The following is a 142523-nucleotide window of genomic DNA, read 5'->3' on the forward strand; positions in this document are numbered from 1 at the left end:
AGCCTCGAATGGGGCTCTTTGCTATCCTTATGGATCCCTCTTTGGATCCTCTGTCTCCTTCTCTCTCTGCCCCTCTCTCTGTCTCTCTCTCTCAAAATTAAATAAACTTAAAAAAAAAAAAAAAAAGAAACCCCATGCTAACTCCTGTGTGAGGTCAGACAAACCAGTAATCTGCTCCGTGTCTCAACTTCCTTGTAGGTGAAAGTACGGCATTAATAATGTCTCATTTTATGGGGATGTTGTGTAGATAAAATGAGCTGGTATGCAAGAAAGCATTTTCAAGAAGATCAAGAGATATGTAAGGACGATTTGTGTTATTATTTGCTATTTTTATTGAGGGTAGGAGGGGCCATATATGATGTATTTGGAAAAGTATAACTTTAGGAACAAACACAAATGAATTCTTGTTTTGCAACATACATGCTATGTAGTTTTTTTTTAAATGTTTTTATTCATTTTTGAGACAGAGAGACAGAGCATGAGCAGGGGAGGGGCAGAGAGAGAGGGACACACAGAATCTGAAGCAGGCTCCAGGCTCCCAGCTGTCAGCCCAGAGCCCAACGTGGAGCTTGAACCCACGGACTGTGAGATCATGGCCTGAGCTGAAGTCGGACGCCCAACAGACTGAGCCACCCTGACGCCCCTATGTAGTATTTGATGTTACAAAAATGTCTTCTGAGGCTGTTTCCTCCTGTGTGAAATGTTAATTTGGAGGGTTGTTGTCAAAATTAATGGCTACATGAATAAAGTCTTCCCTACTAAGTACCTAGCACACAGTAAGTGCTCAATTAACAGTAGCTGTCATTCCTGCTGTTAAACAGATGACGATAGCAACACAGATCCCAAGTACTAATTCCCAACTTTTTCCTCTCCTTTACTTCCTGCCCTTTAAGTGGTAAAAGCACAAGCTCCTAGTCACATTCCTGGAAAAGGAAGAAAACCATGCCCTCTGACTCATACCACAGGAGTGACCAACTCCTCTCGATTTGACAGGAGGACTCTCCTAGTTTTAGCCCAGAGGTCCCAAGTCCCACGGGCCTTCTGGGCCCCAGCCAAACTGGGACAATTGACTACTCACCACCAACCCGGGTCCAACTCCGAGCCATCTTCCAGTACCTAGGCTTAGAGTATTAGGATTTGTACTGGAAATCTGGAAGGACCCAGGAACACTACCAGCTCAAAGAGCCACTTTAAGTCCTTTTAGAACAAGACAGGGTCTAGATAAATAAATGAAAATAAAAAATTAGCTCTGGTCCTAGAAGTCATTATGGTAGATGTAAGATACAAAAAATTAATTCTGAAGACCACGTATTATATAATACCATTTATATAAAATGTCTGGAAGAGGTAAATCTATGGGTAAAGAACGTAGCTTATTGGTTGCAGGGTAGAGGTGGGGAGTGACTGCTAATGGGTATAGAGTTTCTTTTTGGGATCATGAAAATGTTGATTGTGGTAATGGTTGCACAACTCTGTAAATGCACTAAAACCCATTGAATTATATACTTTAAATACATAATTATACATTTAAACTGTAATTGTATGGTATGTGAACTGTGTCTCAATAAAGCTGTTGAATTAAGAAAACACAAAATTTGAAAACAATATTTTTGGGGGCTTATTTATTTTGAGAGAGAGAAAAAGAGCAAGCGGGGGTGGGGCAGAGAGAGAGAGAGAGAGAGAGAGAGAGAGAATCCCAAGCAGGCTCCATGCTCAGCAATGAACCCAATACACAGGGCTGGTTCTCACTAAGGTAAGGTCAGTCATGACCTGAGCCGAAATCCAGAGTTTGATACTTAATGGACTGAGCCACCCAGGTGCCCCTAAGACAATTTTTGACTTAAAAAAAGGGTTCTTCCACATTAGAATCTCTAAGTCTAAATTATTCTTTTTTTTCTAAGCCTATATTATTTAAAAAAAAATTTTTTTTTTTTAAATTTTGGAGAGAGAGAGTGCACAAGTGGGGCAGCGGGGCAGAGGGGGAGACAGAGACAAAGACAGAGAGAGAGTCTTAAGCACACTTTATGCTCAGCACAGAGCCTGTAAATCTAAATTATTCTTAACCCTCATTTTAAGAATTATCTTTTCAATGGCATAATAATGTTTAACCTAGGCTGTGAAATACCACCCCAATGTTGCAGGTAAGATGAGTAAGACCCACAGCAGAATGTAAAGAGGCTTTTGCTCAGTTCTGTAGGAGGCCTGTGGAGCCTCAAGCAGGAGGGGAAATGTGGGAGAGGAGAGGCTGGGGAGCCAGCATTTACAAAGGAAGAAAAGTGATTCACCCCGCATCCTGTAATAGAAAGCAGAAAGAAATACATGCTAAACTGAGGCTTGTCCAAGATGCCATAGAATGGAAGAAGGAGAGCAAAGGTGGCAAGGGTAAGTGGGAAGGACATTCCAGGCCCAGGGAATAGTGTGAGCACAAGTTCTGAGATGTGAAGTAGGTAGCATGTTTGAGGCACAGAAGGGGTATGTAGGGTGTATGGAAGGATGGAGAAGACTTGGGACAGATTGTGGAGAGCCCTGGACACAGTCCTTGCTTGGGAGTTTGATTTCATTCTGTGGACACTGGGGGCACCCAGGGGACGATTTTTAAGAAGTGAGTTACAGATCTGCAGAGGGTCTAGGAGCCATTTTACAGTGTGAGAGGTGGTGAGTCTTGCATGAAGTCACTGAGCTGGTTAGTGGCCAAAAGCCAGGGGATCTGATGGCTGGCCTAATCCATCTTCCGTTACACCAAGCTGCCTTTGTAGGTAATCTGCCCACCTTTTTTTCCTCTCCATTTGTCTTCTCTAATTCTTCCTCCACCCTTTCCCTTGTCCCCTTCCTGGGCCTTGGGTGTGCCTGGTGTGTACTTGCAGCCCACACAGGGTTGCTGAGCTCTGTTGCAGATCCAGGCCAAGCTAATACTTGCTTTTCAACCCCCCTGGTGGTCTGGGTAGGGCAACCCCAGTAGAGAGGGAAAATGAGGAGGAAGGGAGGGATGTCCAGCAGGAAGGCAAGAGAGAAAGAAGGCAGAGCAAGGACAGACATAATGGAAAAGGTAGCTACAGTCACAGGTTCTGCGGGGCCTAGAAGGGGAGGGTTCCCTTGGGGATGGGTGCCTGTGCATGGGGTGGTGAGGAACACTCTGCTTGTCTGGTTTGAGCTACCTCAAGGACTTGCCCTGTTAATTCACAGCATCTTCTCAGAGCACCTACTAGAACTAGGTTTGCTGAGAGGTCCTGTGGGGGGAGTATCCTGTCCAAAGGGCATCTGGGAGAAAGGGCTTGCCTGACCCAATCTGCAGCTGGAGCCTGAATTCTCAGGTAGGAGAGCTGCAACATTTATTGAGCCAGCGAGCATCTCTGAACAGGCACTGCATGAGGCCCTGGGGCACAAAGACAGTAAGTCACCATCTTGGCCATGAACGGGCCACAAGCCCTGTAAACACCCAAACAGAGGACTTATCTCCCAGGGTTGCAGTGAGATCACCAACAAATGATGTAGTGATACAGTGCACAAACTGTTGGCATAGTATATGCTGGAAAACAGCCCAAAGGGGCAAGCTCAGGATGGGAAACAAAGTTAGGAGTATGACAGGGTCCTAGCCCTGACTGTGCCAATTCTTGCTTTTAACCACTGTTTTCTCAACCTTGAGATCCATTGAGTGCTTTCAGTATGCTGAGAAATCACTTCGGAATGCTTCTTAAAATAGATCCCAGAATCCGATCCTAGCTTTACTTAATCAGAATGGCTGGAGACTATCCCGAATCTGCATTTTTCAAGCCCCCACCCCCACCCCCCGCCCCCAACCCCGGGACAACTTGGAGCTTGTTCATCTACGCTACACAGTATGGGAAGCACTTCTGAATAGGGAGATAATGATCTGCATCAGCCCTAGGTCTGGCAAGCGATTCAAGACCTAACAAGGCAACCAACGTGCGTGGAAAGTGCCCTGTGAACCTGAGAGCAAAGTATTTGCAAATAATAGTAATCCAATAATCCTAGTAACATCCCAAATATCTACAAAATAATGATAGTAAAAGAATTGGAGAGCGCACTGCAAACGCGGCGCAGGCTAGGTCGGTACCACGGCCTCGGCCACTCCAGCGCAGTAGGCGTGACTGTCCCTTTAAGCAGTCCCCCGCGCCCGCCTCCCCCCGTCACGGCTCCAGGCTCGCCTCCCGCGGGGCGTGCGGCCCCTCCGGCGGCGCGTGCGTGCTGGCAGCGGTCGATCTGCAGGGCCTCCCAGCGGGGCGGTCCCGGCGGCGCGACGCCGGCGCTTGTTGCGTGCGCGCCTGACCCCGCCCCTTGCCCGCCCCTTCCCCTCCCCCCGCACTCCGCGGTCCTCCCCCGCCCGCGCGGTACAGCTGGGCCAGTGACGCGGGAGCTACCGCCGCCGCCACTGCCGTCGCCACCGCGTTCCATTCTCCTAAGCCGGCGACAGCGTCGCCCCCAGCCTCCCACCGCCTTCTCCCGCAGCGCGGGCCAGCGCCAGCCAGACCAGGCACGCAGGGCCTCGCCTAGACCCGAGAGGGTTACGGGCGCGCGCAGGCGGCAGAGCGGATCCCGGCGCTGCGGAAGCTTCGAGCGCCCCCCTCGCGGAGGTCGCGGTGCCGTTCCCCGGGTGAGTTGTCACTGCGGCCCGGGGGCGGCGGGGCCAGGCATTGTGTCACTGGCGCGCCCCGCGGGCTGTCAGGGGCGCCGGGCTGGTGCGCACTGCTCTGGAGGGACGTCGGGGAGCCCCGGCCGGCCGCCCGGCGTCTGCTGCTGTGTGCGCTGGCCCCGCTGTCACCCGGACGGCCGCGCGAGGGGCCGGGAGGGCCACCGGGGAGGCTGACCCGGCGGCGGCGTGGGCTGCGCCGAGGCCGGGAGGAGGACCGGACTGCCGGTCTTCGGCTGCGAGCTGGTGGCCGGGACCGGGGCGCGCCGCCTGGCCTCGCCCGCCGTGGGGGTCGTGCTCCCTGCCCGGGAGTCAGGGCGGAGACCACACTTTGCGGGTCGCGGGAGAGAAGGTAGGCGGAGGCCCTCTTTCTTATTGCTGTTATTTTCCCCTCGGGCCGACCAAAGCCGCCGGTCCTGCGCCGGGCAGGGTTGGCTTGGCGACGGTGGATTTCCTGAGGAAATCTTGGAGCCCGTGTGTGGGAGCATCGGAGCTTTCTGGAGCCTCCGCGCCTCGTCTGGTCTTTAATCTCAAAAACTTTACTTATTATCCGGGCTGAGACTCACCGAAACCACTTCCTGTTTATATATGTAGACTTGCTTTCTTAGTCCTGGCTTTTGGGGACTCCAGATATTGGTGGAGGTCTGACTCTCCCGCGTCGTCCGGCTGTGGGGCTGTTGAATTGGAAAGTTACCTGTAACGAGGTTAGCATGGGGTGGGGGTGAGGTGGGACCACAAGACTCGGGAGGAAAGAGGAGTCACAATCAAGTCTTTGGCTGGCTAGGGGGAAGTTCATGTCTTGGCCCAGAGGCCTGATACTGCTGTTCCCACAGAACGTACTCTCTGTGGCAGGCGGCTCGCAGGGCTTTGTTGCTCTTGCTAACTGGGCTTGTGTCAGCTCTGTGCAGAGGTGCAGTGAAACTACCCAGTTCACTTAACTGGAGGAGGCATTTACTCCCTTTCGAGATCTGCAGCGGTAGGAGTACGAAGTGTCTTTCCATCCTCAGCAGTGGTGAATTCATTTCTTGCTCTTTTCATTCCTCTGGTTTAAAACATATGTCTGATGGATGCACACACCTTTTCTCTTTGGGGAATTCCACACCCAAATTGTCACCATCTAGTGGAGGCTAGTAGAGACATGTTCGTGGCATTGAGTTTTGAATTTTCTGGGCTTTGCATTTTTAGCTAGATGCAGATTCAGCCTGAAATGAAAATTTTCAGTTGGTTGAGTGGAGAAGCGGAAGTAGGTTTACCTCCCCCTCCGTAAAAGAGGTGTTTAATAAAACAACCAATAACAGCAACGATAGGAAGAGTTCTTGAGGACTGTATACCAAGCTTTGTATCAAGAACTTTCTTGATCTCATTTAATAACAGACTTTTGTGGTAGATATTGTTTTATATATATATGTATATATATGTATATATATGTGTGTATATATATATATATATATATATATATATATATATATGTTTATTTTTGAGAGACAGAGGCAGAGCACAAGTAGGGGAGGGGCAGACAGAGAGGGAGACACAATCTGAGACAGGCTCCAGGCCCTGAGCTGTCAGCACAGAGCCCGACCCGACGTAGCCCTTGAACTCACGAACTGTGAGATCATGACCTGAGCCCAAGTCAGACGCTTAACTGACTGAGCCACTTAGGCGCCCCTAGGTATTGTTACTGTTCCCCCCTCCTTTTTTTTTTCAGTTGAAACCAAAGCCAAACAAATAACTTGCCCAGAGTCATAAAAGTAGCTCATGGTAGAGCCCACACTTTAACTGCTAGATTCTACTGTTAGCTTCTAATTTGCTTGCCATTTGGTAAAATTAAAAATGGAGTATTTCTAGAACTTTTTCAAAGCACTACTTCTTCAGGCTCTTTCTCATGTCATGAGCATCCATAACTCTCCCAGGTACACATTTATGGTATGTGCACAATAATCATTTGCTTATTTATTCCTTCATTCAGTATTCACAAGTATTTATGTGATACAGAATGTATGCCCGGCACTGTGCTAGGTTTTGGAGATACTGCAGTGAGTAAGAATCCAGCCATGCCCTCATGGAGTTCGTGGTCTTTAAGTCCGTGTATTTTGATTTATGTTGTTAATTTTCATTGGCAACCATTTGCTGCTTAAGGAACTTCTGTCCGGTAAGTTAAATTAGAGGAGACTACTGGTATGAAGCCTGATAGATAGGACTTCCTGTCCACAGAGTGGCTTTTTGGATACTGTAGTAGACAGGGCATATGAAACAAATCCTCACCTATAGCTAGATCGGGGGGGTATCAGGTCCCTGGGTGCTCAGAGTAGGACTGACCCCCTCCCCCCACCCCCAAATGTGTAAACCCTGAGAGCAAACCCGGTGTCACATGGCAGTGTTCATCTTATTTGCTGAGGCCTGCCTTCTCAAAGCCCAGAATTTAGGCAACAGAAAGAAGAAGAAAGGTAGAATGAGGTGTTACAGATGCAGGCTGGCAGATGAAGAGACCTCAGCACTTTGTTTGGTTTCCTGGCAGGTGTCCGTTGTGTGGCGGCTGAACTTGTGCTCTTATGTAATGGTGCATCTCCTGGCAGGGGATTTCCTCCTTTGCTGTTGCCGGGGCAGCGATTTCTACAGCTACCCTCCCATTCCATACACACATAGGTACTCTCTGAAGGTAATAAGGCATCTGGCTTTTAAAAGTAAGAGCTTATTTCAGGTTTATTGCTCCTAAGCATTATTTCACTCCCTCTGTACTTTTCTGTCCTCCTGATAAAAACTTGCCTTATGTTTTAAATTTTTCCCGTTCTCTTTTCCCATATCCTTAGCTGTTTTGACAACCAGATAACTATGCTTGCTACAGTTGACTCTTAAAGAACACGGGATTAGCAGCACTGATCCCTATGCAGTCGAAAATCTATGTATAACTTTGACTCCCCTCAAACTTTGCTCATAGCCTACTGTTGACAGGAAGCCTTACTGATAACATAAGCTGTTGATTAACACTTGTTTTGTATGTTACATGTATTATATACTGCATTAGTACAATAAAGTAAGCTGGAGAAAAAAGTTACAAAGAAAATCACAAGAAAGAGAAAATAACATTTACAATACTGTACCGCAAAAAATCTGTGTGGAAGTGGACCCACACAGTTCAAACCAGTGTTGTTGCAGGGTCACCTGTGCTGGTGCCTGTGTCTGGGCTCAGAGAATGATATCTTTAAAAAAAATCCGAGTCACTTAATCTAACTCATTTCTGTACTAAAACCAGTGAAACTGTGAAGTCTTTAGCAGAACTGCTTGTGGGCTGAGAAGGAAGACCAGAGAGCGGATATGCTGTTTTTTTCCCCTCTAGTTCCCCTGAGAGGCAGCCCGGGACTGTAAAGCCCACCGGGAAGCCTGAATGTCAGCAGACCCCCCCGGGAAGCCTGAATGTCAGCAGACCCCCCCGGTACTGGTTGTGTAATTGCCACGCAGGAAGCATTTTACTGAGTTCCTGACGTGACATGTGGTCTCCTAGTTGAAGCTGATCAGTGGGATTCACTTTCCTCCTCTGTCTTCCTGGACAGTAGGAAAGTCTTGTTGTTTAGAGGCATTCCTTTAAGTAGTAGGAGGAAGAACAAATAGAGGAGAAAGAACACATATTTGAAAGCAGACTTGAGTGTTGAGGATTAGGACAGTTGGGTTAAGGGTAAGCATTAGGACAAATACGTATATGATAATAGAGACTCTTTTTCCTGGTTTCTCCTCAAGAAGGCTTCAGTCTTGGGGTCACCCACATATTCCACGATAGTGAGATTTCATTGAGTGGAATGGTTTTTAAAAAAATAATATATATTTTTAAAGTTTATTTATTTTGAGGGAGAGAGTGCGTGGGGAGCGGAGGGGCAGAGAGAGAGAATCCGGAGCAGGCTCCACGCTGTTGGCACGAAGCCTGACGTGGAATCCAAGCTCATGACCTGAGCCGAAAACAAGAGTCAGACGCTTAACTGACTGAGCCACCCAGGCACCCCTAAAAAATTAACATTCTTAAGTTTTGGTGCCACATTGCAGGAAAGTTGGAAACTAGATCAGTGAGAAAAAAAATGCCTGTAGTGTGGGAGGGCTGTTTTCATACAGGTAGAAGTAAAGGATGCAAATTGAGGTTGGGGCTGAGGGTTTTGTGATGGTATTTATTTGAAGCTGTTAACAGCTGTGAATCTGAGACCAGTGAAGCAATTCCAGGACAGCGTTGGGGTGACTGTCCTTGAGCATCAAGATCTGTTCACTCCCACTCTGGCTCAGATTCAAGGCAACAGCCATTGTTCCCTTATAAGTTGCTTATAAGTTCGTGTCTTTGTGTAAAACCTTTATTTGAAAAAGTAGAGGTGCGGGGGAAAGAGGTACCTCTTATAAGGCTTAGATTTTAGCAGTAAAACCTGTCAGGCACCTGTGGACGTTTCCTTTTTTTGTGTGCTCATGTGTGTCTCTGATGGTGTCCTTTTTCTTTCCCTTTTAGTCCTTTGGCCTAGAAACCAGCAGGGTGTCTCCATTTGCTCTCTCATCCTCTGATTCTTACCTGAGTGTGGAAGTCTCCACTCTGCTGGTAGACCTCCAGTGGTGCTGAGCTGGGTCACTTTGGCTGTGAAAGGCCACCTGTGCTTCTGTCGGGGCTTGGGGACACTTGAGTCTCTGTGAAGGTACTGGTATGGCAACAGTAGAAAATGTAGCAACTGTAGTGAGAACTGGACGGGTTTCACAGGCAGGCTCTGCTGTTGTCTGTGATGTATTCTCTTTCCTGGGCACTTACATCTCAGAAAAGGAAAATAGCACCCTTGAAACATCTGAAGGCTGCATGCCAAGAATTCATGCAATACTCCAGAAACAGGATATTATTGAAGCATTTTTCTCAAGCAGAAACATATGTAGTTCCCAGTTACTGTCGCCAGTGTTAGTAGATCCTGAAAATTACCTGATAGCTGTGTGTGCCCTTAAATGTACTCTCCCGTCTTATACTCCCCCTCCCACACGCACGTGTACAAGTGCTAGACTGGTTTTTTGTTTTTTGTTTTTTGGTAGAGCTCCATTGCTTGGTTTGAGGAAAGTTAGCCTGGGTTCCTGAAGACAGAAATAGGTTCTCAGGGGTTTGCAGACAGCAGAGTTGGTGACTGACAATTCTTTGTTACTCAGAAGAGGAGGATCTTTTGTGGTGAAAAATTCAGTGACTCAGGATTCTTTTCTCCTGTAGTTGGAGATTGGACGTAAAACCTCAGAGAGGAGATATAAATAGGGGCTCTTTCCCAACCTCCCCTTTCTTAGCATCCTTTCCGAAGGAGGGGGAAAGTTTAATCTTTCCAAATCCACCCTCCTGCCACCGTTGACTTGCCTTCACCCACAGAAGTGTAAGATCAGAGCATGGAGTTGGCCTGTGTGTAGACTGTCTTTGCTAGGTTTTTGGCTAGACTAGGCTTGGGCTTTTGACAAAGCCAGTAAAATGAAAGCGGCTTCTGGGAATGGGATAGGACTATTTATCCCATTCTTCCTTCTTTGGGCTGTTCTCAGTAGATCTCAATAAACTAAGTGGGTGGAAGTTTAAAAAGGGAACTTGAAAAAGAGAACAAGGTGATTTTGCTTATTCATTTTAAGTGGTAGCCTAGGCAAACTGTCAGGGAGAAGACTGGGGCTACTTTTTTTTTTTAATTGTTAATACACTGGGATAAGATTACCGAAAGCTTGGAAAATAGAGGGGGAGAAAAAATCACCGTGATTCTACCATCCTACCACAAACATCATTTCCATCTATTCTGCTTTTTCTTTCAGTTGGGAATCCTGGCGTGCATTTAATTTTGTATTCTGTTTTTTCCAGTTAGCATTACACCATAAATATTTTTCTGTAACGACATACAGGCTTTATAATTATTTTTATTTTTAATGGCTTTATAATATTCCATCAAATAGATCAGCTGTGATTTAAATAGCCTCTCATTGGGGGCACCGGGGTGGCTCAACTGGTTAAGGGGCTTACTCTTGATTTCAGCTCAGGTCATGATCTCAGGTTCATGAGATCGAGCTTGAGTCTAGTCTGCTTGGGATTCTCTCATTCCCTCTCTCTCAAAATAAATAAATAGGGGCACCTGGGTGGCTCAGTTGGTTAAGCATCCAACTTCAGCTCAGGTCATGATCTTAGCGATTCGTGAGTTCGAGCCACCCATTGGGCTCACTGCTGTCAGCGTGGAGTCTGCTGCAGATCCTCGGTCCCCCTCTCTCTTGGCCCTTCTCCTGCTTGCACGTGTGAGCTCTCTCTCAAAAATAAATAAACTTAAAAAAAATAAACTTGAAAAAATAAAGAAACATTAAAAAAATAAATAGCCTCTCATATGTCTAGACTATTTTTTTTTCTTTTTTTATAATTTGTTTTGAGAGAGAGCATGCTCATGTGTGCACACACATGTATGGGGGGGTGTTGGGTGGGGCCAGGCGCAGAGAGAGAAGGAGAAAATCCCAAGCAGGCTCCGTGCTGTCAGCTTAGGGCTGACTCAGGCTCGATCTCAAGAACCAGGAGATCATGACCTGAGCCGAAATCCAGAGTCAGATGCTTAACCACCTGAGTCACCCAGATGCCCCTGTCTAGATTATTCCTAAGGTTTGCTCAAGGCGATTTTTTTTCAGAGGGGTCATTTCATTTGTCATAATTTTTAAAAACAGCTTTACGGAGACGTAATTTATATATCATAATATTCACTCATTTAAAGTTTACAATCCAGTAGACTTTAGTATATTTACAGAGTTGTACAACTGTCACCATATTCTAATTTTAGAACACTTTTATCACCCCAAAAAGAAACTCCATTAGTGGTCACTCCCGGTTCCTCACAAAAACTGTAGCCCACAGCCACCACTGATCTTTTCTCTCTACAGTTCACCTGTTTGGACATTTCACATAAACAGAATGTGTAATTGGCTTCTTTCGTTTAGCATAATGTTGTTGAGTTTTATCCATGTTTTAGCATATATCAGAACTTTATTGATAAATGATCTGTTGTATAGGTATATCACATTTTGTTTGTCCATTCATCAGCAATGTAATGGACATCTGAATTGTTTTTCTGGTTATTATAAATGTTGCTGTGAACACCGATTAGTATAAAGTTTTGTGTAGGCATATGTTTTCATTTCTTAGGGAGGTATTTTATTTTATTTTTTAAAAGATTTGATTGATTGATTTTTAAAATCTCTGTGCCCAATGTGGGACTCAAACTTACAACCCTGAGATCAAGAATTGTATTCTCTACCAACTGAGCCAGCCAGGTGCCCCTCTTAGGGAGATATTTTAAAAGCTGCATCCATATTTCTACTTTAGAGTTAACATTTTACTTGGTTATACAGTTTGTTTGGGGAAGAACAGTGTTATTGCAGAACCTTTTGGTCCTGTGTTGTTGAGGATATTGCCCTGAATTCAGAAAAGATGCTACTAAGAAAATGAAAGGAAGAATTATGTGTAAGAATATAGCATTGTTTCTAGGGGTGCCTGGGTGGCTCAGTCCGTTAAGCTTCGACTCTTGGTTTTGGCTCAGGTCATGATCTCATGGTTCGTGGGTTTGAGCCCCACATTGGGCTTTGCACTGGCAGTGTGGAGCCTGCTTGGGATTCTCTCTCTGCCTCTCTCTCTGCCCCTCCCCTGCTCACTTTCTCTGTCTCTGTCAAATAAATAAGTTTAAAAAAAATATAACACTGTTTCCAAATCTTCAGTGCAGAACTTTAAACAGTAGTGGGAGTTCGCAGATGCAGTAGTGCCTAAATTCAGTGCACATGTACTGCTGCTTAAAAAAAAAAAAAAAAGGATTTTCAGCCTGAAGTCTCAGTTCTAAATTGCGTCATTGTGTTTTATGGAGTGAACTTTACCATGAACCCCACAGAGCATTCCTTATCAAATGTAATTTATAGTTCTCAGAAGCTTTTCCTTTTCTTATGAAACATTCCATGCCGGGGCTGTGTGCACCTGCTTAGAGGCTTCTGGTAGGCTGGAATGGAGAGCCAACCATCAAGGTAAAGGGGAGGGAGAGGGGCTGTGAGTGTGGTTTAAATATAGGTCTGAGAAAGACTGCTCTTTAGAGCAGCTCTTACAGGGCTCTTGCTGGTGGACCTCAGTTGCACCTGAGGTTAAAAATATAGCTCATGCCAGACACAAAGAGGAACAGATGGTACTGCTGGGAGTGTCGTTTCCTCTACAGGACCTACCCCTGGGTGGTTTCACACCATACCAGCCATATGACTGAAATAATGCAGTGCCTCCTTTCGCCCTTGTCCTAATTGGAACTACTAGCATTCATGATCAATAGCTGTTCTTGCTTTCCTGACTCCTGGTTCACTACCAAAAGCTCTTGAAAGTATGTGTATACAGGCCACCTAATTTTTTTTTTTCTTATCAGAAGATCAAGATGCTTCCACCCCAGAGAAATGTGGGGCACAGGGCACGTGCCTTTTGTCCAATAAGCCAGACAAAAAGTAGGAACTTGAATTATCTTCTCTTGGACCTGTATTAGTTTCCTGTACCTGGAGCCAAGCTCAAGGATCTATCCTTCCAGAAAGTTCCTGGGTGTATATGTGTGTAAATGTAAATGTATGCAGCCATAACTTCCCTGCCACAGTTTTAGAATTTTTTGAGTGTTCTCTACCTGGTAATGCAAATTCTGTTCCCAAGTCCTGGGGGAGTAAGGTAATACAAAATTCTTACCTGAAGATTAAAATTCTTGAGTATAGTATCCAGATATTACCAAAACTTCTTGAACACCAAACCAAGTATGTGATGAGAGAGACTCTAGGTTCATTAGATGCTAGAGTTGGAAGAATGGGACTTTGGGGATAGTCTCCTCCTACCTCCTCACTTTATGGAAAGGAAGAATGGGAAATGCGGTGCTCAGCGCCGACCTCCCTGAGTGGTGACGGGACCAGGGGAGAACCCAGGCGTCCTGATCCCGAGTCTAGTGCTGTTTCTTCCCCTGTACGATCAACTTCTCTCTCCTCTGGGCTTGTCTCAGGAAAGGGCATTGGAGCCCAGAACAGTGTATGGCTCATACTGTTTGGAACAAATTCATCTCCTTTTTGTGATTGTGGTTTTGAATCTAACAGTGAAATTACAAAGAGGAATGAGTCGTTAAGTTCAGTTGCGAGGAAGAAACTGGGCATTGTTGTGCTTAGGTCGGCCCTGCTTAACTATTTATCTCTGTACTGTGCTTCCTTGTAATTAATAAAACACCACCTGCTTTAGACCAATGGGATGTGTTCTCTGAGTCATTTTCCCCTTTGGGTCCCCCTTGACCAGGTGGGACAGTGGCAGGTGCTGGTGGCATCCTAGATGTGGTAGTTGGGAACATGCTGTCTGGGAGGGCTGATGCTCCCTGCCCCCACCCCATTAGCAATCCAGAACCCTTCATAACTGTGATTCTGATTGCAGTGTGAACACACATCTCTAACTGTATCCCTAATCAGTCTGGAAGGAACCAGGCTTCTTGGGCTGAGGTTATGTATGCTAGCTTTCTCCACCCTAGAAAGCCGGTGAGCAGTTTTATGCTCAGTGGGTACAGCTTTTTCAGTTGGCCTGCTCAAGACATTTTTAGAGAATTGACAAATGGTATGTTAGCTGGTCCACACCTTTATCAGTCCTTGATTCTCATCTACCTGCTAGGTAGAAACTGTGCTGTGGGAAGGCGATCTACCTCCTCATTTCAGTCCTGTGGGGATTTTGCTTATTACACAGTGGGATGGCAAGAAAAACAGGCTCTGGGTTTCATAAGAGTTCATTGGTCCATCTTTTTTTTCCCTTTACATGCACCTTCAAGTCATAATAATTTGTCAACTGATAATCTGGTTGGGCTGTGATGTCAGGCTGGTGGGAGTTAGGTAGGTGGTTGGTGCAGAAACCAAAAGGAAGTAAGTCTGGTTATTTGCTTGACAAGTATTTAGTGAATGCCTGTGGTTAGTGTTAGGTATACAGTTGTAAACAAAGAACAAAATGGACACAGTTCTTGCCATCATGGCCTTAACTGTCCTGGAGAATACCCATTGGTTATTTAACTTGAAGTATAGCATTGGAGGAATCTGTTGTGTAAAGTAGACTTTCAATTTGATACTCTGAAAGAGTCACTCTTTTTCAGTGACCTCTGTGCTCCCATCCAGCAGTCATCCTGGAAGAGAGGTAGGCTTGAAAAATATCCTTGGAGAATCCTCCTGGCATTCCAGGCAAGAAAGCAAATTGCCTTTCCCTGCAGAGTAAGTTAGGTCTAGGAGTTTGGTCTGCTGTGAGGATTCCTGTTTACAGCCTTTATTTAACTAATCATTTTTTATTGTGCAAATGTTTTCTGACCCTGAAATATCTTCTTTTTAAGTACTTTATTTTTTAATGTTTATTTATTTTTGAGGGAGAGCATGAGTGGGGGAGGTGCAGAGAGAGAAGGGGGACAGAGGATCCAAAGTGGGCTCTGCACTGAGAGCAGCGAACCTGATGCAGGGCTCATAGTCAAAAACTGGGAGATCATGACCTTAGCTGAAGTTGGGTGCTCAACTGACTGAACCATCCAGGTACCCCCCCCCCCCCCCCCCCCCCCACTTTTTTTAAATGAAGGGAGAAAAGCGGGTCTGGATTCCACAGTGAGAAATTGGAGGAAGGGAAATAGATCAATAGTGTGAATTCTTTAGGGAATCTTTTTTTCTCCCATCTCCCACAAGCCTCAATTTTAGATGTAAATATTGACTTGTGATACCTCTTTTCTTGATCTTTCTGTGGCTTTATAACCTGCTGGGGCATTAAAGGACCTAACACAATACTGGCATAAATAAAGCTCCCAATAAGCACACATCCTGTATATATTTTTTAGCCATCTCTGTTGGCCCAGGTTTCAGGCTTAGACTGGGAGTCTCCGGAGGTCATTGATGGTCTTGTCCACTTCTTTGTACTCAGCTCCTGGGTTACTTGGTTGATAAGTGATGGACCAGGTAGAAAGGATTAAAGTCAAAAAAGTGTGAGAGGGCAAGGTGACTTTGAGGCCAAGAGCCCTGATGACAAGGAGTCAAAGAATGGTATTATTGATGAAATTCTAAAAAGAGACATTTGGAGGGGGACCTCATTTGAGTGAAAAACAGATATAAACAAGACGATAAAAAGCGGTTAACATTCACCAGCTTTACTCTGGTGGTAGGAAAAGAAGACTGCTCAGAAACCATGGAGGTGGGAGGAGGTGAAGGAAAGAGATGGTACTGGAGGTTTTCCCAAATGTTTTAGCAAGACCAGTGAGAACCAAATTACAGGATCCTTTAAGAATTTGGGCCCAAGGGGCACCCAGGGGGCTCAGTTGGTTGAGCGTCTTGATTTCAGCTCAGGTCATGATCTCATCGTTCTTGAAATCAAGCCCCAAGTTGGGCTCTGCGCTGACAAGGGAGCCTGCTTAAGATTCTTTCTGCCTCTGCCCCTCCCTGCCTCAAAATAAATAAATAAACATTTAAAGCTTTAAAGAAAAAAAAAAAAAAAAAGAACTTGGATCCAAGACCAGAATTACCCTGCTAATTTTTAGGCACAGGTCTTTATTTCTAGAACTCTGTCCATCTTTTAAAAGCCTCAGGAGGCATTAGTCATGCCCTAAATCCAACCTACAAGTGTTTACAGTTTGGCCTTATTTACTTAATGTATTTTTAGCATCCACTGTGAATCCTGTTATAGTCAAGGAAGTAGTTAGTAGTGGGACACCTTGTTTCTGTTTGTTCTCCAGAACCCAGCTCTTTTGGGGGTGGTTCTGTTACTTCTGGAATTATAACATGTAGTTGTATGGGTCATCTCCTTTGAAGGTCTGTGCATGCTTTGGAAAAATCACATCTTTGGGGCACCTGGGTGGCTCAGTCAGTTAAGCATCTGACTTCGGCTCAGGTCATGATCTGTGGTTTGTGAGTTGGAGACCCACATCTGGCTCTCTGCTTAGTGCAGAGCCTGCTTCAGATCCTCTGTCTCCTCTGTCTCTGCTCCTCCCCCAGTCTCTCATGCTCTCTCTGTCTCTCAATAAATAAACATTTTTTAAAAAGTGTAAGAGACTATAAAAAGAAAAATCATGTCTTTGAAAGAAGGGTTGCTCTCTACAAATGCTAACTGCTTTTCTTGGATATATGTGAGCAACAACAGAGTAACAGATTTCAGAGCCTTTGGTGTTCCTAGAACTTTCTGTGAATAGCAACAAGGCAGGTATTTTTCAAGCAGTGCGTCTGACTTTATTACGTGAACAAGTATTTATTGAATGCTCTTTCCCATTTAATGATCTCCCCACAGGGATTCTTTTTTTTTTTTTTTTTTTTTTTTTTAATGCTTAACAATGTTTAGTGTTTTTAATGGTTAATAATTTTGAGAGAAGAGACAGAGCACGAGCTGGGGAGGGGCAGAGAGAGAGAGAGAGAGAGAGAGAGAGAGAGACACAGAATCCAAAGCCGGCTCCAGGCTCTGAGCTGTCAGCACAGAGCCCGGGGCTTGAACCCACATAAGAGCAGTAAACAGTGATCAGTATGATCATGGCCAGAGCCGAAGTCGGATACTTAACCAACTGAGCCACCCAGGTGCCCCGTCCTCATAGGGATTCTTTGCAGCACATAGCCCAACAAATGTTTTGTATTGTTGCTTCAGTATTTTGATTTGTCTTTTACACGCAGATTTTAAGCCCCTTGAGGATGGAAGTGCTGGTTTAAGTCTCCTCTGTGTTCACTCTGCAGGCTGGGCATCTGTATTAATAACAATAAAAATTTCTTCATTTTACAAAATGCTTTCATGTAAGATGTCATATAATACTATGAGGAAGATTATAGTCCCATTTTACAAATGGGAAAGCCAAGGCCTTCGGTAACCAGTAGACATTTAACATCCGCTATACTTGTAATTAGTGACACCAAGTCACCTAGGGGCTCAACGGACTCAAACGTTGGTACCTCCTGCAGGGAGAAGGAAACCTCCTGGAATTGCAGACTTCATAAATTTTAACTTTCTCATGGAAAACATTATAACAACCCCTCTCCCTTTCCCCTACTCAATCTCGGCATAGGTACTCTCAAGGTCAGTATGTCAGTATGTTTTTCTGTACCGATGGGACAAAAATGCGGAAGTGTATAAAATTTGAAAGGCAACTTTCATCTCCTAACTAAGGAAAAGCATTCCCATATTGGCCAAGGGACCTTTATTTTTATTTTCTGGAGGAGGGGAGAGGCCATAGAGTTAAAACCCTGGTATATAGAAATCCATGCAGTTTTGGTGTTAGAAGTTGCGTTTGGGGGTAAGCCAGAGAATGAATGCTGAGTTCTTTGGATTCTAAGGACTCTGTGATGGAGATTTTGAGCAGCTCTATAAACACTGTTTCCAGAGGAGGACTGTCTGTGCCTGAGAACTCATGAGGGCTCCTGAAGGAACATCTTTGCTTTTTCTGCAGACAAGGGAAACGACAGTCTCCTATAGGTGAGGCTTGAACCCCTTTTCCCCACTGTCCTGCCCTTGTTTCCAGAGGCAAAGATGAGTCTGTGTGGGTGGTGAGGAGGTTGGAAGTGAAGGTCCCGCTTCACCCGTGACAGCTTAGATTCGGACAGACATAAAGCAGTGCTGATGTTCCTGAGGCAGGGTGTGCTTGGACAGCCCTGTTTTTTCCATTTAGTTTAGGAAAGTGGAGGAGTAAGACTGGCTGTGGGCCAGGCATGGTTTCTCCCTTTCCTGTGGTGAATGAAAATGGACGATTGTTTGAAGAAGTGGGTACTGAGTGGGAGACAAGTGGAGGATAGCAGGCCTTGGACTCCGAATGACCCTGCTTTCACTGTCAGCTCAGCCATTTTCCAGCTGTATGACCTTGAGCAAGTTTAACCTCTATGGTGCTCATTTTCATTATCTATAAAATGGAGATGATATTATTAACGCTATCTCCAGAAGGGTAGCTACCAAAATATTAATTACTTGCTGTGGGAATTTTGGGGTGGTGAATCTTGGGATAATAGGAAAACTGTAACTTGTTAAAGTTTCTTTTTGTATCACTTGAATTTTTCACTATTGGCACATAGAACTTAATTAAAAGTATCCCCTCATGGGATTATTAAGAAAATCAAATAAATTGGGGTATTTAAAATACCAGGTACAGTGCCTGATAACTAAAAAATACTCAAATGGCAGTTTATTTGGGGAAGAAGTGATCATAATTCGTGGTTGACCCTTGCTTTTATAGTGTTAAATTTTCCTTCTGCCTTGTGTGGCTTTGGATAAGTCTCTTTGTTAAGCCTCAGCTTCTTCAACTGAAAACGGGGGTTTATAGTAGTATCTACCACATATAGGGGGTGGAGGAGACCTATCAAGAGGTTAGCCTCGTGGTAGTAAAGGCGTATAGTTAGTGCTCAGTAAATATTAACTGTTATCAGCTTTATCCTCACAGCTACGCTAGAAGTGAGGTGGGAGTTATGCCCACTTCAAAGTTACAGAAAGTGAGGCAGAGTCATTTGGTGACTTGTCTTAAGGTCATATGTTGAGTTAGCAGCAGCAGTGACCTTCTCTGTTAACTGCCCTCCTGCCGGAGTCCACACTGACGGCCTCACAGCCCTGAGTCTGCTCATCTCCTTCCTTCATCCCGGAAGGCCTGCACAAGGACGGGCTCAGCCTCTCTAGGGGAAGGCCTCTCTCCATACCACTTTGGTACTGCCTGTGACTTCCCACCTGCTCCATAAAGACCTGCCTTGCCTGTTTGTGGTACTGATTGGGCTAAAGTTACTAGACCTGGTGGGAAATAGCTTTTGAGCTTTGTTGCTGTGGGCTCCTGTTCTGTGTGTTCACACTTTGAGGAAACCCCCCTCCCCCCGAAACAAAGAAAACAAAACCCTGAGTGATTTCTGCCCAGAATTGTTTCCAGAAAGTGGGAGATCCTCATCCCCAGACTTAGGGGGTCAGAGCTGATGCCACCAGTTTCTCACCTTGGGTTTGTACAGTACACTTCTCACCCTTCTTTGGTTTTCTCTTCATCGGACTTTACGACATTGGCCTCGCTCCCTTCTTCATAGAGGTCATGAAATACTTACCATTTGGTGAAAAATACAAGCAATGCAATGTCAAAAGTTTTATCAATCTAAATTTGCCTAGTGGACTGGAAGGAGTATACATATTTGTACAGACTCTTGCACTTTATAGTTTTTATGTTGTTTTTGTGTGTTCCAAATAGATCTTTTTCCAAATTTGCATTTAGTGGTGGCTAGCAACTCTTGTCATCTGTATTTCTTTGGAATATATACTTGCTGTGTAGGTATTGCGTTCACATCATATAATTCCACAGCAGGATCTGAAGGGCAGTTACTTTTCAGTACTTATCACCAGTCCGGTCTCTGCACCTCTAGACAAGTCTGCTCTGATTCCCAGACTGGTTTCTTTTCCTTATTTGTGGCTGCCTAAAGGCCTTCAGTGAAGTACATCAAAGTGCTTCCTGTTGGCTTGGCAAAAGGAAGATCCTTGGAGGAGCTTAAAGGCCTCGTGGAAAGGACCCTCTGGCTCTTCGCTAATCGCAAAATGAGACTCTACAGTGGAGAAGCCACGCGCCCACCCGCTTTGTGAAAGCTCCTCTAAAATACAAGTTTTTCAGCTGTTTATCATGTTTCTGTCGTATTTATCTGGTTTTTGGAGATAGACCTGCTTACATGAATTCTGGTTGATGCATGGGGTGCGGGGGACTAATGCCCCTTCAGAGTTACAGGCAGTGAGGCACAGAGAGATCTGGTGACTTGTCCTAGGGCCGTACGTGGACTTAGCCAGGGTGGTGCCTGGAAACTTTGGAGGACATTCTCCAAGACATAAGAGAGCCAAGCTCCGGGTTTATCTCAGGCCTGATCACGAACCTGCAGGAGCAGCTTCCGAGCACTGGGGAGAGAGGAATGGCACACTGCCTTGGAGCTGTCATCGAAGATGCCACCTTTTGGGAACCATATTGTAGGCAGTCTCTGGCCTATGTGAAGTCGTGCCTGGGCCTTATCAGAAATGAACCAGATGGTGTTTCTAGTAAAACTGGCAGCTGTTCTTGCTGTCAGAATTAATTAAACATTTTTATATGTAAATGTGGAATTATGGGAATCTTTCTTTTGGGGTTTTAGTCGCATGTGGAAGTGCTGCCTTTACCTTACAGAGGCCTTTACTCATCCCTTGCTTCTGGTCAGAAGTGACCCTCAGCTTTATGTCTTCCTATCCTCTCTGGTTACTTTCTTCACCAAATGGGCCATTTGTGGTGATGGTGGTGAGGGGCGGATAATAAGGTAACCAGTCCTCTCTAGTGTAATTTGAAGGTTGCTGATGGGACCTTGTGCCCAGAATGTACCTGTTACATAGATAACATTGGTGGCTAAAGTATTCATAATTTGAGTGACTTCTTTGGGTTAAGACATTTGGATGTAGCACACATGATACCTAGGAACAGTGACAGTCACGGAAGCCAGAAAAGTTTTTCTTTCTTTTTTTTTTTTTTCGGAAAAGAAAGAAGAAAAAGGTGGAGAGCGCGTGCTCTGTGCCAGGCACCGTGCTAGGTTCTGTATTTTTGTGGGTTTGTCTTCACTTTCTAGATCAAAAAACCAAGCTCTGAAAAGTTAAGTACTGTAACTTACTCTGTTGGAGCAAGAACCAAAGGCGGGGTGATTCTAGAGCCTGTGTTATTCAGGGCAGATAAAGTAGATGTGGGTTAGGAAGCTGGAGGGGAGGATAAGGTGGTGAGGGAGACAGAACAAAAACCTGGAGAGAGGAGGTCAGTCGGGGCCAGGTGGGAGCTGCAGTGCAGGGACTTAGCGAGAGAGGATGGCCCTGGGTGACGGTCTGGGAGGGAGAGGCTGGTGAGCAAAAATAACCCGAAGTGGAACAAATAAAGGTTGGGGTATCACTTGGAGGGGGGTATACTGTTGGATGATGGTGGCTTTTCCCTCAGGGAAGCTCTGGGGTCTGTTTGGGGTAAGGAAGACCAGATAGTGTCTGTATTTAGGCAGGTGGCACTTGGCCACACAGGAAGCCTTTTAATCCCTGGTATTTATAGACTGGCCTGTACTCTAGTGAAAGACAACTCCCATTTCAGTTATGGAAGGCAGCATTATCTGCCTTTGAGATGCCGCATTTATGGATCCCCATTTGACCCAGCAGGAGGCGCGTGGTGATATGCCCCTTATATTATCCTGGCTCCCTCCTTCTTCAGAGGCTGAGCAGGGACACTTCTGTCATTTACCTCTAAGTGACCTCTGGCTGCTCCCTCTTCTGCAGTGCTTCTATTCCTCTCAAAGATGAGTTGGAGTCAGGACTGGGAAAGGTGGCCCTCTTGTCTCTCTCTTCAGGGTAGCTAGGAATTCCCTAGAATAATGATTCTGATTTGTTGCCCAGCTCCTTGCCCCAAGGCTAGGGTTGCTCTGTTTATACATACCATGGCCAAACCCTACATTCAGTCCAATTCAACACTGATTTATTGATACCTGCTAGTATGTATGGGGTGGAATACAAAGGTGACTGAGATAGGTCTCCAGTCATGAGGGGGATAGTGAGTCCCGTGGTCAGGCTAGTTCCTCTTCCTTATCTCGGGAAATGCCCATACATTTTCGGTCTTGTCTAACTTAAGTTGTTACTGTGAGGACTGATTGTAGCAATAATGAATAATGAATTGAGACTGCCTTGAAAAGTATAAAGCTCCAGATTCGTGTAAAACCTTCTTAATATTATAAGGTAGGCTCATAATAAAAGATAACACGTATCAAGTGCTTTCTACATGTCAGGCACTGTTCTAGGTGCTTTACTTGTATTAGCTTATCTAATCTTCACAGCAGCTGTGAAGTAGGTTGCTTATACCCATTTCACAGTTGTAAGAATTAATGCCAAATTGGATAAATACAACAACAACAACATTTCTAGGATGGCATGGCTGGTAAGTGGCAGAGCCAGTTAATCTGAACTATAAACTGCACTGTGGCCTCTGTTAAGACTCTGTGGAAATCTGGGAAGAGAGGAGTCCCACCCCAAGGGAGGCGGCAGCCAGGACTTACCCTCAGAGACTAGAAAGGAGCAGGGAAAGGTCAGCCTGGTGCCCAAGAAAGCATTAGGATTTCTACACAACTTAATTAAATTACCGAAACTGTTTCTGAACTTGGAGCCATGTTTCTTGTATAGTAATGCAATATTCAAGATAATTTAAGCCAAGGAGGAAGGACAGAATTGGTGAGTGAGTTTACATATGCTCATGGGCACTTACTGACAGACTAAATAAAACACAGAGAGGCAAACCTCTTATTCAATTTACAAATGAGGGCAAAGACTCAGGCAGCGTGTTTGCTGCTTTGTGTTGGGACTTCTAAAGAACACACTTTAAAAAAAAAAAAAAAAAGAATTCTTCCCCTCAGCCTTTCTCTGTTGAAGTTTCCATTAAGGGTATCAGAGTCTGACCACTAATATGCAGTGTATCCATCTTTAGCAGTTATTTTCCAGAGAAATCTAGCTCATTTTTTGAGGCACCCTCTAGCCAGGTTATCTCAGATGTGGAAGATTGGGAGCAAACATATACACATCGTGGGGAGGGCAACCTCTCCGTTAGATGTATGTCTGTAAAGAGAGCTTTGGGAGTTAATGTCTCTAAATTCCTGTTTCAGTCCACTCCACTCTTTGAATAGCTCTTTTAACATGCCGCGCCTGTCTCGTTAGCAGTTCAGGGGAATTAGCCATCAACATCTAATGACCTAGTTCCCAGATTTCCAGCAGGTTCAGAAGTTTCTAGAATGCCCCAAAGGAATGTTTCTCAAAGTGTGCTTATACCTTATACCTTGGGGTCAGTTCCCTTGTGGGTGTGGTCCTGGCATTCACACAGAAAACGCTTCCCTCTGCTCGGGTTCTGAAGCAGAGCTGCAAGCCAAGTCCAAGCCCATCTCCAGAGGGTATGCAGCTGCAAGTAGCAGTATGGACAGTCTTCGAGGCTTCCTGTTTTCTTCTTATAATGAATGAGAATTTTGCCTCCTATTCCACAATATATCCAGGATAATTTTAATATTTAAAATGATTTACACTACGGGTGTGTGGGTGGCTCAATCAGTTAAGCATCTGACTCTTGATTTCGGCTCAGGTCATGATTCTCAGGGTGATGGGATTCTTCACCACTCCCCCATCCCCCGCCTCCACTGCTCTCGCTCTCGCTCTCAAACACACACACACACACACACACACACACACACACACACACACATCTAACATGGAATAAATTTGAACCTTTATCAAGATTGTGTGCTGTGAGGTGAGACTGCTTAGTTTGTAATCTTGGTGTCATGAATTGCTAACACTATGACCTTGGGCAAGTTATTTAACTTCTCTGTGCCTTGTCTAAAAATGGAGATAATACCTACCTTTTAAGGTTGTTATGAGGATTATATCAAATATTAGAAAATGCTTGGATCCATGCACAATGATTAAGCAGTCAAGTGCCAGTTAATGATGGTATTATTACTGTCCTGAAGGTCTGTGTCCCTGGGAGTATGGCATATGACAAACATCCCTCTCTCCATTGACACAGCCAGGCTATAGGCTTATAAAAAGGCCTTTTGCCACCTATAGGAACCCTAAACAGAGCACTGGGGAAATGCTTTGTCATAACAGATATTCTCAGGTCACACTCAGTTTTATTTTAGTTGTTTGAGGTCGCTGTGTGAAGCATGACTATGCTCAAGCAGTCAGAATCTATCACTGGTGGGAGGGAAGTGCTTGTTTAGAAAATGTCAGAGAATCCACCAAGTTCCTTTGGCTGATAAATGTTCTTCAGTCTGTACTCTTTTTTCTTGTTTAATAGTTAGGAAAGAGGGCTAAGTTGTACTTTTCCTTTATAAAGTACACATCTCAAAATTTGAAAAATCTCAAGTCATACTTGTTTCTTGAAGAAAGTTCAGGATGTACAGGTTACTAGCAGTCACGGAAGGAGAAAAGCACCTGTGATTTCCCTTCCAGCCGTCACCACTGTTCACCTCTTACTGTGCTCCTTCCTTCTGTCTAGGATGGTCAGGGATGGCAGAGTGGTTGGCAGGGTCTTAGAAGGACCACATTTCTGGCAGCCAGGGTGGCCCTCCTGTGGCTCAGCCTTACAGTGGACAGTCCCACTTTGGGACAAGCACTTGGCAACACCCTTGTCCCTAAGTGCCCTCTCCTCTTCAGAGAGGTTATGTTGAAGGCCAGCTACTTCTTTCCAGTGATGCTGCATGTTCAAGCATTTTTGGCCTGGCTTATGTTGATCCTGCTCTCCTGATTTTGTGCTCATTTTCCACATAGCCAGGTGGTGAGGGTTCTTGGGCCTCTTCTCTCTTTTCTCATGGTACTGGCTCTCAGGGTTGATGCTTCTCTGTCTCATCCCTCCTTTTCACTAAATGCACCTAGGGGGTTCTGCCACAGAGAAGAACTCATGGGGTGAGGAGAACACTGTCTCAAGGCTTTTTAAATGTAATGCTTCCTCCCCCTTTTTTTCCTCTGCCCAGAATAAAAGCTGCCAGTAAAATTTTAGTGCAGGACTATTGAGATATATTTATCACTGTTGTGATGGTCAAAAGAATTGTCAACTCTTCTCCTTATCGATCCCCTTCACTCCTTGCAAATGGGAATTACAGGAAATCACAACCAGCTTAAACGACCGTGGGCAGATGGGAAGGATGGAATGTGTAACCCCCATTCCCAGAAACAGGAAGAATGGCTGAGCTGATTGACCTCAGCATTTGGCAGTCAGGGGAGCGAAAGCATGGCCTGAAATAATGTCACCATCTGGGAATTGAAACCCAAGTCTTCCTGCGCTCTGACTTCTTTGTCATCATGACTCCCCTCTCTGAGCCCCTCCTTTCTGGTCAGTAGACAGGCCCTGCCAGTTCTTTCTTCAGTAGGTTTCTGTCACCACCACACTGGCCAGACATCACCCTGTCTAGCCTCTTAGGCTGCTTTAGTCTCTCTTGCCAGGTTCATCTCCCATGAACGTTGTTCTCATCTCAAGTGTGATTAGGTAAGAGAAAGAAGCCTGATGTGTGTGGGAGGTAGTATTACCATCCTTTTCCATGGTGGCAGTGCCCTTTGGCACTAAGTATTCTGGTGCCTTTCACATAGTAGGCCTTTAGTGAACGTTTAATTGGCTTAGGTCATGTTTCTTGCTCAAGAACGTTCATTGGCTCCCACTACCTACTCATCCAAAGCAGAAGTCTGTTTTTCATGGCTGTACAGACTGGTTTCACTGTAAGTATTCAACTAAATGCTTAATACTGTGGAATAACCAGAGTCTGCAAGGTGATAGATACTAGAGAAACCATAAGAATTGTCCCATGTCCTGGAGGACCTCAGATGGAATTTTTTTTTTCTGTTTTTCCCTGATTCTTGGCCTCTCTCCCCCTCCTTTCCCCACCTCCTCCACCCCCCCAGTGTATCATGGTTACTTCAGCCTTCCAGCCCCAGCAGTTTCCTTTTTCTTTCTCTATATTTATTCAGCTTTCTAAGTTTTCAGGTCAGATCTCCCTTCCTTCCTTTTAAAGGTCCTCTTTGATGGTCTTGGTTCAGATCCTTTCTGATTTTGTTTGCTTTCATTATTTTGTCCTTAATTTACCAGAAGTGGCTGCTTGTTCTTTCTTATTTTCTAAATATTCATACCTCACGATTTAGTATTATATTGCATCCACATAGAGTAATGCAATAGATACTCCTGCCTTATTGTGTACCTTAATTGTTTGCTGTCTGGGTTTGTAGCCTCCCCAACTCCCTTGAAGGTTCCAAATGGGCTGGGGCCTGTGCCTTCTGTGCATGTTACAAGCAAAATATAGAGGACTGTCAGGAAATGATGCTACATGGGGTAGACAGAGGTGACCCATTAGAAGTGAGAGGTGATCTCATAATGTTTTGAGAGTGTGGTTCCTAGCAGAATTCTGGATGGCCTGGAGCAGAGCAGGGACTGGAGGCCCAAAGACCATCGAGGAGTAGTTCTAGGATTCTAAGACCTGAGAGAAAATGGCAAAGGCAGAAGGGTCAGGCTTGTCCCCCAAGAGTTTGTCTCATTCTGAGATTCTCTTGAAATCCTAGTTCACTTGGAAAATGTGTTCATACTAGAAGGCCACCAGGGTTCTTGGGGAATTCTGAGGCCAGATGCCTGTGTGGTGAATCTTCCCAAAAGGAGGGTAAAAGATGCTGGGCCATAGGGAAGCTTATGGCTTAAGGAAACAGATAATTAGGGGCAACAATGAACAAACCTGTTGGACTCAGCGTTTGATTTATTTGTGGTTAATGGGATTTGTATTGATTTCTCTGGGAAATTTGGGGATATGAATGCATTCTGCAAATATAAATATTTTGTCACTGATGGGGCTTACAGGGTTATGTTGCATTTTTTTCTGCTAATATTCGAATCTTGTGTGAAATTGAAAGCAGTGTCTTCCTTTTCCAATTTGGGCAGAATTGTAAGCATAGTGCTGACCCCCTCCTCAATCCCCAGTTTATTTCTCAGACCCACCCAGGACTGTGAAATAGGTTAGTAAATAACAGCTGTGGACTGGGACCAGTTTTAGCTAGCTGAATTCCCTATAATCCAGTTTAAGTCTACAGGGTACATCTAAACTTACTGGAATTCTAGGTAGGAAGTGCGGTTGCAAAGGCAAAGCCATTTAATTGTAGCTTATATGAAAATAAAACCAGCTTGAATTTTCTTCTCACAAACTTTCTCTGAAACACCTCTTTAGATCTTTTATTTTTGGCAAATGGGCTTCGAGGTGGCAGCCTCATTACTGTTGTGATGGAGGGGTATAATAAGCCAGTGGGCAATTTCCCAGAATTCTGAGCCTTTGAAAACTGCTATTCTTTTTGGAAGGTAATAAGTACAGAAGCCGGGCTGCCTGTCTCCGATTTATTCCTTCTTCCCATTCTGTTCTCAGCTAGTAAATACGTGGTCTCAGTCTGCGTAAAAACATAATGGCTTAAATTTGCTTAAATTTCTGTAGCAGTTTGGTAATGAAATTTAGCCCTTTGATGGTGGTGGTGGTGGTGGTGATAGGCATTCAGTAGCAGGTACACTGATTGTGCTGTGAGCTGGTTCTTTCCAAGTCTCCTGGGAAGAAAATCACTAACTTACTTTATATGCGAAGGTCTTCGTGTTGAGTAGAGGAGGAAACAGCCTTGGAGTATAGAGAAATCATCTGCCCGAAGTTTATATTTTAGAGAAGTACTTCGAATGAAGTTGTATGTTTTCTGTTTGGATTGGGTGTATTGTTTCTTTTGAGAATGCTTTTTACAATAGTATAATGGTTCCTCTGGAACTCATAGCAGGATTCTTTTTCTACCCTCTCCTGTATTTACAGCTGCTTTTTCCCTAGGGGAGTATTCATCTGTTTTAAAAAGCAGAGAGAGAAAACAAGAAGTTCTCTCAGTGATGTTTGGAAACAAACTGCATTTGTCTTTCAGGAAGGCAGGTTCTTAAGAGTTGCTGTTTGAGTGGACAAAAAGGAAGTCTGGCTACAGACCCCCCCAAAACACACATGCCCCCCCCCCTCGCCCCCCTCCACCCAGAGGTTCCTTGTAGCAGATATGAAAGAGTTTAGGACATGAGGTGCCCGTTACGGTCCCTTTGTTGTACTAGACCAAACATTTCTTTTCAGCTCCTGAGAAAGTCAGTTTTTCTGGCAGCCCACATCCTTGCCCTGAATATCTGTGCCTGGGGTCCTGGGCTGGCACTGGCACTGAAGGCCAGGATCGTACTTGGGTGTGGGTTCAGAGGCAGCATCCAAGGACATTTGGGACAGGAAAGAGATCTGATCATTAGAATGTTTTCATTGTACTGATGTTTCAAGGCCTTGGAGGTGAGGTTTGCCAGGGTCTAGATGAGGTTAGTAAATGGGCATAACCCTAGTGCCGCTTAGCCTCTTTCCACACTTTTCACCAGCTAGCTGGTCCTTCGCATGCATCTTTGTTTTGTTAGAAGAGGAGGAATTCTACTTTGCAGTTGAATAACTGTGCCTTCTATTCAAATTCTATGGAGGGTTACACTCGAAAAGCTAATAAGTACTTCCACTCTGCACACACTGATCCACAGTGGGTGGGTGGCAGGCTGGAGGCTGGGGGACCTTCATAGAACAAGTGTTATTGAAGGCAGATACTGAGGTGACACTGAGGGCAGCTGTGCCCTGAAGTTCCAGTGGCTTGGCGCCCTGGCTGATGACCTATCCACCACAGCTAGGCCAACGGGGAGGCCTTCAGCTTCCCTGAAATGACTACTACTCACAGCTCATTTAGTGTGACCAGCCAGAGGGATGGGCTTCCTCTGGGAAAGGGTAGGAGAGTCCTTTTTTTTTTTTTTTTTTTTAAGTTTATTTATTTACTTTGAGAGAGAAAGAGCACATGCACAAGCAGGGAAGGGGCAGAGAGAGAGGGAGAGAAAGAATCCCAAGCAGGCTCTGCACTGCCACTTCAGAGCCCAGTTTTGGGGGCTTGAACCCACAAACTGATATCATGACTTGAGCAGAAATCAAGAGTTGGATGCTTAATCAACTGACCCACCCAGGAGCCCTGGGTAGGAGAGTCTTTGTTAAGCTTGCCTGGTTTGGCAGTCACTCAGACTCACCTCCTGTTTCTGTGTTGGCCAGTAGTCTCCTCCAATTTTCCAAACAACTCTTCTTCATTTCCAAAGGGGGGCCCATTTTTGCTAACAACCACCCCCCTAAAAAAAACCCACCAAAAACTGCAACTTACCTTGATTGTTACTATGTGTGCCTTCTCTGCCTGTTTTCCGGCAGAGGCAGGCAGCCACTCTTGTTTTCTCTTGAGGTGCTCCTGCCACATTGGAGTTCCTGGAGGCTGATGCTGCTGAACTTCCTCATTGGGCAGAGGCCAGGATGTGAGCCGAGCCCCGAGTGCTCTGAATGGACAGAGCACACACAGTGGGGAACATTTCTGGGTTGGTATTGTGGGAGCCCATTGGTTGGATTCTGACTGGGGGATATTTGAGAGAACTCTGTTTAGTGAAGAGGTAGGGGAACTGAGTTCTGGTTCAGCCACCAGCAAGCCATCTCCCCGGGCAAGTCGTGGCCCCTTTCTAGGCCTCAGTTCCCCTCCTAAAATGGGTAGATTAGACTTACAAGAGGACCCCAAGTTCCTTCAGACAATAATGTGTTAGGATCCCCAGGACCCATGAGTCTGCTCCTGGTGAGGGTGACAAGAGGCCAAAAAAGGCTGGGACAGAAAAACTTGCACTTCTCAGTTCTCTCCCCCCCCCCCCCCATGTTTATTTATTTATTTTGAGAGAGAGAGAGAGGGGCGGGGGGAGAGAGAATCCCAGCAGGCTCCACACTGCCAGCACAGAGCCCATTGGCGGGGCTCAGTCCCATGAACCGTGAGATCATGATCTGAGCTGAAAGCAAGAGAGGGACGCTTAACTGATTGAACCACCCAGGTGCCCCCCCCCCCATTCTCTTTTTGCCTCCAGGCTTTTGCACATGTTGCTCCTCTCCCTGGAATGTGCCTTCCTACAGTCGGTGTTAGACCGCTGCTTGCCCCAATACTGGTGGGGTGCCCCTCCTCTGTGCTGCCATATCTCTCTGTGCTCAGCACTTAGCCCCACTGTCTTAATGTCTTTTTCCTTGTGCTTCCTGAGGGCAGAGACTGTCTGCTCTCGCCACTGTGCCTCAGTTGGCTGGTGCAGTGCCTGGAATGTGGTATATACCCAACAAATGTTGAATGATAAAATGACCTCTCCTAGGCCAACACACCCAGTGCACTCAGGTGGGCTTTTCCCCACCTCACCAAGCTCTCTTTCTGATGTTGTATGTGGATACAGGAGAACCTTGTATAATGCTGAGAGTTGAAGTTTCATCTCACTGTAGCAAAGCATTAAGTGATGTTGCCACCCCACCCTGGGGGTGCTCCTTCTAGGTGTTGCTTTGACCTGGGATGTTTCTGGACTTTGTCCTGCTCTTCCCCATCTGCAGCCTTGAAGGAGGGGCAAGCAGGCACGTGCAGATTGCTGTCTCTGCCAGCTGCCTGGGGCTGGGCCATCTGCTGCCGGTGACAGGGGGTGGGGTGAGGGGTGCGCAGCAACCTAATCTCCTTCACTGCACTGACTACATGGCCGAGTCCAGCCCCCCTTCTCTCTACACTCTGTCTTCTGTTCAAGCTCTCTGTTATACTACTCTTCATCGAGGTCTTGCTTTTGTTCCAGCTGCTGCCCCCACCACTCTGCTCGGAGAACCCTTGCTGTGTTTCTGTTTATTCTGTGTGTGTGCCTTGCCCTTTAGCCCGAGCCCCCAAGAATCTTTATGTAATATGAGACAGCAGCAGCAAAAAGAAAAAAGCAAAAAAGGGGGGCCTGGATGGCTCAGTCAGTTGAGCATCCGACTTGGGCTCAGGTCATGATCTCACAGTTCGTGTGTTCGAGCCCTGTGTTGGGCTCTGTGCTGACAGGTCAGAGCCTGGAGCCTACTTCGGATTCTGTGACTCCCTCTCTCTCACTGCCCCTCCCCGACACATGCTCGCTCGCTCTCTCTCGCTCTCTCTCTCTTTCTCAAAAAATAAATAAATAAATGTTAAAAATTTTTTAAAAAAGAAAACAAAAAACAAACTTTAGAAATGAAACCTTGGACTCCTGTTGGCCTGTGTTCAGATGTAAATGAGGAGACTCTTACCTTTGTTTTTGCTTTTTTCCAAATGTTTTTAAAATTACTTTTGAGAGAGGGAGAGAGAGAGAGTGAGCAGGGGAGGGGCAGAGAGAAGAGAGGGAGACAGAAAATCCCAAGCAGGCTCCACCTGAGATCATGACCTGAGCTGAAATCAAGAGTTGGAAACTTAACTGACTGAGCCACCCAAGTGCCCCTGGAGTTTGTACCTTTGGATTCACCACCCTGTTTTCCATCCCTCTTCCCAGGGAATCTTTGAACAGCAGGGGTGGGCTGAGTCACTTGCAAAAGCTCTAATTTTGCTTGTGCTGTAAGCCTTGCCTCTTTCTGGCCTTGTGTGGACATAAGAAAGAGGCAAAGAGAAAGTAACCTATCCTCATCACTCTTGATGACTCTGGGTTTGGACGTTCAGAACTGGTTGTGTGTGTGTGTGTGTGTGTGTGTGTGTGTGTGTGTGTGTGTGTGTATGCACACATGTGCACAAGCTGTGCCAGGAGGAGGCATTAGGAGGGAATGTGGACAGAGTTTTAAAGTCGTCTTTACCAAGTGAAGAGGTGACAGAGCAGAGAACAGAAGGGTAATATACCCTAAACTAGGACTTCTCAAACTTTAACAAGTGAAGGAATCACCTGCGGAACTTTATTACAATGCAGATTATGATTCAGGAGATCAGGGATAGAGGCTGAGATTCCACCAGTGCTGCTGTTCAAAGACCCATAATTTGAATAGTAAGCCTCCTCCTCCTCCTCTTAACACTGATTAAAAAGATTGACGTGGGGAAGGCAGGAGGGAGGCTAGTAAGGACTTTCAATTTTAAACCTGAGGGCCTGAGCTGGCCTTCCAGCCAGTGTTGACAGAGCCCTTTTCCACATCCCTCCCTCCTTCATGCCTGAGTTCTTGGCTTCTCTGGAGCTTCCCTTGGCCCAGTTTGGTTTCCACAGTATAAGAACCTCTGTCCTTCAAGGGTGGGTGTGCATACTCACAATAAGACTGGATCTTTCCCCTTTCTCTTTGGCTCATTATAAATAGGTAAGGCTGAACCTAGCATTTCAAATAGAATTTTAGAACTGAAAGAACTCTTAAATTATCTTTTCCAGTCCCTCTATTTTACTGAGGAGGAAATGCGCCCAGGAAAAGTTTTGTGACATGTTCAGAATTAGCTAGTGGCAGAGCTGGAGTTAAAAGCCAGATGTCTGGACTCCTAAGCTCTTCTTTCTGAGGCACTGTAAACCCAAGTTAGGGACTGTGGGAGGATCAAAATGTTGTTCTGGGGACAGGTGTTAAGACAAGAGGCTTTGTAGTGGTGTGAGGGAATTTTACACTACATGCACAACTAAGGCAGGTCTGCTGGCATCTGCTACAGCTCAGCATTCACTCACTTAGGCCAGGCTTCTCAGCTGCAGCACTGTTGACATTTCGGGCCACGTAATTCTTTGTTTTCTTTAATTCTTTGTTAAACATCATAGGATGTTGAAGTGGCATCCCTGGCCTCTACCCACTAGATGCCAGTAGCATCCCCTCACCCCCAAGTTATAACAGTCAAAAATGCCTCTAGATATTGTCACATACCCTCGGAGGGGGGTAAGATTGCCCCCAGTTTAGAACCTCTAGTTCAGGCACTAAGTATTTTGGGGAGGAGGGTCCCCTTGGGCACCTACAGTGGTTTTTTTTTTAGTGTATGTTGGTCTCTGTGTTACAAAGAAAGCATAAAAGGGGACCCACCCTTCCTGTGCACTTACAGTTTAGTTTACAGTTTAGTGGGAGACCAGACCAGCCAATGCATGGGTCAGATAAATTGCCATCGTAGTGGTCCCTCCAAGATGTAGGGCTGCAGGCTGGACTCTGAGCAATGTGGTGCCAGCCCAGGGTACTTAATGAGGGGATTTTGCTGCTCTGGGAAGGATTACATAGCTAAGAATTTAGTAACTCTCATTCATGTCTTTAGTTATCCTTACCTACTTCTGCTCAAGCAGCATTCTTCCATTCTGAAAAAGCATTTCATCTGATCAGACACATTAACCAGCACATATGTATACTTGAAGGGAGGGAGGCCTGCTCAGGCCTGATGCTGTTAAAGTGACCCATTCCTTAGTGAGATTTACTTTTTCTTTCTAGTTTGATTTTCTTTTGCTTGGGATGAATGCTCTGGTAGACCTTTCTTGCATCTTTACCATTGTGTTAAGCAATATTGACATAAGGCTGCGTAAGAACTGTCATGTTCTGAGTACATAGGTAAAAAACATGGTTAAATGCCCCTTTGTGAACCTGAGAAGGAGTCTTTACCTCTTTTCGTTTTTCATAGGATACTATACTTATGTTTTTAAGGCCACTGAGTACCTTCCCTCCCCATCTTGTGCTTAGCACAGGCCTCCCTGAAAAATGTTCCTCCAGGGCACTAAAAGCATTGGTGATGGGAAGCTCATAGTTCAATGAAGTCAATATAACTTGACCAGTGCGAGACTGCTTTTTTCCCATTACTTTTTTGGATGCTCCATTGCCTCCTGGGTTGCATTGTTTCTAATAATAAACCTGCTGTAATTCTTTGTTCTTCTTTTTTTTTTTAATTTTTTTTTAATGTTTATTTATTTTTGAGGCAGAGAGAGACAAAGCATGAACAGGGGAGGGGCAGAGAGAGAGGGAGACACAGAATCCGAAGCAGGCTCCAGGCTCTGAGCTGTCAGCACAGAGCCCGACGCGGGGCTCGAACTCATGGACCCTGAGATCGTGACCTGAGCCAAAGTCGGATGCTTAACTGACTGAGCCACCCGGGCACCCCAAATTCTTTGTTCTTCTGAACGCAGTATGTCCCTCATTCCCCTACCTGCCATGGCTGCTTTTAACACTTTCTTATCTGTCTATCTCTCTATCAATCAATCAGCCATCAAGCAGGAGAAAGGCAGGGGTTGGGGGGAATCCCAAGCAGGCTCTGCTCTGTCAGTGCAGAGCCCGATGTGGGGCTCGAACCCACAAACTGTGAGATAATGACCTGAGCCAAAATCAAGAGTCGGTTGCCTAACTGACTGAGCCACCCAGGGGCCCCAACACTTTCTCTTTATCACTTGTTTCAGCATTTTGATTATGTTGTGCCTTGTGTTTTCTTTTTGTCCTTCTTCTTGGTGTTTGATGAGCTCTTGGACCTGTGGGTTTATAGTTTTCATTAAATTTGGAAAAATTTCTGGCATTTCTTGAAAATTTTTTTGTGTCTACCTACCCCATCCCCAATAAATACACACACACACATGTTATGTGATTATATAATCTGTATACATACGGATACATATCTATGTTAGGCTGCTTGATAGTGTCCCACTGCTGTGTTCTATATATATTATTTTGGATAGTTTCTATTGCTGTGTTTTTGAGTTCATTAATTTTTCTTCTACAGTATCTAATCTGTTAATCCCATCCTATATCTTTTTCTTTCAGATATTTGTATATTTTCCTTCTAGAAGTTCAGTTTGGGTCTTTTTTATGTCTTCCATTTCTTTCATCATGCTCATGCCTTCCTCTTCTCTCTTGAACACATGGAGAATATTTATAATAGAGATTTTAACATCCTTTTCCACTGTCATTGGGTCAGTTTTATGCCTGTTTCTTTTGTTTCATTATTCTTCTAGTTATGGTCATATTTTTCTGCCTCTTTGCATTCCTGTTAATTTTTTTTATTTGAAGCTAGACATAGTGAGTTTTATTATTGTGGGTGCTGGAACTATTTATATTCCTTTAAATGCTTTTGGGCTTTGTTCTCAGAAACAGTTCAGTTACTTGGAAATTGTTCGATCCTTTCATTTCAAGGCCTGCTTTTTAGCTTTGTTAGATTGGGTCCAGAACAGCCTTTAGTCTGGGGCCAGGATGGCCCCATTACTAAGGCCAAACCCTTCTGAAGATTCCATCTGATGCCCTGTTTGTTAGGACATTTTTCCACTTTGGCCGGTAGGAACATGAATATTTCTGTCTCTGTGTGAACTCTGGGGGTTATGCCACCTACTTCTTTCCGTTCATTCTTTCCCCAGCATTGCTAATTTCCTCATACACATGCACAGATGAGTACTCAGCCAAAGTTTCAAGGGGTTCTCTCTTCAGATCTCTGGGGCTTTTTCTCTTTATGGCTCCTTATTTTTAGTTACTTTGCCCTGCAAATTCTAGCCACATTGGTCTCCCCACACTCCCAACTCTGTCTCTAACTCTGAGATTGTTGAACTCTTTCATGTTTCTTCTTTCTGCTTTGTGTTCTGGAAGCTCCTGAGAGAGTTAGTTAGGGCACTAGTAGGGTTCACTGCGTTTCAAGGATCACTGCCCTGTGCTGCCTATTGTTAAATGTCTGAAAGCCATTATTTCATATATTAAATCTGGCTTTCTAGTTGTTTAAGGAAAGAGAGTAAATCTAGTCTCTGTTATTCCATCATGACTGGAGGTAGAAGTCCCTCAGACTAATTTCCAACCTTGGGTATTTTTTTCCCTCCTGTGTTTGCTTGTTGAAAAATGGATCCATCAAGACAAATTTTACTCAGATTTAGATCTTGTTAGTTTGCCAAACATTTATTGAACACCTGCATCCAGAGAATAGCATGGTTCAGTATTAGGCTATACATGGCACAATCTGTAATTTTACCTGTGCTGCACTTTCTAGCAGAAAGCTGGGGGTGCACTTCTAGGTGTTATCCTGGCACAAACATGCACATCTATACACACTTTGAGCCTCCTTCCTGTGCCTCCTGACCATGCTCCCATTTAACCTGGGCAGCTAGTTGAACTAATATGCACAATCCATGAACAAACAGTAGGTGCCCAGCCGTGTATGCGTGAGTTAGCCAGATAGCCATCTCCAGAGAGCCTTGTGTGGGGAAGGGAGGAGTTTTAACTCTCTGTGTTCAGTGGCTCTTCCATCTTACTTAGGCTTACTCTGTGCCAGATCCTATATGTGTGAATCATGGACTCTTTGAAATTCTGTGAAGCATTCGGTGTTGTTTTCCCCATTTTATATATGACAAAATAGAGACTCACAACAGTAAAGTGGTACCCCTAGGACCTGTAAGAAGCAAGAGGCAGAATCAGGATTTGAACTCACTTTTGTGTAACTCTAAAATCCACATTGATTGATCCTGTAACTAACAGTTTCATTTCCCTCTTCTGGGCTCCAGCTTACTTCTGTGTTTTGTTTTTGACATTTGGGCTGTATATTGCCTATGTGTTCTCACTTTCTACCTCTGTATGTGTCTTACCTCCCCCAGTAGACTGTTATCTCTTTTAGGGCATATGCTTTTCCCCATCTTTGTGCCTTTCATGGAGTCTAGAATATGTAGGTACCCAATATAGGTGTTGAATGAAGTCAGTAAGTTCCTTAAGAAAGATATTTGTTAGGAATGAGTCCAGATGCCTGTCTGGAGGGAAATACCAGATTCCCTCCCTCATTAATTTACGATATTTCTTTCTGTCTGCTGTGTTTATCATAATCCCTCTTAACATCTTCCAGGATGTAACCTGGACTTTATGAAGTTCTTTGTTTGGTACCTCTGCCTGAATTTTGACTAATTTGAGATTACTTTTGGAGTCTGTGTTTGGAGATTTGAGGAAATATCTGTTGTGAATTAGATTCCTTTCTTCTCGGGCTGTGATTTAGAGCTCCGCATGTAGAGAACCAGAAGTATGGCTGGAGCTAGAACTGGAGCTTATAGGCCTTGGTGGAGGGTATAGGTGGGGGCAGGGGTGTGGGACTAATCAAAGGGGAAGGAACAGTAGGCAGGTTCCTGCTTCTTGTTTTTGCTTGGAACCTCACAGTCTAACCTTGACAGCTTACAGGAAGTTTGGGTAATTTGTGAGGGAGAGGACAGGAAGAGTCATGGTTTGGTTATAGATTCAGAGGCTTCTTGGAATTTACGCAAGATGGAGAACATTTGGAGTCTTGTACAGCTTAAGTGTGTACCTGATTGGGGCTGTTAAGCTTTAGTAGATGGAAGTGAAGAACATGTTCCTAGAATCCTGAGCCTGCACCAGAACCTCAGGGGAAAATACTCAGGTGGCATGTGAGTAGAAAAGAGGAAAATGGCAGAAAGTGGGACCATATTTATGCAGAATCTTAAGGCCTGAGAGACACTAGGAAAGGTTGCTTCTGACTCAGCTACTAGGTAGACTGTTTCTCTCACGAATCTTACAGATGTAGCAGTTTTGGGGTAGAAGTGGAGAGGCTCTTTTGTTGCAGTTGAACATTAAGGAAGCAGGCAGCTCTTTAATATTCATCCCCAGTGTCTCCCTAGCTTTGGCCAATCATGGCATGCGGGAGTGTTAGTTCAGAGACACTCTTTGCGGGAGTTCTCCAAGCTGCCTGGGCAGTTCAGGAATTTTAACTAAAATCCTTGGGCTGAGAAGGTACAGCTTAAAAGATATAAATTCCTTCTAGCCGTCCTCCAGTCTTTCTCCTCCCTTCTTTTCCAGCTCTTCACTCAAATATTTTTGCCCTTATTGTGTCCACTTTGTCACTTTGAATTCATGTTAAGATCAGCATGATCTGCCCTCACCACTCTAATGAAACTACTCTTGATGAAGTCACCAAGCATCTTGTGACAAGACCAGTCTTCATCTTAGTGGACCTTCACTGCCAACTCCTCCTACATCCTCCTTGAATCTCTCCCTCCCTTGACATTTTGATGCATAGGCCCTGGTTTTCTCGTACTTTTGGAGTGTCTTTCGTGGGCTGTCCTTCCTTGACATGTTCCTTTAAAAAGTTAGTGTTCTTCCCAGGATTCTGTCCTTGACTCTCTTCTCTTCCCACTCAGCTCTCTTAGGTGAGTCCATCTATTGTGCATGTATTCAGCCATCACTTATAGGCTGCTAACTCCAAGCTCAAAGCGCTCTGCAGAGTTTCATGCTCATTTCCTGCCATTCTAATCTTCTCTGTATCATTCCAATTTTTTTTTTTTATTATTTTTTAAAAATGTTTGTTTTTGAGAGAGAGCACGAGCGAGCAGGGAAGGGACACCAAGAGAGGGAGACACAGAATCCCAAGCAGGCTCCAGGCTCTGAGCTGTCAGCACAGAGTCCGACGTGGGGCTTCAACCCGTGAACTGAGATCATGACCTGAGCTGAAGTCAGACACCTAACCCAACTGAGCCACCTAGCCGCCCCCCAGTTTTAATATATGTGCTGCCAAAGCGAGCACCATGCTTATTTCCAATTTGCCTGCTAGACCTTTCTACATGGATATCCTTGAAGTGTCTAATTCAGCATATCCAAGAATTACCTGAACTCCGTTCATTACATTCGTCCCCCAGATCTGCTCCTCCACCTGTGTTCTTTTTCTCCTTTGCTGGCTTTCACCAGTCACCCCATCACTTAGGCCAAAAACCTTGGCGTCATCCTTTATTGTTGTTTTTACTCACCCCATCCTGTTTTTGGCATCTTCTACAGCATTTGGCACATCATGAAAATTGAATGAATAAATAAGAGAAAAAGTTTATTAATTTCATCTGAATTTAATTATAATTTAGCTAGTACTTTGGCCTTCATGAAGCTGAATACCTCTGATTACACTCTAACTTTTGGGAAGGGCATCTGACTTTTGGCCACATTCAAATTCTATTAAGGAGAAGGCAGTTTTTAATTTAAAACAGGAACACTTTGTGGAAGGGTTAGTCATTATTAGAAATGGGTGGATTGGCCACTGTGCTATCTTTTAGGGCTGCTCTAAGGAGCTGCTATCAGTTAAAGATGAGGTGGGTGAAGTCAGACTGTACTGGCTCATGAGGGCATTGTCCTTGGTGTTCATGGGAGTAGAGGCAGTGTGTTGTGGGTGAACTTGCCACATGCTATGGGTTTAATGCAGGAATAGGTAAGACTTTTCCATTGGGGAGGGTAGTATGCCTCCTTGCAACTCACTGATGGATTTCCTAATAGTATCCTAGTGTTTGTAACATAAATGCTGAGGATATGTTTGTAACTATAATACTTTACCAAGTTTATTTTCTTTTTCATCTAGCCCCTTAAAAAAGAAAAGAAAAGAAAAAAAAAAGAAAAGAAAAGAAAAGGTGGGGCACCTGAGTGGCTCAGTCAGTGAAGTGTCTGACTTTGGCTCAGGTCATGATCTCACAGTTCCTGAGTTTGATCCCTGCATCTGGCTCTCTGCCGTCAGCACAGAGCCCACTTCAGATTCTCTGTCCCCCTTTCTCCACTTCTCCCCGACTTGCACTCTCTGTCTTTTTCAAAATAAATAAGTAAACTTTCTTTAAAAAAAGAAAAAAGAAATGGAGACAATGACTTAATCATATGGGGCTTAGTCGGTTGAGTGTCTGCCTCTTGATTTCGGCTCAGGTCAGGAACCCATAGTCATGGGATCAGGTCCTGTGTTAGCGTGGAGCCTGCTTAATAAGATCTTTCTCTCTCTCCCTCTGCCCCACTTGGGCACCCTCTCTTTCTCTCTCTCTCTGTCTCAAAAAAAAGAAATCATAGGATGTTGGAGCCAGAGAAGCTCTTCAGGTAGTAGTCATCTAGCCCAACCCTGACATGTTTTCAAAAAGTAGCAATAGTAATAATGATAGCTGGTAATAATTAGAATACCTAACATGTTTGACAGTTCACTAAGTTCCAGGTATTATGTTAAGTGCTTTACATGCATTTCCCCATATAATACTTACCCATGAGGTAGCTGTTATTAGTGCTATTTTATAGATAAGGAAACTGAGGTCCAGAGCAAATGAATAGCTGCATTGGAGTTAAGTATGCTGAAGCAGCTATTGTGCAGAAAGATGAAGCATCTTGCTTACTGAAGGTCAAATTTTCCAGTTACAGGCAGAACATGAGTAGAATGCAAATCTCCTGACTCTGAACTCAGCATATATTTTTGTTTTGAGCTGAGAATTCATTCTTTGTGGTCATTTGTGTCTCGTTTCTTATTCAGTCCCTTTTAGTTTTAGTGAAATTGAACGAAGTAGAGGAAAGGATGGTTTAGAGTTAGGGTTTTGGTGAGTTTTTTAAAGTTTATTTTTAAATAGGCAGCCTTCCCAGACTGACTGGGAATGTAGCAGAAGGCCTGAGAACCAGGAAGTGACACAGACCTGTTTATACCATCCCATTTGGAGGCCTTTGGGAAGTGATCCACAGAGATGGTAAAAAGTAAATATAACTGCATCAGGCATTTCTCTTGGGTTTGCTATTTTTGACCTGGAGGAGGTGTTTCCTGCACAGCTATGAGTACTTTGGAAACTGCAATCCTAGAGCCTAAATATCTTGATTGAAGGTATATACATAGGTATTTATTTCTCATTACCAGACAGCAGTCAGTGGGGCCTGGCAGACAAAATTACCACTTATTTTTTTTTCTTTTGGTCTTTCTCTCTCTGCCATCCTTTTGGTGAATTGCTCTTCCATTTCTTTGTCTTTCTTTATAATTAGCACTGCGCATGCAATCTGTCCTGAGAGCTCACTAGGTATGTGCATGAGCTTCACGGTCCAGTTCAACCTTTCCTTTCCCCCTCCCCCTGTTCCCACTCAGAAGTCACTGTTCCTACCTCCTCTGCATTCTCATAGCACTTTTGATTTTTATTTATTTTGTTCATTTTTTTAATGTTTATTTTTGAGAGAGAGAACGAACAAACAAGCTGAGGAGGGGCAGATGGAGAGGAAGACACAGAATCCGAAGCAGACTGTAGGTTCTAAGCTTGTCAGCACAGGGCCCGATGCAGGGTTCGAACCCATGAACTGTGAGATCATGACCTGAGCTGAAGTCAGACGCTTAACTGACTGAGCCACCCAGGCGCCCCCTCATAGCACTTTTTTTTTTTTTAAATAGCCATTTTATTGGGCTCTTATAACACTTCCATGGTGTTATATAGATAAGCTTATAATTCCTCTCACGTAGACTGTGAATTCCTTGAGAGTGGGGAATTCATGTCTGTGCTGCACTTCATTTCTGTGATCACCCAAGCCTTGCACTGAAGACAGCCAGTAAATATTTGCTGAATTGCAGTATAGTCACTGCAAACACCGAGCCGTAAGAAGTCAGATTTAGCAGATCAGCTTCCCAGACTTTATTTGTCCAGTGGGTATTGAAGCCTGCTCCACTTAGCTCTGATAGGAACCAAACAGAGGGGTATGATGACACATAGATATGTCTCTGGGGTCTGTGAACCAATTACAGCCCCTTCTGCCAAGCATTTGTTTTGCTACCTGGCCCAAACTTCAGGATTTATGCCCCTTTCCCCTCCTGTTTTATGTCTGTTGAGACTTTGCCATCTTTTATTTCCTACACAAATTATGTCTTTTGGGTTTATCTTTTTTCCTCCTTCAGTGAACAAGTAAATGTTGAGTGCTTTGAGGCACAGACAGGGGCAGAGTTGGTGGTCTCTGCAGGAATTTATTATCTGCAGTATATGCAACATACAGCAGTTAAGTAACTGAGCAGGCCTTGGGGAGGGATATGATTGGTTGTCCCGTTCATCGCTCAGGCAGTGATGCTTTGGGTTCAGAAGGGCCTTCCATGTTTATGGGCTCAATTGATGCAACTAAACTTTATCTTGTATTTGGACAACAAAAAAACAGGGAGCCCTTTGCAGTAGGAAAGCAGAGAAGGATAGGCTTTTGGCCCCTTGGATTTCATTTATCTGTAGAAGAGGGGTAATGGCACCTATTTAATGAGGTAATGAGTGTGTGTATATATGTAATAAACATGTAAGCTCGGTGCCTCATCCTTCCCTACTACACGCTCAGACTAGAAAACTCCTGTGTCCCCCTGGACACAAATATTGCTTTAGTATAATCACATACATAATTATTTAATTTTGCAGGAAGGAGTGCTAAGTTCCTTAAAAGATACATTTTTTATTTTTTTATTAAAAATTTTATTTTAATGTTTATTTTTGAGAGAAAGAGTGAGACAGAGCGTGAGTGGGGGAGGAGCAGAGAGAGAGGGAGACACAGAATCTGAGGCAGGCTCCAAGCTCTGAGCTGTCAGCACAGAGCCCGACGTGGGGCTCGAGCCAGTGAACTGCAAGATCATGACCTGAGCTGAAGTCAGACACTTAACCGACTGAGCCACCCAGGTACCCCCAAAGATAGATTTTTAGAACTTCATGGAGGAGAACCTTGGAGGTTCACCTGTTGGCAGTTCTTTCATCTAAACTAATTTGTGCTTTGAGCGTAGTCTCAGGACATATGTTTCCAGCCCAGCTGAAACAGTGCCCTTTAGGAATCCAGTGGCTGCTCAATCAGAGCTGGTCAGAGCAGGAAGGGGCCTTAGCCAGCACTGATTTGAGTGCCCACTGTTCCATACACCATCCTGCATCCTTCACATTTATCTCATTTCCATCTCACAACAACCCAATGAAGTGGGTATTGTGTATCCAGTTTATAGATGGGAACTGAATGATTTGCCCTAGATCACCCCACTAATAATATCCAAGCAGAGCAGAGATTCTGGCCCAGTCTGCTAGAATCTTTCCACCATCCCAGTCTGCCTGAGAAATATTTAGTTGAACTGTTTCATTTTACTTATGAGGAGACAGAGGCATAGGGAGGTGGTGTGATTTGTCCTAGTTCAGCCCATCAGTTATTGGTGAAGCTGAGACTAGAGAAGCAGCGGTTTCCTGCCTTCAGGGTCGGAAATTTACTGACTGAGCCAAGTCCCTGCTCACAGCCACTCTGCCTTCACTCTCCTTTTTTTTCTGTCCTGTCTTGAGTCTGTGTGTGTTATTTTGTTCTCTTCAGTCCTTCTCTCTTTTCTCTGGGCCCGTACAGCTCTGCAGTGGTCCCTGTGTGTGACGCAGGCTGTGTCTCATGCGCGCGCACGCTTGTGTGTGTATGTGCGCATGTGTGTGTGTGCACGTGTACACGTGGAGGCTGGGTTTTTTTGTTGTTGTTGTCAGACATTTGTTATTTTTGGAAAGCACTTTAGGAACACTGTGTACAAATGGCCTATACAAATGTGCTGATGGATTGATTAAGCTCTAAATGGGAAAGTGGAGTTTCCTGAGTTTGCTGCAGTGCAGAGGGAGACAGATGCTAGGATGGGTCTTGGAAGATGAAGGGGGAGAGGACTCCTCATGCAGAACATAGAGGAAGGATTTAACATTTGTTCCTTCCAGTTAGTACTTTTGTTTACTTATGTTTTTGGAGAAAATATTCCTGGGCCCCTCCTAGTCCCTAGAAGACATTCCAGATTCCTTAGAACTGAAAGGGCATTCGGGGATCATCCAGGCCCACCCCCTGAAGACCAGGAAGAATGACTGGTTGGTGGAGCTGGGACCTAGAGCTCTCTTATGCATTCAGGTCCATGCTGCAGTCCTTCTGCTGTTAGGTTGGAGACTGTTAAAGAGAAGGCTTAGGATGGGGGTGGGGGCAGCTTGTCTGCTGATGTCCTGCTGTCTGCAGCCTGATGAATACGGTAGGGGGAAAGTGTGACAACAAGAGGATGTAGCTTCTGGAGAAGCCAGACAAGGATACAAAGAATATCAAGGTGATTCAGAAAAACTGCTAACACCTACCCTATTCTGGTTTAGGTGGCTTATGAGGAAAGCTGAGGGTTATTTTGGTATTTCTAGGAGGTGAATTTTAATGAGTTTGACTGTGTCTTTTGGGCTTTGGAGCTGGAGATGAAAAGGAAATGGATAAGGTACTGTTCTGGCTGTCACGGATCTTCAAGTCCAGTAGAAGAGTTTGTGCCTGTTGAGGCCCTCACATGTTAGTGGCACAAAAGGAAGGGGAAGATACAGGGGTTAGCAAGATTGGAAGGAGTCACAGGGGGGAAAAGTAAACTAAAGACATCTAGAAGTAACTTCATTTTTTCATTTTGGAAGCAAGAGTGGGAAGCATTAGGATCTGATAAACGTTTAGATGTCTTTTGCTGCCGTGGCCTAGCTATTTCAGGGTGAGTGGGAGGGAAGTGGGGGAGACATGGAAGAGAAGAAAGGGAGCAGGAAGAGAGGCCTTCTGGCACGTTAGCCACTTCTCTTATCAAACCCTCTGGGAGACTTTGGACTTTGCAGAGTTAGGACTTCCTATCTTTACACTCTGAAAGGTAATTAACTGGTTAAATTCTGGTCACATTTCATGAACTATTCTTTGTCTTCCACCGTCACGTAGCAGCACTGGGGCTGGTGAAGTCGGTTCATGGAAAAAAACCAGACTTTCTTGTTCCAGACTGTCTACTACCACCATCTTCTTTCCCGACTAGATCTGAGGCAAGAAAAGGATTTTGTTGGTTTTACCCATCTAGTTTCCTCTCTTAACTAATGGAGAGATGGGTCATAGTTTAGGAAATAATCAGTCCTGACAATTACATGGAGACTGAGGCTGATCTCCTAGAACTGTAGAGAAACCTACTTAGCACCTGGGAGCCAAGCTTGACAGAGTCAGGACCCTTGTCTCACAAAGGAGAGATCAGTAGAGTGTGACATGACCCTGCCACTCCAGGAGGACTGTGACATTCTCCAGGGTTAGGCCCCAAGGCAACCAGGCACATGGGCTGAGGAGGTCTGGGCCCTCAGCTGTCTTGGGGACAGGGTGCTGTGGTGGTTTCATGGCTGGCCCCACCTGGTGCTGCTGCTTCCCTAGTCTGTGAGCCATTTTTGAAGGTGACTCTGAGGACACCTTTAATCTTTTCAGGCTCTTTGGTTAACCTGGAAGCATCTATGGCAACGATACGCAAACCACGTGAACTTTGGGTTCATGTTACAGGTTGTCCTTTACTCCAGAAGCCTGTCCTGTTTTCATCGTCATTTTTTATGAGCAGTTTCTCAGACCTCTGCTGTGTTGGCTTCTAGGCCAGAACTGTAGATAGAAGGACCTGAGTCTTTTCAGTTTATAGAGCTGTCCTTTGTATTTTGTCCTTTTTGAGCCTCATTAGAGAGTAGGGAGATATTTAAAGCAAGCAACAACCCCGTTTTATAGATGAGGAAACAAGGCAGAAATGAGGTAACAGAGGCAAAAATGAGGTAAGTGGCTTCCCCAAATCAGAGCCATGGATCATCACAGAGGATCATTTTGAACAGGAAATGAGTGTTCATGACGTTCAGCAGAGCACAGTCACCCTGCTTTTAATGTTCTGAGTTCACTGAGGGGGAAAGACCAGACACTGACCTTGAGGGGCTGACATTCTAGCTCATGGGGTCTCTTTCTACCACACACTGTTGGGGTGCAGCCATGGTCCCAGGAAAGATTATCAGAAAAGGATGAATGCAGACTTTCCATGACTCCTCTACACCCCATATTTTAGAGGGGAAACTGGCTGCTGGAGGAAGGGTTGTGTGATACACAGAGAAGCTTGGATGTTTGGAGAATTCTGTGGCTGAGAGAGACCGTAGAGCCTTTCTTAGATGTGCAAATGGAAGCCAGGGAGACCAGTCAGCTGTTTAGTGGCAGAGATGGGACTGACATGCAGCCTCAGGCTTTCTCTTTTCTTTCTTCTCTCTTCTTACCTCTAAGTTTAAATGTGACATGCCTTGTGAGGGTGGATAAGTGCCATCTTTAAAGACGAGGCTTAGTTCCAGGCTCCGCTTTAATCATAACTTTTTCCCAATATTTTTTGTGGTAAAATACACATAAAATGAAATCAATCATCTTAAACCAGTTGTAAGTATGCAGGTCAGTGACATTAAGCACATTCCCACTGTTGTGCAACCATCACCACCGTCCGTCTCCAGAACTCTTGGCATCTGGCAAAAACGGAACTTTGTACTTGTTAAACACTAACTCCGCATTCCTTCCTCCCCCAGCCCAGACAACCAGGATCTACTTCCTCTTCCTCCTCCTCCTTCCTCTTCTTCCTCCTCTTTCCCCTTCCCCTCCTCCTACTCCTCCATGTATTTCTCTAGGGATAATGAATATCTAGTTAATTTTTTCTGAAATGTTTTTCTTTTCACTTGCTCTAAAGCCACAGTTCAAGTCCAGGTTTTATTTTATTTTTTAATTCTGTGTTTAAAGCAGATGCCTTCTTAAAATGATAAGATATGTATAGGGTGACCTTTTCTCCACAGTAGCCAGGTTCTCCCATTCTGAGCAATACCCTGGGGTCACAGGGCTTCGCTTTTCTCTCTATTGTTTCTGAAGCACTAACTCTTGGCCTAGCCTTGCAAGTAAACACTCCCACTGACTACCCTCTATTCTCTATTCATCTTTTCTCTCCTTTGCAAAGCCCCCATCGTCACTACCCCATCTGTCATGCACTTGATCAGGTGTTAGGCTTCGTGGTGGAATTGGTCCTTTGGCCCAGGGAGCTCCTTAAGTCAGGGGGAGGAGTCCGTTGTTTCTCTCAAATAAGACAAAACAGGAGCTCCTATTTGTGTATCTTTTTCCTAATTCTATATTGGCTCCTCCCCACAGTATTCATGAGTTTGGCAGGCATTTGTTCACTGCCTTCAAGGAGCTTTGAGTCTGGTGAGGTGAGACAGATAAACATGTAGACGCATTAACCTGTTAGAGGTACAGTCCTAGCAGGGTGCTCAAGACACTTTGGGAATAAGAGGGGGTTAGTCCTACTGGAGGTGGGTGTGGTGTGAAGTGTCAGAAAAGAATTCCTCCAGGCAACTCTTGTGCTGAGCCCTAAGAGTGACTATATTCCTGGTAGGAGGAGCAATCAGGTTTATTTGAACATCAGTCTGTATGTTGAGGGAGGAGACAGGTGGTCTACTGGAACACGTGGCTACATTAATTTTACTTTACATTTTATCTGTTTGAATAGGTAATGCATGCACAAGGTACAGTATACTCAAGGACATTAAAAAGGAATACATATGGCGAAAAACGAGTTATTTCCCTCTTAATTGCTCACTTCTCCACCCTGAAGGCAATTATTAGCTACCGATTTCTTGTGCATCATTCCAGGCAGAGATTTTCATGGCATGCAAGAGTGTGTGTGTGTGTATCCCCTTTAAAAATACATGCAGCCTCGCAAGTGGCTTTCTTCATGTACTGATTGTGGAAGTCATTTCATATATGAGGACAGACTAGACCTGCCTAGTTCTTTTTAATTTTTTTAGTAGGCTCCACACCCAGCATGGAGCCCATCACGGTGCTTGAACCCAGGACGCTGAGATCAAGACCTGAGCTGAGATCAAGAGTTGGATGCTTAACCGACTGAGCCACTGAGGCACCTCCTGCCTAACTCTTTTTAGACCAGTACGTGGTATTTTGTTAGGTGTGTGTATGACCACTTGTTTAACTTGCCTCACTTCAGTCTTTTGCCAGTACAAAGAATTCAGTGACTGTCTTGCATCTATATCATTGCTCATGCGATTTTTGAGGACGGATTCTAGAAGTAGAACTGATAGGTTAGAGAATATGTGACAGATATTGTCAAATTGCCCTTGAAAGAGCTCCACGTTAATGATACTAAATTTAAGATCCTTTACCACTTGATGCCCCCCACTTCCCTTCCTCTAAAATCCTTGCCACAGTGCTCTTCCTAAATGAATTTGGTCTTATAACTCCTCTGTTTATGATCCTCTAAGCTGTACATGGTTTTCAGGGTAAAGTTTGACCTCCTTGGCCTAGCCCTTAACTCTAGCCTCTGCCAAGCGTGCTGTGCTCCCATTGTTCTGTTCCACTTGTATTTGGTACCTTCTTTTTCACTAAACATATGCACTAGCAGTCAGCATCACCTCCTCTGGGGAGTCTCTCTTGGTTACCTTCACTTGTGCACAGAACACCTAAGCACCACTCTGATCCAGCCCCATCCGTTCACTATAGAAATATTTGTTGTGCACGTGCTGTAATGTGGCCCAACCACGTGTTATTCTCAATGTTGCCTTCTGGGGGTGATGACTGCCTGGTACAAATACCTGCTGTGGATGAATCAAAAATGACAGCACCCATTGCTAACTGGACATATTGTTGAACCTCTTCTGACCTTGGGTTTTGGCATCTCCTGAATGAGGACGTAAAGCCTGATGACCTCTAAGGTCTCTGCAGCTCAGCCTTATTACTAATTACAACAGCAACAGCAGGCAGTATTTACTGAGTACTGGCAAAGTGCCAGGAACTGCCAAGTGCTTTGTCTGATCCTAATCCTTACATCAAACCAACGAAGACATATGGTTACTGCTCCCATTTTACAGATGAGGAAACTGAGGCTAAGAGAGTGATTTGGCCACATGGTCATAATAGAGGACACAGATTGGAATTCTGGCATTCTAACTCTGCTGTTCTTAGCCACATAAATATATACACATTCCACACATTTACACACACACGGTTTTGCGTACTGTTTGTACTGTTTTCGGTCACTTACAGACTCCACCCCTAGACCTCTTCATGAACCATCCCTTTTCTACAGCTTTAAAGGCTCAAGTTGGAGTCTGGGTAAAAGCTGTGGACAGAAGACTGCTATAGTCACAGCTACTTAGGGGTAGTGAGTAAGGACCCAGTGGCTAGCTCATGCTCATTGAAGGCCCTCCTAGCTGCTTTTCCTTCATGCTGAGGTAGCTCATGTTGCTGTTTGCAGTAACTCTCTTTAGAAGGGGATGTAGGCCTGAGTCAAGGCTTCAGACATGGATTAAAGGCAGGTCTGTTTAATATCCCTGGCAGAGTCTCAGAGGCATCCTTTATTAGGGTTGTAGATGGCAGGCTCCCTTATCTATTTACATAAAGCCTTATTAATGGAGAAGGAGGTGTGTATGGAATTTAAAAAGGGAGTATAATCTTATTATTTGGAATACTTGTTATAAACTAGGGTAAATGAAATCAAATGACTTAACTAAAATATAATAGGCCCATATCATAGTGTATCATCATCAACTCAGCTGCTTCTCTGAAGGCTTATAGAAAGTAATCCCTTAAAGTCTTAACCCCTGATACATACATTTTTTAAAGACCCTGGTTCCTACTCTTCTGAAGTCATCGTCTGAACTAGAGTGGGTGGGGGTGCTAATTAACAGTCACAGCCCGTCCTCTCCCAGTCCTTGTCAGGGACACCCAGCAAGTGTGGCCTCTTGGGGTCACAGGTATGTCAGGTGAGCCTGGAGTAATTGGTCCATTTTTGAGATTCATGGCTGTGGAGTCAGCGTCAGATCCTCAGGGGCTCATCCGGCCTCTGGCAGCTGAGCAAGCCTAGCCGTGGGCCCTTGGCTCCCGCAGCTGCATTCCTTCTCTAGGCGGTGTATTTCTCCCTTTAAGACACGTGTTCTCTATTTTTTTTTCCTTTCGGTCGGTTGAACTCGCTCTGAGTCCAAATGGCAAAGGCAAAGCCTGACTCAGGGGTGTAGCATCTGTGTCAACAGCTGCCTCTCTCTCCTCTTCTCTGTTGGAGGCGGTGGGGGCAGAGCCTGGGCAGTTGCTGAAAGTTCTGCCATGCCTGACAGATTTCCAGGTGAGCTTGTGTTGGTCTCCTCGTCCTAGAGCGAGGATCTGGCTCCTAGATGCTGACACTGATGGCAGCTTGCTGCAGGCCTCGGCATTTCCCCACATAGGAGTTGAAAAGCCACTTATGTGCCTGTCCCTTCTGGCAGCAGGAATTCAGTTACTAGCATTTTGTATGTGATTATGGCTTCCTTGCTACAGTGCCTACTTGCAGCTAACTTAGGGCCAAAGTTTTCACTTATGTCCTTGTTTTCTGTTTTTTTTTTATAGGTAAATCTACCCGTGGCTGACTTTAGAATTCTTCTGGCTTTTAAATTTTTTCTTTTTAAAATAACTTGGACGGATAAAAGATGTGCCATGGCAGGATAACACCAAAGAGCACCTCAGCGTTGGCCGTGGCCTCCGCGGGACATGGAGTGTTCCTTCCACTGGTGATCCTTAGCACCCTCCTTGGAGACGGACTTGCCTCAGGTGGGTCCCCGACTGCCCCTGTGTGGGAGGGAAAAGACTCAGTACCATTGTTTCTCCCAAAGGCTGGGATAGGGCACTGTCCATCTAGCGGGAAGTTGCAGGGAGAGAAGAGGGTGGAGGTGGGCTTTTGTGCCGTGGTATAGCTGGGGGGGGCCAGGCCTGGGGGTGTGGCATTAAGGGGCCTCTTGAGTCACCTGGGAGACGCGTGTGTAGGAACCTGCTGGGCTGACATTGTCGCCCCTTTCCCCCACAGCTGGAGTCACCAGGCAGGATGGAGGGATTCAGAACACGATATTCAGCAGGGTGCACGTTTTGGAATCAGACTGCCTGTGTTCTGAGTCTAGTCCCATTGCTGGCTCTGCGACCTGAGCAGACCTCCTTACCTCTCAGCTACAGAATCGGATAAAAGTAGTACCTACCCTGGGGGGGGAGGGGGGGTGAAGATTGTCTGAGATAACACAGCAAGCACTTAATGATTGTTAGCTTATTGTGTGTTTCTTGTCTTTTTATGTTTTTTTCTCAGAATAAGTACAAAGTTGAGGTGTTGTAACTTAATGAAAGGAGGACCTGGTCACTGACACTATAAACTTCGTGATCCTGGACAAGCCACTTAGGCATTCTGTGGCTTAGTTTCTCCATTTATCAAATGAGGGGGGTTGACCCAGATACCTTTAAGGTCCTATCCACTTCTCTCAGTTTATACTTTCATAATTCTACGGACTTTTCTGGTTGAAGCTGATGGGCTGCAAGAGCTGTAGCAGTGGCTAGAGATGTAGCCATGAGCTTGATCCTTGTTGCCTTCTGCTGTGCTCTGAAGACCCTTCTTAGGTTCTCTTCATGTGGTCCTCTCGACCTGGCGTCCTTTTTAGAAAGCACATATTCTGATGTGTACCATAGGCCTCTGGGTGACGCTAGAGAACCTGCCTCTGTATCTGCAAGTACCAGTAGGGGTCTTAACTAATTATGAATGAACTCAACAGTAGTGGGGCCCCTACCAGTCTTCATTAGATACATTTATACGGCAGTTTTCTTTGGACAGCATTCCCTGGAGAGGGATCTCAGGTAGATTCTGGAAGGGGACTTGAAGGATGAGAGCAGTGTGGTATAGTGTGGCACATAGAGTCCCCATACCGTGCTCTTTCTCATTCTTTCTTTTGAACACTTGATTATTTTTTCTAAGTTTATTTATTTATTTTGAAAGAGAGAACGTGAGCAGGGCAGGGGCAGATAGAATCCCAAGCAGGTTCTGTGCTGTCCGTGCAGAGCCCATGCGCCATGAGATCATGACCTGAACAGAAATCAAGAGTCAGGTGCTTAATTGACTGAGCCACCCAGGCGCCCCCTCTCATTCTTTTTCTATCAACCCCTGCCACCCGCTTACGCGACACATGAAGATAATGGTGCAGTCTCATCTAAGCTTTTTCTTCTGAACTGTTGAGAAAAACAGTTACCCATTTGTTGTTGCATTATAGTCTTTTCCACCACGCACGTGCAGATTTCCTCTTCTGCTGCCTCTTCTTTACTCTGTTCTGACACTTAAACCTTTCCCACAAAGCATAACACCTCTTTGGCTGTGAGGAGCCCCTGGCACAACCAAGGAGGCCACTACTAATGATTGAGACCCCACAATGTAGGCCTCATGACTATATATGAGATTTCAAAGGAAAAGAAGGCCAGACTACACCAGTTGTGCAACCAGATGAAGCAGGGCTTACGTTTGCAGGGCATATAAGCCAAAGCCAGAGGAGGCCTCTAGAAGCTGTAGTCACAGAGCCATAGAATATAGAGATCCTGCCTTATTCACCACTGTATCTCCAGAGCAGATGTTGGCAAGTGACAGTCCATGGACCGAATCCTTCCTGCTGCTTTTGTATGGCCTGTGAGCCAAGAATGGTTTTTATATTTTTAAATGATTGGGGAAAAAAATCAAAAGAATAATATTTCATGATACATAAAAATTGTGAGCTCACATTTCAGTGCCTATAAAGTTTTATTGGAAGATAGCAGTGTTTATTCTTTATATTTATGAATATAAATATGGCTGTGTTTGTGCTGCAGTGGCAGGTGTTGGATGGTTGTGACATAGACGGTTTCACCCCAAAGCCTAGACTTTAAGATATTTGACCCTTTCTAGAAGAGATTTGCCACCCTACCCCTAGACGCGAACAAATAGTGCTCGATAAGTATGTGCATGAATGGAATAACTGTCAGAGCTAGGATTTTAGAGGTCATGCACTTGCCTAGGGTCCTAGGGCCCAGGCTCCAGAACCTGACCTAGTGCCTAGTATGCTACCAAGACCACCTTCTTCCAAGGCTCCACTAGGGGAGCTGTCTGGTCGTGTGACCTGGCAATTTTAAGGCAGAAGGTCTGCCTTTGGTGTCTGAGGCCTCTAACTTCCTTAGCTTCATTAAGCCATTCCGCCTACTGCCACCCTCCTTTTTATGGGCTCCACCTCTGCCTCCTCCCATTTCCCACCCCATTTTCCAACTACCCACACCTTCCCAACTTTCCACCCAAGGTCTGAATTCAATTATCAGGAACTGATGGTTTCAGACTGGCTGGATAAAGGGATTATTATTCTCCAATGTGGAAAAATGTATGTCTGTAGTGTGGGCTCAGAGCAGGATGGAAACGTTGGCTCTGTAGCTTTTTTCCCCTCCCCCATCTGCAAAGAATCCTCCCTTCCCTGCAACCCCCAACCCCCCAAGTCTTTTCTCCTTCCCATAAAACATGTGTACTGGCACAGAGCAGGATGCAGGCAGTGGAAGGGGTTTTACCATTACTTAGATCCAGTGCACCAAGTTGCTGCTGGTTTTTTCCCTCTCTGGAGTGGCTTCTCGGTGAAGAAGGCACACACTCCTTGGCCTGAAACCCATAGCACACCTGCATGGCTGTGCCTGCCATAAGCAGCTTGCCAAGAAACCAGAGCTCTCAGATACTCTGAAGTTGAGGAAAGGCATGCCAGTTCAAAAAAAGTCCCCTCTTCCTCTTCGTGCCTACCTTACCTGCTCCTGTGGCTGCACTTGAACACTTATTCCAGAGGCATTGTAAAATGAGGTGCTTATAAAATACACAGCCTTTGTTACCCAGTGGGCTGTAGTCTTTGTGTGTACATACACACTCGTAACTGTGAGACTCCCACCAGACATACGTAAGTGGGTGTCTTCTGGGGGGCAGTTCATCTGTAGAGTCTCTGGTTATAAATTCCACAGTCACCCTTAGTCTTGGTCATAATTGCTTAGGTCTAGAAGAAAAGAATCATGTAGGAACAGGCACTTGAGCGTTCTGGGGCAGAGTTGTGCCATGATCGAGTTCAGTTTTCCATCTTGGTTTCTCTTATCTACAGTTTGGGATTTGGAGTTATAATGGAGAAGGTGTTAGGGAGGCAGTGGGTCCAGCTTCCCCCTTGGTCATTCCTTAAGCAGATATGGGGAAAATCATTGGAAGTTTCCTTTCTTGGAGTAGCAGAAGGAAGAGTATCTTACCTCTTTACACTTGGTCACACCATACAGGCAAAAGACCAGAATTGAAAATAAAATTATATGCATAGTACACAGCTTGCCTCTCTTCTTGAACCAGAGAGGAATCAGGGTCTCAGCTGTGCAGCAGCCTTTCCCAGATCTCACACAACTCCTTCCCTTTACCCAGGATCTTAAGAAACTTGCTTTAGGACCTTAGGCAAATCAGTTGACCTCTTTGTGTCTCCTTTAAAACAGAAATCGAATCCTTAAGGATGTTAGGTTGGTGTTGTGTAGACTAATAAAAATGATTGGAGGGCACCTGGCATATAAAATGTGTGGTGTAATTCCCAAATAATAACAACAACAGGGTTGGTATGTGACCCACTGTTGAGTCATGCTGGGCAGGAGACTTTATGCAGATGACATCCTTTGCTGTCTTTAAGAAAAAAAAAATGAAGATGCAAAGTCATTGTGTTGGGGATAAGGAATTGGGAGGAGGTGTCAAACTTGACCAGTTGAGGAAGTTTTGGTTACTTCTGGAAACCCCTTTGCCTTCCAGAAAGCTCATGTTTCCATAGTCTGATGGTCTCAACCCAGCTGGCTTGCTGACTCATGTAAAAAGCTTTTGATTTTCATTCTCTCCCTTTCCTGAGCATTTGCTGAAAAAACTCAGTATTTTACTTGTTTCTGATTTCCAACCCCAACCCCTCGCCCCAAGAGTGTTTCCATGACACTTTAGGCCATGTTAAACATCACACAAGCACCTAAAGCCATTTTAAAATCTCATCTGTATTTCTATGCAGCAGAGTGAGAAAGCATGGCAGTTAGTGTTCACTGAAGAGGGAAAACCTTGAGAACAAGGCTCTCAGGGGTGTGATACGGCTTTGGCTCTTCGTGTTGATGTGCTGGAGAGATGTTGACAAGTGGCCCTGGCTCATCTTGCATCTCTGAAGGGACCTGGAGTCAGAGATAATGTACACTGAGCTGAGAGGTGAGAATAGGCAGGAAGTTGACATGTACAGAGCATCATTTGTGTGTCAGGCTCTCTGTGTGTCATCCCATTTAAAGCCCTTAGGAAAGCCTGTGAGCTGGGTGGTCATGTAACCATTTTACAGATGAGAAACTAAGGCAGAGAGAGGTTACATAACCTGCTCAGAGACAGGCAGTTGTCTGTGGGGAAGCTGGCTTGGATTTGTGCCGAGTCTGTCTAACTTTGCTGCCCGTGGTCTGCTGAGAACCACACTGCGTGTGCTGAGTGGCAGCAGGCTTCTCTGAGACCCATTTCTTGTGTCACCCTGTTGGAGCACTCGGGGAAACCTTCGGATGATTCTTTTGACAGAGGAAGAAAGACTCCATCTGTGTTTCCTCCCCTGGATAAAGGATGCAGGAGTCATCTCTGGGTTACTGTGTTTGCCTCTGTGGTGGTTTCTGTTCTCGTGTACTGGGACCCTTGATTGTTTGGTTCCCAGTTTAGGCACATGGTTTACCAGGGCGGTTCTATTCTTGGAAAGGAACAATAGGGACCACAGCAAATTGTTTGCTAAATGAGGATGTAGTTCCCAAAACATCCGCAGAGCATCTTCCTGTCGGTTGTAAACACTGCTGACAAAGTGATGTAATCTCTCCGTGGTGTAATTACCTGTGACTATAAAAAGACTTGGGGATTGTGGGAGGAGGCTGGATGGGTCATTATAGGGCTTGCTGAACCCTGGCGTCTCAAAAAGACATTGAGAAATTACCCTCCTCAGGCTAATTGTTGTGCCATGTTTAGAACATTGCAAACACATGGTATCAGCTTTGCACTGTAACTTTTGAAGAACAGAAACCAGGAGTCCACCAAACTGAACACCTAAGTGGGTCTCAGTTGGGCTAAAGCTCTCAGTAAGCACAGACTCCACCTTTTAAGCAAAGGTGCCCTACTACCCTGGCCTAATTTGTGAGCTAGGATGTTATCCTTACCTGCCCAACTCCTGCAAAAGGGGCCACAGGGCACTTAAAAAAAACAACACAACAACCTAGGGTCAGCTTCCAGAGTTCTTAATTATTCTAGTAGGTTTGCAGATGAATCCTTTCATCACCTCTTACCCGCTGGGAGATTCCTTTCCTTTGCATCACTCAGGAATGTGAGCCTGCAGAGGGCATGAGCAGCCCTCACTCCCATTCCAGGTGGCTGGTGCTAGTATGACTGGCTCCCTGGAGTGTGGCCAGATCAGGGGTGACCTTGGCAGGCCTTGTGTTTAGTGTTGAGGCCCCGAGGGACAGCAGCATTTAGAGACAACCTTTCATGCTGCTGGGTGAAAGAGAAGGGTGCTGGCTGCTGATCTCTCCTAGCCCTGTTCGTGCACCTCACCTGAAGCCAATGTAAAGCATGAAATCTGAATGTACCAGAAGATAAGGGTGAGATTATAACTATTTATTTAAAAAGTTTATTTAAGTAATCTCTACTCCCAATGTAGGACTCAAACTCACAACCCCAAGATTGAGAGTCGCATGCATGGTCTTCCAACTGAGCCAACCAGGAGCCCTAGATTATAACTATTAAAAAAGGATTGTCCCCTAGCATTTGTTCACATAGCTGTCTCTTGTCAGGTGGCATAGGATTCAACTCATAAACACCTTAAAATAGTAAATACCACCTGCAGTTCTCGTGGTGGCACTGAGGTCACTCATGCAGCTCAGGGTAACATCTATCTGTTATCTTTCAGGTCTGCCCCTTGCTTGTTTGTTGCTTTTAATTCCAGTGTAATGAACATGCAGGGTTATATTAGTTTCAGGTGTACAATACAGTGATTGACAATTCTGTACATTCATTGTGATCATCACAGTAAGTGCACTTGTAATTCCCTTCACCTCTTTCTTTTTAATTTTTTTAAATGTTTTTATTTTTGAGAGAGAGAGACAGAGCGTGAGCAGGGTAGGGGCAGAGAGAGAGGGAGACACAGAATCTGAAGCATGCTCCAGGCTCTGAGCTGTCAGCACAGAGCCCGATGCAGGGCTTGAATTTGTGAACTGCAAGATCATGACCTGAGGTGAAGTCATGATCAGCTAATGGACTCAGCCACCCAGGCGCCTCCCCCTTCACATATTTCATCTATCCCCCCCACTCGCCTCCCCTCTGTTAACTGTATGTTTGCTCTGTATAGTTAAGAGTCTGGTTTTTGTTTTTGTGTTTTGAGGTTTTTGGGGGTTTTGTTGTTCTCTTTTTTTTCTTTGTTTGCTTGTTTTGTTTCTTAAATTCCACTTACGAGTGAGATTATATGGTATTTGTCTTTCTCAGAAGACTTATTTCACTTAGCATTATATCCTGTAGATCCATCCATGTTGTTGCAGAGGGCAGCATTTCATTCTTTTTTTATTGACTCCTTGTTTTTAGAGAGGCAGTGTAGTCTGATCAAAAGCGTGGACCTTGGAGTCCAGTTGCCTGGGTTTGAATATTTTGAATACGGCCCCTACTCATAGCTCTCTGTGTTACCCTGGATAATTTTTCTGACCTCACTGCCAGTGTTTCCCTAAAATGGGCATGATAATAGTGACTACTTCATAAGACTGTTGCAAGAATTAAATAAGAATGTATATATATAAAGCAGTTAGGACATGGCCTGGCATACAAAGACGTAATTTCCAAGTTGAAAGATCAGATTCTAGCAGCAGTTGCTACAGTCTGCACTTCTGCTGCCACACAGCTAGTTAATTCAGACAGACTCAAGGTTGGAAGGTGTACCTTGTTTCTTCTGTAGTCTTAGATTCTGTTTGATTCAATTCAGTACATACTGAGTAGAGTTGGCTGCATACTGCCTGAGTTATTCATAATTCATAAGTCCGTAATTCTCAAATACTTCCATGTTGGCATCTTGCATATGAAGACAAGGAGAAAAGGGCAGCAGTACCCCTTAGCAATGTTGTTGCTGGGGTAGGGGTGGGGGATCAGCTAGGTAATCTCACAGTAAGCCATTTGCTTCGGAGAGGGTCTCTTGTTGGCATTTCAGAGCCAGAGTTCCTCAAAGCTGCTGTTTGTTAGGAACCTTGGGAGTCATTTTGCAAATTAAAGACATTTTTCCTTTTATCAGCACCATGATGTGATGGGAGGAGGATTGTATTTTAAAAGATTCTTGGGGCGCCTGGGTGGCTCAGTCGGTTGAGCGCCAACTTCGGCTCAGGTCACGATCTCGCGGTCCGTGAGTTCCAGCCCTGCCTCGGGCCCCTGTGCTGACAGCTCAGAGCCTGGAGCCTGTTTCAGATTCTGTGTCTCCCTCTCTCTGACCCTCCCCCATTCATGCTCTGTCTCTCTCTGTCTCAAAAATAAATAAACGTTAAAAAAAAAAAAAATTAAAAAAAAAAAATAAAAGATTCTTAAACACATCTGGGAGAATACAACATCAGAATTAAGTAAGAACTCTCTTGTCTCCTCTCCCATATGGTAATCCTTTTGCCCCCTCCTACTTTTCTTAGCTATTTTGACAGCATTTCTTCTTTTAAGAGCCCTTTTCTAACTAGATTCATTTGCTTCCCCAGAGATGGGGATTTTCCCCATGTTTAGCTTCTTTGACTTGTTAACTCTGCCAGTAGCAGGTCTCCTAAAGTACAATTGTTTAATCGTTCAGAATTCTGGGAAGTAGTGCAGGGCAGATAAACAGGTTCTCTTCAAGATTTCTTCTTTGCAAAGCCTTTTTTTTTTTTTTTTTTAATTCACAAAAGTATTTTAGGCATTTCAACCCAAGAGGGGAAATGTGTTTCAGGAAGTTATGGCCAAGTAGAAACAGGGTTATAAAATAACTGTGCTGTAGCCTTTGTTATTCTGAGTAACAAGCAACACTTTATGAAATATGAAAGGGCCTGACAATCAGTTCTTCACATGTAGGAGACACATGTCTCCTTGGGAGAGGACAGGACCTGTGTGTCTGTTGTCACTGGCTCGAGTTCTGACAGTTGGGCCTTGTTGACTCTGGCAGTGGTGGGAGGTACAAGAGAATGTTGTTGGGATTGTCACCCACCAGATGAGGAATGAGTGGGCCTGAGGAGCAGCCCAATAATGTTTACTGAGCACCGGTCAGGGAACAGTGAGGTGTGGCAGCAGATGGGAGAGAAGCCTTGGTTATTTCTGCTTCCCAGTTGATCTTAATACTTTGGGAAGGCCTTTGCAAAGGATCCTCTGGTGTCTAGAGCCGGTGTAGCCCCACTAAACCTCCTGATGACCATGCGTGGCTGCTCAGAATTGCTGCTTAATGGCCAATGAAGTTAGCTGGTGACTTCAGTAGGCTGTGTGGCTCTCAGCTTCATGACTCCTGGACAGTAGACCCCTTCGGCCTCTGATCTTTGAGGTCTTCTCCTATCATGACTCTCCAACTCAGATCTTGGTATGTAAGTGTTTGCACATAAGCTCCTTGAAGGTAAGGACAAAGTCCTTTATACATTTGCTTCTTTGCTGTAACCAGGCCAGTGATCATCCCAGGTGGACCCAACCTGGGAAAGGTACTCTATGGGGTGAGGGTCCCTCCCAGCAGGGCTGTGCAGAACCATGGCTTGTCCTGCACATGAGTAGAAAGCAGCCAAGTGCACAGCCCTGTGAGCTGCAGTACCCTGTGGGCCTCTGCACTGATTTATGGTTCCCCATAAGATTCCATCCCTAGCTTTCTGGGGAGTTAAGAACGGTGTGAAAGTGCCTCTGTGCCTTAGGGGATGCAGGTGGTGAGGCTCTTCTGAGGAGAAAGGGTGGGACTGGGAAGGCTGCCTAGAAGAGTTCATTGCAGTGTGCGGACTTTCAACTTGGGTGAGGAACTTTGAACCCACTGTGGGTGTGGGTCCCCTTAGGTGATGGGAGGGAGGAAAGGTAGGCTCTCTCCTGGGGAGGAAAGGTCAGGAGGAGGAATGCGTGCTGACTCTGAAACATTCCCTGACACTGGGGAGGGACCGGGAGGAACAGCTTGAATGGGTTTGGCTCCCCTTTCCCACCCATAACTCCGTCTACTCTGTACCTCAAGTCAAGGCTAAGGGGACTCCTTTTCCCTCTTTACCTGCACAATAGCACCTTCAGGCCTATTCTCACTCTTCTTCCAGTGGCTGCATTCCTGTGGCTGGAATCCTGCCTCTTCCCCTCCCTCCCAAACCTCTCATCATCCTTCAAAATCCAATTCAGTCATCTTCTCTATGAGGCACCACTCATCCCCTTACCAGTAAGGTTAATAGGGCCTGGGGGAAGGAGAGTAGGCTTTGTGTATGTTTCTTGAACGAACAGGCACTCCTAGTCCTTTCTCTTGAGGATGTCAGAGAGGTTTTCTGATGATGGACAGGATTCCAATTCCTAGAACCTCGACTATCTTTGATTTGAAGGAATTGGACAGTTTGTTAAGACTTCTGGGAATTGCAGCTTTGGGAAGCCCAAATCCTTTGTTCTGCAGATCATGTTGCACATACCCTATAGACCTGCTGCAAGGCCTCCCGACTCAGGGCTGCCGGGGCACATGCTGGCTTTGGTATTTTCCTAAGCACACTACCTCATTTAGCAGGCATGGGTTGACATAAGGTTGGCAGGGAATTCTAGAATGCCATGGAGGGCTTTCTGGGGCCAGGTACCGGACTGGATCGTGGTGGAAGTTCTCACGTGCAGTTGGGTTCTCAGGGTAAGCCTGTGAGGAGGGCACCTGCAGCCAGGAGCAGTGCTGTAGACCGGGAGGAGCCCGGAGCTGATGGTTTGGCACTCTGCTGTGCTCCCAGGCACTTGTCGATGTTCCTGCCGAGCGCCAGGACTATGCCAGCTGCAGTTCTGCATGGTGCGTGTCCTGGCCAGGGAAGTCACTGTACCACACGGGATGCACATGAGAGGGGTTCCTGGCTCAGATTAGGGGGGCCGTGGTAGCCTTTTCTGAGAGAGAGAGAGAGAAGTCTACACAGAGAGCTGAAGGCAAGTAGAAGCTAGCAGGTAAGGAAGACAAGATGGCAGAGTAGAATTAGGATTGTAGTCTTTGGGGCCAGAAAGCCTGGTTTGAATCCTAGCTCTGCCACTAACATGTAGTATAACTTTGAGCAAGTTTCTCAAAGTGAACATCCCTCAGTTTTCCTCTGTGTGACACTGGGATGAGAGCACACTGACTGTACAGGGCTGTGGTGTAGCATCATCGTTGCTGTTCTGTGGCACCTTGCCAGTGGCAGGGACAGCCAGCATGTTGGGGACATGTGTAGGGAGGACAGGGAGAGAGTCAAGTGTCACGTCTGCTCGCTTCCCTGAGCTTTGCTTTGCAGCTTGCTGTGACACTTCTGTTGAAACTTCGGAAGTCCAGTATACTCTGTCCTCCAGACTGGCATGCCTCTTGCCCTGGTGGATGAAGGAGTGGTCTCTGCCTTGGTGAAGGAAGTTTGGAAGCTAAGGTTTCAGAAGGAAAATAAAGTCTAGCCTTAGTCTGAGGGGCCTTAGTCTTAGTCTTAGTCTTAGTCTTAGTCTAGCCTTCAGATTGGGCTGAACTTCACCAGCAGTGCAGTTTGGGGGAAGCATCTGGGAAGTGAGATGCCGCTGGTGGAGCACGTGCCTTTCCTGCTGAGTTGTTCCAGTTGAGGACGGGAGGAGAGGGAGTAGGAGGAAGGGCAACAACTCTGTGCTGGAGTGTCTTCATGATCAAAGGGTTAAAGAGAATACAAACACCAGTTAATGGATTCAGGGTTGAATGAGTCTAAACAGGGAAATAGGGCTGGAGGAGGGTATTGGTTTGGGTACAAATTGTGGAGAAGATTGGGGATGAGAAGAATGGCCTTTACGTTCCTATTTGCCCATAGGAACCGGAAGTGACCAGCTAAGTAAGGCCTGTTCCAGCCTGCTGGAGGGGTGGGGTCACTCAGGACAGGCCCCTCATGCTCTGCCTCAGCCCAGCCAGCGGGTGGGAGGCGTGTCTGACAAGGACCCCTTATTTCAGCCAGTCTGCCTCACAGCACAGGGTCCCCTGGGGGTCTAGCTCCAGTCTGGGAGGACTGTGGGAGGCTCCTAATTGATTTGGAAGGGAGAGGAGGGGAGGAGCGAGCAGCTGGCATCTGTGGCTAGCGGATGTTTTCCAGGCCTCTTCAGCTTGGATCAGAGCTGGGGTAATTGGAGACGTCGGGGTGAGGCTGTCTGTGATTTGATGTGTTTGGGGGTGCAGAGAACTGTTGTGACTTCCAGCAGAGAAGTGTCTCAGGTTTCTTCAGCGTGGCTGTCAGTAGAGGAGCTCCTTCTCCACATCGTTGTTCTCTGTACCTTCTGGTTAGGCGGTTCAGACGCTTTGAGGTCCCAGCCTTGGCGTTCAGAAATTCTGTTAGCGGTAATGGCAGACCCTGGCCTTGCAGGAAAAATGAAGATTGTGAATAATAGGATTAGATGAGGTAATATGTGTACAAGTGCTGGGTAAACAATAAAAGTCTGTTCTAATGGAAGGGATTATTATAATGTTCCTTTTTTTAGTCAGCATCTCTTCTCTGAATTGCTCAAAGCACTTGGTTGACACTAACTGGTTAATCCGTCATTTATCCCTGGATGGGAGGCTGGTATTTAATAGCCCCCTTTGTATACAGGATCAAACTGAAGTTTCCAACAGAGCCCCAAAGTTTGAAGCCCAAATCTATGGAGTCTGAATCTAAAGCTTGGGCCTCTGAATGTGATAATGCCTCATTTCTGGGAATAAAAGAAGGTGAAAGGAGAAAGGGAGAGATCATTAAAAACATCTAATGTTTCTTTTCACAGACAGCTAGTCAGGTCAGACAAGGTTGCCACAGTCAGGATTTTGAGAGACGTGGAAATCTGACATCCATTTTTCTCTGAGAAGCCACGGAGTCCCCGTTGAGAATTAGGCCTTGGTATATGCTAGAGAAGCAGCAGGCTAGTCAGTGTAGGTTTGGGACAAGGGACACAGAGAGGGAGCTGGCAGCGTTCTTAATTTTGTTCTGTTCAGGTTGTGCTTGCAGTCCTTGAAGTGCCAGGCTCTGCACAGCGGTTCCAGCTTCCTGGCACACACCAGTGCAAACCCACTCACTACTCCATCGTGTCCTGGGAGGCGTCAGGGCACCCATAGCAGGTGCTTGTTGTATTTTGCAGGTCTCAGGGGGAAACCCCGGGGAGGTGGGTTCAGAAACCTCCCTGAGTGTGTGGCCCAGGCCAGTTTTACTGCAGAACAAATGCCTACAGCCTACATTTGGTGGCATGGCATCTGGGCAGATCAGCCTGGGGTCAGTGCTGCAGTCAGGGAATAGCTTAGGCCTGCTGGCCCACCTTTCTCCCTTCTGAAAGGTCTCACTAGTCAGGAGCTAGTGAAGACAGGTCCCATTTTGTTCACATTGCTAAATATGGTCCCACAGGATCACCTTTCTTCCCATGCCCATGCTTTCCCGCCTCTGGTGAAGGCTTAAAGACAGTTTGTATATTTTCTTGCACACGGTCTTGAACCCTGGAAGCAAGAGAAGAATGTGCTGAGTTGGGAAGCTCCTTCTTCTAGTGGCAACTGCATGGTCTCCTAGGCTTGAGATTCTAGAGGTCATTCAGGTATGTCAGTTAAAAGTCACATACTTGTGAGAGAACCAGCAGGCTGAACCTTACGGGTTATATGCACCATTAGGTCTCAGATTTGAGCGTGCATTAGAATCTCCTGGAGAGCTCAGATTGCTGGGCTTGCCTCCAGAGTTTCTGATTCAGCAGGCCCAAGAATATGTATTTCTGCTGAATTCTTAATGCTGCTGCTGGTGATTTGGAGACCACACTTTGGGAACCAGTTTACACTTGGGGCGAACAAGCCCATCTGACCCTTTTCAGAGCAAATTTGGTAAGGTGGGAACAGGGGAATAGAGAGGTCTTGAACCCACTGTGAGGAGAGGTGGTGGTTCAGAAATAGAATGTTGCAGGCAGACCAACATAATTTAGAACCTGGAAAAAGTTAAGTGAGTAAGGGAGGAAGCTTACAGGGCTGTCACTTACCTTCTCTGAGCTGGCCCTGGTCCTTACTGACTGTCCCGCAGAGAGTGGGGGCCAGACGTGGTGAGCCTCTGGTTAGGTCACCTTGGGCATCCTCCCTCCACTTCTTATTCTGCCCTCCTGGGCAGCAGGCAGCTCTCAAAGTGTGCATTTTAGGAAGTCTCCACAGCTTGAGTTCTGTGGTATGAAGAGCAGGGCCCTAAGCTGGGGGTGCCAGGCATCAGCCCAGCAGTGCTTCTAAAGAACAGTAACTAAAGGCCCATATTTTGCTCAGGAGTGACGTGAGGGTTGGACTAGCTTTCCAGGGCCCTTTGAGCTCTGGGATTCTCTAATGTCTCTTCTGACAGCTTCTGCCCTCGCAGTCAGGAACTTCTGCTTGTTACTTTTTTTTTTTTTTTTTCTTATGTTTTATGTGCGTGAGAACTTCTGCTGATAAGCAATATTGATCAGATGCCTATCCAGAGACTGGCTTGCCAAAAGTGAAACTAGAGAAGAGTTTGGGAATTGGATTAACTTCTTTCTAGAGAGTCTCTGGGCCTCTGCCATTACTGTGTTGCTTCCGTAAGACCTGTGTCCAGAGAGGAATGACTTAGCATCCTTGTCCAGTCCTGATCCTTATATTCCACATTGCCACACTCGACTGCAAGGTCTCACAGGCTTTCTGTTCAGTTCCCATTTCCAGGGTGATCAGGATTGCTATTCCATATCCTCCACTGCCCGGCACGGTGCTCGCGGTCAGCCTGGGTAAATATTTGCTGGGTGGACAGAATAGAGGGTTGTATCCCTGTACCTCATTTCTTTCCTTCCATTTCTCCCCTCCTTCCAGCCTGGCAAAATTGTCTTCCTTTGCCCTTCCGCCTTTCCTTCCTCTGTGCTCATTTTACCTCCCCTGCACTCTGGCAGAGCGAGCCTTCCATATTTGTGTGTTGAGTGTGGTAGGGACTGGGGTGTGCCTGAGATCATGGAAGGCCCTACAGAAGCCATCTATATGAGGGGCACTTCCAGAGTGCCCCAGCCTTTGCCTTTTCCCTTTTCTCTTTGCCCACTTTTCTAGGGTAGCTATAAGTTACAGAATGTTTTCACCATCCCAAGGGGAATTTGTTGTTCTTCAGATCGAATTTGACCCCGTTTTCCGCCTTTATTTCCTGCTGTTTGTATTGGCAAACTAAAGGACTCCTGGCTTGGAAAGAATTAGCTCGTCTGCCTCAAAACCATTGTCTGGCCCTGTCTCTCCAGCCTCTGTCTGAAGGGGCGAACGGAAGATTTCTCAGCCTTGGCTAATTGTCACTTAGCCCCTCTGATCCTGCCCGGGTGGCTTTCAGGAAGCTCAAGCACTGAACAGCCCAAGGTTTTCACTGAAACAAGGAAAGATCGAGATTGCTTTCATTCATTTTAAGTGAAATCACCGGCCTTTTGATGATTCCATTAATTTCCTCCCTTCTGAAAACCCTCCTGTTAGTAGTAATTGGAAATCCTGCCCCTGTTTCTCATTTCCCCCCACTACCCTGCTTTAATCTGAGACAGCTGGCTGCTGCACTCTGCTTTTTCATTTGCTAGAAGAGTGGTTTGAAGATGATTTTAATGACAGGCTTCAACAGTACTTGCAGAAGCTGAGACTGTTTCTGCACTTAAGTTCTCACCCACTCGGGAGCCTCAGTCTTGCTCACCTGCTCCTATAAAATTTTACTTAGTTCTTGGTGTACAGATGGGAAGGAGTCCCCAAGGTCTCTTGTCCCAGGCAGTCTATGCAAACTTTTTATCACTCAGCGTTTGTAGACCACCTGTGGTGTGCCAGACACGGTTCTAGTTACTGAGTGTTTCCCTGGCACCTCCTTCCTGCCCTGGTGGGAGTGCAGAGGCCTAAGGAGGTGAGGTTGTAGCAGGTCGCTGGCTGCCCATACACCTTGGGAACTGTAGTCTCTGAGGCTTTATCTTTCTCTCTCTCTCTCTCTCTCTCTCTCTCTCTCTCTCTCTCTCTTTTTAACGGTTGCAGTTAAAATCACCTCTTAAGATTAGAGAAATAGCAGGGAGCAGTGGTAAAACAGCCTACCACTGTTGGCAGTTGACAACACGAAAAGCACTTTATTGTATACCACGTCCTGTTGGTGTTCTCACAGTAAACTTACCACAGCCAGTAAAGGATAAAGCTGGGATCTGAACCCAGGTCCTCCCATTTGTAAAGCAGATACTTTTTGTACTGATTATGTATGTTTTTAACATGACTTCCCTATGCCATTGTCTTTAGCATTATTTCAGCCACTTCAGCTGTTATATATACCCTGGGCCCTCTGCCAGGAACGGAGGGCCTCACATCTAATTGGGGGAAAAGGTAAGACCGAATACATCTTCATCCCCCTTGAGTGGCTCAGGTATTGAGTGCTATTGGAAAGAAAATAATGCTGATATCATCCAGGAAGATTCCTAGAAGAGCCAAGACTTCCACTGGGCCTGGTGGGGAGAGTTGGGAAAGGAAGTTGGGTTGGTATTTGTCTGCCTGAGATTCTGGGATGCGGAGAAAATGGTGAGATTTTGGTCCCGCTTTTCCAACTGTACTGTGCTTTTAAAATCTGATTTGCACACCGCATGCCCACAAAGAATAATTTGGTCAGAATAATTGGTTTTTCCGCAAGACAAACAGTCTTGCAGCCCTTCAGTTCTCCCAGAAGAAAAGAAACCAAGGGTACATTTGTTTCTTTTATTTCCCTTCCAGAGGTAGAAACTGTTAAACCAGCTGCCCCCATAGTTCTGTAGCAGGTGGTGAGGGTGGCCCACACTTTGAGAAACACTGTACCTCAGGGTATGCTTGTGCCATCCATGTTGCCCAGAAGGGACCTGGGTTTTGGCATCATGGAGGTATCCCACTCCTGTGGACTAAATACATGTTTAGGATAAACTGAGAAAGAATGGGAGGGAGTGGATATTAAACGATGTTAAGTTGACTCTGGCAGCAGCTGGGGTAGTCTGGCTGCTCCCTTGACTTGAAGGCAGGTGGTGGGGTTGCTGAGGCTGAGTAACTTGAAAACGAAGACCATGCTCAGAGTTCCTGCATGTTCCTCTATTGAGTAAACATTTTTACAGATGCTGTTTGGTAGCTTAACTTTCAGATGAGTGTATTGGGGTTGGGAGCGGTGGTCAGGAGTCAGTTAGTGGGTGGAAACAGGTCTGGGATTCGGGGCCCTGTATGAGAGCTCAGGTAAAGAAAACCCCAGGTCTTTGTAGGACTTAGCAATCTTGGTGAATCTTAGATTGCTGTCTGTATTTGGGGACCAAATGGGGCATAGGGTAGTTAGGAAGATTACAAAAGTTACCAGGTTACCAAATACCCGGTTACAAAATGATATATATACCTTAGTTTTGGGGTATTTGTAAAAATATGTACCCTATGGCGAAAGTATTAACACTTAAACATGCAGTATGTTCCAGGTACTAGCCATTTTAAATCTATTATCCCATTTTCAGTTTTTCAGTGAAAATTTTCAAACATTAAAAAAGTAGAGACTAATATCATATGTGGGTACTTGCTGCCCAGATTTATTATTTTGCCATATTTCCTTTAGATCTTTTTCTCTAGAGGTAACCAGTGTTCTAAATTGATGTGTATCCTTCCACCATGTTTGTATGTTTTTACATACACGTGTATTTATGTTACATACACAGGTTTTACATACTTACACTTGGATTGCTAAGCAATATGGAACATTGTTTTAGGGGCACCTGGGTGGCTCAGTTGAACATCCGACTTTGACTGAGGTCATGATCTCACGGCTCATGAGTTAGAGCCTGCATCCAGCTCTGTGTTGTCAGTGTGGAGCCCGCCCGCTTCAGATCCTCTGTCCCCACCTCTCTCTACCCTCCGCCCCCCATCCCCCGCTTTCTGTCTCTCTCTCAAAAATAATAAAACATTTAAAAAGAGCGTTGTTTTAAAATGTTTGTAATTTTCTATAGCCCACCTTTTCACTCACGGTTTTTGAGATTTTAGCTATGTCGATACGTTGGTTTTACCTGGAGTATGCCCTTGCGTTGTGTTAATATACCAAAATATGTGTAACCATCCTCTCATTGATGGATATATAGGTGACTTCAGTTTTTCACTGTTAGGAACAGTACTGCAAAGAGTATTCTTGTACATGTGTCCTAAGCATGTATACAAGGCATATAGATCCATCAGTAGAGCTACTGGATTATTAGAGGTGCACAGCTTCAACTTTCTGCATATTGCCACATGACTCTCCAAAGTAGTTGTATGGGTTTACAACACTAGTGATGTGTAGGAAAATTCTTAGTTCTCCATGTGCTTTGCAACAGCTGGTATTGTTAGATACTAGTTTTTGCCAGTTGATGGACATAAAATGAAATCCCCATGTGGCTTTTATTTTATATTTCCTTGATTATCTTTTCCCAATTTGTAGATTTTTTTTTTTAAAGACTTTTAAGTAATCTCTACACCTAGTGTGGAGCTTGAACTTAAGAGTCCATGATCAAGGGTTGCATGCTCTACAGACTGAGCCGGCCAAGTGCCCCATAGATTATTTGAACTTTCTCTATATCAGTGGTTCTGAAGGGTCCTTAAGATCCTTTCAGGAGGCTGACAAGATTGAAACTATTTTCATATTAATACTAACATGCTATTTGCTGTTTTTGCATTTTTTTCACAGGTGTGTAGACTTTCTAGAGGCTACATGACGTGTTTACATGATTGCTGAGATGCTTTTGTTATTTTTTAAATGAATTTATGAATATGCAATAAAATTTTTTAGTTTTATTTTCAACTATGATATATATTGATAGATGTAACACAGACAAATCTTTGGGGGTCCTCAATAACTTGTAATAGTATAAAGGGACCTGGAAACAAAGAATTTGAGAACCACTGCTGCTTTACAATGTCAGCTTTATTAATATTTTTTCCCTTTTTGAATGTGAGGTTTTTTTTTTTTTTAACTTAAATTCTTTCCAAATTTCTTAAGGATGGGCTCTTATATTTTCTTCTAGAGGTTTTGGAATGTATTTTTGTGGGTGGCATGTGCCATTTCCCAGGCCCTTCAGCCACTAGGAATAGTTTTTAAATTTCACACCCTCTTAAGAAACATTTTACACAGCTTGGATAGAACATTTCCACATCAATCCTTACAATGGAATTTTTTTTTTTTTGAGATTTTTTTGTGTGTGTTGGGAGGAGGGAGAAGGAGGGGATGGGAGAATGATAGGCAAGGGTTTAGTCACCGTCTGCAGACCCCTGTTATTCAAGAGAGTCTCCTAGCATTTTGCAGAATATAGCAGTCCTTCACTGAGATGGTATACACTCTCATTTGGATCCTTGTGTTCATTGTTTCATTGCAGCTTGCCTCCCAGAGGACCAGAACTCACCAGTGACAGAGATTCTGGAAGCACACCTTTTTTCCAACCCTCCCAGTTTCCACTGGATGCTTTGGGTTTGGGTTAGCATGAAGCAGCAAGCTTTTCTTCTGGGTTGTATCTGTGCTGGGTGCACGGGCAGGCAGCTGGCACATTAACTGTAGTCTGAGGTATAAATGATGGCCCCTTACAAGAGAGAACACTGCTAACATCCAAGGCCTCACCATCTTTCTGCAGACTCTTACTGGTTTCTCTGTCTCCAGTGTCTTCTTCACCTCCCTCTCCTCAAGTCTGTCTTCTGCCCTGCCGCCAGAGTAACCCAAAATTTCAGACTTAGAATGAGCCTTCTGTCCTTAAAACAAAAGAAAGCAAACTCAGGGCTCACTGGAAAGATGTACAGTAAGGTTCATACTCCTTAGTAACATCACCCTCATCTGTGCTTTCAGCTTTCTCTCTAGCCACTCCCTGTCCGGTGCTCCGTCCTGTGTTTTATCATTCCCATAATACACTGTAGAATATGCCCCAGGTGCCCTGTGCTGCTCCCTCCAGCTCAAATGTGACTCCCCGTTTGTGTGTTGGAGGAAAGCCTGTTTGGCTCTCAGACCACAGAAAACTCAACAAGTATGAATTCTGAGAGGATGCTTTTGCTTTCATCGTAGTCTCCACACTGACTCAGCCTTTCCAATTAAAATGAAGACTGGAAGTTAATTTCTGTTAAGTCTTTGTTTCACTTGTGGCTTTGTTAAGGCACAGCTGCTATGCTTCATCCCTGCCCTAGAAGTTCCTTCCCCATAAATTCTGTTTGCAGGATTGGCCCCAGTCGTTTTGCAGCCCAGTTGTTTAATAGCTATAGGAGAAGGGGATTTCTTCTTGTGGTTAAGGAGCCGATGCAGACACCCTAATAAATTGTTTTCCAGCACATCTTGCCTGCATGAAGAGGACGCAGTGAACAAACGGATGGAAACACCTAGTCCCTCACTTTCCCTCCCACCAATTCAGCTATTGCTTATCTTGAAAAATATAAATTGACATTTATTTTAAATTGACTGGCATATTTAAAAAGTGGTACATGAGTTGCATGTATGTGTTAACGCTGCTGGCAGAAGGGGCCTCCTCAGGGATGGTGCTGGATGATGCTATTTTTCCCATGTAGCCACACCCAGCCTCCCACCTCCCCTTCGACAGCCTAAAAAATAAAATTTCATGAACCCTAGAAATCTGTTAGAGATGCAAATTAGGAAGATTAACTTTTATTTTCTGAAAGAGTTTTATGGCAGGAGTCCACAAGGTACCAAGAAAAGGGGCTCCTTCTGCTTTGAAAGACTGCAAGCCTGAGTGGTCTGCTAGAAGAGGGCTGGAGTGGGGACCTGAGACGGGGAAGGCCCTGCAGGGGGAACTCAAGGCAGAGATTATAAAGTCTCAGGAACCTTCTTTGTATCATCACTGCATCTGAAAAGAAGCGGACTTTCTTTGGCAGCTTGTTTGTAGCCCTTTCATTAGATCAGTCACTAGGTAGGTGAGGAAAGTAAGATAGCAAAAGGGGAAGAGTTATTCTCTGGGTTATGTTGCTGATAAGGACAAAGCTAGGCTTTGTTTGCTCCATTGTACACTGCCTCCTAATTTATGCAGACATTCACAATTTAGGTGGATAGGAATTCTCGGGTTCAGGAGAAGGAGCTTATGCCACAGAAGTGAGGTCTGAACACTCATAAGTCCTGCATTGCTAGCTGTGGAAACATTAGGTCTTCATATGGACGTGGACCTTAGAGATTCCCTTTGTGGGTAATGGATGCTTTTCTTTCTTCTTGAAGAGTACTGCTGATGTTGCTGTCGTGTTTGAGTACTAGTAGTTCTGAAAGTGAAATACAAGGAGTATTGCAGATAAGCCTTGCAGATGAAGCAAAATGATAGAAATTTTTTCCTTCTACCCTAGTTTGCCTGTGCCCCCTTGTCTTGAAACCCAGGCACTCTGGAATATGTAAGAAAACAATCCTTACAATCAATCCAAATTATGAAATACAAAGTCACCTCCCCCAGCAAAAGTGTAGTTCTTGCAAGAAGATTTTGCTGTCCACCAAAGCTGTCATTGTGCAATTGTGTTTAAAAGAAAGGTGTTTGTGGCGTATGTAAAATATGATTGCGTTCACACCCAACTTTTAAGGTCACATTTGGTGTTTCAGGCATCTAAGAGAAAGAGAAGGTAGAGGAGCTCCCAGTGGCACCTTGGGCAGGATCAAATGAAGCATTAGGTTGGGCCTCCAATCCTAAACACTGTGCTGAGTTCTACATTTGGCCATGAGGAATTGCCTTCTTTTTCTCCCTGCAGTTCTTGTCTCTCCTGTTCGCTGCAAGACAGGCTCCCTTGCCAAGCATGAAGAGCCTGGATGTCAGATCCTTTCTCTCTGTCCTGGCAGGAATGCTGTTCTGTTTGTTTTCCAAGAAGGCTTTTTGCACTTGGGGAATTTTTTCTTTTCTCTTATGGGAAGTTGCTTCATCATTTCCCAAAAATATACCGCACCTCTTGTTTAAACAGGGTGCCCTTGAAGAGCTTTGGAGCCTGAAGGGGGAGGGGGGTGTTGTGAAATCCTTTGTTCGAAGCTTTGATGCAAGCCAGAATACTGGCTGGTTGCAGGCAGAAGTCTCAGAGTTTACCAGGACCCGGTCCAGGAGTGGGATGCGGGCAGGAGAGACTCCCAGGGAAGCAAGAGCTGGGGGTCTTTTAAAGCATTTAATCAGTCCATGTTGTAAGAGGTCTCAGCCGTTCCAGCCACAGGCTCCATCAGGCGTTTGTACGGTGCCTTAAATGTGTCTAGGCTGGTGAAGGCAGATACTCTGCCCTTTTGAGATGTTCGTGATAACTTGGAGGGGCAGTACCGACTCACATGTAGCAACTGAACAAAATAGTGTGTTAACTGTGTCCTACATTGGATAGCCATGAGCGCTTTAGCCCAGAGGAAGGCAATTCCTGTAGAAGAGAGCACTAAGATCAGGTCTTGCACATCGGGTTGGTTTGAGTTGATGGAGGGAGAAGTGGAGGAGAGTGAAGAGAGGGGAAGAAGTTGAGAAGAGCCAGAGGGCTGATCTGAGGCTACAGCTGTGGGTGAGTAAGGCCGGTGCCGGTGCCCTAATGGGACTTGGTATTGGAGAAATGGGACAAGTCAGATTGCAGAAAGCCTGGCATGTCCAGCAGAAACATTTATACTTGTAGAAAGAAATTGGCAGGCTTTTGACTTTGGAAGATTCTAAGAAGAGAGCATCATTGGAAAAATGTAGTTTTTTGGAAGATTAGCCTGCTATAGGGTAAATTGGAGTATGCCTCCAGGTGGGCAGTAGGAGGGATTCCCAACCCCATCCATAGTTCTTGGAACAAAGTCATGCTGTTAGGTTTTGGGAGGGAGGAATGGCCTGGTAGAAAGCTTCTATCTTTCATGAACACAGTCCCACAGGTCCTGTGCCCGTGGCCCTCTGCACCTCCCCCAGCAGGGCACAGCAACTCAGGCCATCAGGTTGTTGCTGACTGAGTAAGTAAGACCACCTGTTGGGTGCCACCCTGAGTAAAGCTCAGTGTAGAAGTGATGTCCCCTCGTGGGCCCGGGATTATTGCTCAGGTTCAGTTGACACCAGTCACCTCATGCCTAATCAGCAGTAGAAAAGTGCTGTTTTCAAAACCCTGGCCAGTGCTGAGTACTATTACTATCCTCTGTGCCATGCACCTTCTTAACAATTTTAAATAAGGAATTTGGGTAACTTTGAATTTTAAGTTAAAATCAAAGAGGACCGCGGGGCGCCTGGGTGGCTCTGTCGGTTGAGCGTCCGACTTCGGCTCAGGTCATGATCTCGCGGTCCGTGAGTTCGAGCCCCGCGTCGGGCTCTGTGCTGACCGCTCAGAGCCTGGAGCCTGTTTCAGATTCTGTGTCTCCCTCTCTCTGACCCTCCCCCGTTCATGCTCTGTCTCTCTGTCTCAAAAATAAATTTAAAAAAAAATTAAAAAAAAAAAAATCAAAGAGGACCAAAAAGTGGTCCTTAATCTATCTAGTAGTTGCTCTTAGAGAAAAATGGAAAGCGGGGAAAATAAATTTTTGTTGCGAGATTGTAGCAGTGGTATGCTTATCACAAGATCTGTTAATTTCCAGTAGGAGGGACAAGTAAATGGTTGCCAAGGGAGGTACTGCCCAGTTCTCTTAAATCAGAAAATGAATGACAGTTCCAATACCAGCTGCTGTGCCTGGGCTGTGCCCGACACTCCCAGCAGACCCACCCCAAGCTCCCTGGCACAGACCCACAGCGTGGCCAGCATAGACATTGTGTTTGCAGCCCTAGGAAGCAAGTGGTTCCTCTTTGGGGATCACCCCAGCTTGTTGCTAGAGAGGCTCCACTGCCAGCCTTGGTTCTCTCCACCTGTGGGTTTGGGCCCCTGGTACAGGAGAGGTGCTGGGGGAACACTTAGCTGGAGCCTTGAGTCTTCAGCTGTCGCCTCACATTACTGCCTTAAAGACCAGCGATTTCTTCCTGTTCTCTAAAACTGCGACGCCCCAGATACTCTGCTCAGGATTGCTGGTAGATAAACTGCTAAAACCATTCTGAGTAATCTCTTCATTAGAGTTGAGTAAGAGGGTGCTCCCCTAAAACAGGGCTTGACTTTGAGTGGCCCGGCCCCACATTTGCAAAGGGCCTAGTTGTCTTTGTATTTGTTTTTTTCGGTCCCTCTGAGACATGAGGCTAGATGAGAAGATTGAGGGGGGCGGAGAGGAGGAGAAGGCAGCAGGCCCAGAGTTCAAAATCAGTTGCCCTGCAACTTCTGTGTAGTTTTGGGGTATATGGTTTCATTTGATTTTGCAGAAGGGCTGCAAGTACAAATGGGCCAACCCCAGAGGATGTTACCCACCGGCATGGAGATTGTGAAGCACACTGATTCCATTTCCCGTAGGCCAGGTTGCTCCCTGTTGGGGAAGGAACCATTGTTCTACCAACTTATTCCACTGCAGGGTCTGGCGGGAGGCATCTGCCGGGATTCTGACTAAGCATCCCTGATTGCACGTGCGACAAGCCGTTTCTATCAACAAGGCAGAGAGGCTGGGGAAACCCAGAATGAGCTGTCATCCTGAGTAACAGGCTCGTGGCAGGTGCTGACGAGCTTGACTTCCCTTGGTGCTGCGCAAGCCTCTGAGCCCTGGCTGCAGTCCTGGCTTCTTTGTAAAATGCAGGTGTGTGTTTGTTGCCAGGCGCCAAAGATCCTTGATCCTAGACACATTCCTCATTTGTATCTGGGCCTACCTAAGAATTTACTTTCTCGGAGTTCACCAAAATGATCTGGGGCCAGGGGAGTGAGGAGGCAAGGAGTCCAAATCTGATACCTTGTGAGGTGGTTCTGAAGTTCTGCTGAGGAGCCAGCTTTTAAACATGTGTCTTCAGAACAACCTGTACCCTGGTGTGTCGTAAATGGACGCCTCAGTTGCCTCTCTGTGATGAATTTGGACTTTTGTACTGCAGTTGGGGGAAGAACTCTCGAGCGGCCGTGAGCCGTGGCTGCCTGCCAGCGCTCCGTCTGTGCCGCCGTGTGTGTGGAGCAGCACCTTGGATTTTTGGAACTTTATTTTGTAAGGATGAGTCGGAAATGGAAAAAAGACATTGCTAATGGTAGATCAAAGAAGGGTGGTTCTTCTAAAGTTGATGAAATTGAGGAAACGATTCTGAAATTCAGTGAGCATGCTGGAAGTGGCGAATCATTAGTGTCAGTTGAACACTTGCTGATTGTAAGTCAACAGCCCTGCTCAGTTGTGAAGAGGAAGAACCAGAGTTAAAGAATAATGTATAAAATTGCCAAATTATATTGTCCGAGGTTGTATCTAAAAGAGTATAACTAGGCATTTTATGACGTTGTTTGGCTCTGAGAGCATGACTTTCTTATAATACGTGTACACCTGTTATTTGATTTTGGAGGGCCTTTTCAGGGAAATGAGGGACTACCTGTAACCAGCTTCTGGTATAAGTAAGAGTCGTGCAAAAATAAAACCCTCTTTGTAAGTGCGCACGGCCCTTCCAGAACTGTGAGAGTCTGTCCTTCGGAATCCAAACTGTGTTGACCTACTCTCTGATCTATGAATGCCTTTACCCCCTGCGTTGTACCTCGTTTATATGCTCATTTCTACCATCCCTTTTCCACTTAGATACATTATGATTTTAAGCTGTCAGGTAGGCTTCTATTTTAAAAGGCTGAGCTGCTGAAACACTGCTAGCCTTCTCTAACTGGCAAAGCCCCAAGTTCCAGGAGGTTACAGGAAAACCACCACCAAAAGTAAACCAGCTAGCTCCTAGGCTGTGGACTTTTTCATATTCTCCAGTCTCAGCCTCTGTCTTTGTGCGTGTAGAATTGTATGTGTGTGCTTGAAGCAACTAAGTTTTTAAGAAAAAATAACCAGCATCCCACCCCAGAGTACCATAATAGAAAGAGAAAAATCTCTTTAATTATAGCAGTGTTGCGGGCTTCTCCCGTGGCTGGCTGGCCACGGCATGGAGTTGATAAGCATACAGTGTCTTTCATACTTGCCATTACAACATGTTAATTAAGAGAATTCAGCTGTGGCACCAGCTGGGGATGTCTGGCTTTGTGGAAGATTGCAATTAGATGCTTTATTTTCTATTTTCTTCTTCCCCTTTCAACTTTGGTGGAATGCCTTTGAGTAGGGGCTTTTAGTCTCAGCAGTATAAATACTTTAATGTGCCTAATTATGTAATCGTACACTTATACTCCTCTGTGTACACACACATGGTTTTATGGATTTTTATCCCCTTTTTTCATACGTGAAACATCCTGCCTGCTTTTTGGTTGGTATGGTGGAGCCAGATTCCTCCATGCATTGAGCAGGAAGAAGAGAGGGATCAGAGGCAGTTTGTGATTTTCCTCTGATTATGATCTACCCCTCTGCCCCCTCATTGACCCACTGGCCCTTTTATGGGCAAGTCCTTTATCTGTCAAATAATTAACATCTCAATAGTTTCCTAGCAAAGTCAAGGTAATTTAAATAAAATTGAACTTTATAATAATATATCTTTCAGTTAATTTGCAAGTGCTGTCTTCCAAAATGTGTTGTGTTAGTTTTCCCAGTCCTCTGTTCCAGGCAGGCGTAGGGCATTAGCCTGAACATGAGAGCTCATGCATGCAGGCACAATGGAACCCATTGATTTCTAGCATGCAGCTTGTGCAAAGAGGTCCCGTAACCCCAGCTGTTAGAACCAGGACCTGGGAGCAGCTGCTTTCTGAGATCCAGTCCTCCAGGGATAGGCCATCTGCTGCCATGTGAGTGAACCCTGGGAAAGAAATTGACCACAGGACATCTTTGTGTTCCTTTTTTCTGCTCCAATCCCTTCAGTTCTTTCCCGGCCCCCCTCACCTAGGCAAGTTTAAGAAGCATGATGAATCTGCGCTGGAAAACTCACATGGTTTTCCTTTCTGTCCTTCCCCTGTCCCACACCAGCATACCCTGCTCTGTTGAAAAATAGTTTCCAGAATAGGCAGGCACATTTATATGACTGCCTTCTTCCGCTGGATTAGTTCTAGAGAGCAGACTTTTGTTTTATTATTAGCAACATGACTGCATTTTAGAACTGGAAGAGTTCTTAAAATCTCATTTTATTGAAGAGGAACCCAATATTTTTCATTCCTCAGCTCTGGTTTTTTAAATTTCCATCTATCTCCTGTTAAACACGAAATCCTTTGCTGCTTTCCATGCACACACCACCTCATCTCGCTTCTCTGCCTTTACTGGTGCCCTCATCTCCCCCTTGAATATTCTTCCCATTCTCCTTTATCCCACGGTCACAGTCCTGCTTCCCCAAAATGTCAGAGTTCTAATACCATTTCTTCCATCTTTTCTGATCTCTTCTTCATTGGATTAGTCCTTCTTCAGAACTTCCTGTTGTAGGCCATGTTGATTTCTAATGTGTGTCCTTTATGGTTTCTTACTAGGCAGTAAGCTCCCAGAGAGGAGAGTAGGGCCTGTGTCTTTTTCAACTTCTCCCATTGCCTGCCACAGTGCTTTTAGAACTTAGTAAAAACTTGAAAGAGTAAATGGATATACATAATCCTTAACATGAACTCTAGGAGATAGACAGTAAATATTACCATTATTATAACCTGGTTGGGGCTCCTCTATAACTCCAAAGAGTCTGAAGTCTCTTCAAGGACAGAACCACGTACTATTTATTCTTAAATTTCTAGCACCAATTGGCAAGTTGGTGTTTAATAGTTATTTGTTAAATTAATGAAGTAATTCCTACCAGGAAAGTGAAACCCAGGGAGGTTAAGAATCAACACTTACAGGAGCGCCTGGGTGGCTCAGTCGGTTAAGCAATCGACTTCAGCTCAGGTCATGAATGATCTCACAGTTCGTGGGTTCGTGCCCCACATTGGGCTGTGTGCTGACAGTTCAGAGCCTGGAGTCTGCTTCCGATTCTGTCTCTCCCTGTCTCTGTCTGCCCCTCCCCCACTTGCAGTCTGCCCCTCTCCCTCCCTCCCTCCCTCCCTCCCTCCCTCCCTCTCTCTCTCTCTCTCTCTCAAAAATAAACATTAAAGAATTTTTTAAAAAATAACACAAATTTTTTCACTCTCTTCTGGGTGAAAGTTATTAAACCTGTTTTTTGGAAGACAAAAAGTTAAAGGGTATTTTCTGTTCACCTGTGTGACATCTGGACATAGTTATCTACACATAGAATGGGTGAGGCTGCAACAGGCAGTATCTTCTGACCAGGAATCTTGGGCTGGTCAGTCAGAAAGTGGCTTGGCAGGGTCACAGGTCCAAAGACCAGGAGAAGCAGGAGAAGCGACAGGAGCACAGGCCTCAACATCATTAATAAAAGCACAGTTGAGACTCTACCCCTGACTCTGACCTGGTCTGGGCCCAGACTGCCCTAATCCGTTGTGAGGTTGGTCTGTTTAATGATCAAGGAGTCTCAGCACTGTGCTAAAGCCAGACTGGCAAATATACAGGCTAAATCAGAGGGGAGGCAAGTCCCAGTCTTGTGGAAAATCACCTTGAGGGCCATGTGCCCTGCTTTAGACCTCACAGTTGGGTTTTAGTGGATTCTTGTTTTTAATTTTTTTTTACACTTATTCTTTTTTTTTTTTTTTTTTTTTGAGAAAGAGAGCACAAGCTGGAGTAGGACAGAGAGAGAGAGAAGGAGACACAGAATCTGAAGCAGGCTCCAGGCTCTGAGCTGTCAGCATAGAGCCCGGCACGGGGCTCAAACCCACAAACCGCGAGATCATGACCTGAGCCAAAGTCAGACGCTCAACTGACTGAGCCACCCGAGGGCCCTGAATTCCTGTTGTTTTTAAAGTTTCTTAAAAGAGGTTTAAGTTTGGCCTTCTCAGAAAAAAGCAAGTGGGAGGGATTCACGTCCTCTGCCTGGGAGGAGGAAGGAAGTGCCCTGTCACAGACAACCTCATGATTGACCTCCGTGGCTCCATCTGGTCCAGAACTTGAGAAAGACCCAAATGTTGAAAAGTGGGGAAGAACCAAAAAAACTCTTTGGCGAGTTTGATTCCTCATTATCCTTGATCAGCTGATGGTAGCACAGGGTGATAAATTCCCTTTCTAGGAGGTACAAAGGAAATCAAGAAGGCTTGACAAGCTGCTTTTCCTGTGGTGGCCATGTGAGAGAGTGGTCTAAGATTGTTTCAAGAGAGTCCTATCCCCCACAAGACAGAGGAGGAAGAATATCAGATCAGTGGACTTTGTAACTGTGGACTCCCTTCTACCTATGCCCACTTGTCACCATATTCCTTATAACTGTTGGTTCAGAGGTTGTAAGAGCTTCATTCCCCCTAAAAAAAACCAAACTCCTTTCTTTTTCCTTTTATATCTCCTATCCCTGTGTCATGGTAGGGTCAGGCCTGACTTGAACCCCCACAGAATGTACAGGGCTCACTTCATGGCATGTCTTTGCTAACCTTAAAAATAAAAGTCAGTTATTTTACCAGTAAAAATGGGTTTACTCAGTAATAACAGAATTGCATTTTGGGACATGCAAACTGTGGTAAAACCGCAGACAAACCTAACAAAGGAGAGGAACTTTATTTTATTTTTATGGAGAAGGAGGAAGTTGGGAGGGCTTTTTTTTTTTTTTTTAAATTTTTTTAATGTTTATTTTGTTTATGAGAGAGAGACAGACATAACATGAGTGGGGGAGGGGCAGAAAGAGAGGGAGACACAGGATCCAAAGCAGCCTCCAGGCTCTGTCAGCACAGAGCCTGATGCAGGGCTTGAACTCACAAACCAAACTGAGAGGTCAGGACCTGAGCTGAAGTCCCTGCTTAACTGACTGAGCCACCCAAGCACCTCTGGGAGGGGTTGTTTTGAATGAAAGTTCATTGGAGAAAAGCAAAAGTTCCGGGTGATGATGATTTCTCATTGGCTGAGTTACAGGGGTAATCAGTTTCTTGTAGGAGATGCAGTGTTCATCTTTTGGGGCCTGCCATTGAGGATTCTTTCCACTGAGATGTTCTGTTAGGGGTCTGTGATTGACCGTTCCTCCTATAATGGACGTGGAGTGGTAGGGCTCTCCCTTCCATCTGCCCCTTCTACCCTCCTGAGTGTACTTTAGTGAGGCTTCTCTTAATTAATTTTCACACCTCAGACTCACAGTCTGTTAGTTACACCTTGTGTGTCACAAGGACCCAGTCACATCTTTCTTCAGAAAGACCATTTAGATCTTTACCCCTCAATTACTGGTGAGTGTTTTTCAAGGAACTGTGGTGTTTTGGTGGGTTTAGGCCATCACCTCGGCTGCTCTCTGCCACCATCCATAGCTAGAAGTTGACAACAATTATTTCCTTTCGGTATTGCAGTTGGATAGTGCCTCTGTGAGTAGCAGCGTCCCGTCGAGCACCTGGGAGAAGGACGCTGCCTGACTGCTGTTGGGTGGCACATGGCAGAGGCTGATTATTTGGGGCTTGGGCAAAGACACCCCAGTGACCCTGTGTGTTCTGGGAGCTGGCAGAAAGTCAGCCCACTGCCTAATTCTAGGTCACATCCCCATTCTGCATTTAGTGACAACCTTCCTTTCCCATGTTCCTCCAGGAAGATTTTCAGTCTTAGCTGAAAATGCCTCTGACTACTCTTAGCACTCAGAGATTAGTGAAGGAAACTGTCTGTCTTCCCTTCCCCCTGCTGCTCTGGGAAAACGTGGGCTCACTTGAGATATGAGCTGAGTCCTCTGGGCACCGGTAAACTCACCAGTCCACACTCTTCTCCAGACAGGAATCGCTGCAACTTTTGTCAGATGTATCCCATCCCCATGTTATACTTTTGTAGGGCTTGGGGTAAATATTTTCCTGCAGGCCTCGGTAATCAAGGAGCTTTGTAAGAGGGGAAGGACAAACCAGAGTTTGGAATCCAGACTCCTAATGCTTAGTAGCCATGTAACCCCAGACCCATTACTCAATTTTCAAAGCTTCAGTTTCTTCATCTGAGCAAACCGAGTATTTTACCACCTTCCTGGTAGAGTGAGAAAATTAAATAGGATGGCAGCTTTAAAGTGCCCACGGTGGTGCCTAGTGATACATGTTAATTCTCTTCCTCTCTTCTACCCTGTTGAACAACAGAAATCATTAAATTTGTTTTAAATTTAAATTTGTGTTTCTTGGAGGCCTACTGTGTGTGCTTGGCACTGGCCTTGGCATTAGGAGTTACCAGTAGAGTCTGAAATGAAACCACAACTTGGATCTTTGTGCCCGAGTCCAAGCCAGACTGCTAATTACTGCCTGCTTATCGGTTTCCCTTCTGGAGTTGGACAGTGCCTTAGGCCGCAGGCTGGGGCCTTCCTGCAGAGGACTAGCATGCATCCTTCTTGGAGGTGGGGAATTCTGAGGGGGGGAGGGCAAACATATGTGCAGTTTAGTTAGGTCATAGGATGAAGGAGGTGAGACCAGGAAGTAGTGGTTGCTGAAAAAAAAAGAAAAATAAACATCATCCACTTTCCCTTAACTCTTTCACTGCCACTCTCAAGGAGTGCATAGTCACATTTGTTCCTGCACATGGAGTGGCTTGGCTCCTAGCTCTGCTGTCATCCCACTCTCTTGTGGGCTCTGCTCTGTAGGTCACCGCACTGGGTGGGGCAGTTCAGACACCAAGTGGCCCAGGCCTGGAGGGAGTAGGATGAAGGCCAGTGGTCCTCCAGGCTGCCCTCTTTTTAGCAGCCATGACAGGAATTGGAGGGGGGGGGGGGGGGGCGTGGTGTGCAGCCACAGCTGGCAGCCTGTTCCCCTGTGTCCTTGAGCTGCGAGAACAGGAGGAGGTAAAAGGGTAACAGGCCATATGGAGGCCATTTGTCGGTCAAGAGCAGCCCATGGGGAAAGGGGCTGGTGTTGCTGAGCTGCAGCAAGGGGAAAGCAAAGACCCCCCAAAGTGCTTGTCCTGCTCTGTTCTCTGCCTGTGCTCTCTCTGAATGGCCAGACCGTCCTGAAACAACCTTCTTATCTTTGCTAAAGCTTAGCCCTACCCCATTCTGAAAATTGGAGGTAAGGATCTGGTTAGCTATGTGAGAAGGCGTGTACCTCACATGTGCCAGTTATCGTGCAGGCATCTTGTAGGTGAGCAGTTCTATCATGCCTCTAAAACACTACTTGGAGGTGCATATGCCTCTCAGGGACTAAGGCTCGAAACAGTTTAGGCATTTGACAGGGTTGCAGATGGGGCCCCTGGGTCAAACGTAGATTCATCTGGCTGACCTCCAGGACCATGCTCTGACCTGTCATGGCCCTAGTCCTGTCAGGCTGAGAGTATATTTTCATGGCATACACCAGATTTAGAGAACATGAGAGGCACCATGCAGAGGGCTCCTCTTTGCTGTTGTCTGTTCTTGCCTCATGTCGAATCAGAAACCACATGGCCCTTTGCAATTAAAAACATGACAGTGCCTTGAAATGTGGGCAGAATTTTGCAAGTCAAAGCAGTTTTCTACTAAGCATCTACGAACTGCCAGATTCTATGCCAAGATCTGGGGATACAAAAATGAGCGGAACAAATGCTTGCCCTACAGCTTGGGTGGGTGCGTGGGTAGGTGGGGATAGTGGAGAGGTGGGGGAAGGACTGACCTGTGAGAAAGTAATTGTTGCAGAGACAACGATGTGGTGGTAGTTTATAGAGAAGAATGAAGATGTTATGGGAACACAGAAGAGGAATAATAAAGCTACTGTTTATTGAACACTGAGTGTGTGACAGACCCAGTACCAGGCGCTTCACCTGTGTAATTGTGATTAATCTGCTCAGCCACCCTGTGAGGTAGACACCTGTACTTTAGTATCCCTATTTTACAAGCAAGGAAACTAAGGAATGGGCAGATGTGCCCACGCCCCACACGGTGGGTAGCTGTCGGCAGCGTGACTCAGTGCTCCCGCTCTAGGCCCATGTTGATAGTGCTACCCTGTGCTGCTTTGTCCTCCCTGGCAGTGCCCTTTGGAATGGTTTTCTAGAGTGGGTGACCTTCGAACTGAATCTTGAGTGGTGGGTGGCATTCCAGCTGAGCCATGTGCTTTCAGGTCAGGGTTTAGAGGAGAGAAACAGCACTTCTTTCGAAATGACTGAGGGTTTGCTGGCTGCTTCCAGGTTACAGGAGTAACCTGCAGTGGGCTGCAGTGAAGAAAACATTCCCCCTCGTTGGCTCTGAAGCCGCTGGCTGGCATTTCCCCTTTCCTGTGAGGCGGAGGGAGAGAGTGAGGGACCCCGACCCAAGATAAGACTGACAGGCTCTGAAGCCAGACCCATTTGTGAGTTACTAGTCTTCCGGAGCAGGGCTTCCCCTAGGTCTCTGTGGGGTTGGGGTGGGAGGGTGCAGTGGGGGTGGGGGATACGGTAGGGGAATAAGGGGGGGCCTGGGAGGAGCAGTGGGGGCAGCCTAAGCCATGGGCGGGTTCCCCCTTTCCTCCAATGCCCCAGCCCCAGGGCCACACCCTGGGAAAGGCCTGAGCTGTGGCAGTCTGGCCCTCCCCCAGTGCGTGGGAAGTTCTCATGAGAAAAGGGATCCTGGCTGGACAATGGCTTCCTGTCTGACTGCTGGGAAGGTTTGTCTTAGAGGAGAGGAAGGTTGCAAATGGCATGAGAAATTGTCTCTCCCCTCTCGCTGCTGCCTGTTTTAGACTTCTGACTATTTGAGTGGGGGGTCAGGAAGGCGGAAAGCCAGGGAAGTCCATGGACAGAAGCAGCCCTTGGGTATCTCTTAAGTAAGTGAACTCCTCCTGCCTGTTTCCCTGTTCCCACTACACACCCAAGGCAGGAATCTGCCCAGATGGATGCAGGAGCTTCTGTGCAGACACGATGCTTTCCTCAAGCCTCTCACGCCTTGTGCTCAATTTAAAGCCTCCATGGCTACATGTAGGACTTTGATGAAGGAACCTTGAGTAGGTGGGTGAGGCCAGCAACTCACCCAACTCAAAACAAATTTGCAAATGTCAGAAGAGACCTCAGAGGTCATCTGGTTCAGTACCATCATGTACTGGAACTGAGGCTCGGAGAGGCCACTGCCCACAGGCAGTAAGTGAGTACCCTTTGTCACTGGCCTCCCTTTTCAGGATGTGGATGTGGGAGGAGAACCTGGGCCCGCAGACCTTCTGTTTCTGCCCAGTGCCGTGGAGAGGGAAGTCAGCCTTTCGGGTTCACACGTGACTCTGCCCCTTTCCTGCTAGGTGGCCTTGAGCAAGTTTCTGAACTTCTCTCACTCTCACTCAATTTGCCCATCTGTATAATGCTGTAATAATATGTTTCTTACAAGGTCTTTGTGAAGCTTAAATGAGTTACACATGTAAAGTGCTTGGAATGGCACTTGGCATTTATAGTAGATGGTTAATAAATATGAGCTGTTAGTACTGAGATTTTTAAAGGAGGCTTCAGAAAAAAAAACTTTTCACTATAGTCAGATGTGATTATTACCCTGCACCCCTGCCTCTTTGCATTTGTCTGGAATGCCCAGTCCCAACATTCTTGGGAGGTTTTCATGAGGAGAATCACCTTCTCTTTGAGCCTTTTCACACTATAGTATGACTTTTCCTTTCACATATAGAGTAGCCAGGTGTTCCAGAAGCTCCAGGCCTAGTTTATCAGGGGATGAGCCACAGAATGGAACCTGGTGTCCTGCCCTCCCCTGCAGGCCCAGGTCAGCTTAGTGGTCAAGCCTGCAGCCTAAGAACCAGAGTAGAGTGCCTGTTGAATCCAGCATCATTATTTACAAATGTGTGTTTTGGGGCAAATTACTCAACTCAGCTGAGCTTCATTGTTCTTAGGAGAAAATACAGTCCCTGCTTCATGTAAAGAGAGAACTCACAAGAGTGCCTGGCACATGTAATAATCTATTTGCAGTAATTATTACTTTCCTTGTTTTATGTCCAAAAAACAAAAACCCCAAACTGCACATTTGAATACCCTTTTTTGTCTGTTTTTACCTTGCTTTTTTCTCTGGCTCCGCTTATAATAAACTGTTGAGGGCTACAAGTAGAAATTGGACCTTCACATATCAAGAAGGGATTTTGAGAGCAAGCACATAAACAGTACCTTTTAAAACAACCTTCCGGGGGGACGCCTGGGTGGCTCAGTTGGTTGAGCTTCCAACTTCAGCCCAGGTCATGATCTCACAGTTTATGAGTTCGAGCCGCGTGTTGGGCTCCGTGCTAACAGGCTCAGAGCTTGGAGCCTGCTTCAGATTCTGTGTTTCCCTCTCTGTCTGCCCCTCCCCTGCTCATTCTCAAAAATAAACAAACATTAAAAAAAAAAAGTAGAACAACCAGCTAGGCCCCTGGGCGGGGGGGGGCGAGGGGGGGGCCTCCTGCCCCTGTGGCGTGCTTCTGAACCTTTCCACTGCTTTCAGATCGCCAGACTCCCCCTCTGACTCTCAGACAAGGACTCTTCTCCTGGATCTGTGCTGTCCAGTACAGTGAATCCAAGCCCCATGTGGCTACTGAGAACCTGAAGTGTGGTTAGTTTGAGTTGAGATGTGCTGACTTAACTATGGAAAAAAAAAATTAGATATCTCTTTAAAATAGAAAAATTTATATTTTATATAAATTAGGTTAAATAAAGCAGATTATTAAGATTAATTTCATGTGTTTCCTTTTACTTTTTCACCATGGCTACTAGAAAATTTTAAATTACCCATGTTGGGGTGCCTGGGTGGCTCGGTTAAGTATCTGACTTCAGCTCAGGTCACGATCTCGCGGTTCGTGGGTTCGAGCCCCACATCGGGCTCTGTGCTGACAGCTCAGAGCCTGGAACCTGCTTCAGATTCTGTGTCTCCCTCTCTCTCTGCCCCTCCCCCGCTCACGCTCTCTCTCAAACTCTGACCCTCCCCTGCTCACACTCTGTCTCTCTCAAAAACAAACATTAAAAAAATATATAAAATTACCTATGTGGCTGCATTATATTTCTGTTGGACAGTGCTGCGCTGGATGTGTGATATCCATCCATTCCTTCCTCCCATCCTTATTTTTTCTGATCCTATTTCTCTTCTTTGCCACTGGTTCTTACCTTCCTCTGGTTGCCAGCAGTGCTCCTTACCGGAATTAGATGGTCTCTGACAAGGACGGCCCAGGCTAATAGAAGAGTTCACCTTTTAACACTTCCTTCTTTGCTTTGCATTAGAGTTGGCCGTGTGTGAGTCTGTCCTCTCTAAGCTTTCTGAGGGCACAGTCTTGTCACATTTACATTTATGGCCTCCTAGAGCAGCCTGTGGAGAGATGGAGGCTCTGAGTTACAACCAGAGACATTTACAATTCTGCCTCCGTGGTGTCCCTGATTATTACGACTGCTGTGTTAGTGTGCTGGGTTTGGGGAAGCCTTTTTCTTCTCCCCTTAATTCCCAGGAAAGCTTTTCTCCAGCCATCCTTTCTTTGGATGCTTTGATTAAGCACCTACTTCTCTGTGCTTAATGTTATGTTCTAAATGCTACTGCTCTGATTTTAGTCTAAAACTACATTATTTCAAACTTGTGCATGAACACTGACCAGTTTCTTAAGCCCTCAGTCAGTGTTTTAGAGCATGGTGTTTTCTTGATAACTGACGTCAGCCAGAATCTCTTTTGTTGAGTCTTTTTTTAAATGCACCAGGTATTTAAATGTCTATTTGCCTTCCTCACACTGACCTTCACACTCCCTACTCCTCATACCTCATTTTGAAGGGGCTCAAGTGCTCGTTCAAGTGTGTTACACTGAACAGTTTGATCCGGGGCCCTCTCCTGGAGCTCATTTTGATTTGCTTGTTACGGAATCTTATAAAGTTGGTTTTGTTTATTGCCTCCTCCTTCTAAAAGGCTGGTCCTCAGGACACAAAAGCAAAGCCCATTTAGAAGGGCTAATCAAGGGTTCTTGTTTTCTACTGAGGGTTGTAGGCTGCAGTGACTTGGAGGTGGAAGGATCAGCCAGCTTATTTTGCATCTTCTCTGTCTGCATCCTCCCCAGCTGGCTGAATCGTCTTTCTCTGAGGCCCCTGAAGAACTACTTTGCTGCTTCCTGTGCTTACTGGAGGCCTAAATGGTTATAGGAGATAATGGAAAGCAGAGAAGGAAGCTAAGGAGAAATAATTGATTTTTTTCCTGTAAAATTTCTATCTTCTGGCTTTCTCCCTCTCTTTTTACAATTACGCGGCTTGACCAAATCAGATGAGTTCATTGTCTTCTTGCAGTTTAGAACAGAGCTTAAAACTCCCTCTGAGAACTTTGGGTTGTCAGAGAGAGAGGCTGAGATTAAGATTAAGGTAGCTTCTTGCCCAGGATGGTGGCTTCCAGAAGCCTCTGGATGATTATTTGGTCTTCCTGATGTTCTTCCATTTCTTGTTAACCCAGGCATCACTGAGAGGGTCCTTTTGAACACCTGCTCTTTTATAAGACTTTTTTTTTAATTTTTTTATGTTTATTTATTTTTGAGAGAGAGAGCACGAGCAGGGGAGGGGCAGAGAGAAAGGGAGACACAGAATCCGAAGCAGGCTCCAGGCTCTGAGCTGTCAGCACAGAGCCTGATGCGGGGCTCGAACCCACAAACCACGAGATCACGACCCAAACTGAAGTCGGAAGCTTAACCAACTGAGCCACCCTGGCGCCCCGAACACCTGCTCTTTGCCACAACTCTCCCACTCTGCTGTTTGCCTGGGCAAGAAGGCCATATTTTTTTCTTGTGTTCTTGGTGTCTTAACATGACCTTGCCCCCTCCCCCCCCCCCCTTTTTTTAACCTCCATAGCCTCCTTACTTCCCTGGACCGGGGGCAGCCTCTTTGCAATGCTGAGCCCTATGCATTTGACTGGTTTCCTTTAGCCTTCACAGATAATGTGAAAGAACCTATGTGCATGTATTTGACCGTACTAGGGTTGCTGTACTGTTGACAAACTTTAAGGCTCCCTCCAGCTTTGTCCATCTTTGATCAGATTCAATTCTTCTTATAATTCTCCCCTTCTCAAGACCCCTCAGAAGCTTCCCTTGTCCTTTGAACATGTTACAAACACCTCCTGTTGCAGTCAAGACTGTCTGCAAGATGGTCTCATTGCTTGTCACTTTTTTTTTTGCACTAAACTTTCCTTATGCTAGGTGATCTCATAGGTTTTCTAGATTTGGGCTTTACCGGCAGGAATACCAGCAGCAGGAGTGGCTTTAGAATCTGCAGCTTTTCCTCTGAGACCATCTTTCCCAGCACATTGGACCTGTGAGTGGGTCCTGCCTGCTTTCGGAAGCTGCCCTGGGGTGCTTAGCATTAATTATGCTGAGGAAATGACCCAATTAGACACAGTGCTAGGAGAGCCAGGGGATCTGTGGCAGCCTTGTTGCCCTGAACAAAAGAGGGAAAAATGTAAAGAGTAAAGCAGTTTACAGAGGTTCCTTTGGAAATCCAGCTGGACAGCTTTTTGAACTAGTTGGCCAAAGTTGCAAGAGGCACCAGGAGTGTGGTGGGTCTGTCTTCCTCCTGTTTAAGACTTTGGGTGAGGTGGCTTTGGGTGAGGTGGGTGGCGTGGGAAGAATCTGGAGAAGGCGTGTCTCTAGAGGGCACTGGGGCACTTACTTGGGCTCATCTGCTAGTTTCAGAGAAGCTGCCCAGACCTCTTCTGTGCATCCCTTTGGCACCCACCCTGGCGTTATTGTCTGATAAATCTTTATAGATGAGTCTTTTCTCCCCATCTCAGCAATACACACCTTGAAGGCAAGGAGCCATCATCTCTTTTTCGACATGACTTACCCCCCAGCCTGGCTGGCAGTCTGCCTGCTTACTGGCAGTCTTTAGGTTGAAGGGAAGTGGTATTTGATAAGAGGCTGTAAGGGCATCTCTGTGCAAGGGAGCGGTGGGCAGTCTTGTGAGCGGGAGAGGGTTCAGTCAGGCTCCAGGTCCGTTAGAGGAAGTGGAAAAAAAAAAAAAACCCAACAGTTCTTATTTTCATACCGATGTTCTTGTGATAATCAGGATGGGGGCAGGATATTTGTCAGCAAAATCAAATGTCCTTTGGAATTTTCTATCTTTTATATTAGTAAGGCTTTTGGAAAGTTGAAGTTCATGGTACCTGGCCATCCTGCCAGCATGTCTTCTCCCCCAGCCTAGCCTTCCAAACAGAATTTCCTTTAGTGCCCCTGCTGTGTATCTCCTGTTAGGGCTAAGCACACCCACAGTCCATTGCCTGACTTTTAACTCTGCAGCATCAGTCTAGGATTGGAGGTGCAGGCCATGGAATCAGAGGTCACCCTTCTCATCAGGCCGCTTAGACCTTCCTGTTCCTCTGACTTACTGCTACAACTCATCTACACCAGGGTTTTCACCACACTTGGACTCCGTTTGCCTAACTGACCTGTTTGAAAGGAGGTGACCAGGACATGCATACTTCTTAAAGGCCCACTCAGCTCCTGGGGTAGAAGCAGTGTCTGCTGGTGGAAAGAGCACAGGTTTTAGAGTCAGAAGACTCGACCCTGCTCTCGGGTCTGCCCTTTACAGTGCCTTACGATTGGCTAAAAGTCATTTAACTTCTGTGGGCCAGTGTCCTCATCGACAAAGGGGAGTAATGATAACTAGGTCTTGGAGCTGTCAGAATAAAGGGATAGAAGGTGAAGATGCTTTTAAAGCTAAATAGTCTCGCCTGAGCGAAAGCTGTGGGCTTTACTGTGGGATGGAGACCAGTGCTGGCGGGGACTTCTCCAGTCAGGAGGAGGGCAGTACATGGGGGCTTGGGAAGGCCAGGAAATCCATCAGAAATCCCCTCTCAGGCCACGAAGGCGCATTTTTATCACACCATGGCGTCTTTTCTGGTATTGTTATCAGAAACAGGGCTAACGTTTCCCTTGCACAGGTTGACAGTGTTTTACCACCTTTCACTCTGATTCATTGTGTGTTTCAGTAGGTTTTATCAAAACCATATGATGTGCTAGGTCTCTGAGTTCACGACTGTCAGAGTCTGTCACTCCCTCATGGGTGTGGTTCTCCCAAGGCACATACAGAGCAAGAGGGGAAATGTTGCAAGCAGCCAGACTTTCCCTGCAGCCAGCGTGCTTCCTTTTGTCACTGGCAACCTGAATTTCCAGAGTTTGGCCAACAGCCTTTCTAAGAGAATGGCTTTCAGATCCTTCTGCATTTCCTGTCCTCCTCAGCAGCATGGACAGGATCCCACTGGGAAACCTCACTGCTGTATCCCCACACACTCTCTCTCTGTCTTTGCAGTGTGTTCCCTACCCCCGGAGCCAGAGAATGGTGGCTATATCTGCCACCCCCGGCCCTGCAGAGACCCCCTGAACGCGGGCAGCGTCATTGAGTACCTGTGTGCTGAAGGCTACATGTTGAAGGGTGATTACAAGTACCTGACGTGTAAGAATGGAGAATGGAAACCAGCCATGGAGATCAGCTGCCGTCTCAATGAGGGTTAGTCTGGCAGATGAGAAAGGGGGGCTGCTGGGGTCCTGCTTCCTTTAAGCTGATGGGAAGTGGCGCCCACTTCCTCCAGAGCACCTGTGCTGCGGGCGGTGTAGCTCCTTTGATGCCCCTCAGCCTCCCTTCCTTTGGGATTTCATGTCTTTGTAAAAGACGTTTGGGGTTGCTGGTGCGTGTCCCACTGCATTTCAGCTGAGCCACCGAGGGGCTTGGTAGCTTTATCGAGGCATCTGTTCTGCTTTGTAAAGTCTCTTTGATGCTTAGGATCTCTCGTTTGCCCAGCCAAGTGCTGGTGACCTTTGGCCATGTTCTGCTAACACCTTCTGGAGTGTCTCTTTTATATTATTTTTCTTTGAATGGAAATGGACTGTTTGTTATAGAGCTACAGTCCAGCTGGACAGAAGACCCCTCCTGCCTCCTCCTGTCATCCATGACAGGAAAATCCAACTGTCTGCAGGAAAGTATGTGTCCTACAGCTGTCTTCGTGCCTCACACTCGGGCTCCTAGACCATGACACCCTAGAGATGGATGGGGACCAGCCTGAGATTTGCAACTGAAGTTACAGGGTCTTAGAACAGGGGATCACAGCCCAGTTCTTACCAGTTTTCCTGCCATATGTGGGGAAACATGGGTGGGACCTAGGATGGTGGAAGGCTGTGTCCATGCACATGGTTGATGCCTACCAACCTGCTACTGAGGACAGGATCAGAAGTGGTTAGTAAAAGCCAGATCTCTAGGGGCATGGGAGGTTAGGTGTGAGATGGTCCTCAAAGGTCTGAAGTGAAGAGAATTTTAGATTCGAGAACAGGATGGGGAAATGACCCCTTACCTTATGTGTAAAAGCTGCTCCACACTTAGACTTCCAAAATGGCCATGGCCATGGCACCGTGCAAGGGACCTTTGACGAGATCAGCTATGGGGCTCACATGTTATGGGTCTGGGCACAGCACCCTTCTGATGATGGTTTTATTTCTGTAGACAAAGATGCCCACACATCACTTGGGGTCCCCACGCTGTCCATAGTTGCTTCCACTGCCAGCTCCGTGGCACTCATTCTCCTCCTCGTGGTGCTGTTTGTGCTGCTGCAGCCGAAGCTGAAGTCGTTCCATCACAGCAGGTGAGGCCCGTGGTCGGGGGCAGCGGGCATTGCCATGAGGCCTGGCCTTTGACTGCAGAGGGGTGCTTGTGGGCCTGGCAGCCTCTTCTGATGTGTGTGCCTAGGGGAAGGGGAGGGCCCTGCCATGTGTTCAACTCCTGGATATGCCTGGCACTGTGCTTATCATTTTGCTTATCATTAGCTTAATCCTCATTGGATCACTGCAGATAAGGAAGCTGAGGCTCAGAGAGATTAAGTCAAGGTCGTGACTCCTCTAGATGATGACCACCTGGAGATTTGAACCCAGACTTGTCCAACCCCCAAGCCTTGTCATTTGCCCTATACCAGTGGCTCTCAAAGTGTGGTTCCAGCAGCATCAGCATCACCTGGGGACTTGTTAGGAATGAGAATTTTCAGGCCCCATCCCAGACCAACTGAATGAGAAACTCTAGGGCCGAGACCCATCCACGTAGTTTCATAAGCCCTCCAGGTGATTCTGAGGCAGGCTCTGTTTGCGAGCCACTGCCCTGGCCCCCTAGTTCCCAATCCTGACTGCACATAGAGGCATCTGTAGGGAATTAAACACAAATACCAACACCTAAGCCTCTATCCCCAGACATTCTGATTAATTTGGTTTGGAGTGGGAGCCTAGCATTAGTGTTTTTTGTTTTGTTTTTTATTTATTTTTTTTTTTAATTTGTTTTTTTAATGTTCATTTATTTTTGAGGGAGACAGAGCGTGAGCACGGGAGGGGCAGAGAGAGAGGGAGACACAGAATCCGAAGCAGGCTCCAGGCTCCAGGCTCCGAGCTGTCAGCACAGAGCCAGATGCGGGGCTCAAACTTACAGACCGTGAGATCATGACTCGAGTCGAAATCGGACGCCCACCCAGGCGCCCCTGTTTTGTTTTTGTTTATTTTTGAGAGAGAGAGAGAGAGAGAGAGAGAGAGAGAGAGAGAGAGAACGAGCGGGGGAGGGGCAGAGAGAGGGGGAGACAGAGGCTCCAAAGTGGGCTCTCTGCTGTCAGCATAGATATGGGGCTTGAACCCATGAAACGTGAGATCACGACCTGAGCCAAAGTTGGACGTTTAACCGACTGAACCATCCAGGCACCCTGTGGCATTAGTGTTTTTTAAAAAGCTCCCAGTGGTTTTAATGTGCGGCCAGGATGGCAACCACTGTGCCATACTGTGCTAGAAACAGAGGAAGTGGGGGTTTTTGCCCACCTTTGTCACTTTCCTTTTTTCAGTTGAGTGCGCTGCCCACAAGTCGTCCCAGACTGGGTAGATGGGGGAGGGGGTGGCAGTGGTGGGGGACTGGCCCTGAGGGTATCCCTTAGGGGAAACTCTGCCCCGGGGCTGTCATGGCCCCCTGCAGTTTTTTGGGCTGCCCCGGCAGCTCCTCATTCCCCTGAGAATAGTTGATGTGCACTCACAGCCCTTTATCAGTCACTGTCGTCATCCACAGGCACAGAGGAACAAGCTAAGTTGTGTTAAATCAAACGCTTCCTGGTCTGGAATTTACAGACCAGGCTCAGGCTAAGTTTCATCTTTGTGTAGTTGTGTGATTTTTCTTTCTTCTTTCTATTTTGTTTCTTTCGGGGGCCGGGGTGGGGGGGCAGGTAGTAGCTATTTGTTTTTTCAAGGTTGTTACACAGTTCGTAGAATGAAGAGGAACTACTTGAAAGAATTGGCTATTTCCATGTAAAGTCAAGCTGATCTGTTTGTTGCTTCATCCAAATTAGGGAGTATTTTCCCTTTGTAGTTACCTGGTAAGTGTGTTAAAAGTAATTGGCTGATTTTGCCTGACTTGAGTGGAAGAAAGATTTGTTTGTTTGTTTGTTTGTTTGTTTGTTTGTTTATGGGCCCTGTTCAAATTTTGTACTGTGTTACACATATTACTTTTTTTTAATTAAAAAGTTTTTTTTTTTAATGTTTATTTACTTGAGAGAGAGAGAGACAGAGAGAGACAGAGAGTGAGCAGGGGAGGGGCAGAGAGAGAGAGAGAGACAGAATCTGAAGCAGGCTCCAGACTCCAAGCTGTTAGTTGGAACTCACAAACCATGAGATCATGACCAGAGCCAAAGTCAGATGCTTACCCAACTGAGCCACCAAATTAAGGCACCCCTTAATTTTTTTTTAATGTTTATTTATTTTTGAGAGAAAGAGAGACAGAGCATGAGGAGGGAGGGGTAGAGAGAGAGGGAGACACAGAATCTGAAGCAGGCTCCAGGCTTTGAGCTGTCAGCACAGAGCCCGACATGGGGCTCGAGCTCACAAACTATGAGATCATGACCTGAGCCAGAGTCAGATACTTAATCGACTGAGCCACCCAGGCGCCCCCACGTATTATATTACTTTTTAAACAACAACAACAAAACGCATTTTGAATAACAGAAGCTAAGCACGTACCAGAATGCACAGTGCTTTCTATGTGACCTTGCCATCAGTTTCCCTTCCTTCCAGAAACCTCCAAGCACTTCTGAGTACCACTTCTGTCATCCTCACAGTGTCTATGCCATTTGAATTGGTAGCATAGATTTTATCTGCAAGTACAGATGAGGAAATTAAGAGCTAATAACAGTCTAGCAATAGTAACGTGGTCCAGTCATGGAGCTTCTGTGTGTTCTGGTGTAATACCCTGAGGAGAGCACAGCATCACAAATGATACAGTGTTCCAGGCAAAAATTGACTGGAATCTTAATCCCAAGGAAACAATTAAGTCCGGACTGTGGGCTGTGGGACATCGTAGGAGACAACTGGCCTGGATTCTAACAAAAAGTATCCTTGTCATGAAGGAGGAGCTATCGTGGACTGTTCTAGAGGAAAGGAGATAGAATAGGACTAACCGCAATGCATGAGCCAGCCCTAATTGGGTCCTCGAAAAAAAACGAGACTGCAGCCGAAACAGATCTATTTTGGGGTATTTAGGAAAATTTGAATGACAGTATTATACCATTGTTAAATTTCAAGGAGGTAATAATGTTGCAGGTATGTAGAAGAGGTTCTTCGGAGGAGTGTGCTGCTGAATAATGTTCTATTTAGCCATAAATAACTTACTTTCAGAATGGTTCAGGACAAAAGTGTGTTCATATCAAAAAGTGATAAAAAAAAAAAAAAGGTGTTTGCATAAATAAATTTCACACAAAGTTCAGTAAAAGAAGCCAGATACACATACACATATGTACACACACATTCATTGTATATCCCATTTATATAAAGATCAAAAATACGCAAAACTCAACTGTAGTGTTGAGGGGTTCATTTTAGGCAGTAAAACTATTGAAATAGAAAGCAAAAGCCTGATTGTCATGTAAGTTAGGATAGTGGTTACTTCCTGTGTGAGGAAGTAGGAAGTCATCGGGACAGGAAGCAAGGGTGTGTGGGGTGCTGGCAGCATGCTCTTTCTTGACCTCGGTAGGGGCAGTACCTTTGGGATAAAACAGTAAGCTGTATATTTTTCTATTGTGTGTGTGTGTGTGTGTGTGTGTGTATGTTGTAATTCACATATAATTTTTTAAGTTAAAGGTAAAAAGGCAAGCGGGGCACCTGGGTGGCTCAGTCGGTTAAGCGTCCAGCACTTGGTTTCAGCTCAGGTCATAATCTCACGGTTCGTGGGTTCGAGCCCCACATCGGACTCCACTCTGGTGGTGTGGAGCCGGCTTGAGATTCTCTCTCTCCCTCTCTCTGCCCCTCCCCCCCCCCCACATGTTGTCTCTGTCTCTCTCAAAATAAATACACTTGTAAAAAATTGAATAAAATAAAGGGCAAGTACAGTAGCTGAGTCACAGGAATAGAATTCTTCACATTTTGACTCCGGCGTCCCAAGACCACAATGCTTCTTTTCCCTCTCCTTTTTTTAACCACTGCTGCATGGAAATTTAATTCACACACCACACAGTGTGCCCACTTAAAGCGTTCAGACACTATACTCACAGATATGTGCAAGCATTACTCTCTTACTTTCCTGTCCTCCCTGTGCTGCATAATGGCTTTATTTCTACATCTCTAGGTTCCTAGTTTTTACACCGTATGAGAGGGCTGGGTGCCTGGGTACCCAGAGGGTAAGAGCCCAGGAACTGGATTCACATCCCAGCTTCTTCCCGCACCAGCTGTGTGACTGGGCAGGGTACTTGACTTCTCTAAGCCTCATCTGCATTCTTGGTGAATCTGTACCTGAAAGGGCTCCCCTGCGGGTTCAGTGGGATAAAGCGCTTAGTGCTGTGCCTGGCACGTTGTAAGTGCTCAAAACTGGTTGGCATTGTTGGTGTCGTCGTTGGTATCTATTTCTTTGTGTATTTTCATTCTTCCTTTGTCTTTTTCTCTTCTGGATGCAGGCGCGACCAGGGAGTATCTGGCGACCAGGTTTCCATCATGGTGGATGGAGTCCAGGTTGCGCTACCGTCCTACGAGGAAGCTGTATACGGCAGTTCCGGTCACTGTGTGCCTCCTGCTGACCCCAGAGTGCAGATCGTGCTGTCAGAAGGGTCTGGGCCCGGTGGGAGGAACGGACCAAGGGAGCAGCAGTTGCAGGACCAGGGGGCCTGTTCCTCTGCAGGCGGAGAGGAGGAGGCCCCGGGCCAGTCTGGACTATGTGAAGCCTGGGGCTCTCAGGGCTCAGAGACTGTGATGGTGCATCAGGCAACCACCTCTTCCTGGGTGGCCGGCTCAGGGAACAGCCGAGTGGCATACAAAGAAGCCCCAGATTCAGAGAACAGTGACATACAAAGCCTTTTATCCCTCACATCGGAGGACTACACAGATGGTAGGTGGTCTGCACTGATTGTGAATTATGAGCTGCTCGGGGGCCTTGCTGGGAGTGAGGAGGGACTGTGAGCCTCTCTCATAATTGGGTATTTGGAGGCAAAGGAAGATAATACCTGGGGGATTAGCCTGCAGAATAAGGCCTCACCCTCTGTTCCCGGCAGGGCTTTGGGCTCTGTGTAGGAGACTTTTGACTGTTGTCTGTGAATCTTCGTAGTTTAGAGTTTCCAAAACTATTTGTGGTCACAGGCCTGTGCTAAATCAAAGAGAGGACAGCTGGCTGGAGGCGGGAGTAGGGTCTGTTCTCTTGTGATGATTTTTATGTTCCTGAAAGGACAGGAGTGACAAAGAGGTATGGGGTCATGTTACAGAGAAAACTGGAGCCAGTCTTTCTTGCTCGGGATTCAGCAGTTTCATTTTCAACAGGACCGTGCAAGTCCTGTGCTAGTTGGTTTTCTTGCACTGTGTCAGTTAAACCTCACAGCGATCCTGAGAAGTAGATACTATTACCATCCCTATTTTACGGATCAGGATACTAAGGCCAGAGGAGGTGTCACTTGCCCATTGGTAGTAGCTGAGCTGGGATTAGAGCCCGTGTTTATAACCCCACAGTGCCATGCTACCTCTCAGGTGACTCTGGGTTCTTGGTGGCAAGCCAGCCATAGAAGGAAATTGCCAACTCCTGACCTACCTGCCTCTTCTGGGGCCTGGAGAATTGAATATCGGGATTGACTCTGTCACTTTAAAAAATATCTTTATATGAAACCCCCGTGCTTTTCAGGATGCAGGCTAAACCTAGAGGTTTCCCTTTTGACAGTAGGTTTCTGCACTTACCAAGCCCCTCCGAAAACCAGTGAGGAAGACTTATGTGCCCTGGAGGTCCTGGGTGCCATTAATGTCTGAGTTTGAGAGTATCTGAAAGCAGAGAAGTTGGAAATTCTTGAATGCAGATCATATTTAGGAGTTTCCTGAATCAACAGCATGCCTTCTTTCCTCTTGGTGGGATATAGAGCTGGGAAGGGGCCATTACCTAATTGACCTGCGTTTAAAGATGGAAGCCAGTGACCCAATGGACAGCGAGCTATGCATGTTATGTGTCTGTACATTTTTTTTTTTAATATTTATTTATTTTTGAGACAGAGAAAGAGAGAGAGCATGAACAGGGGAGGGTCAGAGGAAGAGGGAGACATAGAATCTGAAACAGGCTCCAGGCTCTGAGCTGTCAGCACAGAGCCCGACGCGGGGCTCTAACCCACAGACCGCGAGATCATGACCTGAGCCGAAGCCGGACGCTTAACCGACTGAGCCACCCAGGCGCCCCTGTGTCTGTACATTTTAAAAAAAGTTTTTTTTAATGTTTATTTTTGAGATAGTGAGAGACAGAGCGTGAGCAGGGAAGGGGCAGAGAGAGGGGGAGACACAGAATCTGAAGCAGGCTCCAGGCTCTGAGCTGTCAACAGAGCCCGACTTGGGACTTGAACCAATGAACCACAAGATCATGACCTGAGCTGAAGTCGGACGCTTAACCGACTGAGCCACCCAGGCGCCCCTGTGTGTCTGTATGTATTGACACAGGTCCCAAGTGTACTTCTCAGCCCTTATCTTTGCTAAGGAGCCCTGATGGTGCTTGCTCCTCTCCCTTCTTCTCCTCAGTACCTTGCTTTGTTCCATTTATTGAACAAACATTTTTGAGAACCTATCTTGTGTCTGGTGCCAGTTAGATTTCTGAGATGATAGAAAGTAATTTGAAACATGCTGTCTGCCTGCATGGATTGTCTTGGGAAGATCGGGCCTATATTCAAGAAATATGGAACCAGGAGTTGTAGGGTCTGTGTCAGTGTGAGGGGCACAGAAAACAAGATACATCGGTCATTGCAGACTGCCTGTGCTGTCTGAGGCTGACAGCACCGTAGGAAATCAGGACCATGAGGCATCCGTGTAACCCGATGGACATAAAAGGAGACCCGAGACCCAGGGAAGGAAGTGAGTTATTCGGTATCACACAGCTGGTGATTGGCTCTAAGGAGGAGGTAGGACCTAAGCAGGGCTCAGCAGCCTCATAGGGTGAGATTAAGGATAGAAAGAGAAGCAACTAGACCAGCAGAGTCAAGGCAGACAGGAGATTCAAGGTGGTGGGACCAGAGGGGGTTTGAATACTAAACATTCAGAGTTTATCATACAGGTAGGGGGAGAGATGAGCAAGGAAGGCCTAAAGAAGGGGCGAAGGGGTAGACTCCTCTAGAAGGTATGAGTGAAACATTTTGTTTCTTCAGACCAGGGCCTGCATGGGAAGCATGCAGTGGGATCGATCAGACGTGCTGCAGAGAGACCCAGCAGGGTAACCACTGTGCTTTCCTTCCTTCTCTTCCTGCAGATATCCCGCTGTTGAAAGAAGCATGAGTGCTGCCACGGGCCTCTCCTCTCTGCAACGGTCCTCTCTGCCCCTCTTCCCTCTCCCTGTGGGTTTGAGTACGCCATACTCCAGCCACCCTACCCGGATACCTGAGCTGCCACCTGTGTATCTGTGTATCTCTGTATCTCTGAGGGCCTCCAGGCCCACCTTGCTGGAAACTCAAGATGATTCTCGCCATCTGCCCGCTGGACAGCTGGAGGAGCTGGCATTTTGCCTACTCCAGCCTTCCCATCTGTGTCGGAGACATTTGAATGTGCTGGACTGAACTCTTCCTTTCCCTGAGCCCTCCGGGTCCCCTCCAGCCAGCTCTTTGGCGGCAGACCCCACCAGCCTGCGTGGGCCTGAGAGCCGCTGTGTTTACTCGTGCCTTCCCCCACCCAGCCCATTCGGTTTCCCTGTCATGCAGGCTTGTTGCTGTCCTACAAGCCTTGGTGGCTGCACTGCTGCCCTCCGGCACACAGAGGGCCAGGCCTGGGTCTGGGTCTGGCCTGTCACCTTTAAGGGCTGGCACCACTGCCCTTAGCAGGAGCAGATCCAAAAGTGGCTCTAATTAGGGCAAGGATGTGGGTGCCCGGGCCTGCCCTGGGTTGACACCCGTGGCACATTTCTTTGGCTGAGGTTGGAGGATGTGGAAAATCACGCCAAAGCTATCCCAGCACCCAGGTGTCCAGCTCAGAGGTTCTGGCCCCTGGCCCTGTTGAGTTTCTGAGAAGCGTTGAGAAGATCCTGAGGGAGGGAAGGAAGGTGGCTGATGGGCGATTGTCTTCCTAATATGCAAGTTCTCACTTCCTACTTCTACCACCGGCCTTCCTGGCCTTGGTCTTTTCTGTTTCACTGGAGTGTGAGGGGAAGTGGCCTGCTGCCTCCTGGGTTTGGTCCTTGGCAGCCCCAGCTTCCTTGCTGCCCACAGGGGCCCGAGGTGAATCATCGCTGGGATGGGAGAGTTGCTGAGGTGCCACGGAAGGTCTGTGTGGCCAGTGGCATTTGGGGCACTTTGCCCCGTTCTGGGTTCGTGGTGACGGAAGGGATCCCGAGAGGCACAGACCGAGTCCCCAGGCAGCTGCAGGCAGCTCCAGCCCCGGTCCTGAGGGTCCTCGTCACCACAGTCACGTGCCTTAGTAACTGTGCCCAGGAAGCGTGCTGCTGCTTGCTGCACTGCTGCTTTCCCTGCTTGTGTTTCCCCTGCCACCCTTCCACACGCCAGCCCACCAGCGAGTCCCTGCTCTCTCCCCTGGCCCCCCTGCCACCCTTCCACGCGCCAGCCCACCAGCGAGTCCCTGGCACCTGGGGGAGGGGCCGACACTCCTGTGCATCCCCCTTGCTGGTCTGCAGCGGGTGAATGCTTGCGAAGCAGCCTGGCTCCGGGTCCTGGAGTCGGAGCGGGTGGGCTCGGTGCTCCCAGATGCTCCTGCTGGGGGCTCTCGCTCTGCCACGTGTGAATGCTGACCAGGGCTGGGGTGGCAGAGCTCAGCCAGGCTACTGTCATCCTCAAAAGACGTGGCATTAAAGAATGCTTGTTTCTGTTTTGTTTTTGAAGCGCTGGGGCCGGGAGACTTGTAGCTGAGCCCACCTGCACCTCTGCTGCTCCCTAGCCGCTCTGTTTGGGATGGTGAAAACAATAAAGAACCCAGTCTATTTTCAGTACCTGACCTAACAGGGTAGCTCCAGGCGTGGTTGGCCGCGAAGATTAAGAGGAATGGCCTCCTCTCAGCCTCCCTCGCCACTCTCAACACGCACTTTACCACCTGCCCGCTCCCAGCCTCCTGGCGCCACTGTAGTCTTCCTTCGCTCAGGGTAAGGGCAGTGCCTTCTGGGCCTGCGGGCAACCCCACACCTCCCCCCTTCCCCACCCAGGAGCCCTCACGTGCTGTGCGCAGAGCCCTGGCTGGCGTGTTTCCATGCAGAGCAGGTTGGTGAAGGTGCTGGAACACAGAAGCCTCTGAGGGACATGCAGCAGACCAGGGGGCCTGCCCTTGCCTCCAAAGAGGCCATTTCCGGAGATGTGCCTGTCAGCGGTTGCTGGCACGGGGCCCATCTGGAGGGTAGGGTCCCTACAGACCCTAGTTGCCTCCTTTACCCACAGGGGTGCCCTGTCTTCCTCCAGAAAAGACAGCAGGGACAAATGGCGGTGGGGGGCGGGGGTTGGGGGCGGAATCCAAAGTCTCACTGTTGAGCCTGCAGCCTGAATTCTAGTCTAGAATATTTTTAAAAATGGAAGATCTTACCCTTTTTTATATCATTACTCTGGATCTTTCCCTCCCTAAGAGATTATGCTATTTGAGGTTTATTCAGCCGAGTAGGTGACGAACTTAGCCCTTGGGGGAAAAAATGAAAAATGAAAAGCCTTTCTTCTGAAGCCTTCTTCCACCTTGCTCACCATTAACACTGTCCTGCGGATCACAAGCCCAGACTTGCCTACCTGGTAGGAAAGAAAGTCTGGATAAATGGGAACCTAGCATACACACACCCTTGCCACCTCTCTCCCGTCCCCTCTGTCCCTGGCTTTGCTGAGGCCCAGCTCCCACCTCCCACCTCCCACCTCCCCCCTCCCACCTCCCACCTCCCGGGGCCTGTCGGGGGAGGATCCAGGCCTCCCATTGCAGCTGACATCCTTGCTGGCTTCTTCTCTCGCAGTTCTCTTCTCTGAAGCAGTTTCTTAGCCATCAGCCAGGTGCTGCTGTTTCTAGAGCTTCTGGGGTTTGTCCCTTTCAAGGGATTAGGGACTCCACAGCTGCCTTGAAGTGGGGCCTGGCTGAGAGACCAGGGCAGTGGCAGGTGGCAGGCTGTTGGGCAGGAGGCTGCCAAAGGATCCCAGAGCAGGTGGGAAAACCACAGCCCTGGCTTTCCCGGGCTCACCTCTAGGGGAGTCCAGCAGAGGGCTTGTCCAGGAGGGTAGCCAGCACCAAAGGACTAAAAGTGTCTTTTTGCACACATGAGCTGACTCAGTGGTTTTCTATCCTGCTGACTTGCCAGCGACTTTCAAGGGCCAGTATGTGGTGAAAATCACTTAAGGTTTCCGTCCCTTTCAATGCCTTAGTTTAGCAGATAGGCTCTCTCTTTTGCCATTTCTGAATGTTGTGTGCCGTGTTCCCATCTCACTGGTGTGAACTGTGAAATGGACTGAGTCCCAGCCACTTTGTGAGTTCTTTTGGCTTTATAAGGCACTTCAGTGTGCATTCTACTAACACTCCATTTGCAAACAGAACTTAAGCTAATGTTGTCTTCTCCATTCATCCTCCCCCTCCTCTCCCTTCCCCCCCCCCCCCCCCCCCCCGCCAGCTTTAAAGTTCTGTGGAGAAGCCTGATGGCAAGACAGACAAAGGTAGACTTTTCCTGCTTCTTTAGTGCTGGCACAGGGATCCACAGGCATTCGGCCTTTCCCCTCCCTCCCAGTTCTGGCCACATAGCAATGTCTCCTCCGTTCACAGGGATATCCTCACATAGAGAATGGGATATGCTGCAAACACTGCTACATCCTTGCCTTTCTTTCCTCCTGAAAGAGAATAAAGGGCCCGGAAGGGAAGTGCTACACAGGCTTAAGTCCCCGTGTGCTTGTGAGGACAGTGAGGCCAAGGGCTTCTGGGACTCCCGGCTCTCAACGTAGGGCCAGTCTTTACTGGGGCCCGGGGAGGGGCTGAACTAGACTTTGGCCGAAGCACAGACTGAGTGGTAGAGTAGCTGATTCCCTGAACAGGGAATGGCAACAGGCTCAGCTTTGCTGGGAAGCTGCCGCTCTTAATTTCCAGTTGAAAACCTAGAAGAATCTTGAATGGAAACCCCGAGGTTGAGCCCTCTGTCTGGCAGCAGAGCTGGCTGGAGGGAACGGAGGGGCACAGCACTCAGATTGCCAGGCCGGAGGAGAGATGGACGCGGGTTGCATGGTGGCCTACCACACCCCGCCCTGGCTTTTCACACCACTGTGGAATCCTTTGTAGAATGGTACTCCTAGATGATGGTTTCAAACGACACATGCATCATTGACTCTGTGCAGGATGTCCCTCAATCAGTTTGGGTTTGCTTTATTTTATTTTATATATTTTTTGGTATCCTGTACATTGCGGTGGGTGTGAAGATAGTATTTTAATATTTGTACAAAGTTTAATTTAATTTTAATTGTTCTATGTATATAACTGCATTTCTAAATAATAATTAAAAAGGTTCTTATGAAGGCAGTTGTGAGCGATGTGATCCTTCCAGGAAGTTTTCATAGAAACCCTCGAGCAGGAAAAGCCTAGGTGGTAGGAGTTCCTGAAGTGGTGACGCACCAGCTCTGGGGAGGGGCTGCCTAGCAAGAGACAGGACAGGGAGAGGCGGACGGTATCAGGGAGAGGCCCCAAACCGGAGTGGAAACACACTACCGGTCTTAGGCGTTCTCAGTGTGCCAGTCCCTGTGCTGCACTGGGACTCGGCAGCGAGCAGGCCCCTGCGTTTGGGACCCGGGCACAATTACTGCCCTTGGGAGGGCGGGCCGTCCCCACAGCGTGCAGTGCTGATCAGGGAAGCCACGCTGGGTGGGGCACAGGGAGCATCTTTTGGATGGAAGGGCAAAGAAGCTGTGATGGGAAGGGCCGTACCGCCAGGCTAAAGGGTGGGACACCACGCGTGTGTGGACACCAAGGCAGCAGAAGGCACATTCAGTGGAGGAAGGGAAAAAAAAGGAGCGCAGGGCTGGGGGGACAGTGGCTCAGCACAGGGCAGGAGAGGGCAGCGGGGGCTGGGTCCTGGAGGCCCTCCAAGCAAGGAGTGGAGAAGTTTGACTTCATCTTCAGGGTAGCCGGAAGCACTTGGACAGTGTTAAGTAACAGAATGATGTAGTAAGCTCCACTTTTCTGGGAGGACGCTCTCCCCCTCGCTTAAGACTGTTCAGGGGGATAAAACGTACTTTACCTGGAGACCACTAAAGAAGTCAGTCTTTGGAGGAAGGCACCTTGAGCAGCTAGCCATCCCCTTCCCTGAGGTGGAGAAGCAGAAGACACAGTCTGGGGCGGGGAATGATGGAGATCTCAAGACCAGAGGGCAGAGCACACAGAGGTGGAGACGTCATTGCCTGGTAGGAGAGGCCAACAGTGAACAATCACAAACAACAGTGAACAATCACAAAAGGTGGTAAGGGCGTGAGAAGAGGGAAGAGCAGGGCACTGTGGGATAGAAAATCAGGCCACTTTTTTTTTTTTTTTTTTAGATCAGGCCGCTCTCAACGTTGTCCTGGGGTAATGGTCAGGATGTGTTTCTCTAATACTTAAAAGTGTCAGGAAAACGTTTTAGGAGCATCTGTGCCAAGTCTCCACCCCAGTCCTCAGTAGGGTCCGCACAAACATCACTGCCATTAGTTGTAAGGAGGTGAAGGGAAGAGCACTTTGCCAGCTTTTGAAAGTAATGGTGGTAACAGCTAATACTTACTCGCTACGTACCTGGCAGAGTTCTACGCACTCGGTGTGTATACCCCCAGGGCCGCAGAGCGGCTCTACGAGGCAGGTGCCCTTATCGCTCAGAGCTCCAGGCCACATATAATGAAACCGAGGCATAAAGAGGGGGATTAACTTGCCCAAGGTGGGGTCAGGATTGAATTCAAACCCAGGTAGTTCTGCTGAAGTGTTCCCCTCCCTGTCCCATTGTCCCATTCCCAACCCATCTGACACTGCCTGCCTCCCAAGGCCCTTACTGCCCTCCTTCTGCCTTTCAGTCTCTGTTCCAACCAGTGAGCTTCAGGCAGAGGAAAAACTAATTTCGTGGCATGGCAGGGAAATGGCACACCCTTCAGTAGGATAACAGATGACCTAAGGGTCAAAGAACGGCAGGTGCCCAGCAGTGTAGGGAGAGGGGGCATTTCAGCTCCGCAGACCATGATAAATACGTTCACAAAGCGGCAGGAATTGTTCCTCCACGAGAAAAAAAAAACATATATGAAGAGGAAAGACTGCTTATTTCCTTGATAGATAAGCCTTCTTTGTCACTGGAAAACCGGCAGAAACGTGTCCCATCAGGTAAGGAATGCTGGGGAAGGGAGACTGTGGGGTCAACCTGGAGTTGTTACCTTTCTCTTAAAAGACAGATGAGGGAGGACAAAGGCAAAAGCCACAAAACCTGCAGAGCCTGGGGGGGTGTTTGGGGGAAGGGCTGGCTTTGAAGTGGTTGCCCCAGGTGGGGAAAGGTGGTGGGAGGAGAGAAAAGGAATTTCCTGCCCTGCTGCTGAACCCCCCACCTCCCCGTCTGGAAAGCGGAGAGCCCTGGACAACAACAAAAGTAGTAACCTCTCAGGTAGGTCTTTCTCCCATCGATCGCGTAGAAGTATTTTAAAATATGCGAAAGTAACACATACTTCAGAAAATTGAGAAAACCTACCACCTCCTGGTAATGTGGTTCTTTTTTCTATGCCTAAATATAGTTTCCTCTTTTAAAAGGATCACTTTTATGTTTTGTTTAATGTTTATTTATTTTTGAGATCGTGGGGGCAGAGGAGGGGCAGAGAGAGTGGAGGCGGGGGACGGACACGGAGGATCCAAAGCAGGCTCTGCGCTGTCAGCACAGAGCCTGACGCGGGCGGGGCTCCAACTCACAAACTGCCAGATGGTGACCTGACCCGAAGTTGGACGCTCAACCGACTGAGCCCCCCAGGCGCCCCTAAAAAGATCATTAAAAACATTATTTTTTAAGTTTATTTATCCTTGAGAGACTGAGAGAGCACAACTGGGGGAGGGGCAGAGAGGGAGGGGAAGCAGGCTCCAGGTTCTGTACTGTGAGCACAGAGCTCAGTGCAGGGTTTGAACCCACGAACCGTGAGATCATGACCTGAGCTGAAGGCAGACACTTAACTGACTGAGCCCCCCCAGGCCCCCCCTAAGAAGATCATTTTTAAATAGTATTTTGATTTTTTAATCTTCACAATCTACTTTAATCTCATAAAACATCCATCTACATAATTTTTAATGGTTGCAGTTTTCCATCCTATTGGTAATTTAGACATTTGGATTACCAAAACTTTTAAAAAATTCTAATAACCAAGGGTTTGATAGTATTTTAAATTATTTCCTTGAGATAAACTACTGGAAATGGAATGCTAGATCAAAAGAAATCCACATTTTAGTGGCTTTTGCTATATCTCAAATTGCCCACCAAGAAAGTTATCCCAAATTATACTCTCATTGGCAGTGTGTGTTTTCCCACAGCCCTGCTAGCATGGGGGATTATCATTTTAAAAAATATGCCAATTGAAAGAAAATGGCATTGTTTTGATTTACACTTGTGTCATTATTCCTGAAGTTAAAGTATGGTTTGCCTACTCTTTATAACAAGACATAGAAGACATTGAAAATTGTGCAGATTTGGCGTCCAAGAGGTCCGTGTTTGAGATGAAGTCAAAACTGTGATTTCCCCTCTAAATAATGCATGATAGATAGATGATTGATAGATGATAGACAGACACATAGATGATAGATATACATACATAGGTCACTCTCCTAAGCTCCCTAGTGGTAGAGGAACATGGCAGGGCTTAGGGACCGTCCCATCCCATGCCAAGAGGTGAACAGCTATTTGGCATTTCAGATTTCCCATGATGCCCCAGGGGACCCAGAAAATTTCACAACAAAGGAATGTCCTGTGCAGCCCATGTGGGGCAGCTTGACCTATTCCTGAGCCCGGGGTAGTAGATGATTCTCCATTTGGCAGGGCACTGCAGAGGGCTTGGCAAATATGGACTTCCCCACCCACAGCCTCCCTGGAGGAGCAAGTAACCCGGCCTCCAGCAAAGGCAGCCTGTTCGCAGGTTAATCCTGGGGGGCAGGGCTGAACATCTGGGGGTGATCTGGGGTGTGTGATGGAAGGACTATGGCTCAACACAACTACCAAGCATGAGGGCTGCTGTGGCTTCTGGGGTGGTCCCAAAGCCCTTGAGCATCCGGGTTCCAAACACTTGTAGGGACTTTTGGTGTAACCTGTCTGCAGGATGGAAGACTGTCCTCACTCATGTTCCAATCATTTGTTCATTCGTTTAATAAAATTGGGGGGGGGGGGGTGGGCGGGCACCTGGGTGGCTCATTTGGTTGAGCGTCCAACTTTGGCTCAGGTCATGATCTCACTGCTCATGGGTTCGAGCCCCGCGTGGGGCTCTGTGCTGACAGCTCAGAGCCTGGAGCCTGCTTGGAATTCTGGGTCTCGCTCGCTCTCTGCCCCTACCCCGCTCATGCTTTCTCTCTCTCTCTCTCTCTCTCTCTCTCTCTCTCTCTCTCAAAATTAAATAAACATTAAAAACAAAATTAAAAAACTTTTTTTTTTTTTTTTTTTTTTTAGGATCTACTTAATACAAAGCCTGGTACTAGATTCCAGGGGCACAAAAATGAGCAAGACTCAGCCTTTGTCCTCAAATAGCTTGCAGACTAATAGGGAGAAAGAGACTAAACAGGTACCTAAAACTTCATTAAAAAAGTCTAATGGAGCACCAGCACAGTGCCTGAGTAGTGAGAAGGGAGGAAGAGTTCATTTCTTAGGATGAGCGAAGATTCCCAGGGAAGGTGCCATTCACTTTACATCATGAAGGATGGATTATGTTTCGACAACACAGGTAAGGAAGTAAGTGGGAAGGGGACTCGTTAGGCCATAGATCAAAATACCAGCATATAAAATTAGAATCATCCAAAGTTGTTGTTTTTGCAGGTTAATAAAAAAGGTCAGCAATGGGCAATTTCAACCTAATACCAAAGATCTGCCAAAATAAGGGGCACCTGGGTGGTTCAGTCGATTGAGTGTCTGACTTCAGCTCAGGTCATGATCTCATGGTTCGTGGGTTCGAGCCCCATGTTCAAGCTGTGCTGATAGCTCAGAGACTGGAGCCTGCTTCAGATTCTGTGTCTCCCTCTCTTTCTCTGTCCTTCCCCTGCTCATGCTCTGTCTCTCTCTCTCTGTCTCTCTCTCTCTCTCAAAAATAAATAAACGTTAAAAAAAAAAAAAAATCTACCAAAATAAGAAATGCCTTTCTTCTTTGGATTGACTAAACTTTAATTATTTTAATCACAAGAAAGAAATTTCAGCACACCCAGAGACAAGTATCTAGAGACTTTCTGTCCCAGAGTCTATCCTGAACAAAAACAGAGCATAGCAGATTTTCTGTCACAATCCACCAGCTCCTGGCCCCTGCCAGCAAGGGGAGTCTTCAGAAATGACAGGACCAATTCAAGTTTCCAATGCAGGGCCAATTCACTTGCTCTTTGGGATGGGCAACAGAAGGGACACCCACTGCTTGCAACCAAGTTTCTGCCAGCAACGACCAGGCATCAATTCCAAAGCCGAGAGGTGTTTTTTGGTTTTTTGGTTTTTTACCCCTTCTATTGTTTTCTTTAGGGCAGAAGTGGAAGGACAGTAGTTACATCCAACTACAACACTCTTGCCAAGTTTCTTGATTTGTCATTAGAAACATTCAAAAGTGGGGACACCTGGGTGGCTCAGAGGGTTAAGCATCTGACTCTTGATTTTGGCTCAGGTCACGATCTCATGCTTCATGGGATCAAGCCCGGCATCATGCTCTGTACTGACAGCACAGAGCCTGTTTGGGATTCTCTCTCTGTCTCTCTCCTGCCCCTCCTGCCCCCTCCCCAACCTCTCAAATAAATTAATTAAAAAAAAAAGAAACATTCAAAAATGAGCAAGCTATCTTATATAACAGCAATACATGTTAAAACATCAGAAATAGTATTTTCCACCTATGATACCGGCAAAAGAAAAAGCTTAAAAATATCTGGTGGGGGTGTAAATGGGTACATTCTTTTTGCAGGGCAATTTGGCAACAACCATCACATTATAATGCAGTTCCTCGTCCCTCCTATTACTGAACAAGTCCCTTCTGAAACCGGTAAGTGGGAGCAGAGTTACAAAATCAGAAAGGGAAACAAAATAACCAACCCAGCTGTGTCAGATTGGAATTGGAGGTATCGGTGGGGACCCATGATATACCATCTACTCAAATAGATGCAGAAATAAATACACACAGTGCATGTTCACATGTACACATACACACAGATATTCCCTAGCTGTCCCCAGAGGGCTTGGGAGCAGTGACGCCTCGACTACAGAGAGCATACCTAGAGTTCAGATCGTGGCTTTTATTTATTTATTTTTTTAAGTTTATTTATTTTGAGAGTGGGGGAGGGGCAGGGAGAGGGGAGAGAGAATCCTAAGCAGGCTCCACGCTGTCGGCTCACAGCCCAGTATGGGGCTCGAACCCACTAACAATGAGACCATGGCCTGAGCCGAAATCAAGAGTCAGATGCTTAACCAACTGAGCCCCTCAGATTCCCCAAGATCTTGACTTTAAAATATTGTTTGCCACTAAAAGGAACCAGGAGTCCTTGGAGAAATGGCTGATTCAGAGCTGGGGAGGGAAGATCACAAGATGGGCCTGGAACATTTTGTTGTAGCATACGATGATACATCCAAATACAAAGTGGATATGGAAAAGCAAATATAATAGTCCTGAACGAATCTTTTTTTTTTTTTTAAGTTTATGTACTTATTTTTGAGACAGTGCGTGCAAGCAGGGGAGGGGCAGAGAGAGAGGGAGAGAGAGAGAGAGAGAGAGAATTCCAAGAAGGCTCTGCACTGTCAGCGCAGAGCCCAATGTGGGGCTGGAACCTATGAACCATGAGATCGTGACCTGAGCTGAAACCAAGAGTCAGATGCTTAACTGACTGAGTCACCCAGGTGTCCCAGCTCTGGACCAATCTACAGAATCCACTGTCATATGGGAAAAGCCAAGTGCAGAACAAGTGCACGAATGCTATCATCTGTGTACAAAAAAGAGATGATGAGAAATGTGTCAATGTGCACGTTTTTCTATGTGCAGAGGACCACTCCTGATACAGGAAGCATGAAGTGCCTCTGGGAAAGGAGAGTGACATGGGAGGAAGGATCATCTTTTACCCTTTGTGTGACTCTGGGTTTTGAAGCAAGTGACTATAATACCCGTTCAAAAAATTATTTCTTAAAAAGCAAAATGTGTATTACCTAGGATCAGAAGGAATATTCACAAGAAGTTTTGCAAATTTATCTGATATTTTTCTCTTGTTCCAAATTAGTAATCTGCCTCCTGGGAAGGAACACGCAGCTCCCTGCAGTGCCTTGTTTAAGGACAATAAACCATGCTCATTGCCCGTTATTTCCATCTTCTTTCCCTGAGAAAATAATTATTTCCTGGGATCGTTGGTGTTATGAATTGGATTGCCTCCCCGCTAAAATGCATATGTCGAAATCCTATTTGGAGATCAGGTCTTTAAAGAGATAATTAAGTTAGGGGCGCCTGGGAGGCTCAGTCGGTTAAGCGTCCGACTTTGACTCAGGTCATGATCTAGCGGTTTGTGAGTTCGAGCCCCATGTCGGGCTCTGTGCTGACCGCTCAGAGCCTGGAGCCTGCTTCGGATTCTGTGTCTCCCCCTCTCTCTGCCCCTCCCCTGCTCATGTTCTGTCTCTCTCTGTCTCAAAAATAAATAAAAACATTAAAAAATTTTTTTTAAAGAAGTAATTAAGTTAAAATGAGGTCTTTGGGTGGACCCTAATCCAAACTGACTGGCGTCCTTATAGGAAGAGGGAATTTGGACACAGACCCATTGAGAGGGAAGAGGATGTGAAGACACAGGAAAAAGATGGCCATCCGCAAGTGCAGGAGACAGGTCTGGAACACATCCTCCCCTCATGGTCTTCAAATGAAGGGTCCCTGCTGACACATCGATCTAGGACTTCTGGCCTCCAGAACTATGACAAAATAATCTCTGTTGTTTAAGCCACCTGGTCTGTGGTACTTTGTTACAGCAGCCCTAGCGAACTCATACATCCAGTCTCACAATAGGGTGTCTGGCCAAGGCTCTCCCCCGAAAACACTGACCTATCCAGGCAATGGACAGGAGTCTAGGGTGGAGGGAGCCAGTGAGGGAAGCAGCTCAGGGGGTATGCCCACACCCAGCAGGAGTTTGTCACACTAGGGATGCAGACAGGATTCCGCAGGCAAGTGGGAGCTACTGAAGGATTTGAAGACTGAATGATGTGGTCTGAACATAATAGGAAAGAAGCTGGTGGACAAGGGGTCGGAGTGGAGAGCCAACCAGGAGACCCCTGCAGGTGTCCTGGTGGGAGAGGGGGAAGGGCAGCCCTCTGGGGGATTAGAGCACAGGGGGGCTTGAGCGAGTTGGAAGAGCTGAGAGAATTGCTCAGGTGTTTGGGGAGACCGTTCAGGTCAAGAGAGCTGAGCTCTGTGGTTGACCGTGTGAAGAAGAGTAAGAGAAACGGACAAAAGGGTCAAAAAAGACTGTACGTCTCTACGGCAAGAAGGGGGAATAACAGAGAAATGAAAGAAAGCTTTGATTGGAAAGAGCAAGTCAGGGGCCAGTGCAGAAGGTCAAGAGGTCTTGGAGTGAGGGGCCAGGACCCAGGGAAGGGTCCTCGCCCTTGTTTGGGTGTGGGGGACAAAGCCAGGGGATTGCTTTTGGGGTGAAAATAGAAGTCTTTGGCCCCCGCTGGAACTTGTAGAGGAAGTGGGAGGAGCAGAGGACAGCCTGCCAGTGAGGGCAGAACCAGGCAGTCAGTGAGTGCTCCGCCCCCTCCTACTTCTCCCCACAGCAACTGCAACACTGAGGTTGCAGAGGGCAAGTCGGGATTGGCAGGACAATGTGCAGAGAGGGGATCCGGTATCTCGGGGGCACAGCGTCCATGGCTCTACCAGATCTGATGCTGGCCTGGTCCTTATAATCCTGGGATGGAGAGTCACAGTAGCTCCGGAAACACAAGCACTCACGCCCTCATGGGCCTGCTCTGACGCATCAGTAATTAGCAAGTGTGTTGAGCACCTACTACGTGCCAGGCACTAGGAATACAGAGGAGCACAGATCCATGCAGTCTCTGCCTGTGAAAACTGGTCTGGTCAGCTGGACCCCGTTGGTGTGGTCCAGAGCTTCCTTGAGGAAGTGATGGTTGAGATGCAAAAACGCACAGGGGTTAACTAGGTGAGGAAGGTTCCAGTTAGAGGTCCAGCCTGCCGGGAACTCAGAAGGAGGAAGGGCTGGGAGCCAGAAGGAGAGTGGGGTGAAAGCATGCTGCAGGAGTAGGCAAGTCTCATAGGCCATGATAAAGACTTGAACATCATCTAAGAGCACTGAAGCCACGGAAGCCTTTTAGCAGGGGAGTGGAATCATCTGGTATGTCTCCAAAAGGTTCTTCTTACTCTGTTTAACTGGGTGGAGGAGGGTAAGAGCAGGTGCGGAAAGACGAGTCAGCACCGTGCCTCAAGAATTCCCTGGTCACCCGAGAGGAGCTTACCGAAATGTAGATTCGGGTCCAGGAGGTCTGGGGCGGGTCCTGGGACCCGGCGTCTCTAACAAGTTCCCAGGTGGTGCCCATGCTGCTGATCCACAGACCACACTGAGTAGCAAGGGGCTAGTCCAGGTGAGCAATGTGGTGGCCTGGACCAGGGGGTGGCAGGGGCAGTGAGGAGAAACGGACAAACCTCAGATGTGCTTTGGAGGCGGGCTCTTCAGTGCGCAGCAATGGGTAGGACACGGGGAGAAAGAGAAGAAAGTATCAGAAATGGCTCTCAGATTGTGGAGTGGGCTCTCTGTGATGGGAAGGCTGGAGAAGGAGCTGGGTCTAATGGACGTTAGCCGTGGGAGATGTCAAGTTGGGAGGCGAATACAGAGTCCCAAGAGCCAGAGTGGATGCACACCCTGTCTTCCCTCCCACATCCACGCCGTCTGCGGAGGTGGTAGTCCCCACACCTGGGACACCCAGGCCGGCTTGCCCCAAATCACGATTGCGAATCCTGTGCTCAGGGTCTCATGGGCATGGCCTGCACTTCGTCCGCTCAAATTCTGAGGCTGAGAAGGAGGAAGGGCGAGATTGAGTTGGCAGGACAGTTTGCAAGGGAGAGGATCCAATTTCCTCCCTGACAGAACAAAAGCCACTTTCTCTGGAAAGAACTTAAAGTTGGATGTCTGATCCCCATCTTGGATTTGCACGGAGTCCCTTTACCAGCCCCTGGGGGCCCGGAGAGCCGGGAGGGCTCAGTCCGCTGGCGCCATCTAGTGTCTATGGGGAGGTAGTCCTCTGGTGGTCACAGGGCGGAGGCCTCGGCCAGGCTCGGGGTGGGGGGGGGAGATCCAGCCTGCAGCAGAGTTTGGGGCAGCTGCGGCCTTCTAGGGCAGTGGGGTGGGGTGGGTGGGGGGGTTGGGGGGGAGGTGACTCAGGAGTTTATGACTCCGTATTGGTCTCCTAGGGCTGCGGAAACAAGTTACCATAACTGGGTGGCTTAAAGCAACAGAAATGTATTCTCTCACAGTTCTGGAGGCTACAAGTTCAAAGTCAAGGTATCAGCGGGCCATTCCCCCTCTGAAGGCTCCAGAGGGGGAAACTTTCCCTGCCTCCTCCTACTTCTTTGTCTCTGGCTGGTCTGTAGATGGCTCCAGTCTCTGCCTCCACCTTCAAGGCCTTCCCTGTATGCCTGTGTCCAAATTTCCTTCTACTGAGGAGGACACCAGTATTCAGATTAAAATCTACCCAGTCCAGCATGACCTCATCTTAACTTGATTTCATCTCCAAAGACCCTATTTCCAAATAAGGTTATGTTCACAGGTACTGGGGAGTTAGGATTAGAAAGGATCATTTGCGGGGGCGGGCGGGGGGGGGGGGGGACACATTTCAACACAGAACAGACTCCTTTCAACCAACAGCTGTTCCCTGAGCATCTGCAAAGTGCCCACCAGTGCCGGAAGCTGGGCTGGCTGAGCTGACTAGCAGACCTGCTCCAACCTTGAGGTTTTCCCATGTGGTTCTGTAAGTCTTGTCACTGATCTGTGGCCTCCTGATTCACCCTGGACTCCTTAGCACCCAGAGGGTCAGTATTTCATTGATGTAGGACGAAGAAGGGCAAGAGACAGGAAAGAAAGACTGCAGGAATGATGAGGAGGGGGACAACACAGGGGTAAAGGGGTACAGAGCACATGACATTTGAGCCGGGTCTAGAAGCAATAGAAGTTTGCCAGGCAGGAAAGAGATAAGCAAGGGTGAGGGGCCTTCTAGGCAGAGCTGAAAGTGTGAGCCACGGCTCGAGGGGTGACAGTGGCTGTGATGCCGGGGAGCACGGGGGAGTCTGGTATGGTTGCAAACGAGGGTGTGTGGGTGGGGGTGTGCTGCCCAAGGGCCGTAGCCCAGAAGATGGTGACTCAATGGGGAAGAGTTTAGAGGACCATTCTCATGGCTTTAAATATTATCCTTGGAGGGATTTTTTTTTTTCAGTTTATTTATTTACTTAAATAATCTCTACACCTAACGTGGGCTCGAACTCACAACCCTGAGGTCAAGAGTCACATGTTTGACCAACTGAGCCAGTCAGGTGGCCCCCACCTTGGAGGTTTTAAAGCCCGCTCTAGGTGTCATAATTACCAGTAGAGACGGCAGCAGGCAGAGAGTCACGACAGGCGGGGTCCAGAGGGCCTCCTCGATAAAAATGGAAATATAGTGGGGCTCAGTTGCTTGTGTCTGACTCCTGATTTCTGCTCAGGCCGTGATCTCACAGTTCATGAGACTGGACCTCTCATCGGGCTCTGTGCTGACAGTACAGAGCCTGCTTGGGATTCTCTCTGCCTGCCCATCCGCTGCTTTCTTTCTCTCTCTCTCTCTCTCTCTCTCTCTCTCTCTCTCAAAATAAATAAACTTAAAAAAATTGAAATGTAAATCTGCCCCCACTTTCTGGCAGCACTGAGTCCAAAATAAAACCATGTTGTTTTGAAACTTACCCAAAATACTTCACACAAGCCCCTGGCAGTACTTTACTGAGGGTGTGCAAGCCACCCCATGGCAGCAAGTACCAAGAAACTGGATCTGTGTTAGTTTATGCGTGTCCCTCACAGTCTGGCTGTGGGCATCACCGTAGTCAATGCCTCCAATCCGTAGTGTGCCGAGTGTTGTTAAAAATGAATGAATGTTTAATTTTACCAAATGCCTCTTCTGCATCTCTGAAGATGGTAACACATTTTTCTTTAATTTGGTAATATAATGCATTGTGCTGAATATTGACAGAAGTGTTTGCTGTTAAACTATCCTCATATCCTTGCTAAACCCTACTTCATTGTGATAAGAGCCTGTGGGAGTGTGTGTGTGTGTTAACTTTTTTTAACGTTTATTTATTTTTGAGACCGAGACAGAGCACGAGCAGGGGAGGGGCAGAGACAGAGAGAAGCATAGAATCCAAAGCAGACTCAAGCCTCGGAGCTGTCAGCACAGATGTAGGGCTTGAACCCAGGAGCCATGAGATCCTGACCTGAGCCAAAGTTGGACGCTTGACCGACTGAGCCACCCAGGCACCCCTTAAAATACAGCAGTTTTGGGGAAGCCTGGCCGGCTTAGTTGGGAGAACATGCAACTCTTGCTCTCGGGGTCATGAGTTTGAACCTGGGTTGGGTAGAGAGATTACTTAAATAAATAAATAAATACATACATACATACATACATACATACATAAATAACTTTAAAAATGTATACAGAAAAATAAATAAAATACAGCAGTTTTTAAAAAATTTTATGCATCTATATTCCTTAGTGAAAATGATCTGTAATTTTTCTTGTACTTATTTGCTATCAGAAAACTATACTAACCCCATAAAACAAAATAGCTTGCTCACCTTTTTAAAATTTTCTGAAACACTTTGTAGGATATAGAGTTTATTGGTTTCTTTAAAACTTTTTTTTAACGTTTATTTATTTTTGAGACAGAGAGAGACAGAGCATGAATGGGAGAGGGTCAGAGAGAGAGGGAGACACAGAATCCGAAACAGGCTCCAGGCTCTGAGTGGTCAGCACAGAGCCCGATGTGGGGCTCGAACTCACGGACCGCGAGATCATGACCTGAGATGAAGTCGGACGCTTAACCGACTGAGCCACCCAGGTGCCCCAGGAGTTTATTGGTTTCTTAACAGTTGGATAAAGCTGACATACAAAATCATATGTGCCTGGTGTCTTTTTGATGGGAGATACTTTTGATTACCAGTTTAATTTCCTGAATGATTGTTGATTTAGTTAGGTTTTCTGTTTTATTAATTTTGGTGGGGTTTTTTTTTCTATGAAGTTACCATTTTATTTTATTTTTTTAATTAATTTATTTTTTTTATTTTTTTGCAGTTTTATACCTTTATTTGACAATCAGCAATTAGTTCTCATCCACATTAACAGTCTGTAGATTTTTGGGGTGCCTGGGTGGCTCAGTCGGTTGAGTGTCCGACTTCGGCTCAGGTCATGATCTCACAGTTCGTGGGTTCGAGCCCCGCATCAGGCTCTGTGCTGACCGCTTGCTCAGAGCCTGGGACCTGCTTCAGATTCTGTGTCTCCTCCTCTCTCTGCCCCTCCCCCGTTCACGCTTTGTCTCACTCTGTTTCTCAAAAATAAATGTAAAAAAAAAAAAAATTAAAAAAAAAAACCCCAGTCTGTAGATTTTTGAAAGTGGTGACAGGTACATAGGTCACCAACGTACAGAGCTTGTTTGGTGAATCCTCATCCTTGTTACGTTTTCTGGTCAACCGCACATGGATACGGTATGGAACATTCCTTGTTCCTTTGGCCCAGACAGCTTTGTTGAGCCTGGTGTCGATGCGCACATCTGGGGTTCCCGTCTCCTTCATAGCAAATTTCCGGATCTCTTTGAGTGCCCGAGGGGCATGCTTCTTCAAACCCACTCCGTGGATGTGCTTGTGAATGTTGATGGTGTAGTCTCTGGTTACTACCTCGCTGATGGCAGAACGGCCCTTCTTCTTCTCTCCATCCTTCTTTGCGGGAGCCATCCTGCCAGGCCCGGGTTGGAAAGCGAGCTACCATTTTAATATATATTTTCGAATTTGTTGGTGTAAAGTGTTTTGATTTTTAAAATTTTATTATCTGTAATCAGGTCTGTAATTATATTTCTCAATTCCTAAAATTTGTTTAAACTTGTGTGACTTTGTCTTTTATCTTGAGCAGTATCAACAGAAGTTGATCTATTTCCTTAGTTTTGTTTATTTTACTCAGACTTATTAACATATCATTTATATACAGTAAAATGCACTCCTTGTTAGTTTTTAGTTTTGACACTCATATGATCACGTAACTGCCAAAAAAAGAAAATCATGTAGGTACTGCCACGATCAAGAAATGTTCCATCTTCCTCCAAAATTCCTCTGTTTTTCTTTGTAGCCAACCCCTTCCCTGCCCCGGCTCCTAGTAACCACTGATCCGTTTTCTGTCTTTATAGTTTTGCTTTTTACAGAATGTCATATAGGGGTGCCTGGGTGGGCTCAGTTGGTTGGGCATTGGACTCTTGATCTCAGGTTTGTGAGTTCAAGCCCAGTGTTGGGCTCTGTGTTGGGCTCTACAAAAAAAAAAAAAAAGCAAAAACTAAAAAGTGCACTTTCAGAATGTCATATAAATAGAACCATATATGACTTACTTTTTGAGACTGGTTTCTGTTTAGTATAATGCATTTGATTTTATCCACATTGTTACGTGTATCAATAAGTCCTTCCTTTTTGTTGCCAAATAGCATCCCATCAGATGGCTGTACCAGTTTGTTTATTCATTCACTAGCTGAAGGACCTTTGGGTTGTTTCCACTGTTGACTAGTGACATTGAGCATCTTTTCATGTGTTTCTTTGCCATCCAGTTATCTTCTCTGATAAAGTGTTCAAAGTTTTTGCCCCTTTAAAAAATGTGGTTGTTTTCTTTGTTTTCTAATTAAGTTTTCAGAGTTATTTTCTATTGTAGACACAGGTCTTTTGACGATGTGTGTTTTGCACATATTTGCTCCATTTTATTTTTTTATTTTTTTAATTAAAATTTCTTACTTTTTTTAATAAAAAAAATTTTTAATGTTTATTTATTTTTGAGAGAAAAAGAGACAGTGTGAGCGGGGAGGGGCAGAGAGAGGGAGACACAGAATCCGAAGCAGGCTCCAGGCTCCGAGCTGTCAGCACAGAGCCCAACACGGGGCTCAAACTCACTAACCTCAAGATCATGACCTGAGCCGAAGTCAGATGCTTAACCAACAGAGCCACCCAGGCCCCCTGTTGCTTTTTAATTTAATTGCATTGTGTTTAGTAGAGACAGTGGTTAGTAAAACAGGTTATTTGAAATACATTGAGATTTTCTTTGTGATCTTATAACTGGTCGATATTTGTGGTGCTCTTCGATATTTGAAATTATGTATGCTCTCTATTTTTTGGTGCAAGTTTCTATATCCAAGCAAAAATACTTTGAATGGTGCTCAGCACCTAAGTTCTCAGTAACTATGAGCTAACAGTACTACGATCTTCCAACATGCTTACACTTTTTTTCTGCACGATCTATCCATATATGATAGAGGCTGTTAGAATCTGCCACGAGGCTTAGGGATTTGTCTATTTCTCCTTGTCACGATGGCTGTTTTTGCTTTCCACAACTTGAGGCCATTTTATCAGTTGTGTGTTCCTGCATAGCAAGTAACCCCCCCAAACTGAATGGCTTAAAACAACAATATAATCTCACAGCTTCTGAGTCTGAGATTCAGAAATGGCTTAGCTTGGTGGTTCCGGTTTGGGGTCTCTCTGTGGGGCCGCTGTCCTCTGCAGGTGCGGCCCAGGGCTGGAGGGCTGGTTCCAAGCTCACTCCCGTGGTTGGCAGCTTGGTGTGGTCTCTCTCCCTGCCCAGACTCTTCCTGGGCTGCTGGAGTGTCCACATGGCACGGCTGCGGGCTTTCCCCAGAGCGGGCAATTATGTGCAGGGCAGAAGCTGCGAGGTCATTTCTGCTGCGGCTTCGGAGGCCACATTCCGTTACTTCACCACATGCTGGTCATTAGAAGTGAGTTGCTAAGCTCAGCCCATTTTCAGGGCGGAGGAGTGAGGCTCCATCTTTTGAATGGAGGAGGGTTAAAGAATCCGTGTGCATATTTAAGGGACTCAGCTATGTTATTCGATCTGCCAAGGTTTATGATGTCCTCTTTTCTTAATGGCATATTCTTTTATTATGTACTCTTCCCCTTCATCTATTATTCAGGTTTTTTTAAATACCATACGGTTTATTTGTCTCTGTTATGCTACTAAGCCACCCTTTCATCCCTTTATTTCCAATTTCTTTGTTTTTGGTCTTTGTTTTGGTTATTTCCAATTTCTTTGTTTTGTTGTAGGTCTCTTTCGTAAGTAGAATTTTATTGGATTTTTAGGACTTTGATGCGATAAATTCTTTCAATATCTGAGTTTATTATGTTTGTCTTTCTGACAATTATTAATACATTTGGGTTTATTTCTACTGTCTCATTTTGTATTATCTTTTTAATGTTCTTCCTCTTTATTTCATTCTACTTTCATTTGGATTGAAAATGTTGCCAATTTTCTATAATCTCTATTTTTTTTTTTTCTTGTCTAGTTGGGAAACCATGAGATTGTATTTCCGTTCTTTTAGAGGTCACCAAACTTTTTCTTTAAAAAAAATTTTTTTTTGTTAACGTTTATTTATTTTTGAGACAGAGAGAGACAGAGCATGAGTGGGGGAGGGTCAGAGAGAGAGGGAGACACAGAATCTGAAACAGGCTCCAGGCTCTGAGCAGTCAGCACAGAGCCCGACACGGGGCTCAAACTCATGGACCTTGAGATCATGACCTGAGCCCAAGTGGAACGCTTAACTGACTGAGCCACCCAGGTGCCCCAATCACCAAACTTTTTCTTAAAAAATTGAAGTTATTATCTCCACTACCCCCCCCCAAATATTTCCTAGACTTTTGCCTGTCTTTAGATTTTAAAGTCTCTTTTGTCATACATTTCTAATTTTATTGCTTTGTCATCAAAGAATATAGTCCGAATGGTAAGGATCCTTTGGAATCTGTAGATTTATGAGCTTACCATATTGTTTTAAATGTTGCATCTCTCAAAAAGAATGTGCATTTATTTGTTCCAGGTATGAGGGTTATAGACATCTAATAGCTCAGTCTTATTAATTATGCTGCTTGACCATGGAGGAGGGTGATAATATTTCAAACCACAATTGTCGGCCTACCTATTTCTCCCTGAAGTTTTGTCAGTTGCGGCTTGCCCTATGCCAAGATGCCCCCCTGCACTATCACAGACACATGTTATATTGATTTCTCGGTGTGTTTATTTAATGTTAATGCCAAGCTCTGTTCTCACTGGTTCCATGTGGATAGTTTGTTGCTCAGATACATAGTCCTCTTTCAGATTACAATAAAAACGTTGGTAGAGGTTAGAAATGGATCTGGGCTCATACATTTGTTAGAAGCTTAGAAATGGATTCGGTAATGAGGGACAACACCTGCTTCAGAGCATTTGAACAGCTTTCTGACATCTGTGACCTGTCTCAGCTCTAGAGACTGCGTGCCATGCAACTCGACCACTGGGTGGCGCACTAAGCATATACTTCGGTGCTCACTTCCACTCATCCTCCTCCGGCAAGAAAATATCCCGGTGATAAACGTAAGGAAGGGGGTGGGGGGGGGGTCCGTGAAAATGAGAGGTCTGTATCCAACAGTGTGTGTGCGTGTGCGTGTGCGTGTGCGTGTGTGCCTGCACCAGGAACTTACAGTAACAGAATATGAGACTTTTCTTTTTTTCTTTCTTTCTTTCTTTTTTTTTTTTTTTTTTTTTTTAGCAGAGATAATCCAGAGGATACAACAAATGGACTGGTTCATCTGTTCATGTGCTTGCTCATTTATTCATTCAATCGGAAATATTTCTTCATGTTTTTTCCCTTTTTGTAAAACAAAACAAAACAAGCAAAAACGTATCCAAACGTTGAAGAAATTAAAAAGTACTTCATCTATTGTTTCCTTCTGTAATGTCATATTTATGTTTTTTTACGTTTTATTTTATTTTTTTTAAATTTTTTTTTAACGTTTATTTATTTTTGAGACAGAGAGAGACAGAGCATGAATGGGGGAGGGTCAGAGAGAGGGAGACACAGAATCTGAAACAGGCTTCAGGCTCTGAGCTGTCAGCACAGAGCCTGACGCGGGTCTCGAACTCACGGACCGCGAGATCATGACCTGAGCTGAAGTCGGACGCTTAACCGACTGAGCCACCCAGGCGCCCCTTTACGTTTTATTTTAAATTTCACAAAAGTGATTTTATATCTCTACTACTGAGCAATGTGACGCATTGCTTTAGTTGTTGAAACAAAAAAATACTGAGTCGTTATGTTTATGTTATCACCCCCACCACCCTCACACTGTTGTTCATTTGGTACACTTCTAATTTGTTCCATGCAGCCGCTTTGAACCATCATTATAAAGATTTTATTGCCATGTTGAAAATGCTTATAATATGGCAGGCAACAAAAAGAAGGCATAAAAATAGAAGATTTCCTGTCATTAGAGCCATGTAGAGATATGTGCACATATGGTTGGAGGCTGGCAGTGGATGATGGAGAAATAAACATGTGGTTTTCTTAGGGGACTGGATCTGTGTATGGTTTTTCTCTGTTACAAATCATACATTCTTGGCGTGCCTGGGTGGCTCAGTCGGTTAAGCGACCGACTTCAGCTCAGGTCATGATCTCACGGTTTGTGGGTTCGAGCCCCGCGTCGAGCTCTGTGCTGATGGCTCAGAGCCTGGAGCCTGCTTCGGATTCTGTGTCTTCCTCTCTCTCTGCTCCTCCCTCTGCTTGCAGTCTGCCTCTCTCTCTCTCAAAAATAAATAAACATTAAAAAAAATTAAAAACAAATCATACATTGTTGCTATAATAATTTGATAAGGAGTAAAAAAGTGAAATCAAATATATATATATATCAATACGCTTTATGTATCAATATAATTGATATACGAAGTTTAATACAAGAAAAACTTCACTGTCTATGTTTCTCTTCTGGCCATTCTTATTATTTGTTTCCTTCCACGATTCTTGAGGAAAATACTTGTTGTAGCGAGAAGGATGCTGTTAAACACTGATCTGCTCTGATGGTCAGATGTCCTGGGTCTGCTGCTGGGGGCCACCTGGGTTTCTCCTCTAACAACTGGGACTAAGAAGGACAGGACTGTGTGAGGGTTAAGTTAACGATTTGCATTCATTAGTTGAAATAATCACTTTACATTTATTCAAACTTAAACGCATTAAATTAAGAAAGCCTGCCAAAGCAGAGGGGCGCATCTCCCGTTTGAAAGCATGACTCAGAGACCTTTCACCGAATGGCAGCCTGTAGCTGAAGCCACCTGTGGGAGGGTGGAAACAAGGACGGCTTTGTCGCTGGTGCCAGGGGTGGGTGGCGGGGGCGGCACCTCCTTGGGCACCCCCCCCCCCGCCCCGTCGCGCTCCCTGCAGCTGTCCCAGCAAAGGTGCTGGGTTGTCTGCCACCTGGGGCCTGGAAACACCAGGAGAACTAACTCCCTGTGTCCTATAGCTTGGAAGTCGAAGCTGGAAAGGAAGGTCAAAGGTGCAGGTTTCAGAGGAGGGATGGCTCAGGGAAGCGTCTCCCTTCTGGACAGAGACAGGTCTGGGCAGGGTGTTGCCTGCTGGTGTTGGCCAGGTGGGCTGAGCGGGGCCTTCGGGTTTCCCACCCGGTTGTTTCATTGGCCATGGTGTCCTCCCTCTGCCAGATCCAGCCAGGTTCACCGGGCTTCTCCTGAGGGAAAGCCGGTGTGGGGTTCTGCTCCCAGGACTTCTGGTCCCCACCAGTGCCACCTTCACGGAGAGCTTCCCTGTCCTCTGCACACGGCCCATATACGCGCTTCTCCTCACCCTGAGAATGGAGAAAGCCCGTTTTACAGATGAGGAAACCGAGGCAGCTTTATTATCTACCGTGTAGGGAACACCCTCAACCAGAAGAGGTTCCTTTCTGTGGTACAAATAGTTTCTTGTTCTGGAAAACGAAGTGGCACAGTCATTGAATCGTTAGGAGCAGGAGCCTTGGTTTGAAGAGGAAGGATTCAGTATGTCACTGGTTAGACTGTGAGCTCCCTAAGGAGGAGGACCGGCTGACTCATCTCTGCCCCCCAGGGTTCAAAACAGTAACTGGCTTGTCATCCTTGGGAATTAAGAGGGAACAGTCACCACCATTATGTCGGAAATTGTACGCGAGCACTTCTGCACATTCCTGCAAAGCGGTGCTCTCATGATTCCCTTCTACAGGTGGGCAACTGGGGTCTAGAGAGGTCAGATGGTTCACCGAGGCCAGAACTGCATCTTTCACGAGCATCCGGGCTGATTATGGAATAGGTGGTCCCCCACTTTGACAAATACTGTCTTAAGGGAGGGTGCGGTGGGAACCTGGGAGGTTTTCCCCCCCGAGTAAGTCAGGAGGATGGTCTTGAGCCTCGTTTGACCACAGTTGGGTCCAGTGGTCCCAACCCTTAGGCAAGGCTGGTGGCCTGGGGTCAGGAGCTACCGTTCCTCCTCCTAGCTCCCTGACAAGCAGCTGTGTGACTTTGGGTCAGTTACTCACTTTCTCTGGCCCTGAATTTCTTTCTCTGTACAATGAGAGGACTAGGCCAGGTCAGCCATTCTTGAGCCTTCTTGACTGCCCTTCACTGTAGTCATACATCTTACACTGTACCTACGGTGTCCTTTGAGAGCCTAGAATCTTCTCTCATGCTCACTCTTCCATTCTAGTTCATTAAAAATAAAGTGATCTCAAGAGCCACTAGTAGGTGGAGACCCACAGTTTGGAAACCTCTGGACTAAATGGCCTCCTGACATTCTGTGGGTCTATAACCAAGGGTTCTGAGCTCAAATCCCTGGGGCCGGGCAGTGGGGTGAAGGAATGATCAGTGGTTGGAGGGGGTGGTGACTTGGTCAGTACCCACAGCCAACCAGTTGGAAGGCATATCTCCAGATGCTTTTATTTTATTTTATTTTTTTTAAAGACTTTAAAAAAGTTTATTTTCTTATTTTGAGGGGGGAGGTGGCAGAAGGAGAGAGAGAGAGAGAGAGAGAGAGAGAGAGAGAGAGAGAATCCCAAGCAGATTCCACACTATCAACGCAGAGCCCAATTCAGGGCTCAATCTTACAAACTGTAAGATCAACACCTGAGCCGAAATCAAGAGTCAGATGGTCAACTGACTGAGCCACCCAGGCACCCCAATAACTTTGGTTTTAGATAAAATATTAGGAATTTATTATTTTGGTTTTTAAATACTGCACAAGCAAAATAAAACGGAAGGAAGCAAAACCAAAAAACATGCAAAAAAGCCCGTAGGGCCAGAAATTTTAGTTCTGTGTGTAGATGATCAATCCTTGTTTTCTTTGCTGTTGTTGTTTGTTGGTGCGTTTTCACCTTTGCCGGCCTGTCCTACAACAAATTAACAAATTAACCAAAAACGCTCCCTGCAAAAACATTCTCCACCTCATCCCCATTGCGGAGCATGGAACACCCTGGGGACACCAAGGGCCTGCCTCCAGCAGGTGCACTGTAGGCAGCTGCTCCCAGAGGGCCCGGTGCTGATGACAGAGAGGCCAGGGCACCCAGCGCCTGAGCGAGAGAGGCAGGAGGAAGCCAGCCACGCGGTTCTCCAGGAAACGGACCAGGCGTTTGCACAGAGCAGCGGGCTCCCCCTCTGCTTCCCCTCCGCAATGCCCTCTGCCTCCGGGTCTGTCACCTTACAGCAGCTTTTCTAGAGTGAGTCCTGCCCTAGATCTCCTCATCGGTCTCCTTGTCCAAGCTGGCCGCTCACCTCACGTGAACTTGAGTATCTGTCAATCTCCACAGCCCTGGGGTGCAGTCTCTACTGAAGACAGCTGTCCCATGCTTCGAAACCTTTTGCAACCTACTGTTCACCTGCTCAGGGTGGTGTTTCTGGTTTTGAAGAAAACATCCCAAGGAGGAAGAAAAAACTACCAGGTCTTCGAACACTGCAAATCCAATTCGTAAATGATAAGCAGTCACTTAAAATCACGGTGCCAAAACCTATTTGAGGGGCGCCTGGGCGGCTCAGTCGGTTAAGCATCCGTCTTCGGCTCAGGTCGTGATCTCACGGTTCGTGAGTTCAGGCCGTGAACCCGGCTCTGTGCTGACAGCTCAGAGCCTGGAGCCTGCTTCGAATTCTGTCTCCCTCTTTCTCTGCCCCTCCCCACCCTTACACTCTGTCTCTCTCTCTCTCTCTCTCTCTCACAAAAATAAACATTAAAAAAAATGTTTAAGAACCCCAAAATCTATTTGAGTATGATGTTTGTGGTATATTCTTGCTAAGTGAAAAAAAAAAAGTTATAACCCTGCCAACAGAGTGATCCTAATTTTGGGGTGCCTGGGTGGCTTAGTCAGTTAAGTGTCCAACTCTTGATTTCTGCTCAGGTCACAATCTTGAGGTTCATGGGTGAGCCCTGAGTCGGGCTCTGTGCTGACGGAGTGGATCCTGCTTGGGATTCCCTCTCTCTCCCTCTCTCTCTCTCTGCCCCTACCCCACTTGTGCGTGCTCTCTCTCCCAAAATAAATAAACTTTTTAAAAAATGTTAAAAAAAAAAGTGATCCTAGTTTTTTGTTTTTTCTAACGTTTATTTATTTTTGAGACAGAGAGAGACAGAGCATGAATGGGAGAGGGTCAGAGAGAGAGGGAGACACAGAATCTGAAACAGGCTCCAGGCTCCGAGCTGTCGGCACAGAGCCCGACGTGGGGCTCGGACTCACGGACCGTGAGATCGTGACCTGAGCCGAAGTCGGACGCTCAGCCGACTGAGCCACCCGGCCGCCCCCAGTTTTGACTTGACAAAAGAACACACACGTAGGGAGAAAGCCAGAAAGAATGCCAACACGTTGGTGACATATGCAGGGTCTGCTTGTGGAGATATTTGGATTCTTCTTCTTTGTAGAGTTTTTTTTTTTTTTTTTCTGATGAGATGCGTGTAGAAAAATAAGCAGTTTGTTTAAAATGAATTAAGACACTCAAAATAAATAAAATGTTATGTTATTAACCCCAGTATCACTGCACTTGAGAGCAAGAAGGGCAACCAGGTGCTCCCTTCAGAGAAAGAAGGTCATGGAGCTGGAAGAACCCGTCTGACAAAGACACTGAAAACGACTTTGTTTCCTCAGGTGCGAAGGAGAGTGGAGGTGGGGGTCCAGGTGGGGGTGTTGTAGAAGAAACAAAAGAGCCAACAGAACCTGGGGAGCCTTTGATAGTCTGTGTGCATGTGTGCGCACGTGCGCGTGTGCGTGCACACATAAGTGGTCCGGGCAAGTGACTCTGATCTAGTGTGGCAGGGTTGACACATGTGCTTGGCTCCTGATAAAATAAGGTTCTCTTCCCCCAAGGAGCCTTTAGGCAAATTGTACATGAAAAACAAAACACGGTCCAGAAGCGACACCTTGACGGCAAAGACAGAATTCTCGGAAAAGGAAAGCAGTCGGGGCACCCGGGTGGTTCAGTCGGTTAAGCTTCCAACTCTGGATTTCGGTTCCGGTCGTGATCTCACGGTGCAGTGAGAGGACGGAGCCCTGCCTCCAGCTCTGCTGGAGCCTGCTTGGAGTTCTCTCTCTCCCTCTCTCTCTCTGCCCCTCCCCCACTTGCGCTCTCTCTCTCTCTCTCTCTCTCTCTCTCTCTCTCTCAAATAAATGAATTTTAAAAAAAAGAAAGCAGCGATCACTCATAAAAAGACAACCTCTGCTGTGGACAGTGTTAGAACACGCCAAGTCCTGCCCCAGGAGCCTTGGCGATGTTTCTTTAAGGAGCAATCCAGTGTGGGCTAAGATTTCAGTTAAAAACTGTCCCCCTTTAAATAGGCAGCAGCCTGTGTGGCCAAAGGAAAGGAATGGTCTCACAGGAAACGTGGAAGAATAATGCTGATGCAAACACTAACGCTAATACGAACACCAATCCTAATACTAACAGCAGCTACATTTGTTGGGCCCTTATTATGCACCAGGCACTTTGCATGTATGATCTCACTTAACTCTTGTTATGACTATGAACCATAAAAATTGATGGCGATATTATTTAACGTCAAGACACAGGGCTGAGAAATCTTATTCTCTAAAATCATAGACTATTGGGGAGCCTGGGTGGCTCAGTCGGTGGAGCGTCCGACTTCGGCTCAGGTCATGATCTCGCGGTCCGTGAGTTCAAGCCCCGCCTTGGGCTCTGTGCCGACAGCTCAGGGCCTGGAGCCTGCTTCGGATTCTGTGTCTCCCTCTCTCTCTGACCCTCCCCCGTTCATGCTCTGTCTCTCTCTGTCTCAAAAATAAATAAACGTTAAAAAAATTTTAATAAAATCATAGACTATGAGAAACTTTGCTACTTGGGATCTTTTCCAGAAAAGGTCCTGAAGGTTCTGAGCAAGGCAGGTCACCACAACACAGGGCAGCTTTGACCTCCAGCCTAAGCGCAGAGTTTCCAGTGAAGGGTTTCGGGATGCAACGTTCCACAGTTAGCTTCATTTTTTTTTAAATTTTTTTTTTTTTTTACATTTATTTATTTTTGAGAGACAGAGCACAAGTGGGGGAGGAGCAGAGAGAGAGGGAGACACAGAATCTGGAACAGGCTTCAAGCTCTGAGCTGTCAGCACAGAGCCCGGCACGGGGCTCGAACTCAGAAACCGTGAGATCATGACGTGAGCCGAAGTCAGGCACTTTACCGACTGAGCCACCCAGGTGCCCCTAGCTTCATTTTATAGCGAGGAAACAAAGTTCTGAATTCACTCCCTAGCCCTGAGGGTCATCAGACTTCAAGTTTCTAACAGAGCCTAAACCAATGCTCCGAAGGCCCGATAACCCCTCTTTTGAATCATTACTACTTTGTTACCAGTAACACTCTTGTTCCTCCTGCCTCCTGGACAAAGATTCCTGCAAAACTCAGCTACCAAACAGTCCTTACTTCACGATGGCACTCAGTCCAGACCTGCTCCTGCTTACCCTCGTTCATTCCCCGAACCATTCAGCATATGCCCCAAACTCTGTGAAAATCCCCTCCTACTTTCTTTGGCTGAGATGCCCGTGGTTTGCCATGGTATATGGGCTTCTTTAACATCTGCCCTTTTGGGGTAAAGGGATGGTCCAGGGGACTTGACCTAATGGGTCCAACTCTATGAAGTAGGAGCATTTTTATCCCTATATTTAAGGATGAGTGGCTCATTGGGACGCCCGGGTGGCTCAGTCGGCTGAGCGTCCAACTTTGGCTCAGGTCATGATCTCACGGTTCGTGAGTTCCAGCCCCGTGTCGGGCTCTGTGCTGACAGCTCAGGGCCTGGAGCCTGTTTCGGATTCTGTGTCTCCCTCTCTCTCTGCTCCTCCCCTGCTCACACTCTGTCTCTCTCTCTCAAAAATAAATAAAGATTAAAAAAATTAAAAAATAAATAAAGGATGAGTGGCTCAGTAGGTGAAGCATCCAACTCTTGATCTCAGCTCAGGTCTTGATCTCAGGGTCGTGAGTTCAAGCCCCGACTTGGGCTCCACGCTGGGCATGAAGCCTACTTAAAAAAAAAAAAAAAAAAAAAGTAAAAAGTGAAGATGAAAACCTGAGGTTCGTCATGTGTCTGAAACACATGGCTTTTGAATGGTAGAACCTGGTTCTAAATCCAGGCTACCTAAAAATAGCAGCCACCATTTACTGAGCTTTTCCACGTATAAAGCACATGCTCAAGACCTCTGGGACACGCAGCGGGGCCTGGAGTCAGGAGTCCGGTATCCCCTTGTTGAGGTCAATAACTCAAGAGAAGGGGTGCCTGGGTGGCTCAGTCGGTTGAGCGTCCGACTTTGGCTCAGGTCATGATCTCACAGTCTGTGAGTTCAAGCCCCGCGTTGGGCTCTGTGCTGACAGCTCAGAGCCCTGGAGCCTGCTTCAGTTTCTGTGTCTCCCTCTCTCTCTGCCCCTCCTCCACTCATGCTCTGTCTCTGTCTCAAAAATAAAAACATTAAAAAAAATAACTCAAGAGAAGAACTCCATTGAGCAGCTGTATCAGTCATTGCTTCTGGAGTAGGAGAGAATTTGGCCAACAGACAGGTTGCCGCAAAGGTGGCTGGAGAAGGATTGGCCGCCTGTGACTAGAGTAGGTGTGGACTGCTTGGGGGAGTGATCTGGAAACCAAAGCGTGCACAAGAATCACCTGCAGCAGTTGTGAAAATGCAGATTTCCAAACACCTCCCTCTCGTTAAATCAACTTTCCAGACGCATTAGTTACAAGCACGTCAAAGTTTCTTTTTAAACTTGCTGCCAGGGAGGAGGCTTTCTGAAAGAAAAACAAGAAAAGAAAAACCTAATTCAAAGACTTCTTTCTTGGTGGAGACATTTTAAAAGGAAATCTTAAGAGTATTTAAATCTCTGCTCTCCTGGGGCACCTGGGTGGCTCAGAGGGCTAAGTGTCTGGCTTCAGCTGAGGTCATGCTCTCGTGAGTCATATGGTTCATGAGTTCAAGCCCCACATGGGGCTCTGTGCTGACAGTTCAGAGCCTGGAGCCTGCTTCGGATTCTGTGTCTCCTTCTCTCTCTGCCCCTCCCCTGCTCGCCCTGTGTCTCCCCAAAATAAGTAAAATGCTAAAATTAATTTTTTTTAATTAAATCTCTGCTGTCCAATGTGAGTCACAGCCACACGGGATTACTGAGCACTTGAAATGTGACCGGTCTGATAGCGACATGCTGTAACTACAAAACACATGCCAGCTTTTGAAGAAATAAATATGTAAAATATCACATTAATAATTTTTATATTGATTGCATATTGAAATGATAATATTTTGCATTTCTTGCGTTAAACTGTTATGAAAAATAATTTCACTTCTTTTATTTTAGTTTGCTTTCTTTGAGTTAATTAATTTTTTAATTTACATTAGTTAGCATATAGTGCAATAATGATTTCAGGAGTAGATTCCAATGTTCATCCCCTATGTATAACACCCAATGCTCATCCCAACAAGTGTCTTCCTTAATGCCTCTTGCTCATTTAGCCCTTCCCCCAACCCCCAACCGCCCCAGCAACCCTCAGTTTGTTCTCTGTATTAAAGAGTCTCTTATGTTTTGTCCCCCTCCTTGTTTTTGTATTATTTTTGCTTCCCTTCCCTGTGTTCATCTGTTTTGTATCTTGAATTCCCCATATGAGTGAAGTCATATGATATTTGTCTTTCTCTGACTAATTTCACTTAGCATAATACCCTCCAGTTCCATCCACGTAGTGGCAAATGGCAAGATCTCATTCTTTTTGATCGCCAAGTACTATTCCATGGTATGTATTTACCGCATCTTCTTTATCCATTCATCCATCGATGGACATTTGGGCTCTTTCCATACTTTGGCCATTGTTGATAGTGCTGCTATAAACGTTGGGGTGCATGTGTCCCTTCGAAACAGCACCTTGTATCCCATGGATAAATACCTGGTAGTGCAATTGCTGGGTTGTAGGGACTTTTATTTTGCTTTTTGAAAGAATTGGCCACTGGCATTATATTTCTGTCACACAGTGCTGGGTTAGATGGTCATTGTTAGACTGTGGACAGCAAGAGATTTGAAGAGTGTCTGGTTGAAGGTTATTAGAACCTCCCAGCACTGGTTAAATCTCCGTAGGCTTCTCCCAAGACTGTTGTAGGCTAGGTGAAGTTCTCAGAAAAGGTTCTTAAGCCAGTTAAAGTCCGTCAGAAAATTGCTCAGTGTTTTCTCAGGAATGCCAAGTTTTTCTGGGAGGAAACAGCTGTTCATACCAGACCACATCATGCCATGCCAGCTTGGATTGGGAACAGTTTCTTTCTCAGCCCCAGAAGACATGATTCCATGGGTCTGAGGAGGACCCAGAAATCGCATTGTTAACCAGACCCTTCGATGAGTCTAATTCTGAGGTTCAGAGCTGTTGACTCTGAAGGCGATTATATAGGCTTGGCAACCCCACAAGAGGGAGGGGGAAATGGCCTTTTAGAGAAGCCATCTGCGTCACAGAATGCCACCCGATGGGGAAGCAGGGGACAAGATTCAGCACGAGGCCAGGCTCCAGTCTCTCCCTGAGGTGAGGTCACTCCCACTACACTTAACTCTTTTGGATCTACCTCCCCACGTGCCCGTGTTGAGTGTCACGGGGCTCCCGCCTGTGGCCTTCCAATCTCACTGTGCATTTTGCTTTTAAAAGGAACTTTGAAAAATGATGGACTTGTCCCCGCATTTTTAAGTTGACAGCGGAAACTTTTCATCATCAGTTGACATCATCAGTTGACATAGTTACAGAGGGTAGAATTTCTAGTGCATTTTCAGTATTGACATTCCAAAACGAAACGATTACATCACTCTTAAATAGATCCATTGAGATCTGCATACCATTGCAATTTGCTACCCATCCTGATCATTTTATTTTGTTTTAAAGTTTTATTTACTTAAGTAATTTCTACACCCTGAGATCAAGAGTTGCAGGCTGAGCCAGTCAGGCAGCCCTCCTATCCTGATCATTTTAAAACATGGAAAGCAGCTCTTCTAAGACAGAAATTTGTATCATTCCTTTCCTTTTTAAAAAAAATTTTTAATGTTTTGTTTTATTTTTGAGAGAGAGACAGAGACAGAGACAGAGTGCAAGCAGGGGAGGGGCAGAGAGAGAGGGAGACACAGAATCCAAAGCAGGCTCCAGGCTCTGAGCTGTCGGCACAGAGTCCAATGCAGGTCCTGAACCCACAAACTGTGAGATCATGACCTGAGCCGAAGTCGGAGGCTTAACCGACTGAACCACCCAGCGTTTAGAGGCTTCTAGTGATGGAAATTTGAACAAGGCAGAAGGGCCCACGGTAACCACCGGCCACCAAGCTGATGCAGCCAGGTTCATTAAGCCCTAGGCCCTCACCAATCAGTGGGCTACTTACAACCAGGCACAGTTCTTAAGATTACCAAAAAAAGGGAAAATTCCATACATCCCATATTCCCTCACTCTACCCTATTGCTATAGTCCCTCACCACCACCTCCTGGCAGACAGAATCTCTGTGGTTGTCCTGCCCGCTACTCTGTTGCAATGTATTCAATAAACTTCTATCTCTTTTGTTCTGCCTTGGGTGAATTCTTCCATCTCCCGCATCACCAGCTCCCACCACAATAAATATATTACAATTTTTGACAGTTATTCCATTTCAAAAGTAATTTTACTGGAAAGACATCTTTTAATGAGGTGGGTCAGGCTGCTTTTCCCATATAACCTTGGATGAATAATAGTCATTGCAAGAAAGAGACATTTATATATGTAAGTGCTAAGAATTTTGCTTATGCCGATGGGAATGGATGCAGTTTTGTTAAAGTAATGTCACTCAATTTGTAAAATTCCTTATGAGTTAATATGTCAAAAATGATTTTATGACTGATTAAAATTATACTTAGTAAGTTGTTGGCTGGCAACTTGGTTATAACCTCCTCCAATTCAGTTAAAAGCAAAGGATTGGCAAGGAGAGCTGTTGTGGATTGAATGTCTGTATCTGCCCCTGCCCCCCACTCCTTCAGATGCAGAGATCCTAACCCCCAATGAGATGATGTTTGGAGGTCGAACGTCTAGGAGATGATCAGGTAATGGGATTAGTGCCTCTATTAAGGAGACCCCGGACAGTGCCCTCACGACTTCCTCCAAGTGAGGACACAGCAAGAAGATGGCTGGCTCATCTATGAACCAGGAGGTGGGCTCTCGTCTGACAAGGAATCTCTTGGTGCCTCGATCTTAGACTTCGTCTCCAGAACTGCGAGAAATAAATTTTATTGTTTATGAGCCGCTCAGTTTATGGTATTCTGTTCTCGCAGCTCAGACTGGCTAAGACAAGCATCTAGAATTACAGGTGGGTCCCTTAAACGGAATCTAATGCCCAGCTATCCCTTGGAAAGTCTTGGTGTGTTCCCAAGGGCTCACATACTCCAGGTGGTCCTGCACAGGCAGGCGGGGCAAGCGGCTGATGCAGCTTCAAACTCTAAGTAAAGATAACCTTGGGCCGCCTGGGTGGCTCGGTTGGTTGGGCATCTCACTCTTGCTTTCGGCTCAGGTCATGTTCTTATGGTTTGTGGGATGGAGCCCTGTGTGGGGTTGTGTGCTAACAGCACGGAGCCTGCTTGGGATTCTCTCTCTCCCTCTCTCTCTTTCCCTCCTGTGTGTGCTCTCTCTTTCTCTCTCCCTCAAAAATAAGTAAATAGACTTTAAAAAATTAAAAAAAAAAAGATAACCTTGACCGTTGGCCTCTCGGGGTGCTCTTCATGACCCATCACACCCAGGGCTGCCTTCCCTTGGCCTCGCCTTCCCTCTTGTGTGATAGATTGCTTTCTGAAACATTTCTAGGTGTGTCCCTAAGTTTTCGTTGGGGACGTATCCAGTATGCACTTTTTGTCACGGCAGAGTCAGTTCGAGCTCTTTGAGAGAACTGGCGTGGGTCCCTCCACACTTGCCGGTTGTGTGACCCCCTTGGACGTTTACTTTCTTAAAGTCTCAGTGTCAGTCACCTCTGATGAAAACCTGGTTTGTTTTCAGGTTTACGTGGTTGAATGCACACGAGGTCTGGGCGGCACGATGTCAGGGACAGTAAACGCTCAGTAACTGTAAGCTGTTATTATTATTATTGGCATTGCCCTAAATTCAGCCTCTTTTAAACCTTCCTGGGACAGGTGATACTCGTAAAATGCTCAGAGACTCGAAAGATAAATGACTGCACAGAACCTCAGGCCTTGTTGCTAGTGTCATATTACTGTGTTCCTCGTTAGCCCGATTTTCCTAGAGGAGGTTGGGTTGGGGAGGCAGTTCGCTGAGTGAGGGCTGTGGGGAGTCAGTGCCCGAGCCGCAGAACAGGACAACAGACTCAACGGGACAGTCCCTCAGCCAGAGCTCTGTTTCCCTCTCAGCCTCTGTTTTCTTTCCTTTATTTAAAAAAAAATTTTTTTGGGGGGGCGCCTGGGTGGCTCAGTTGGTTGAGTGACCGACTTCAGCTCAGGTCGTGATCTCACGGTCTGTGAGTTCCAGCCCCGCATCAGGCTCTGTGCTGACAGCTCAGAGACTGGAGCCTGTTTCAGATTCTGTGTCTCCCTCTCTCTCTGCCCCTCCCCCACTCATGCTCTGTCTCTCTGTCTCAGAAATAAACATTTAAAAAAAAAATTTTTTTTTTAATGTTTGTCTATTTCTGAGAGAGAGAGACAGAGACGGAGCACGAGTGCAGGAGAGGCAGAGAGAGAGGGAGACACAGAATCCGAAGCAGGCTCCAGGCTCCGAGCTGTCAGCACAGAGCCCGACGCGGGGCTCGAACTCGTGAACTGTGAGATCGTGACCCGAGCCAAAGTTGGACACTTAACTGAGCCACCCTGGCACCCCTTATCCTCTGTTTTCTAAGAGATGTGGCCCCACTCTGCTGGCCTCTCCATTCCATACTGAAATTGACCTTGATCCAGTGGAAAGAGCAAATGGGCTTTGAGTTTAGACAAACTTGGGTTTGAATCTTCGCACTGTCGCTAATAGTTATTGAACTTGGGAAACAGGGCTCTTGGAACATATTTCCTCTTCCCTAAAATGGTGTTAACAATACCCACATTAGGTATTGAGAAAGCCAAATGAGCTAAGTCTCCAAAAATCCTTGCATGATACTTGGCACATAGCAGGCCTCCGACAATTCCTGAATGTCACCAGGTACGGTAGGTAATTACTAGGGTATCTTCCTACATCAGACATAGTGAAAAAAATATGTATGACTCAGGCAAATAAGGTGGTTTCACACATCTTTGCCAAAGCAGAGCCTGGTGTAGGAAGACAGATAAGCCGGTTGGGCCTGCTCGGGTAGAAGGGTGGTGGGTGGTTGTAAGTTGGATCTAAGGCAGACTGGGCCATTTTGAAGTTGAGTGGCTCATTTGTCCAACACGTAGGTGGCCAGCCTCGTTCACCATGACCCTGTTTGCACTTCGTCCTCACCTAAGAGGCGGGCTCTCTGATAGCTCTGCTTGTACCATGTGACCTTATCTCCTCTGCCAGGATGAGAATAGACACCATGCCCAAACTGGACTAATCTGATTTCTCTCTCCCTGGAACTTGGAATTGGGACTAAGAGATTCCGCCCTCGTCCTGAGATCTGCTTTTGGATGAAGAAGATATAAAACTGGGGGACATGGCGTGGCCAGCTTCTGCCATATGGATCGTGAGGCAGGGAAAGCCAGGCGGCAGGGAGAGAGCAAATGAAATTAGAAAGAGAGAGAGAGAGAGAGAGAAAGGAAAGAGAAAGTCTGTATTTCTGGGTTCTTGACAGTTCCCACTTCCTGTTTCCAGATGCCTTCCTAGACCCGGACACATCCTGGCCCCGGGATTTCATTCGACACTTCTGAGTACTTAATGATAAACACACCTCTCGTTGCTTGCACTGGAAGATGTGTGTTAGGCTATTTTGTGCTCAAGTTACAGAGGCCAGTTCAAGCATAAAGAGGAAATCAGTGGAAAGTACTGGGGATCTCATGAGATCCAGGAGGTTGGAACAAGTTCATTTAAGGAGGAGCCAGCACCAAAGCCTTTCTGAGTGCTTCGGCCACAGACTGGGAAGCCAGCTTCCTTCTGGCGTGCTGCCATTAAGATGCCTCAGCGTTGGGTCTCTCAGTTCCAAACTCAAAGTTCCTAAGGTAGAGAGAACCTCGCTGAGCCACGATGAGCCAGTTGCTAATGGCTACGGGATGGCTTCAGGCAGCAGCAACATATCTGCCCAGAGAGTCTGATCAGGAGGACAGGACATAACGCTCCTCAAGAACAAGGTGGTGTTCCCTGTGGGCTGGTTTGTGTGGCTGCCTACTGTATATGGGGGACTGTCTTCGTGCTGAGAGGGATACAAGATTTATAAAACAGGGTCTCTAACATCAAAGAATTTATAATCTAGCCGCTAACAATCCTGTTCCAGGGCAGCCTGTGACAACTGCTAGAAGAGACAGAGAGCATGGATGCCACGGAATTTAGAGAAAGGCAAGATGCCTTGGAAGTGTGGGGACGACAGCCCAGATTCCAGACTAGGTCAAGGTTGGCCAATGGCTTACTGAACAAAACACTAAAAATGCACTTGACATGCCTTATAATCATAACCAGAAGAAGCATGTATTTAAAATCAAATGTGAGGGGCTCCCGGGTGACTCAGTTGGTTAACCGACCCACTCTCGATTTCGGCTCAGGTCACGATATCATGGTCTTGAGATTGAGCCCCGAGTCAGGCCTCTCTCTCTCAAAATAAATGAACAAATTAACAGCTTAAAAAAATGTTCAGTGCAATAGAGTAAGAACGTGTTCTTTGGTGGACAAATCCAGAGTGTGTGAGGCACATTGACATTTGCAAGTGCACCCAATGAAGAGAAAATACACACTGATTGCACCAGGGTCCTGCCGGAATTGCCAGGCAAGTCGATCATATCCCTGAAACCCAGCCCTGATTGTAAGCCTCTGGTCAGCCCATTTCCCCTGAACTCTCGTCCCCATAGTGTTCATGCTTGGAATCTCCAGGGCTCACTGGTCACTGGAAGCCTCCTTCCAAGGCAAATACATTTTTTAAAAAAATTTATTTTTATTGCTATATAATTGACATTTAACATTATATTAGCGTCAAATGTACAACATAATGATTTAACATATGTATATATTGCTAAATGATCACAACTCTGCTCACCACATATAGTTAGAAATTTTCCTCCTTGTGATGAGAACTTTTAAAATCTGCTCTCCTAGCAACTTTCGAGTATGCGATACCGTGTTATTAACTGTAGTGACCATGCCGTATGTGACATCCGCAGGACTGATTTATGTTATGGCAAATACATTCCTAATCTGTTCTTAGAATCTTGGCCTCAACAAAAACCTGGATGACTTCATCAATTTCCATGTCACGTCTATGGGGGTCCCTGTCAACTTAAAACCTTACATCTACTCAGTGTTCACTGGATAAAGTCTGAGCTCGTTAACATGGTAGCTAGCCTACCGTAATCCCGTCTATCTCCATCCACCTCCAGCCTCTTCTTTCCATGCTTCCACTTAAAAAAAAAATTTAATGTTTATTTACTTTTTGAGAGAGAGAGAGAAGAGAGAGATTGGGGGAGGGGCAGAGAGAGTGGGAGACACAGAATCTGAAGCAGGCTCCAGACTCGGAGCTGTCAGCACAGAGCCCAAGGCGGGGCTCGAACCCACGAACTGTGAGATCATGACCTGAGCCAAAGTCGGACACTGAACCGACTGAGCCACCGAGGCGCCCCACCATGCTTCTGCTTTGAGGAACACTCAACTATTTCTACCATATGCCCTACTGTTCTGAAGAGGGTCCTTGGCTGGGAGCACATGAGCCTTCATCAGGAATTAGGGTGGTAAAAAACATAGGAGAGAACTAGGGTCAGCCTAACCAAGATAGCCTGGAAGCCCCAGACCTACCAGAAGCTGCACTAGTTCTCCTGTGCTAACCCTGGAGATGCTGGGCTTCTGGTTTTCCATCAGGCCCCCAGTCTCTGCAGCTCTGGGTTCCTTGCAGTGTCTCACTGCGGATTCAACCAGATCTCTACGGAAGCTCATTACACATTACACCCAAGCCATGGGCATTGAATTTAACTTAAATACTCAGTACCCAAGCTCCTAAAATAGGAGATTGTTTACTTGAGGTACAATGATCAGGAAGAAACACACGGTAGAGCTTCTCATTCCCCTCTACAGCTCTGTAGCCGAAGCATCCATTTCTTCTGGCTAAACTTGGCCACTAGTAGGCACGCTGACTTGTCAAAGAGGCAGATGTCAATTGTGCAGCACTGGATTGGCCCCCTGTGTCTCGACCCTAATTGTCGCATTAGAGAAGGCATAATTTCCAGTATTGGGGCTGATCTTGCGGGGGTTGGGGTGTGTCCCTCTCTGGGGGATCTCTCCTGTGTGCCCTGCCACAATGGCTCTGTTATAAATGGGTATGGAGAGTTAATACTTTTGAGGCTTCCCCCTTGATGTTAAAGATGGAAAGAGCTCGGCGATTGGTTGGTCCCAGTTCCTGACAGCTTGGAGGACGGAGTGGGTGTAGGAGTCAACAAACAATGGTGGGCTCTCGTCCAGTTCTCTCTGGTTTTCATAAACCCCTTGAATGGTTTGGTCTTTGGGACGTTGCAATCTTTTATCTTCTACGTACAGAGGATTTGGGGACATGAGAAAGAAACGCCCATGGTCTTCAACTCAGTCTTGTTGGTTCTCTCTGTTAGAGCAGCCTAACCTCCTCTACGATTTTTGTCCTTTCTGAATGAGGAGACATTGTTTACTGTATGACTTACTACCGCTGAAATGTGCTGAATGGACCAGGCTCCGGATCGAATACATTACACACGCTGCCTCGCTGAATCCTCATGACAACCCTATGAATTAAGTACTATTACTGACCTATTTCGGACACGAGGAAACTGCGACTTAGAAAGGTCCAGCAGCATGCTGAAAGTCATAGAGTCACTCAACAAAAATTGTTGGATGCGCCAGGTCGTAATTCAGCTCTGGAGCTGCCAGGGTAGGCGTTGGGACCGAAATTCCAGCACACACGATTGCAGCTCCTGTAGGCTTGGCCGATTGGCTCAGGGCTTCGCCCGCATGTTTGGCCTGCGGGTGTCCCGTGTGACACAGCCTAGATGCTTCGGTCCTTACTTGCAAGGGCTGCAACCACTGGCACATTTGAGCTCACACATTTGTAAGACAGAGACCAAAATGCGGCCAGGGTGACTTACCCGTGATGTGAAATGTTCTCTCCTGATTTAATAATGCTATGAGGTTATAGATTTCCCCTTTGGGTAAACTTTGGAAAGGAAATCCTTTGGAACCACAGAGTTGGAAGAGGCGTGCTGGGTTCGGTTCAGGGTTCCACCGCTTCCAGCTGTGTGACTTTCAGCTTTGGGTTCCACATATTTTTTTTTAAACGAGGGTGTGAATTGATTTTAGTGAGTTGCATGAGGACGGAATTGGCTACTTAATCCGAAGTCCTGAGTGCTATGCTTGGCGCACAGTGAGGGGAGGGTGAACACCGCTTTCATTGCGGAGGATGAGAGCTGCTAACAGGCCACTGGATTTTGCAATCAGGTGAATGGTGAATGTCTCGAGGGCAGTTGTGGGGGTGGTAGGGAGGGGAACGGGGCGGGCGGGGGGAGTCTGACTGCAGGTGAGTGAGAGCTTGAGAAAGTGGCACCTCGTGTATAAAGACTACCTGCTCTGTAAAGAAACATGTTGGCTTAGGAAAGGTGAGATGGGGCAGGTTGACAAGTGACAGAGGTTCAGAGGAGGGTTTCTTGAAAAACAGTTTTAAGGGGAGGGGTGCCTGGGTGGCTCAGTCAGTTGAGTGTCCGACTTCGGCTCAGGTCATGGTCTCGGGGTTCGTGAGTTCTAGCCCCTGCGTCTGGCTCTGTGCTGACAGCTCAGAGCCTGGAGCCTGCTTCGGATTCTGTGTCCCCCTCTCTCTCTGCCCCTCACCCACTCAAGTTCTTTCTCTCTCTTTCTCTCTCTCAAAAATAAATAAACATTAAAAAGGGCGGGGGGAAACTTGGACACAAGTTCAAACAAAGACAAATGTGCACAGGGGGAAGATGGAGAAGACGGCCATGTGACTCCATGGTGACAGAGTGCTGCTGCCACCAGCCAGAACACCAAGGACCAGTCACTGGGAAGAGGCAAGGAAGGATCCTCCTCTAGAGCAGTTCGAGTTGGGGACACTTCGGTTTGGGACATCTGGCCTCCGGAACTGTGACCGAATCCATTTCTCTTGTTGTAAACCACCCAGTTCTCGGTATTTTGTAACGGCAGCCCTAGCGAACGAATACACTATGGGGTGTCATTGCCAAGGTGGGTTTGTAAAAAGACTGTAGCTTCCACGTGAGGTGCACGCTGTCAGATCACTCCCTCTTGGGATACTCAGCTGCCGCGTCCTGAGGACGTTCAGGCAGCCTATGGGGAGGCCCACCTGGGAAAGAACCTAAGTCTCCAGCCGACAGCCAGCAAGGGTCTGGGGTGTGTCAAGAGGTGTGGGAGTGAACTTGGAAGTAGATCCCGCCCCCCCCCCCCCCCCCACCTCCAGTTGAGGCTTCAGAAAAGACTGTGGCCCCAGCCTACGGTTCGACTACAGTTTCAAGAGAGACTCTAAACTGGAACCACCCGGTCAAGCCACTCCTGAATTTCTCAGATCACAGGGACTATGAGAGAATAAATGCTTGTTGTTTAAGCGATTCACTTGTAGGGTAATTTGTTATACAGTGATATTTAATACACCTGCTAACAAGGAAGGAGGCGTGGTTGCTTGCAAAGAGGAGACAGAGCACGGAATGCCCGCTGAGATCACGAGAAAGGGAGCAGTGGACCCACAATACAGTTCTGATTAGTGGTTGCAAACTGTAGCTCAGAACCACCTGACTTGGGTACCAGTTAAATATTCAGATTCCTGAGCCTTGCGTTCCTGTTCCTGAATCAGGCTTTTCGCTGGGAAAATGGCACTGGCGATCTGCATTTGAAAAAGTGCCCAAGTGATTCTTTTAAAGAGCCATTGAGTTCGAGAATAATTGCCAGCAGAGGCAAAAAGCTAGAATTTAAACTGGGTGTTAACTCACAGCACAGGCTGGCATCACATAAGCACTACGCTGCGGACATAAAAAGAATTGCTAAGTTTCGCCAACAGTTCAGCAAATTCTGAGTTAGTGGGGATTACTTTGTATCCCTAAGAAAACATTCTCAGGAGTCCTTATGCTAACCTTCTCTTCCCTTTCTTTGTAAAGAGACTGCCCTATTTCTCCTTCAGTTCACCCTGTGTGGAGAAAGAAGCTCTCCCTGTTCTGATTTCGACCTCACTCCAACCTTCTCTGGTCTTGGCGGTCAGGACTCTGCAAAGTCCTGCAAAGTGGGCCAGAAGTGCACAGAAGTGCTTCCTGTTTCTGGGGTTTCTGGGGCCACCCTAATGCACAGAGAGGCCTCACATGAGGGTCATGCTGCAGCTTTTGTGAGAAGGGCCTTGGCAGGAAAATCAGAAAGTGGGATGTTCTCGGCAGAAGAGATCATTGGATTCTGTAAGCCTCAGTTTCTTCATTTAAAAAATGTTATATGCCGGGGCACCTGGATGGCTCAATCAGTTGAGCGTCCAACTTCTGCTCAGGTCATGATCTCACGGTTTGTGGGTTTAAGACCCACGTCGGGCTCTGTGCCGACAGCTCAGAGTCCGGAGCCTGCTTCGGATTCTGTGTCTCCCTGTCTCTCTGCCCCTCCCCTGCTCGCACTCTCTCTCTCTAAGATAAATAATTATAAAAAAATTAAAAATTAAAAAAAATTAAAATGTTATACGGCTACATGAAGGGTTGTGTGAGGAGTGACTGAGGTGATGTGTGCAGTGTCCCTAGCACAATGCCTGGCACACAATAGCGGCCCAGAAAATGGGAGCTGCCAATATTAAGAGGTGTGGTAAGGAGGCTATGCTTGGTGCTCTGAATTTAAGTTTATCTTGGTGTTATGATCGTTTCTGTCCCAAATCTGCTTCCCCATGACTGTCCCAATCAGGGCTCCAGCCATAACCCGAGTGAGATATGGGTCCTCGGAGGAGGAAAGATGGAACTAGATGATAGGTGGATTTTATGGAGAACAAAAAGTGAGTTCCTAGACCTCGGGCAGCATTCCTCTAGGTCTCCTGGTTGAGTATTAGAGCCACCTGCAGCCCTTACTAACTAACTAGGACTCTAGTCCGGACCAATTACATTAGAATTTCTTCCAGTAGAGACCCAGGCAGTGGAATATTATGAACACTTGTCAGGTGATTTTAGTGTGCATCTGGTGTTGAGGTTAGAGCACTCAGGTTAAAGCAGAAGGTTCACAGGACTTTTGGTTATTATGTACAAAATGAAAACAGCGACAAAAAAATCACAGTGTGGCAACTGAAAGAAGTCAGACAGGGATGTAGGGGTGAATCAGTAGAAAATGGAGCATTTTTTAAAACCATACATTTCCAAGAGAGATTTAAGAAAAGCCTTTCAAAAAATATTTAGAATTAGCTAGGAACAAGGAAGCAATACTTTTTCTTTGTGTTGGAAAGTATCTGGTGATCTTTAGGACATTTTCAGAAAAACAGAGTTACCGGTCAGAATGAGCATTTTCCCCAGTCACGTGGTTGGGTCATGTTAAGTGGAAAAACAGCCACAAATTTGAATATACACTTTTGATCATAAATATATTAAAGAAACATGGAAAGTGCCCATGATTATGTTTTATGAATAAGAAATCTTCATGCCAAATGATACCAAATTCTATATGTGAAGATGACTCATATTTTAAAAATGCATTTGTATATATAGAAGAACACTACAGAGAAATTATTGAAAAAGCCAAGTAATTATCCTTCGGGGTTTGAAAAACAAGGATAGCCTTTTGACATCTTTTTAAAAATATCTATAGTTTTTTTTTAAATGACGATGTATTACTTTTGAATTGGAAAATAAAACATATATTAAACACCCAGGAAAGAAAACACGAGAAGGAAATACAGGAAAACATAATCCAAGGTTGATTTGGTGAGATGGGATTCTGAGTGTTCTTCTCGTCTTTCAATTATTTCTCCTGTTGTATATTTTGTGATAATGAGCACAGGTATTTTTCTCTCTCTCTTTCTTGTAAACATTTATTCATCTTTGAGAGATAGAGCACGAGGAGAGGAGAGGCAGAGAGAGAGGGAGATACGGAATCTGAAGCAGGATGCAGGCTCCCAGCCGTCAGCACAGAGCCCTACGTGGGGCTCGAACCCACAAACTGTGAGATCATGACTGAGCCAATGTCAGGCACTCAACTGACTGAGCCACCCAGGCGTCCCAAGCGTATGTGTTTTTTAATAATTGGAATACCATAAACTCTATTTAAAAATAAAGATTGAATCCTCCGTTCTTGTTTACAATTTTATTATCTGATGGAGGGAGCTGGATGGAGCATTCGTAGAACAGTTTAAAGTTTAAGAATCAGTTAGCTCAGGGGGTGGCAAATGTTTTCGGTAAGGAGCCGGATAGTAAATATATTAGCCGGATAGTGTGGTTCATATGGTGTGTATTACAACTATTCAGCCCTGCCCTTGTAGCAGGACAACAGATATAGACGCTAAGTAAATGAACTGGACTGGCTGTGTTCTTAAAAACGTTATTAATGGATACTGACCTTTGAATTGAATCTAATTTTCATGTGTCATGAAGTCTTCTTTTGATCACCTTCCCCCAACCCCAACCATTAAAAATGTAAAACCACCCTCAGACCATACAAAAACAAGTGGCAGGCTGAATTACCCCCCAGAGGCCATAATTTGCTGACTCCTGAGTTAGAGATCAGGAACGTGGTGAATGAAACATCCTATAGTTAGGCTGAAAGACCCCCAAAAGAGATGGCCAATAAACTCTATTTCCTTTCCTTTCCTTTATTTTATTGTATTTATTTAAACCTGTGATTTCTCTGCATCTTCTTATTCCTTTACTAAAGAATTTGCTACTTACTTGGGTGTCTGAGGAAAAAGATGCCGTACCATTTGGTTGAAACACTAATATAGGAGCAGGACAACCTGAAAAAAAAAAATAGTAATGAAAATCCAGGTCTACAGATACTGAATCTTTGCTGTGCCAGGTATTTCTGGGAAACAAAAGCAGAAATAAGGCGTATCATTATGCAGGAATTATAGGGGCACATGCAGAATTTTGTAGGATCACACAGGAGGCAGAGTAATCACGCTCACGGAAGACGACTGTGTTTATTGGAGGAACTGGTAAGAAACAAGCTGGTAGGAAGACTTACTAAGCGAGTGT

General features: G+C 46.2%; 2 protein-coding genes across 4 annotated transcripts; one reads left to right on the forward strand and one right to left on the reverse strand.

Moving 5' to 3' along the window:
* Positions 1-4308: 4308 nt before the first annotated feature.
* On the forward strand, positions 4309-99399 carry SUSD6 (sushi domain containing 6). Of its 3 annotated transcripts, none has more exons than XM_053889538.1 (6): positions 4309-4612; positions 49805-50005; positions 89411-89608; positions 90596-90734; positions 95049-95476; positions 97850-99399. In XM_053889538.1, the coding sequence occupies exons 2-6, from the start codon at positions 49885-49887 to the stop codon at positions 97873-97875; spliced, it is 912 nt and encodes a 303-aa protein (XP_053745513.1). In that variant the 5' UTR covers positions 4309-4612; positions 49805-49884; the 3' UTR covers positions 97876-99399. The 3 variants fall into 3 exon arrangements, with proteins under 3 accessions (XP_053745513.1, XP_053745515.1, XP_053745516.1); XM_053889540.1 differs by lacking the exon at positions 4309-4612 and adding an exon at positions 4670-5000; XM_053889541.1 differs by lacking the exon at positions 4309-4612 and adding an exon at positions 49442-49544.
* Positions 99400-110247: 10848 nt separating this feature from the next.
* On the reverse strand, positions 110248-115714 carry LOC109268248 (60S ribosomal protein L31-like). The gene is made up of 3 exons (XM_053888738.1): positions 115333-115714; positions 111185-111286; positions 110248-110424 (listed from the first exon to the last, which is right to left on the reverse strand). The coding sequence occupies exons 1-3, from the start codon at positions 115690-115692 to the stop codon at positions 110248-110250; spliced, it is 639 nt and encodes a 212-aa protein (XP_053744713.1). The 5' UTR covers positions 115693-115714.
* Positions 115715-142523: the final 26809 nt, after the last annotated feature.

This window comes from Panthera pardus, unplaced genomic scaffold (genome assembly GCF_024362965.1).
Source record: "Panthera pardus isolate Hobbes unplaced genomic scaffold, ASM2436296v1 HiC_scaffold_24, whole genome shotgun sequence".
Taxonomy (NCBI): Eukaryota; Metazoa; Chordata; class Mammalia; order Carnivora; family Felidae; genus Panthera; species Panthera pardus.

Coding starts and splice junctions, on each gene's coding strand:
- SUSD6 (XM_053889538.1), top strand. CDS start 49,885: ATGTGCCATGGCAGGATAACACCAAAGAGCACCTCAGCGTTGGCCGTG. Junction 89,609..90,595: donor CAGCTGCCGTCTCAATGAGG/GTTAGTCTGGCA, acceptor TTATTTCTGTAG/ACAAAGATGCCCACACATCA. Junction 90,735..95,048: donor AAGTCGTTCCATCACAGCAG/GTGAGGCCCGTG, acceptor TTCTGGATGCAG/GCGCGACCAGGGAGTATCTG.
- LOC109268248 (XM_053888738.1), bottom strand. CDS start 115,692: ATGGCTCCCGCAAAGAAGGATGGAGAGAAGAAGAAGGGCCGTTCTGCC. Junction 111,287..115,332: donor TCAAAAATCTACAGACTGGG/GTTTTTTTTTTT, acceptor CTTGCTACTCAG/TGTGGTCTGTGGATCAGCAG. Junction 110,425..111,184: donor GGACCCGAATCTACATTTCG/GTAAGCTCCTCT, acceptor CCTCACTGGCAG/GCTGTCCTCTGCTCCTCCCA.